This window comes from Diachasma alloeum, unplaced genomic scaffold, assembly GCF_001412515.2.
Source record: "Diachasma alloeum isolate Michigan unplaced genomic scaffold, Dall2.0 Dall_scaffold_00272, whole genome shotgun sequence".
Lineage (NCBI taxonomy): Eukaryota > Metazoa > Arthropoda > Insecta > Hymenoptera > Braconidae > Diachasma > Diachasma alloeum.
Window position 1 is genome coordinate 389,789 of NW_021680411.1, and position 109,665 is coordinate 499,453.

Here is a 109,665-nt window from a genome sequence, read left to right on the forward strand (position 1 = left end):
TATTATGTCAAGTCGTGCCAAAATCGAGTTTTGAGCAGGCTGCGCGAAACGCAGCGTGCGATAAACTCGACTTATTGCACGGCGCGACATAAAGTATATTGTGTTACTAGAGCGTAAAGTTCCACCTTTCCACATGTACGTGTAACACATCCTGTTTTTTGTGGTACCTACTGATTGTGAGTGTCAAGTATGTAGCCATTCCGCAGAGTGCCAAAACCCTCCTGCATAACATCCCTTGCTTGAGTTTTGTTGGTGAAGTGAATGGTAATTACACCACATGCACAATTTACGACTTTTTTTTTTTTTTTTTACGGCCTCGAAGTCCCTTTTTCGGGTCCCATTCGGCACTCTATCCAACCCTATGCATGCGGCTGTGGATTCTACACTGTACCGCATTCGCACTTCGATAGAACATAGAAGTAGCATGGGGAAACCACAGAAAACACATGCCGGTACAGGCGGTTCCTCTATTAGCAACATCCCGCTCGCCGGAGCCTTCCGTTGAAAAATTCGGTTCCACGGGGAATCGAACTCACAACCTTTCGCACACTAGACTTGCGTCTAATCCACTCGGCCACCGACGTCGATCAATTTCCGACTTTGATTTGAGCATTATACATTATTATTTGTTCAAAGTGAAACAATCGATTTTCATTTTCACGGTGTTGCATTCAGATTCTTCTATACTTACCGTAAAAAATGTCAAATTCTCTCATAATTCTAACGATTGATTCTAATTAACTTTGTTTGAAGGAAACGCCAGTAACCGCAACATTGAGGAAGTTCAATCTTTCTATTTTCTTCTGACCTAAATGATTTGGACAATTATAATTGGTTTATCAATCGAAAATATAGTAATTAGTAAATAGAGTAATTTGGTACAAAATATTCATCATTTAAATAAGATTCCAAGTAACTTGATAAGTTCTCCGCTTAATATGCTGTTCAAGTGCTTTCGTTCGTTTTTAATTAACGAGATCGGCCGCGCGTGCTATGCACGCGCCTTCTCATCTCCTCACGCGCTTCGGTTTCAGTCTTACGCTTACGCTTATTCGAGATTTTCGAGATATATCGAGATCGATTTCCTTCTCCTTTTTACGATGGGAGGATCACTCAAATTTCTGCTTACACATGGGCTTTATGAACATAATTTTGTCCTTTACACCTCACCATGTCGATAATGTGCTAGCGAACAAAGCAAGCTATATTTATCCATATTAAATTCTCAAAAATACTTTTAATGGTAATTTGGTGTTCATTTCGTGGACATTTGGGACGTGTCCGTAACCAAGGGGGGAGGGATAATATGGCACTCCCGATTTGATCCCTGAGAATTGGCCCTCAGTTTGACCCTTATATTTTGACTCTTTTTGACACATATATTTTGACCCTTACATTTTGACGCTTAGATTTTGACCCTTGTATTTTGATCCTTAGATTTGGACCCTTTGATTTTGACCCTTGCTTTGACCCTTACATTTTGGCCATCACATTTTGATTCTTATATTTTGACCTTGTTTTGACTCTTACATTTTGATTTTTAGATTTGTACCCTTAAATTGTAAAAATGAATAAGAAAATCCCTTTTTTATAATTCAACTCGACAAAATAATTAATTCACTGGGCGTCAGTTAGTTTTTCGACAGGGGCGTTCCATGTTATTTCAATCGACTTTTTTTCGATTTTGCTGAAAATTTGATATGATATAGAAATACTCCCAACTTACCTAAAATTCTTAATGAAAAAAAAAAAAATTCAAAATTTTGTGAGGAATCGAAATTTACACGTTGGAATAGATGAATGATATTGAAAGAATTATAACTCGATAAATATCAATTTTAGTGAAGAAGTGCAAAAGAACTTGTTTGAAACGCAACTAAAATTCCAGAACATTCTGGTCGACCATCGGCCTACGTCGAAAATCTCCGGGACCCTTCGGGGGTCATCAGTCATAAGTCACCGAAACACGCGCGAATCAGTTTTAGGCTTAGCCTCTCACCGTACAAGTCTATCTCGGGCAAATCACCTGTACAAGTTTTATATCGCACCTCACCGAGTACAGTAGCTCTATGAACCTCACCTAGCTCACTAGTAATCAAGTACATCACCGGTCTTTGTAAGATCACCGTTTTGTTCAGTACATCACCTCTGTTGATTAAATCCAGTCTAAATTCAGTGACTCACCTAATTTACAGTGAAAGACAATCATCAATTTAATTAGACATTCAACTATTGAAAACCAAAGAGTGTAAATTAATTGACAAGTGGTTCGATCCCACAGAAATATAGTGTGATTATTTTAATCCGGCTGCAGTAATTTTCCCAACATCTCCCTCCACATTTTCATCCCACATCCACCCTAAAGCTAGTCATTCACCAAACAGAACTTTTTTATTCAAAAATGGTGTAAGTTTTCGGGGGAAAAAACTGGAGTTGAAAAAGTTCAATTTACAATAAATTAATCAATAAACAAATTTAAATGTTAATAACAAATCATGAGGGCATGTTGCGAAAAATCGGAAAAAAATATATGTTATAGAGTATATGTTTAATAATTGCTAGTAAAATTGGCGTTCGCTAATCTCAAATAGTTCCCGAGATATTGAGTTGTTTATGAGGCGTGGTTGGCTGGAGCGGAGCTGTCAGCGTGGTACGGTGAATGAAGTCGGTAGGCTCTCCGCTGTCCAGTGTAGACTCTCCGTATCTGGGCAATAAATATATTGCAATGATTTTCTACGATTAAATACAATTGTAAATTGACCGCAAATTGTAACAAATTATTTGAGAAATGAATAACAGGGCTTTATTAAAAAATTCAGGGGGAATTTTCATAAAATATTCAAAGTTACATTCATCAAACGTGGCTATTTTTCTATTAATTTAATTCTTCGCGACATTACGGATCTGAAATTCATTGTCAAGAGAAAAGGTACATTGGAGACTATGGGACGTCCATAAATTTAGCGGAGCAAGGTCAAAAATGGATTTTTGTTGTTGTTAAAATTACGTGTTTTTTGGTGCTCCAACAAAAAAAATGGTGCTCCACCCCTTCTTGAATTAGGGGTGAGGGGTGCAAAATAAGGGTTGATTGGAAATTAAATTATGCCATAATTATGTACTTTTTACGTGCTCTCGATGAGCCAGCGAGAAACGGCAGGGGGGGTGTTGACAAGAAATGGCAATTCTAGGGAAAAATTCATTTTAAGGGTTGAAAAATCAAAATTCAAGAAAACAGTGCAATAAATTGGACCAGAATTATGTGCTTTTTCAGTGCTCCAGAGAAAGGGGGGAGAGGAAGGGGTCAAGAGACCTGTATCGGAGAAATCACCGATCAAGGGAAAATTTGATTCAGGGGTGAGTAAAATGAAATTGGTGATTATAGCTGCATACTATGGACTGAAATTATGTGTCTTTTATGTGCTTCAAGATAGTTAATCAGGTACACTGGTGACCGTCAGCAACTGTGCTGCGGTCGCCATTTTTTTTGAGACATCATTGACTCCAAAAAAATATGTGTTATCAAAATCTGCCACTCAAATTATTCGTGCTCTTGGCTTGAGTGTTTTCCCACTCAGGAAAAAAAAATTTATAGACATTTTATGGCTCATTTACGGCTCATTTATGGCTCATTTATGGCTCATTTATGGCGCATTCCTTACGACGCCAAAAACCACTTTTTTCACGAGTTACGAACAAAATTTTTCATCACAATGTGTCGGAAAGGTACAGGCACGCGAAGCGAAGCGGAGCGTGACTGGAAAGTTACTTTTCCGATACAGCGTGATGAAATAGTATATTTCGTCACTAGGCCGAAAAAATCTTTTCTGGCGAATATGAGTTTGCAGCCCGAGCCGAAGGCGAGGGCTGCAATCATATGAGCTAGAAAAGTTTTTTTTGGCCGTATGACGAACAGTATTTTTTGTTATGACGGCCGTAGGCAGAGATTCACGGACGCGGAGCGGAGCGGAGCGTCCGTGAAGCGCTGCCTCACGGCCGGAATGACAAAAATCAAATTTTGTGTTCAATCAAGAGGAGCAGGATTAAAAAATGTTGAGATGAAAACAGTATATGATTCTCAGCAAATAGTTCCATGGGTCGAGCGATAAAGATTGACTGAGAGTCATGTCGACTAGATAATTGAAATACTAATTAGAAGGAAGAATAATTAACATAAGAAGTCCATTCAATTAATTATTCCGCTTCTCTTCAGTGAAGCTTGATAGGGAAGAATTTGGAGGGATGGGATTACGATAACGAGGATCCCAGTTTGAAATATTTTTTTAAATGTTTTCTTCTACGAACAAGTTTTGAAAAAGATACAAGGGTCATAATGGTCACGAGGGGTGAAATAAATGAGGTACAAGGGGTTTTAAGAGCCACAAAAGAAAAAAAAGTCCCAACGGATAAAGAACAGTAACAAGTAATCCAAAGGGTCATGAAAGTCGACCAAAATCGCGAGGGTCACTAGGGGAAAAAAGTTGCAATAGTCTTAAGAATAAAAACAAAAAAGAGTCACAAGGAGCCACAAGGGATTGCGAGGATCAGTTTCAAATGCAACGAAAGTATGAAAATTTCAATTTCTGCTATCATTGTTATTATTATTCGTTATACATAATCTATCGATTTAATCCGAATGCGAATGCTGAAGAGAGTCTTTTTTGAAATAGAGAACATGCTAGGTTTCGCCTGGATAATAAAAAAATGATAAAATCTCCAGTCACACGAAGTTCTTTCCACGTCACCTGAGAGGTAGAGCTCTTGACGCGTTTTATTTTGATGTGGTATCCCCTGTAGGCCTAATCCACAAAGATAATGGCTGGAAAATTGCGGAGATGTAGAAACCTGGAAGGACAAATAGCAAGAATATCGGTCAAGGAAATATTACTCACTTGCAAATTCTTAATCAATTTTCTTACAATGATTAATGTGTTATACGGAAAATGGAAGCGGAAATCCTGAAGAGGTTGATTAGACTCGTACGGTGCAGCTAGTTGACTAGAAGAAAATCCTCCATGACTCCTACAGTGTCTCTGCTGAACTGAAACAGATGATTTTATGTGAGATTTTGTGAAGGAAGACTTTACAAAATCTTGAAAACTAACGAGCGAATTAGGATCCTTTTTCACAGAAAGGTCAATTCCAGTTTATTTCAAGACTATGTAAAGTCTATCCAGTTGACGATAATTCTGTACTTCCCAGAGATACAATGATGAACACATCCCCATGGTCCACTCCTTCGTTGCCACGCTTCACCCTCTATCGGGGGCTTTGCGTTTCCCAGCAATCTGAGCTGAAGTCCTCATAAAACCACTCTTGGAAGCGTATTCGATTCTGACTTCGAGTTGAAATGTGTTCAAAGCTGAAACGTGCACACGCAGAGCGAGGAATTGATCAATAGCCTTGCTGATGATGTTATGTTTTGTGCAGGCAATCACGTACAGCTCTGGTGCAATTTTCTCAGAGATGGTTGCAGCGAGAACGTCACAAACGTTGTTTAATCGCAGGATTCGAGTTCCCGTGCTAAGCATCAAACATTCAGCTATGGAGATGATTTCATACAACAGTCCTGTGGGGTGAACCAGGCCTCCCTCATCAATAGCTGCTGTCCACTGGTAGGGAAGAGATTCATCAATCCCCGTGGCGATGATTGCACGATTACAATCCTCACAAGATCCACGAGTGTACCTGGCCACCCATTCTGCAACGTAATATGAGCCACATTCTTGCATTCGAGTCAGGTGGTAATTATCCACTTCCAATCCTTCGATTTGGTCAATCCTTTCAGCCACTTGTTTGTTTTCTTTGGTGCGTCCTCTCAAAACGTCAACGTAGTAAGCTTCTTCATCATCGGCGTACGAAGAATTTTTACCAACTTTCAAAAACATCACCACGGCAAGAAGGCGAAATTTGTGACGTAGGCGAACCGGACGAGGATGCATGTCACCTGATCCAGCTTGAGAGAACAGATTCTCACAAGGGCTGGACCCAAAGCGACTAGGCAGAAAGTATTCCATTTTCCCAGAAAGGACGTATTCTTCATGGAAATTCAAAGTGGTCAATGTGGCCAGTTCAATTCCACGTTGTATGAGTTTTCGATACGGAATACGATGAAACATGAAATTATTATTCACTTACGCACCTCACACAAATAACAATCGTTCTATGACACTTGATCACTCGGTAGCAAATCACCGCTTTTTTCCAGCCATTGTCGTCGCTTCTCAATTTTTTTCAAACTGGGAAGGGAGAAAAAACGATAATTATCGCTAGAAGATGCTTTCCAATTTATAATTGCACACGATTTAACCATTTTGCATGAATCAACTCGCACAGACTGTTCAGATCTATTGGAGTACGTTTTGGAGCAGACATAAACAAACAGCATTCGCGAGATATTTTCGCGCGAAAAATAAATATTGTTCAACATTGGACAAAAATGCATTTTCATTTTATTTTTAATCCTATTACATTAAGCAGTGATTTCACTCTCAATCTTGGTAATTATTTTCAGTAAAAAAAGAAAGAATTCACATATTATAAGATAAAAATCACTCCATTAATGAAATAGTGAGCGGGCCATTGACTATTAAAGAAATAGTACATGAAAAACTATGAATATATTTGCATTTTTTTATTTTTCTTCGCATTGTACATGTAAATTTCATAGGGGGCTAATTATTTTGACTTAAAATATAAATTTCACAACGTTCCCTCCAGTGAAATCATAGCTAGTGGTGGGAGACTCAAGGAGATGAGGGGAAGTATAAATCGACCGGAACGCCACGCTCAGGCGCTCGGGCGAACTTGTCTCCTGTTTCCTCGCTTCATCATACCCACTGAAATGTAGTATGTACTGGAAAGGGCACTGCCATGCTAGGCCCGTAAGCGGAAAACGAGCCAGAGAGAGGTAGATTTTCAAGGATACCTGTCTCACTCTAGCAGGCGTTGCGCATGCGTAGAACGAGCATGTACATGCGAGTTAAAAAGCTTATGTACTCTGAGTGGTGCACACTCAATTGTTGCTATTTACGTCTTGGCGATAATTGTCCCATTGTGAGAATAAAAAAATATCCTCTAATCCACGAACAGCTATTTCGTAGAAAATTAGAGGAAAAATCGTGTATTTTGATGTTGTCTTCATTGGATTTCTCTTGTATTCTTCATGCATTAAAAAAATTCACAATTACAATATTCTTATTTTTTATTGCAGTATTGGGACAACTAGATATAAACAGATTCCAATTCAACTCCTCGACACACGAGGCATTTTCCTGAACTTGAGAGTCCCTGGAATTCCCTCAAAATAAAACCTATATCATTCAATTTATACTTTCTGTTTCAGGAATTATATTGGACACACCTAAATTTCAAAATCCGAATACTGATGATGATATCGATTCAGAGGATTTCGATCGACCTTCAGATTGATTGAACAATTAATCTCTTGAATTGTATATTTTTTTGAATTTTTCCCATGTGGAATTATTTTAATTAAATTGTAAATGGCCCGAGTATTATTACATTGGAAAAAAATGATCAATTCTATGTTATAATGATGCAACAACAAAAACTGAACGCCAATACTGAATTCTATACGTTCTAGAAGGTAAGAAAACTTTTTGAGCGGACGGTACGAGAGAGATATAGGTATCCTTGAAAATCGCCCCTCTCTGTCGGCTCGCGTCAGGCGGATCAGTGCCCTTTCCAGTATAAATTACATTTCAGTGATCATACCTGTCTCTATCATACCTTAGAGGGGAAGCGACGCAACGGCGCCGCGCGCGGCTTCCATTGGAACTTGTCCCCGGTTTCGGTGTCGGCGACATCAAAGCTTCAGCATACCTCCCTGTATCATACCTTAGTGTGATCAATTCGACTCAGCACGCGCGAAATTTGAATTGAACTAAATCTCTTGAGTCCAAAATTCTTTTGAGTTTTGGAAATTTTCTTTGTAGTCTATGCTACAATTATGTACACCTTCGTACTCACATTTTTTAGCCTGAGATTAATGAACACACGTTTTTTTCAAGACTAAATTCTGAATGAATTTTTAGGTATTTCTTGAGTTCTTATCGAACCGGTCAAACAGTTGACTCGGTAGGCCAGGAGTGGCACGGAGATGATGTGCTCCAATAACATCCGGTCGACCTGAAGAGCTTGTTCATAGAAACTGAAGAGCATGAATAATTTGTCCTGACGTTCTACTCAGTCAGTCAAAACGTTTTGTTGGCCAATACGCTACCGCGTATCTCGACCAGTAGAGTGTCCTGCTCCAAAATTTTGGCAAAACTGATTCCCGCCCCCTTATCGATGGTGACCACTTGCGAATTTCAGAGGAGTTCGGGGAAGGGTTGAAGACGACGTAGGAATTGTCAAAGCCTTGACGTTCATTCACTGAATAATTAGAAAAATTATTAATATGTAGAGTTCAGTGTTGCTGGGCCAAAATTTTAGAAAAAATCAATTTTCACCCGCGTATCGGTGAGGGAGACTTGAAAATTGTAGAAAGGGTGGGGTAAGGGTTGATGATAATACAGGAATTGTCAACGCCTTGACGTTCATTCCTTGAATAATTATATAAATTATTAACCAGTAGCGAGTTCAGTGTAGCTGCTCCAAAATTTTGGAAATAACTAATTTCCACCCCCGTATGGGTGAGGGAGACTTGAAAATTGTAGAGAGGGTGGGGAAGGGTTGACGATAACACAGGAATTGTCAACGCCTTGACGTTCATTCACTGAATAATTATAAAAATTATTAATATGAGTAGAGAGTTGAGCGTTGCTGCGCCAAAATTTAGGAAAAAAATCAATTTCCACCCCGTATCAGTGGGGGAGACTTGAAAATTGTAGAGAGGGTGGGGAAGGGTTGAAAATGACAGCTCTTTCTATTCGACACATCTAGAATTGGAAGAAAAATTGGAAAATCACAACAGCCACTGAATAAACAGAATTGAATCTTAGCGGGAACATATTCCTATGGAAGTTGATCGCCACAAACTTTGCTGCGGTCGTCATCTCTCTTTTTGAGACATCATTGACACCAAAAAGATATGTGTTTCAAAAATCCGCCACTGGAGCCTGCTCATACAAAACGAAGAGCACGAATAATTTGAGTGGCAGATTTTGAAAACATATATTTTTTTGGAGTCAATGATGTCTCAAAAAAAATGGCGACCGCAGCAACGTTACTGAAGGTCACCAGTGTATCTGATCTATCCATGGAGAAAGGGAATGGAGCACGAATTAAATAGCTTTGCCCAATGTGGAGCACAAAATTTTTGGGGACAAAATGTCCCATATTAGGATGTGCTCCAATAACATCAGGTCGACCGGAGGAGCTTGATCATACAAAACGAAGAGCACGAATAACTTGAGTGGCAGATTTTGACAACACATATTTTTTTGGAGTCAATGATGTCTCAAAAAAAAGATGGCGATCGCAGCAAAGTTACTGACGGTCACCAGTGTACCTGATCTATCCATGGAGAAAGGGAGTGAAGCACGAATTAAATAGCTTTGCCCAATGTGGAGCACATAATTTTTGGGGACAAAATGTCCCATGTTAGGATGTGCTCCAATAACATTAGGTCGACCTGAGGAACTTGCTCATACAAAACGAAGAGCACGAATAATTTGAGTGGCAGATTTTGAAAACACATATTTTTTTGGAGTCAATGATGTCTCAAAAAAAATGGCGACCGCAGCAAAGTTACTGACGGTGACCAGTGTATCTGATCTATCCATGGAGAAAGGGAGTGGAGCACGAATTAAATAGCTTTGCCCAATGTGGAGGACATAATTTTTGGGGACAAGATGTGCCATGTTATGATGTGCTCCAATAACATCAGGTCGACCTGAGGAGCTTGCTCATACAAAACGAAGAGCGCGAATAATTTGAGTGGCGGATTTTGAAAACAAATATTTTTTTGGAGTCAATGATGTATCAAAAAAAAAGATGGCGACCGCAGCAAAGTTTCTGACGGTCACCAGTGTACCTGATTAACTATCTTGAAGCACATAAAAGACACATAATTTCAGTCCATAGTACGCAGCTATAATCACCAATTTCATTTTACTCACCCCTGAATCAAATTTTCCCCTAGATCGGTGATTTCTCCGATACAGATCTCTTGACCCCTTCCTCTCCCCCCTTTCCCTGGAGCACTGAAAAAGCACATAATTCTGGTCCAATTTATTGCACTGTTTTCTTGAATTTTGATTTTTCAACCCTTAAAATGAATTTTTCCCTAGAATTGCCATTTCTTGTCAACACCCCCCCTGCCGTTTCTCGCTGGCTCATCGAGAGCACGTAAAAAGTACATAATTATGGCATAATTTATTTTCCAATCAACCCTTATTTTGCACTCCTCACCCCTAATTCAAGAAGGGATGGAGCACCGTTTTTTTTTTGTTGGAGCACCAAAAAACACAAAAAAACACATAATTTTGACCAAAAAAAAACATTTTTTTACCTTGCTCCGCTAAATTTATGGCGCGAACGAATGAAATTGACGAGTTCCGGTGATGGTTAAAGCATTTACGAATCGACTTTTCAAAGCATCCTCTACTATTTTATGTTCCTGATTTGTACAAAAGATACTTTCGATTGACTCTATTGAGTTTTTTTGTGAATTCATAAAAGTCTCGTGGAGTCTTAATTTAATTGTCATACGGTCGCTGTAAACTCGCTCCGGCTGCGGCTCTCTTCACCGTCCCACCAATGCCATCACATGGCGATTTTCCGTGGGACGTTGCAAAGAAATGCCAGTCAGCACTCATACCGAAGTCTAATTCATGGTAAACGAGATCGATAAAATTTTTATAACACACGAAACTCATCAGAAACTTTAAACACTGACTTGGAGATTCGGGAGTGATTTTTCTTCCCAAGTGGATTACAACAATGCTTACAGCCAGGCATGATTTAAAAAAGTTCACGTAGCGTTTTTCGATTTGAGTAGCTGTCACGACTATCCGTTGACAAATGTACTCGAAAATTTAAGCAATCTCTATTTATGCACTTCTGGAGAGAATGGATCGTCCTCTATTGGCTGATTGGCAACCAGCCAATCAGTGATTGAATCATCAATATATCCCGGATACCTGTTGGACGTTCGGCTATCTCCGGGAGGGCACTCCATGTGCTTCCTTTTCACGTACATTGCAGTCATTGAAACCAAAATTTTATGACGCACGAGTGGATGATTAATAAAAGGTTGAATTTCACGGTCAATATCGATTGCCCTGATCACAGTGCATAAAGCGAGACACCCCCTCTGGTGTCGTTGACACTGCAGGTACCCCGCCTTAGACACCAGTTGATTGTCTATTGACATTTTCCAGAACCACTTAATTGTCAGTAAGTAATATAAAATCCAAAGTAACGGCTCTGTAATATCCAGAAGTACATTGTGAATTGACGTTCGAAGAAAGTTACAGGCTGAGACCCTATTGGGTACGAAACGCTCAGCACGTTCCCCTAACTTGGAATGCATCCGGAGAGACCTGCGACTTGCGAAGCTCCATAACAAACTCAATATCTCGCGAACTATTTAAGATTAGTCAATGCTATTTATACCAACAATCCTTCGATATTTACGCAACAATATATATTTTTTCCGAAATTTTCGTAATATGCCCTCATACTTTGTTATTAACTTTTTAATTTGTTTATTGATTAATTCATTGCAAATTGAACTTTTGCGCGTCCATTTTTTCTCCCGGAAACTTCCACTTGTTTCGAATAAAAAATTCTCTTTCACTAATTCGATTCACTAATTCGATAAAGAATTCTCTTTCACTAATTCAATAAAATTGATATTTATCGAGTTATATATTTTTTTTAAATTACTCACCTGGCCCACCCTGAAAATTTTGATGTCGCATAACTTCCAATTTTTTTTTTAATGATATTTTGAGGCATGCTAGGAAACAATCGGAAACACTCAATTTTTTCGAAATTTGAAAAAAAAATCTCCTGATTTGATCGAAGTAGCATGGAACGCCCCGACAACTAAAAACATTTTCCCGATTTATCTCAGGGAGTGGAAAGTTGAAAGTTGAAGACCCAAGAGTGGAGAAATTCTGCAGAGAGAAAAGGAAATTAGGCAAGGATATTAACAAATAGTGACTCACTGTTTTGTGTCGACAAATCCACTTAGTTTATTCACCAGGAACCTCAAAATGTTCTCGGGAATCAACTCTTTTCCATACAATATGAAATAAATAGATAAACAATACAATAGTATATTGTACATCAAGGACGGAAAGTCAAGACTTTCCGCCCGAAGTGCACATGCGATTTTTTAACACGCCTGCAAAGGAAAGTTCGTATTTTGCTCTTTGATGAGCGGGAGGAAAGTATGAACTTTCCGTGCAGGGATGTGAAAAAGTTCTTTAAACAATGATTAAAGAAATAAATGAACTGCATAAAATATGGTATTACAGCAGGCTCCTAGGAGCCTATTTTCAGATTTACTGATAGGTGAATATAAAAGTTTTCTATGGTAATCTTGAAGTATGCCGATGTAAATTGGGCCGGAAACTGGTTGCTATAGATGAATTTTTCGTTACTAGTTTTCGTCAAAAATACTGTTTAATGCACGGCCGTGAAGAGCTTTTCTACCTCATATGATTGAAAAACTCGCCTTCGGCTCGTCCTGAAAACTCATATTTATCAGAAAAGTTATTCACGGCCGTAGTGACGAAATGTACTATAAAACCTCGTTCAGCTATCACACTTAGTTACATGGATGTTCGTATAGATGTACGGGACCTCCCCTTCTACGCTTTTCCTTCTAAAAGTAGTTTTTAAAATTTCATTTATGAAGCGTTCATATAAACTCATGTATAGTGAAGTACTTATTCTTAAAGAATCAAGCCTTACTAGCACTTGGCATTACCCAGGGTTCGCATCGGGGACGCAGATTGTAGAATGACGATATAATTTAGTTTCCTCAGAAAATTCGACGGAGTCCTTATAATGACACATTAGCAAACTCCATTCAAGAGAACTCTTCATACAATTAGAACTATGATGTTTAAAAAATGTAATCGAAGTAAATTTCTGTTTGCCCTTAGGGGATCTCTGCATCTCAGGGTATAATAAGCCGCATTCTATCTAACTTCATCAATTAATACTTCATTAACCATCGCCTGGATGTAAAAATCGAAGAGAAATTTTGACTCAGAATTTCACCCTCTTTCATTCATTCAAATGTCGGTCACCGATTCTGGGGCACCCTGTAATATATGGACAGCCCCTAGGAAATGAGAGCCAGTCTTTTCAGAGTCAGTCTCTCTTTCTCTCTCAGGTTAAAAAATATTTATTAAAAATGACACGCGCAGTGTATCGATCCTGTTCTGTCACTCCAGTACTGAATTTTACCTTCTTTGAGGAAAAAATCAAACAAATCGTAAATGACTCACAATGAGACTGCTGTGCCAACATAAAAGCGAAATTATCGAGGCGGCATAACGTGTTGAAAACAGTTTCTGTCAAAACAATAAAATATCTAGCCCACTGACATTTTATTTTATTTGAACTTACTCGTTTGAAGCCTAGTCGTTTGAAATGGACGTGTTATTGATTTATTTCATCAAGGGAACACTAAAATACAGGCTGACCATAATTCTTCATCAGTTCTGACGATTTATTCATGAAACATAATTGTCGATGATACGTAATTAAACTGGTGGAAACGTACAAAAGTCATATTCCGTTATTATCATCTTTATTTTTTCTATATTTTCAGTCAACTTATCACTTTACAATATTATAAACTATTTACAAATTACAGGACAACTTACCAAAGATCTTCTCATTAAATGAACTATAAATAAACTATTTGTCATTTATCACTTCTCTCTTTTACAACATGGAGTTAATCTACGTCGGTCGAAAGGATTGTATCCTTTTACATCAACCAATATATATCAGAGTATTCCAACATTATTCAATTTTTCATTCATCATTTACGTTTTTCAACTAACACTTCAATTATAAAAATAGTGAATAAATAAAAATAATTGGTCGAGTGGTATGTAGCTCAATTTTTCATAGTACTTTCTCTGCTATAAAAAACATTCTGTACATAAAGGAAAGATATGCCGTTTCTGTGTGCACTTCCGTTTTTCAGATTCATAAGCAGTGACGAAAATTAAAAAGAACGTGAGAAACACCTTTCGGAAGTTTATGCTTGATTTTTCCTCAAATTTTACTTTGACTAACAAATATTGCTTATTTTCCTTCCTCGTGTTGCTAATAACGAACACAAACCATTTCCGATTACGAAAGTTTACGTAAGAACGTAGGAATCATTTGCCTTTTTTTTCGTTTCGTGTATACGTTTTTCACATCCGTTATCGTTCTTTCCTTTTCTCTACTTTGCTATAATACTCAGTTAACGATACAGAACATCACGAATGAATCAATAAAAATAGAAACGGGACATCACGAATGAATCAATAAACAATTGATGAGCTTGTACAACATGGACTAGATTGAATTGAACTGAAATATCTACAAATTGGAAGTCTCTCTTTCGATAAAATGTCGTTTTTTTCAGTAGTATTTCTTTTAGGAATGTCACTGGAAGTGGATGAATTCATACTGTTGGCGTTTTTGTCGATGGGACGTATCCGGAATGAATTGAGTGACGTTTTATGACCGCAATATTATTCTCCAGAGATATCTTTCTTGCTCCAACCTTTACTTCATCCTTACAATTGTGAGTATGAAATACAAGTTGAAAAGTTTACCCTGATACTATTGCTGTTGGGAAAAACTGTGATGCATGCTCCATAATAAATATATTTCCAATCAAAATTCTCATTTGAATGACTCATTGGGCCTATTATAGTGGGGTTACTTTGTTCTAAAAATTGAAAATGGATGCGAATGTTTTTTAGTTTTTGTATGCGAATGTTGACCAACTTTTTTGGTACGCCTTCGGGGGCATCCCGATTCCATCTACCTCAATAAAAAATTTCATTTTGTTGATAAAAATTTTGAACTAAGCAATTAAACGAAATCACACAATTTTTTCTAATCCAAAAAAATATACATGACATATAACATTAGAAAAGGGTAATTTATAAAGTTTCAACCTTTTTTCACCTTGTTTGTAGAAAAACCGCATGCAAGCCAATCTTAAGAGCTCATATTACCTGCACATGAGAAATCACGAATTCTGCATGTAAAAACCTCAACCCTAATGTTTTTTTCATAATTTTCTTCGCATTTTTGGCAGCTCGCCATAATATCCTTAATGCAGAAGGGGAGTGGCAAAACAAGATAAGTCAACTGCAGGGTGCGTTTTAATGAGTACGACTGAGTCCACGAGAGATAGCGAAGTTGAAAATAATGTCTTCAAGAAGAATTCGCTGTCTCTCCCGAATTGCGAGCTAAGTTCCAAACAGTTATCATTGAGTGAAATTCACTTATCTCGTTTGACTGAGGGCCCTAACTGAATGTATGATATTCCCTAGTGAATAATTCTCAATATCTAATTATTTTCATGGTACCAATTTCCTATACGATACTAGGGGGTACGACACCTGCTCCCTTCATTCACCAACCCCCATATGACCCTTATTTGGGCCCTTATTCCGACTCTTGTTTCTTGACCCTTCATTTCTGACTCTTAAGAGGAGGTTCATCCCGAGAAAAAAACTTTTTCCTTTTCGAGAAAAAAAATCGAACAATACTATTTTCGGCGCGATTTTTCCACGGGAATCTGACTTCGTAGGTCATAATTGTCTCCCGCCGCTCAAAAGTGGAAAATCATTTTTTTTTAATCGAAAAATTAACTTACAAGAAATTCCTAACGTATTTTGTTCGAAATAGTTTTTTGAATATGATCTGAAATTGTCGCTCCTTAATTATGAGAATTTTCCGGGACTGGATTTTAGCCAATCACAGCGCAATATTCGAGGTACACGATACTCTTTTGTTATCAAATTTTTTTGGAAATTGTACACTAGCTTCTGGAAATTGCATCTGATAATTGCATAGCAGCTCTTTATTTATTTCTAACCAATTGGATGTTTTGCTGGAAGAAGCCCTTGAATACTGCGCTCCGCTTGGCCAAAATCCAATCCCGGAAAATTCTCCGCCGAATACCCCTCGACCTTCAAATTTAATCGCAATATTTGCCTCAAGCTTCCCTGCAAACAAACAAAAGTGTCAAGTTTTGCAGAAAAATTTTTAGCCTGCATAAAGTGACACTTTCATTTGTTTACAACGAAGCTATCGGGAAGTATTCCGATAATTTTGAGGTCTCGGGGTATTATAACTGAAAATTTTTTATCAATATCTGAAGATAAAAATTTTTCTTGCCGAAATATTATGTATAAACTTCATTTACGATTACTAACTCGATGTTTAATAGTCCCCATGCATCTACCTAGTCTTTTTTTACTTATAAAATACGTACTTCCTCCCAAAGATTCGAATAGGTGCATTTCTTCCATACTGTTTCCATACATTTTAAATTTTTTTGTGGAAATGCACTAATTCTAATTGATGCTTATAACTCATTTTCGAAAATATAATTGATTCATTGGAAATAACGACTTTCTTTAGGTTGACCAATGGACTTCAAAATCTATCTTCTCCCGTATGTTTCATAATTGAGGAGCAAAAACTTGTGATCATATTTTAAAAAATGGTTTCGAAAAAAAATACTTTAAGGATTTTTCGAAAGTTGATTTTTCAATTAAAAAAAAATTGAATCTCTATTTTTTAAACGTCGGAGACGGATTTGACCTACAAATCGGATTTCTAAGGAAAAATGACACAGAAAATAGTGTTTTCATCCCGCTGTGTGTAAAGTGACATTTTACGCACGCTCCGCGTACGCAAAACCCCACTTCCCAGACATTGTGATGAAAAATAGGGTTCGATACCCGCGGAAAAAGTGTTTTTAGACTTGTGGGATTATATCACTCGCCTTCAGCTCGTGCTATAAACCTCCCACGAGCCCAAAAACACTTTCCCGCAATCGTATCGAAATATACTATATTGTATAATAAGTATTCGTCGCGGTCGAACTGAGTTTTCTTTCCATTAAATAATATATTTCTCTGCCATACTTACATATGAGGGTTATGCTAATACACTTATCGACTACCCTGTATAATTAGCATTTCTCCTAGTTTGGAAGCGGGTCCCAATTGTCTTTTCTCTCATTTTTTCTCTCTTTAAACTTTTTTCTACGAGTTTACGACAACGGCCGGGCATTTATATACTTGTCGTGAAAACGGAGGGCGTTATCGGTCTTTCTTCATGACTCCGCCAATGCAATGTCGATTTTCTGACCCTTAAAACTTAACACCAGATTCTATGAGGTGTTTTATGTCAAACTGGTCAACCTGTACCCCTCATCCTCTTGAAAGTGGATGGGAATGTTTCCCAGGACTGAGAGGAACTGTCTCCTGTTTTTTTCAGCATTTTTTCATAGCGTATATGAAAGCTATCACTATTTTCGTATGTTTCTATTTTTGTCATATTATTTAGACATATTATTTAGTCAATTTAGACAATACCAAAGCAAACCGTTCAGTCATGTTGTTGATTTTGCTTCCGAATAGAAGCTTTGTAATCCCTTAAAATTGGTTGATAAGAGCGCGAGTTATGTCATAAAACTTCAAAACAATTTCGAAAACAAAAAAATTATACCCGAGTAGAAACTCAAATCAGGCTAGAATAAGGGACTGAATAGTAAAAACTAGTTTTGTTCAGATTCGGATCCGAAGTGTCACGCTTATTTGGATCCATACCTGATCAAAATGCTTGGATCCGATCTTTCTGATTAGCGCCTGATCCCATACGGATCCAGTCCGTATTTGATGCATCAGAATAGGGTCAGAATTCACTCTTCCAGATACCCTTTAGAATAAACCTGATTCACATCCAGGCAAACTGAGCGGAATTTCCACTCGGGTATTTTCCATACGAGCTAGAGAAATATTCTGAAAGAAAATTAGGAGATTGTTCCTGAAGCTCCGTAACCCTGTAAAAAATGTCCTTTCACTTTCAATAAGGTGAGGGTCATAGATTGGCCGGTTTGACATGAAATTCCTCCCATGCTCTTTGGTATCATTAATTTTTTTTTATCAATTTCTCATTACTATTCTATTCACTCCGTCTTCACCATGACCATCGTTTACATGAGAATTTTCGGAAACATTTTTTACACCGAAAAAAATATTATTTTATGTCTTTAGCCTTCAAATGGATTTTAAACTGCATGCCATAGTCTGTGAAATAAAATACCAGCTTGGCAGTGTTTAATACATCTTCAATGAGATACGAAATCAAGTCAATCTTAAAGGAACATCTCTCCGGTCACTATCGAATGTCTCACAGTGAAATAAAGTAAATGTCTATCAACCATTGAGTCAATCTAAACCTAATTTAGTAGTAAAAGAGATGCCGCGCGTCCATCACATAGGTATCTCAAGAAAAACGCGATGCAATAAATTTTCAGTCTGAGTAAGCCATCAGCGATTCATTTTATAATCATCAAAATTATGGCTCGTTTTAACAATTAGAAACAAATAAGATGAAAATAACACAATCGACGCATTAGTCAAACTTTTCATCAGTTTATGAAACAATGAGAGCTACATTGAACTAAAAATATAATACAAACCACGAAGTCGCAATACCCTAATTAGAGGAATCTCGGAAAGAATAGACCAAGGGAAATTTTTAAGTTGGGTGGGTTTTAGCACATTTTGGGTGTGTGGGCTATTGTTTCCTGGTCTGTTTTTTCCGCCTACCTAATTAGAGAACTCGCATAATTTCTATTTATATTTTTTTTGCCAGCTTCATTAGTAATATATAATAAAACAGTACTCATCCTGAAACACTTGAGACATTGTTCGTTGGTGAATAATCATTTTCCAAAAGTTGCAAATACTTTAAACTCTCCGAAATCACCCCAGATAGCATATCTGGTGTCATTTTCTAGATATCGAGAAATCTGTCTAATGTGAAGGGTTATTCACTGGTGAAATCACTGTGTCACTCTGGGATGAAATCACATGAAATCAGTTCTGGGGAGCGATTTTGCTCGTTTTATGTCGACATAAAATCGTAAATTTCAACCAATGACAGTCCTGGATTTGGAATACTCAACTAGGATTGGTTGAAATTTATGATTTTATGTTGACATAAAACGAGCAAAATCGCTCCCCTGGAATCACATGAAATCAGTTGAAATCGAATGAAATGAGTGAAGTTATGTGATTTCACCGATTGCAAGTGATTTCATATGAAATCACGTACAGTCATTTGAAATCAGTAAAATCACTTGAAATCACTGGCAATCACTAAATCGGTGAGATGAGAATTTATCGGTGAGATGTGAATTTATTTCGAAACGTGTAGAAAAGGAAGAATAATTTATTATCGACTTATTACACCTTTCGACGAATATGGTTTACCGACAGGGGTCCTCTCCGCGACAGTATGGAAAGAAAAACGAAACGCACTGGAATTCTAAAAACAGATCGATATTTCTCAGGAATCTCACACTCGCCGCTAAACATGTTCACTACAGTAGGTTAGAAAAAAAGGTTAGGAAAAAAATCTATATCCTTATGTGATTAAAAAAAAAAAATTTTATCAGAGGAAAAAGTGAGTGTAGAGAGTTTAAACTCTGAAATTATTGTAAAAATTTGCTTTTTACGTATTTGAACTTTTTTTCTTGAAAGAAATTGAGATTATATAATGACTCAAATTCAGAGTTTATCTGTGGCGATGGCCAAGCGATACCCGTAAGCGTCAGAAAAAATCATCACCTGTAGTTTTTCTATTTGAGATCAATACTGATATGTTGGCGCTATTTTTGATGTCACTCAAAGGCATGGAAAAAATTCAAATTTTTTACAAGTTAATTCCTCCACCCATTGTTCCTCTTTACCGGTATGATCTTATGACTCTCAATTTTTCTGTCTATCACTTTCGTTTGATTCCTTTCATTGTCCCTCGTAAAATGAGTTCTCTGTTGCATCTTATTCGCAATTCACAAGGTTTTATGTTATTACCCGGTCCGAGTTTGCTCAGTTGCCCTGAGGTAATTGCGCAGATAGGTGAAATCGAAAATTTAAAATTACTTGAAAGCAGCAATCATTGAGTCATGATATTCAATAGTAAATAGCCCCTCGGTCTAATGTCCGCGCAAAATCTTAACTTTTTAACACAAGTTAACATTTTCTGTGGACATTAGCCAGTTTTTTTAATATCTAAAATTTGACTTACACAACCGGACTGATGACGTCCGGTAGCGATACAAACGCGGACCAAATCGTTAAACATATTAGACAAATATTCGGAGAACTACTGTCGAAATGAAAAATCTAGGCCTCTCTGTTTGAATTGTAAATAATCAAAAATGTACTGTATAAATAGCGTATATCCTAACTATAATCTGAGTATAATTAGTTTTTCTAACGGTTATTTATTCAACCAATAGATAATTGAACTGGAGATAACAACTTTTTGTTATCAATTACAACTACTACAATTTAGTGTATTTTGTAAAAATTCCAACCGCTCATTTTTTCAATCTTCTCGGACATATTTTTAAAAAACCAATGATTAAACAAAACCAATGATTTTCAGTTGAAGGTTTAGAAAAAAATTATTGAAAATCAATTGAAAATTATTTTTAAAGGATAATTCAATGGATTCTCAATTTTTTACCGCAATATGCTACTTTTTTTTCACTCAGCTACTTGAATGAAAAAATTATAATCACGTATTCGCTAGAAAATTCCTATGAATTTCGATTAGTTTTTTTGCCAATCCTATCGAAATTTCTGCCGTTTTTCTGTGAATTTTTTCAATAGAAAATATTGAATAGAAATTATTTTAGAGACAAAATCTATAGAATTTGACCTTTGTATAGAACTTTTTCTATGGAAATTCCTCGACAGGAATTTTTTTTTTTTCAAAAAGACATTTCTATGAAATATCTGAATAAAATAAGTTGTATAGACAAATCGAATTCAGTCCATTTTTTATATTAAATATTATCCATTGAACATTTTTATTGACAGAAACGTGCGAAAGAGTTACGGAATTGTCCAATAGAATTTGCGAAACACTAGCAGAGTTTTCAATAGAATTTCTACAGCAATCGAGTCGAATTTCCTAGTCAATGTTCTTCTTCTTTCTATAAATTTTTTTTTGACGGGTAGAGCCATTCATACAGAGAGACCTTGACTTCTCATTCCAATAGTAACACTCGGAACTCGTGATTTCATGGTCGAAAAATTGGTCTCAAAAAGTAATTTTTAATTCATTACTACAGATCTTACCATATCATTCGCTGATGTTTGGCCATTCATACGCCCTTTCATGATAGTTCCCTATTGAAAAAGCTACACATAGCTCTCTATCTCTTTCTTACAGATACCAACAGTCGTGAGAATCGGCAAAGTGAATTGCTTCATTGAGTCATTAGTAACCTTGGTGCCACAACTTTTATTACTGCTTTGTCTTCTCCAATCTGACGAATTATTGCTGCTTGTAGTTGCAGTCGTTTTAGTTCTTGTCGATGTTATACTCTCCTTGTTCCTATTTCTTCCCAGTCCCCAAAGCCTCAGAAATCCCTCACGAAACTTAGTAGACATGAGATTGTACAAAATTGGGTTGATAGCTGAATTCAAGTACAGCATTACTCGGCAGAAGTATAACAAGCTGTAGAAAGGTTCAATACCGACCGAAACTATTGACGGAGATGGAGCAATCAGAATCCAAAGTGTGAATGCCCGGAAGGGGAGTAGACAGATGAAGAAACATAGTACAACTGTACCAAGCATCACTACCACCTGTTTCCTGTATTTTAGCAAATTATTTGCTGGTCCGCGACTAATTGCTGGATTTGCCATCAAATGTTGGGCTATTATTGTGTACAATATCATTAAAATTAATACTGGAACTACGAAGAATATCACCGTTGTTGTTATGAAGAAACTCTTTGCCCAAGTGGTTGTTGCTGACGTACCGCAACTTGGAAATCGTTCGCCATTCCCATTGTTCTCCTGTACATAACTCGTGATGGGTAGAATTGGGCTGAAAATTGAAATCGAATTCATTAATTCAATTCCTGTGAGGTACATCCTCCATCAGAGGAGAGTGAGATAGAATGGGATGGCGAGACGGGAAGGCCAGGAATGGAAAATTTCGTTATGTAATCGCAAAAGAATGTAATAAAGTTTTTCCATTAAAAATGAAATTTCGAATTTGTTAATCAGCTGAGTGTGAGGTCAACCTAATAATTAAGGAATGAAGAATTTGATTTGTACAGAAATAACTCTATCACGGCTCCTCCGATTTCTCCATTTAATTGATTGTATTTTCTGCCCCCTGTCAGTTTTTCCCACTATCTCCTATAAATACGGAAGAAACTCTCTTTACACATGCGAATTATTGTTATAAAATTATTTATTGCACATAAAATCGAAAATATAGAAAGTCTAGAATAGATACTGCTATATTAGTAAATAAATTATCATTCACAATAAGACAACATTGACGTTCTGCACGGTAATATCTAAGCTCATATTGGCAGTGACATGCAATTTTCATTCTGAAACTCTTTCATGTGAAATCATCGGAGATTCATTTTTTTCCGACTCATCCAAAGAATGTGATTACAATAAATAGAACAAATTAAAAATTAAACTAGATTAAATATCAAAAAAATTATTTCATTGGCATATTACTAGAATCGTGAATATTATCCCCACAGGGCATTGCACGAGGGTAAGAGGTAATGAAAAAAAAGTACTAGTTCAATTTGGAGAATGTTCGTCCATTTCAGTAAAATTGTCTCTTCGTAATAATGTGCAAAGAAATATGGGAAAAACTTTATCAAACAAGCGACTTATAAATTATACCAAAACTATGCACACTTTTCATAAAACGATGGAGCAATTGTCATAAGAAATTCTCCCGCTGATCACTAATAATAATCCTCCGGGATAGTCTCGTAGTTAAAGTGTTCCTCGTCGTACTTCGCTCAGTTCCCCATCTTCTTTTCAATCCGCAGAGTTTTAAGAAACCCAGTCTGAATCTACTACTCATAAGATTATACAATATTGGATTAACGGCGCTATTCAAATAAAACATCACTCGACTGAAGTAAAGAACATTGAAGTATATATCAAGATCAATGGCATCGACCTCCTCAGTCGGTGCTAGGACAATGTAAAAAGTAAAAATTTTGAATGGTGCTAAACAAATAAAGAAACTGAACACCACTGTTAAAAGCATCAACACCACTTGTCTCCTTGCTTTTATGTGATAAGACTCTGCCGTTGATGTTGATGAGTCATTGATCAGGTGCTTCACCACAATAGAGTACAGCATCAGTAGAATTATAAGGGGTACGAAAAAAAAGAAAGTTGTCAGGAGAAGAATAAAAATTGTGATGGACGTAGTTGTCGCCTGCATTAGGCAGACTGGAATGCTTGACACTTCGTTCGCCTCCTCGCGGGTTACTGTTCCATTCGGACCCATTTTTGCATACTTGGGTACCCAGATCATTGGACTGCAATCAACCAGAATTGAGATTGTTTAAATAGAGATTTTATACGTGTTATTCGCTATTATTGAGAATGAAAATTTTCTTTGGCTGCAGTTCAATAATTTGAGTAGGATTATGATTCTTCTTTCAACTTTGTCTCATGTGGGTACAACGAACATTGACATAAACATGCAGGAATATATTCTACAAAATCGAATTATTCACAAGGTGTCACTACTTGGTGGTAATAGGATTCGTATAGCTTTCGTCTTCTGATCATCGACTCGATTATTCCATGCATATAAAAATAACGTGTGATAATAAAAGCGAGAGTTGAATGAGGAAGAACCAAGACTATTAAACTGCAACCAACTAAATATTTTGAAACGAAAAATAATATACACTCAATACTAAAATAACACATCATAAATATGGGTGAAAGGCAGGATATTTTTCTTAAGATTAAAGCAAAGGGCGATGGGTGCTGTAGATGATTGATGAAAGGATGAAAAAATCTGTCAGCATTGCGTGAATAAAAATCGCAAATGTTAACAGAGGGGCCAGTGGTTTATTTTCAATTTATGACGATGTGTCTGGATCGCATATGGAAAAAGTATATGCAAGAGCATTCTCACCAGAAGCTTTCAGCTTATGGATACAGAGTGAGAGTTGATCTATTCTTGAAAGGAAAGAATTGCGGTGTTGTTATCTTTATCCTAATACTGATGCTTCACCAAATCGCTTCGAAATCAGAATTTTTTTTTTTATTGCAGCAACTGAAATTTAATTTTATAAATGTGAACAGCAGGAAGGGTAAATAATGTGTCGATTGGACTCTGTTTACTGACTGTGTTCACCCAACTCAATTTAACAACATGATACAAAGAATACATTTTTTATCCATTAAAAATTCGTGAAAGGTTAATCACTCAATAATCATTGAATATTAATAATTTATTACCATTTCGTGGATTGTGCCCTCCCAAATTATTTAGGGATTGATGTAATATCATTTCGCAAGGATTATGCTCGCTCAAGTTATTTCGACAGTTTATGGAGATGTGTGTGCAAATTTGTAAACACAGAAATATTGTATTTGATGGTTAAAGTGTTAAGTAAAGAAATTTCGGGATAGATTTTTGAAGATATCATTTGCTCATGGCAAGGAGCTATTCACAGATGTTATCGCGGTGTCATTCGCGGATGTATCACTGTAATCACATGACTATCATATGTGTAATTGAATTAAGTTAAGCAGTAATAATTTGTAATCAGTGTAATTTTTCGAAATTTTGGTGGAAACTCTGAAAAACAGGGAATTTTCAGGATCATTTGCATGAATCCGAGGGAATAAGAAAACAGACGTCTTCTGTCAATGCGCTGGTAGAATGATTCATTTAGGTATTCCAAACGAATATGGCTAATAAATATTCGTTAATAGTTAATGAATGGTTCACTTGAAAGGTCAAAGTCGAGTCAAACAAGGCTTCTCAAATATGCATTTGTTAACTACACGGTTCGACAAAATCCGGACGTATTCGACCGCGAAAACGAAACTGACCCCATCTTATAGATATTTTGATGCTGATTTTTAATTTCCTTTGAGAAATCTTTCTAGCACGTCTAGTTTTCGAAAACAAATTGAGTCAAAATGAGTTGAAAAAATCCCGAAAAACTTCAATTTTCATGATTTTTTTGGTAAAATTTAATAGCCGGAAGATGGTTGCGCACACTTTGATGTACGCCAATTTTAAATCTATCTACACACGTGGATTAACCTCGACTTGACCGAACATAAAGTTTGAAAATGCTAATTTTTTAATAAATCATAATAAAATCGAGAAGCAGACTGAAATATTATATATTGTTCTAGTGAAAAAATCAATACCTGACATGGGAGGATTCAATTGAGCCCCAATTCCCTCCCAAATCTCTCTATTGCCAACTTTATTTCAGTAACTCCACTTCTCCACAATTGAAGGTGACATTTTATAGAAGGAATTGACCGTTTACCTTGGCGAAAAGGCATTTTCAAACTTTATGTTCAGTCAAGTCGAGGTTAACCCACGTGTGTAGATAGATTTGCAATTGACGTGCATCAAAGTGTGTGCAGGCAACTTCCGCTTATTAAATTTTACCAAAAAAATCATGAAATTTAGAGTAACGAATGAACATTTGGGGAGATCGAATAGATCCTAGTGTCGAACCAAATCCATTCGTTAACAATAACTAATCCTTCCTATCAGTGTGGTATATCTTGGACAAAGATACCAATCATTTCAAACTGGAGCCAATAAAAAATTATATACATGAAATAATATGTAAATAATATGTATGATGAAGTAAAAAATATGTTTTTAGTCCTGCGTTTCATTATTTTAAGCGTGGCGTGAAGTATTATCAGTCTGATGTATTTTGTAGAATATAATAAATAATGATGATTCCAGAGTCCATTTTGCTTGATTCTCCGTCAATGTTAAATATTCATCAAATTTAATTTGCTAATACTCCTTGACTTGAGCTAATGCTCAAATTTTTACATGAAGTTCTGGAGACTGCATTCCACTGGTCGACCCCCCTCTCCACCGACCGCACGCCGCTTATGATGATTAATTATTTCATTAATTCATATTTAATAAGAGACAATTTTTTTGCAATTTCAAGTCAATGTAAATTATGATGTGTTCTGAACACATAAATCATTATTAAAACAAAATTTCCCAGTGTTTTTTTGGGATGAAGGATCAGACAGAAAGTGAAAAAAATATTTGTACTCTGCGTATCAATGAAATAAATGAATGATACTTTAAAGGTCTTTATTTCATTTCTGTAAAATAAACTATTAAATGAGCCGTTGAATGTTCGTGAATTTCATAACGAGATAAGTCAACCAATGGACAACCCAATTCGGCGATGTGCGTGTTTAAATGGAATGGAACTATCGATGGGAGAATCAGCAATAATAATTAACTTTGGGATTAGTCCCGGTGCGTAATAGCTTTGTGTAAATTTGCAAACAATTCAAATGAAAAATGATTTTGATTGATCAGTCAAATTCCTTTTTTATTCGATTGATTCATTCGATATTTTGTCGGGTAGAAATTTTATCGGGTTCAAGTGAGGTCCCGAAAGGGTACGCCGGACGGGAACGTTGGGTCCTTACGAAGTAAAGTTGATCGGGTCCCGATCAGTTTTCGGTCTGGTAATCTTGATGTGGGGTACCGATGATTGCATGATCGGAGGATTCCGAGTGCAGTCTCATTTGGTATAGTCATCATCAGGTTCACGGTCATTGTCAGGTTCCCCTGAATGAAAATCATTCGAATCAAACAGGGTAAGCCTGCTCAGGAAATTATCAGGCCATCGTTCGATTCTTCTGATAAGTAAAAGCTATAACAAATATTAAGTTTTATTGGTATATTAGATGACTAGCGAACGGGTGCTTGGCGCCCGTCGCTAGATTCTATTATGTTATATTAATTTATTTTATTGTTTTCTTTCCAAATTTTCCTTGCAGTTATTTTTCACTTGCCCTCACTTTTGACAATGCCACGTATAATTGACCATGACTGAATACGTTACTTTTAAGATAAACACCTACTCTTTCTAATGTCTGTCCGTTGACATTTTTCAATGTACCCATAACATTTTGGAATTGATCATATTTTTTTTCCTTAAATCAAGACGTATCAATTTTCTTTTAAATTTCAACGGATATGAAAATTTTTCATCTCTTTAATCTCATTTCAATCGACCGGAATAAGGAAAATGCAAAGTAAGATGATCAGCAAGAAAATAAAAAGATCAATTGTGCAATGTCTCCGAAAAATTTTCTAATTGAGTTTTTTTCCTTCAATAATGTAGGAAGATTAATATTTTTCGTTCTCATAATCTGATTTCGTTGAGAGGAAATAAGGAACATGCAGGGAGAGATGGTCAGCAAGAAAATAAAAAAAGCGATTTTTTAATTTTCTGAAAAATTTCAAAACTGATTTTTTTTTAGATGACGAAAAAATATCAATATGTTCCTTTTCTATGATTTAATTTCAATGGAAGAAAGTGAAAAAAACAGAGATACGTGATCAGCAAGAAAGTGAAAATTTCGATTTTTGAACCTGAATAGAAATTTTAGTACTTGACTGGTCAGGCCCTGATCCGCTGTGCCGTAGAAAAGATTCGGCCCTGTTACGGTTACATCAGGCCCTGATAGGAAATGTAACGTAAAGCATGATTAGGACCTGATTTCTAAACTTGATAAGGGCCGTGGCAGGCGGCCTGGTTTCGCCCTTACCTGGTATAGACTTTGCTACAAATTAATAAATTGCTAACTGAATTATTAAATTGGGCCAAAAATGAATAATAAATAAATAAATAGTGGTCCCAAGAATAGGTGGGTCGAGAAAAAAAAAAATCACCCACAGCGGGACTTGAACTCAGGACCCTCCGTGTATTAGTTCTGCACTCTATCCACTCGACCACCGTATCATTCTCGAAAATGATTGTTTGTTTTGAGTATATCAATAATATTCCCAATAAAATTGTAGTATTGAACTAAATCTAGAATAATATCAAATAGTACAATTTTCCTGATCAGCATCCCCCCTCCCCTCCGACCCACCCCCCTTTACCATTTCCACTCCGACTCTTTGTTTGGTGAAAATTTTTCTAAGTCCCGTACGGCATGCCTTATTCGGACCTGATCATTGCCGGATCAGGTTTGCCGTATTGAACTTATAGAATTTTCGAATTTAACGTTTCCCGGCATACCTTACCTGGTCCTGATCATGGCCGGATCGAGTTGGCGGTATCCGTTATACTCTACCAGCACTCGTGTTCAATCAAAACAGACTGAAAAAAACCCCGGAATTTCCCTTATCAGACATGCCTGCTTAAAGTTTGGAATTTATTGGTAAGGTGAACATGCAATGGTCCCCTTCAGGCTCTGATTTGGCATGCCGTAATCAGGTATACCGTATCGATACCGGAGCAGGGCCTTCTCTGCCAAGAGGTCTGCCTGACGAAATTTCTACTCGGGAATGTCTCCGGAAAGTTTTAAAATTGATATATTTTTTCAAATAATGGAANCTCATAATCTGATTTCGTTGAGAGGAAATAAGGAACATGCAGGGAGAGATGGTCAGCAAGAAAATAAAAAAAGCGATTTTTTAATTTTCTGAAAAATTTCAAAACTGATTTTTTTTTAGATGACGAAAAAATATCAATATGTTCCTTTTCTATGATTTAATTTCAATGGAAGAAAGTGAANGGCAGAATCGGGTCATTGTCAGGTACTCCAGAGACTGGAGGGACTTTTGATTGTCAGGTTCTTATTCGACGTAAATATACAATTCATTACATTCAATCACGCTACAAATTTTATGAAATTTTGAATTATTTATCATCGAATCACCAGAGTCATTTTATAAATCTTTTTCAAAAGTTGAATTCTAAAGGTAACACTTAGCAGTAACAGACTTATAGTAGACGTATTATTTGAGCGTTAGGTTTTTTTACTCGCCATCTTCGGAAGATGTTTCCCACAGTGGAATTCGAGGCGGAATCTGTCTGTTTCCGTATCATCTTAACTGGAACTGGAGACGTTAACAGAGAAAAGGTTTCTTCCGGGTTTGTCCATCCACTTTAGATGACTTTTTTTACAAATAATAAAAAAATGAAAGAAAAGGAAAGTGAGAAAACATCTGGCGAACTTGGGAGAGCATGGATGCGTGGGTTGCAATAAAAAATGGCAATGTACAGTTCTGGGTTACGAGTTTCCTTGAGAAAGGTGAGTGGTAAGTGTGCTGGATTTCACGAATAAACATCAAACTCGTACACTGAGGAAAAAAACTATTTTTGCCAAGAAATCATTTTTTTAAGAAAACAAAAAATTATTTTCTTCACGCTGTGACGAAAAGTGAACTTTTCGGCACGCTCCGCGTGCCTAAAAGTCCAATTTCCGCCACATTGTGATGAAAAATATTGTTCGTAACTCGTGAAAAAATGTTTTTTAGCTCGTGGGATTATATCACTCGCCTTCTGCTCGTGATATAAACCTCCCACTCGCCACAAAACACTTTTTTGCACTCGTTACGAAATATACTATAATATTAATTATTAATATATTTTTTTCAGCAGCGAAATTATCTCTTCTCCTGGTCAGTCATTTTTCAGTGGTCTAAGTCAGGTTTCAAATAGTATAATTATGAACTTTAGGATGATTATGCTGCATATGATCTCCAATGAATGTCGTTAACAATTATTAACATGTAGAATTATTCTAAATGGTTTTATCGAAGAATATCTAGAATTTTTAAAAACAGACAAATAAAGTAAATGAACATGCTCGTCTCTGTCCCTATGCTCGTTCAGATGCTGCCAGCTATCACATTTCAATCATTTTGACAGTCCCAAGAATGTATTAAGATTGAAATATGATTGAAGTCGTTATTTTAGTTAACAATAAAAGTTATAGACACCAATGAAGAGTGATTTATTGAATAATAAGAGCGAAAAATTCCATTCACATCAACTCGTACTATAATAGAGTGAATTTTTAAGCCGCAAGTTGAGAAACTCATAATTTTAAAATGTTGATATCTCCGTTATAATACTAAAATAGGGTTAAAAATCCCATGGCTGTGGTTTCAAATAGATGAACATTTAATAAGAAGGCACAAATTATAGTAATATCCTGTTATTTCACTGAAATATCGGCAATTGAAAAGAATAGGTAAAATGAAAATGGCATTGATCCTATACTCGTTTTGCAATCACCTGTCAACTAGTAACGGACTAAATAGATGAAAAAATGATTTAAAAGGTTGGACTGTCCAATGCAAATATAATTTTGTGCCTTGAGATATTTTTTAATGTTGTTTTATCACAAAATAGGATAATCACGATGAAATTAGTGCGGATATAACTTTTCCATATCACTCAAATCACGAGACGAGTATATGGACATGTATCAAACGTGCATGGGGACAAATGAGCGAGCGTAGGAATATGGGACTTTTCACATTTATGGACGATTATTCATTCAAAAATCGTAATTATCATGATTAATATAAGTAAAATCCAATTCTGAAGGTTTTCCCCTTTGATATCTAATTTAAATCATCGCATCTTCACGCTCATTTCGATAGAAATATTGGACTAATGATGTGTTCACCGTAGCTAGATGAGCCTAAGATCACTTAACTTAATTGAGGATATTCATTTAAGGTTATATGTAGCGTAATCATTCTGTAGTTCAACAATTATTGTAATGCTTGAAACCTGACTCGGCTCACCTGGAAATGATGCCCCTGGAGAAATACGCTTCGAAAAAAATGATTTCTCCACTCAAGAAAACGATTTCTTAGCAAGAATCTATTTTTTTCTCTGTGTACGACCCGCTGTTGTTCGAGAAACACCACACATGATTTTGGAATATTCTCCTGAGTGTGAAAATGAACAAAAATAAGTTCGTCATATTATTATTTGTGATTGACTTATTGCTTATCAGTAGAAAAACTTTCCATAGCAAGGGGGAAATCCGAACACGCATGAACAAAACCACGTCCAAGCCACGGATTTTTATGGTCATTTAATGGCTTTTGGTGATCATTTGGCGGTCATTTCAGGACTTTTGATGATCATTTGGTGGTCATTTGGTGAAGATTTGGGACGTGTCCGTAGCCAAGGGAGGAGGGATAATATATGACGCCCGATTTGACCCCTTAGAATTGGCTCTCATTTTGATCTTTAATAATAATTGGCCCTCAGTTTGACCCTTATATTTTGACCCTTACACTTTCACCCTTAAATTTTGATCCTTAACTTTGGACTTTTGGTTTGGTCCTTAAATTTTGACCCTTGTTTTGACCCTTATATTTTGACCATCACATTTTGATTCTTATAATTTGACCCTTACATTTTGACTCTTAGATTAGTACCCTTAAATTGTGACACTTATATTTTGACCCTTACATTTTGATTCTTGTATTTTGACCCTTGTATTTTCACCTTTGTTTTTTGACTGTAATATTGTGACCTTTATATTTTATTTTTCGTTCCATATGTATACCCTCTCGGGTTTTTACATTTTGTTCCCTTCCCTCTCTACGTTACCATAGGCCGACTTACTTTATCCCCAACTGCACTCCATTCGGGATTGGACTGCCAGGGAAACCATGGAAAACCTCAGTCGTGCAGCCGGTCGATAATGCAGGGATTCCACTGTGTCTATTGATCACAGTGACTTAATGGGCACAGTGGTTCCCTACATTCGTGCCTAGCGACTGTAGTCCCAAGCGGTTAGGTGTGCCTAAGCGCCCACCCATCCAAGTACTGGGCAGACTGAACGCTGCTTAGCTTGGATGACCGCCGGGGCCACACACTTCCCGCGTGACCACTACTTTTGAGTCATATTTTGATATTTATTGCTTCAGAATGGAAGCTATGTAATTGTAATTTTTTTCGATTTCCTAATTTTGGGTGGAAATGCCTAGAAATATCATGAAACGTGAAAAAATGATGTTTTCAAAAAATGTCTGTATGTATGTATGTATGTATGTCTGTGTCATGTGTGTGCGTATGTCGCCAATTGCCCCCATAACTCGAGAACGGTTAGCGCAAAGTACTTAAAATTTTGGCTGCTATCTGGTACTATTGATGCTCAAAACCGGGCTAAATTTCAACTCGATCGGTTGTGCGGTTCCTGAGATACAGCAATTCCTCAAAAATCGTTTTTTGGCGATATCTCCTGAACCATTCGACCGATTCGATTTTTTTTTTCAAAATACTCGTCGTGATGATACCTATCTAAATGAATGGAAAAAAGACCATTACACCCCAAGCAATGTGGTTTTATTCTCGTTTTTTCATTTTTTCGCTGAAATTGCTTGTAAACATGATAACTTAAAAAATAATCGAGATAGAAACTTCAAACTTGGTCGGATTTCAGGTCTTGTGATAACAAAGTTTGGTATTTTGGATCAGCAAAATCGGACTAGTAGTTTCGGAGATATTCAACTTTTTATGTGAAACTGTTTTGCTCAATATCTCAAAAACTACACAACCGATTTTAATTTTTTTTTTCAAAATGTTCGTCTTGATGTCATCTATCTGTATCAACCAAAATATGTATACCCCTCTCTAAAAACTTTTCAAGATATTACCGTTTTTGTATTTTTTTCGTCAGAATTCACTCTTGAAAACTATAACATGGATTAAAATCAGAGAAACCTTTTAAAACATTAACTACTAGTTAGGATTGTCAAATAACATTTCTATATCCAATGTTAGGTCAATATATTCAATAGTTACTGAGATAGAACAATTTATCAAAGATTCGTAAGAAGAAAAGGGTCAACGCATCTATATTTAACTGTTCATTTTCACTCTACGCTCGAAGGTGAAATAAAGGACCCTAAGGGTGACCGCCCATGGACAAGAATCCATACGGAGACGCAACCGGGTAACCAATCAGACTCGAGCAAATCAAACTGGCGGGAAGATCTTGCGATCTTGCGTTTCCGTGCGGATTTGCTTCCATGGGGAGTCTCTTCAGTTTGTAATTCCGCATGTGCCTACGACTCCTTCATTTTACCTCGTTAGGTTATAAATATACTATTGCAATACGCGAAATACTGAATTTCAATAAAAATTGAAATGTAATTTTTTTTCTTCTCAAATGGAATGCACCATCGATAGGCGGAGAATTGATAATAAACTATCCATGGAATTTTTTCATGGAAATGTACAGAAAATATAATAATTCGGACCAAAATTATAATAGTGTGACAGGCCTGAGGCCTAATGAGTCCCTAATAAGTGAGGTTGGATTGCGAAGAGATGAAGCTGCAATATTTCTTCCTTTGATCATCTTCAATGGACATCATGACACAACTCGGAAATATTATAAAGTGAAAATCTACGATACAAAAATGATGGTGGCATTGTTATACGATGATCCATTTTATAAAGTGAGTTGGTCCGACATGAAAAGAAAAAAAATTGAAGTTAATTAATGATAATCGAATATCTTTGAATAGCTGATATACATAAAGAATGCAATTCCGAAGAAGGAAAATACCTTCACCGACTGGTTTGGGGTCTATGATGACGATGAATTTGACGAGTTCGAATGGAGCGTATACAGTGGATCGCAAATAAGTTTTCATGGCCAGATCGAACGCGATGAGAGTCACAATACAGTCAGAAGAATGAACGTTTAAAAGAGAGTATTATTATGTAATAATAAAGTAAGAAATTATAGTCCCATTATGTAATTTTAAAGAATAATTGCTGAATTATATGAAGAATCGTAAGAACGAAACGAAAAAAAAGTCATGATTGAAATTTTTCAAAACAGTAACTCCGCTCTCAAGGTATAATATTATTCAGCTAGATTTCAAAATGTTGCTGCTTCTCTATTTTAATGGGTGGAAGAAAAAATGTNGCGATGAGAGTCACAATACAGTCAGAAGAATGAACGTTTAAAAGAGAGTATTATTATGTAATAATAAAGTAAGAAATTATAGTCCCATTATGTAATTTTAAAGAATAATTGCTGAATTATATGAAGAATCGTAAGAACGAAACGAAAAAAAAGTCATGATTGAAATTTTTCAAAACAGTAACTCCGCTCTCAAGGTATAATATTATTCAGCTAGATTTCAAAATGTTGCTGCTTCTCTATTTTAATGGGTGGAAGAAAAAATGTCCATACGTAAAAAGGGCAGAGTCTATGGTACATCAAAAGGTAATGAAATTTGAGTATTGTTGGCCATAACATCTTCAAAAATACCAACCAATAAGTTTTCATTTGTAAGAAACATGGATCGAGTTCCATTCGGAAGCATACTACCAATGGAATTGNCCATACGTAAAAAGGGCAGAGTCTATGGTACATCAAAAGGTAATGAAATTTGAGTATTGTTGGCCATAACATCTTCAAAAATACCAACCAATAAGTTTTCATTTGTAAGAAACATGGATCGAGTTCCATTCGGAAGCATACTACCAATGGAATTGGTAGAAACTAAAATTGAAGAAAAAAAATTTACACAAAAAGTAACAGTTATGAGTGATCTGTCAAATAGCTTCCGTCATACTGCTTGTTTTTTTAACTTTATGTGTTGACTCTTACATACTGATCCTTGTCTTTGAATCTTAATATTTTGACTATTCTATTTTGGCCCCTACATATTTTGATGGAATTGGGAGCGAAAAATTCCTGTTTCACCCATTATGGAGCGAATCAATAACTTCCTGACCGATTCCCATTTTTTCTGTTCTTCGAACATTTGGAGTGTTTTTACATTTGTCCCTGCAATTATTATAGAAAAAGTCAGTGAAAAAATCATCAATTTTGGAAAAAAATCACTGCCGGGATCAGGAATAAAAGTCCAAATGAGGATCAGAAATAAGGATTTGCAATAAGGGTTAGAAATCAGATTCAGTCTCCGGGGTCAAAATATGCGTCAAAGTATAAGGGTCAGAACGTAGAGTATCAGAACAGATCTAAATATGAGGGTCAGAGTATGAAGGTCAAAATACACGAGTCAAAATATGAGTCAAAATTTAAGGGTCAATATGTAGGGGTCAAAATATAAGGATCAAAATGTAAGGATCATAATCTAAACTTCTAAAACAAATCTGAGGATCAAAATGTGAAGGTCAAAATTTAAGGGCTAAAACAAAGGTAAAAATTTAAGGGTACAAATTTAAGGGTCAAACTGAGGACCAATTATTATTGACGGTCAACATGGAGGTCAATTCTCAGGGATGAAATCGGGGATCCAACATTATCCCTCTCTCCTTGGCTATAGACAAGTTCCAAATACCCACCAAATGACCACCAAATGAGAATCAAAAGCCATGAAATGACCATGAAAATCCGTGCACGGAGAGAAATATTCAATAAAAATGACGTATCTTTTTCGTAATTCCGGAGCGAAATGTGGTTGTAGGAAATTTTACGGAACTGTCACGAAATTTTTCCAGAGCGTTCCGTAATTGTTATCTGAATCTCTTGTGAAAAATTACGATACCTTCACTTAAATTTTCTGAGTCGATTCCGTAATCGGTGAGTGAATTGTGAGTTCCGTAATTTTTACTGAATATTTCTCTCCATGTGGCTTGGCTTTGGTTTCGTCCACACGTGTAAGCTTGTACATGGGGTCATATTTAAGGTAGCACGTCTAAAAAACTGCCGTCGAAACAACTCCGCCCTATCCGCCACGTTTTATTTTGGAGGTTTTTTTGACGGAGTAGTTTTTAAATGGAATTTTTAGTCATGGACCCATATACAAAATTTACAAAGTTTATAGTTCTCCAACATTTCATACTCAATTTCGTAGTTTTGCATACACCAGATCCAATCCATCCACATACCAGTCGATTCTCGTATGGCATAAGATAAAAGGGTAACTAAAATGTCTAGGTATGTAAATAATTGTGAGATAATAAACTCGTGTAACTTCCGACTAACTGACATAAAATGGAAGAGCTTGCGGGCGCTGCTAATATCGTAGGAGTCCAGACTGTCGAGTAATCCCGAATGGAAATTCCGGTCAGGTTAAACCTGACCACTGATCAGGTATTGATCAAGTTGACGGATCCGGTCTTGATCAGACATGTTGCGCCTCTGACCAATCCGGATTTGATCAAGACGAATGGATCCGAACTTGATCAAGTCAACTGTATGAAAACCGGATGACCTGTCTGTCAGTATCAATAACAATTATCAATGATAATTAATCCAAAACAAAAGATAATTCAATTCTTTCACCGTAGGCCGCCTCTCTTAATGAATCTCTACTGTTATGAGCTCTGAAAAAGCTTATTATTTTTTTACCGATTTTACCTGGGGATCGAACCGGAGACCCTATGATTGCTAATCCTATGCCCTAACCACTACGCTATAGCGCTATTACTATTGAGTAAACTGTACATTGCCTATATGATTTGTATCGGGGTATTCATTGAATTCACGATTATTCCTGATGTCGCGCATGTGCGTGTGTATTCTCAGAGATAAAATATGTTTAAGTAAATTTTTATTTATTTCATTAATGAATAATAATAATGATAATAACAATAACACTAATAAATAAATAGACATTTGGTGATTTTTTTTCTTAAGATCATTTACGTGTAAGTTTGATACTCCTCTAATCTGTATTCACGGCATCATCATATCCCTCCCTTCTGTACATTTGAGAAGGGCTGGCTGTTAATTAAATTGATTAATTAAATCAAATTCATTAAATTAATTTAATTTAATTTCATTTAATTCAATTTAATTTATTTTAATTATAGTATAATGATCCTTTTTAAAGATTGAAAATAATGATTGATAAAACTTAATTTGAATAGTATAATAATAGTTAATTAAATTATCCGATAAACTTATTACAATTAATGTCAGGTGGACCGGATCAGAGTCTGATCATTTTCTCTTCAATTGACTCCGTTCAAATGCCGATCAAAGACATCAAATCCGAATTTGCTCAAATTGGGGTCAGGCAGCCGATCTACTGGATCAAAACTTGGTCAGGTTCTCATCAGGCATCATCTGATCATGTCTACCTGATCAAAACTTGATCTGAATCCACCCGTAGTTTTTCGGATGCGATCTGCTGGATCAAAATTTGGTCAGGTTCTCACCAGGAATCACCGGATCAGTCGAACGTTACAAAAACCTAATCAAGTTCTGATCGTGCTTCAGGTGAGCTTGAAGCAATTTCCNTCCGCTTGTAGTTTTTCGGATCCGATGTGCTGGATCAAAACTTGGTCAGGTTTTCGTCAGGCATCATCTGATCATGTCTACCTGATCAGAACTTGATCTGAACCCGCCTGTAGTTTTTCGGATCCGATCTGCTGGATCAGAATTTGGTCAGGTTCTCATCAGGCATCATCTGATCATGTCTACCTGATCAGAACTTGATCTGAACCCATCTGTAGTTTTTCGGATCCGATCTGCTGCATCAAAACTTGGTCAGATTTTCATCAGGAATCACCAGATCAGTCGAACCTTACAAAAACCTGATCAATTTCTGATCGTGCTTCAGGTGGGCCTGAAGCAATTTCCACTCGGGATATTAGTTATGGGCCAGGGCCCCTAAGTAGACAGAGAAAGAATTTTTTTTTAAATGAGCGTATGGTTCGCATGTTAGAAGAATATGTTTTACAGATTCGCATTCCACTGAACACATGTGTGTTTAGATCTATTGATTATGATAAATTCCCCATTGAAGAAGAGGAAAAACGTCACCCCGAGGTAGCCCCAGTGATTACAGTATTGGTGTAAAGTTCTCAAGATCTTCAAGTTCAACAGATACTTCAGAAGCAGTAAGAAGATCGTCCGCGTATAAAACCATCAACAAATCCCGAGTGTTATCCAGTGAAATTCCCTCATGACCTTTGGACCTAAAGAAATCAACGATGTCAGCAATGTATAAGGAAAAAGCAGAGGGCTCAAAACCTCCCCCTGGAGTACTCCCATCGTCCACTGGTATAGTCACCGTTAAGAACTTTGACGTCATCGTAGTTGCATCATAAAGACTCATCATTACGTTTAGCATTCTCGCGCTGACCCCAAAATCGAACAGTTTGTGTCACAATGTGCCGTGAGGCAGTGAGTCGAACGCGCGACGAAAGTCCACAAAAATAGAATATAACGCCGCACCATGATATCGCGGGTGGAACTGAATAACTGATTGTACAACAAACGCGTTATCCTGACACCCTCTACCCCTTTGGAATCCCGCCTGTTCCTCCGGAATAAGATTCGCGCCTTCGGCCCATCCCTCCAGATGGCACCGGAGAATCTGAGTCAAAATTGTCATATAAGTTCGGCATATGTTACAATGAATGCGTCTTAGGATATGCGTAGCCGAGCGATAGACGAGATGAGCTAAGCGGACGTGCCAGCAGTCGAGCCGGAGACTCCTTTTACTATGCACGAAATTCAACAAACACTGTGAATGTCCTTACCATAAAACTGATTCATTTTGAATTGAAGTAATTTTTGTATTCCAGGAGCATTTTGGCACGTATCTATGGACTATTGAATAAATCAATCAACAACAACAGATATATACAATCCTTATTTTTAAACAATTGATAATTAATTCAAATTCATGAACAACAATTTTTTTCGCTGGATTGGAATGTTATTTCAATTACTCATATCTACTTTAATTATACAACAGATAGGGGAGGGCGGGGCAAAATGGAACGGCGAGGCAAAATGGAACGCGGGGCAGAGCGGAACAGTAGTGAATTTTGGTTTCCAAAAACTATAGGACATTTTTGTTTTGCTGCCGATTGAAAGCTTTGTAATTGTGTTTTTTTTCTCGAGTTCTTAATTTTGGGGGTGAAAATGACTAGAAATGTCATGAAACGTAAACAAATGAAGAATTTCTGTATATGCATGTAGGTATATGTGTAGTCAGGTGTGTTCGTATGTCCAGAATTGTTGCCATAACTCGCAAATGATTAAGGCTAAGATGCGGAGAGTCAAATCAGTGCTAAATGTCAGCTCGATTGGTTGGGCGGTTCCTGAGATATAGCGATTCCTTGAAAATCGTTTTTTGCCAACATCTCATGAACCATTCGACCGATTCGATTTTCTTTCAAATACTCGCCATGATGATACCTAGTTACCAAAAAATATCCCACCACAAGCAATGTAGTTTTATTCTCGTTTTTCCATTTTTACTTCCGAATGGAAGCATTGTGATCGTTCAAATTTAATTCTTCTATTTTATGGGTTATATCGACCCGTTATGATCCCTAAAGTTCGAAAATGCATTTTTTAGACGGTGTTCGTACGTTCGTATGTATGTATGTGTGTATGTAACAAACTTTTTCTTCAATTTCTCGTTAATGAATAGATGGAATTGAATCATTTTTTCCCTTAAATGTAGGTATACCTAAGCCCTATTCATCGCCATTAATTGACATTTAATTCATTGATTCATTTTTTTTATTTTCGAATCTTTTCAAAATGTAGTTGTAACACGATAACTAAAAAAAATGTTCTAAATTCATTGAATGACGGCATAAAAAATTCGTTCGGATTTCCTTTTGACCGGATTAGAAGATGAAGGCGATAGCAATAATCATTGTTTTAATTTCTTTGAAAGTTTGCAAAAATTTAGCTATATTGATAGCTATATTGATTGATTTTTATGATGATTTTTGAAAATTTCAAATTTTTCATGAATTTCCCTGAAAGTGAGCTTTTTGATGGTTTCTTCAAATGTGATGTTTCAAATTCATTCAAGTATGTATGAATAAAATTTTTTTTTAACATTTTATCAAAGGGTTGAGAGGAGAGATACAACGGTAAAAAAGACAATCGGTTGTATAGAAGGAATAATAAGAATAATGATGATGATAACATTTAACTAAGTTGAAAATCTGACAAAATTAGTTGAAAAGAAATCTTATTTAATTTAATGAAATGAAATAAACAATGAATTATACGTGATAGAAGGAAATCATGTTCAAAATAACCATTCGGAAGCGTATTGCTCATTTATTAACAAAAATAACAATACTACATGCGATTCAAAAGCAATTTCTCATTTTTTTTCGTTGGAATTGCTTGTACGCATAATTTAAAAAATAATTTTATTGAAAACTTGAAACTTGGTAGGATTTTAGGTTTTATGATAATACAGTTTAGGAGTTGAGCGAAATCGGACCAGTAGTCTCAGAGATATTCAACTCTGTATGTGAAAACCTTTTACCACACCCACATCAATACAATCGCTACCAACGCACTCGTAATGGGAGCGAGCGACCAATAGCCCAGTGACAACACCACTTGTTATAATAACTTTTTTGTAACCCTTGAGATTCTTTACAACCAAGGTTCTCATTAAAATTCTTTCATCTCCCTTACATTACAAAATACTAAACAAAAACAGCAAAATGGACTGTTGTCACTGACTTAACCGCGATTTATCAAAATTATTATAATGACCTTTTTCATAGCCTTTGAAATTCTCTACAAAAAATATCTTCATCAAAATACTCCTATCTTCCTTAGATTACAAGATAACGAAAACTACAGAGTAAACTGATCTCGCCGACTTAACCCCGAATTATCATTTTTGAGCTCACATTAGGTGGAAAAAAAAGTTGTCTGAATTTCGCTCTATAATCGTTTTTCCTGCCGTTCGATTTTGCTCCGCATTCGATTTTGCCCCGCCGTTACATTTTGCCCCACCCTCCCGTACGAAACTATCACATTTCTATCGCTTTAGTTAAACCTATTATCGATGTATATAATTACGGATGAGTAAATGTACAATACGAAAAAAAAACATTAATAATTGACTGCAACTTTAAGCGTAATTTAGGACTACGAAGTCATATATTACGTTTATGTAATCATAATTTACGGCGATTTTGAGCGCAATTTACGTTTAAGTTTTTCGGTTCGAGCGCGTGAGCAGTTTTAACCGTATTCCCGCTTGAATTTCTGCATGAGTTAGTCAAAGGGACGTAAATTTCAAAGTGCCTTCCATACATAAAAAAAAAGTTTTGATTTTCAGGGTGATGTTACTGATTTTCCGGAATTCATCTCCAATTATTGTAAAATTCAGTGAGTGCAAAATTCTGAAAATCAGATTTTGTCACCAACGTTCAGTGGCATTATCTCTAATTTCTAGTGACATCGTCAATTCCTTGAATCTGTCTGTCAAGTGGATTTTCTGAATGTCGTATGTTTATCATTTTCCGTAGATTCGCCCTCTCAGTTATACAGAGAATGAGATGAACGTAATCTAATATTGGACGACAAATGGCTTTGCAGATTTCAACTGCATGATGTGTATTGAGCCTTGTGTCTTTGTAGATGAGCCACCGAGAATTGCAGCCTCATGAGATGCATTTTTTCTTCCCATTACTAGCATGGGTTTTGAAGTTTATGAATATTTTCAGAATCCCCTAATTTTTCCCTTTGTCAAGGCTCCTAAATCCCCGGATGATTTCAGTTTTTCCAGTTCTCTCTGACTATTGCCCACCCTAATACAATCTACAGATTCTTTATAGTTCACATTCCACGACTGTTGTCTCAATATGATATTGAGTGTGTAAAAAATGGAGATGATAAAATCCAGAAGTTAGTTTATGGAACACGGGAAATCGAATTTATCTCACCCCCCTCACGTGACTTTTCGTCAACTTTATCACCATTGTGATGCATGAATGGGTTTTTATAACACTTCTCGCGCATCGTCTTAGAGATTCCCTGCTTTTCCCACGCTATGTTCCCTTAACCCTTAAGTTAAGAATTGCACAATGAGGGAATCACCGCCGTTTTTAGATTTTTCTTTTCAAGCAAAAACTTCGTGGGTGAAAATGACGAAATATACTGTTTTGATGCGTAGAATCCGAAGTTGAAAGTTAGTTTGCCAACAATAAACGATCCTAAAAATGTTATTAACGATTCAATTGTTGAAACAGAGATTTCAAAAAATATTCAAGGTAAGAAAAAGGAGTTCAAATGAAAAATGTTTTACTTGCAATACTTAACATATTTGCACGTATGGATTTTGTTGCTATTTGGATTATTTTCCGAGATGCATGGAAATAACAAAAAAGTATTTTCAACTGTGGGACCATAGTCATTTTTAATATGAGACATTGAAGTAGGTCAAAAAAAAGAAGGATAATTATCAAAAATGAGGAAAGGAGAAACAAGACTCAAAATGAAGGGTCACGATGTTTGGGTATGCGGGTCATAATTAAGAGCAGAAATAATGATCAAAACTAAGAGTCGCGAGGATCAAGTGTAAGAGTAAAAAATATGAGTCAAGTTTGAGGGTAAAAAAAAAGGCTCATAAAAATGAGGTTCGGAAACAAAGGTCAAAACTGAAAGTCACAAGGGTCATAAGGAAAGGTTAAATTGAATAAGAATCCGAATGAAGGTCCAGAAATAATAGTCCAAACTGAGGGTGAGACATCAAGTTCAAATTCAATAAAGATCGAAATTAAGAGTTACCAGGGTCAAATGTGAGGGTCCAGAAGAAAAGTCAAATCAGAGTCATCAATAAGGGTTAGAAATAATCCTAAAAATTATAATAAAGGTGAAAAAATAGCGGTCATTTGTGCTGTTTCGTAAAGTGAAATGTAGATGCGCCAAAGTATAAATTCAAATTTGAAATCGTAGAAAAAAATTATGATGTAACATAGTAAAAATTCAAATGATTTGAGTAATATTTCAACTACTTTTTTCAATAATAAAAATGCATTTTAAAAGAAGCATTTCAGATATTCTTAAATATCATTTTACCATGCCGGTATTTTATACTGTTTCGTTTATTGAAAATTATTATGTTAAATAGTAAAAAAGGAATTTCATATCACAAAAATTCAGTTGAAATATATCAAATTTCGAAGTGTTTCATTTGATCCTCAATATTCTCGGAGATAATTGAAATAGAGAATAAATGCATAACGACATTCATGTTTAGTGTGACAAAAAGAATATATTTTGCACATTTCACATCTTGTGACGTCACAGGATATTATTGGATGGGATGTTTGGAGTAGGTTAGAGGGGTAGGATAGATTTTTATGCAATACTATGATAATGGAAAATAAATTTCGTTTCATTATATATGATGAAAAGAATGGGAATTCCTTATTTTCCATTACCCATTATTATGCTAACAAAAATTGATTTGCTTCTATTATTTACAATGAAAATAATTGGAATTCTTATTTTTCCGTCATCCATTACTATGATAATGGAAAATCAATTTGGTTTCAAAATTCATGAGGAAAGAAATTGAAATTTTCTATTGATATACCATTATTGATTGCAATATTATTTGTTTTTTTAACTTTTATTTCTCATTACTATCGCAATGAAAAATGTATTAGCTATTATTATTTATTACAAAAAAAATAGCATTGAATGTAATGATCTTCTCATCAAAAAGAAACCACCTATCAGCTAATATCTTTCGGAGAATAATGGTAAAGACTTCTTACGAGAGGGAGATCTCTCCCTTATCTGTTTCTGTAAATCCAAGTGAATTGAGGGAAACTATTTTTTTTCTCTCAGTCGCGTGGTTCATTATCCTCAAGGGTGAAGTGGGTCAGTTTCATGGCATTTTAATCCATAGGCCTTCTGAAGAATGACATTGTTTCAATCGTTCAAGGGAATCTTACCAGAAAATAATTTTTTTTTGCCACAATGACCGTAAAGGAAGGATATAAGAGAGATTTTGACCCTAGTTGTATAATCCTCGCCACCAAAGAATGATGCTGGCTGGCTACCCCCACTCTTTCAAATTTAGCTTCGACTCAATTTCCCCCACCACTCAAGGTCATCATCATTCTTTCTTGGCGAGAACTATATCATCGGTGAGATCCCGCCGGGGAATCAACAAAAGAATTGCTGATTTGATGGTGGAAAACCGAATAGAGCTGTGGTTAGTACCAACATGTAGACGGCGCGAGTCTCATCTGTAATTATAATCAAAGAAATTGAATTACCTCCTCGGGGCAGCTGGCACTTCAATTACGACATTCTTTTCGATGGAATTTCGTCATAGCATTTAGATAATTACTAAAACCAATTGCATAACTAATTTTTTTTTATAATGAAAAAAGCGGAAAATTATTTGATCAACCAAATGACTGCGAACATTTTGAGGCTGGAAAGGGAGCAATCCCAGTATCATCAGACTGAAACAGATGGCACAGTATAGTCATCATTCTTATTGGCCTCATCCGTCTCCTCATATTTTTTCAACACGGGTTTAGCGTCGTTTTTGTTTTTTCTATTTTTCCCCATCGTTATCAGGACCCTCTGGGTTCATACACCAACACCGGGTCTGCCTTATTGTGGTATCAAATTTCTTACCTCTTGTGTTAGTTATATGTATCTTCAATCGATTTAGTTTTAGTGACAATCACTGTTGAAGTGGAAAAATGTATGATAAGAGAAAGGTACGAAAACATCGACTTTTCATTCATTTTCGTTCGGGTTCTTTTTATTTTTCTATGGTTTTATGAATTTATGTGAACAAACGATAATCACGGTAATTACAATCGTTTCTACACTATACCGTAAGGAAACGAAATGATTAGTAGTATTTGTTAGAAAAACGGGACAGTTGCAAATATGAATATTTTTCCAGTATAATTTTTAATTGCATTAGTTAGTCGGGACAATCAATCAATTACTCATATTTACCCTTAGGGAATTGTTTGGGCTCAGATTATAATGCAACGTATTCTATCTATCAATTCTATAAGTTCATTGGATGAAATGAAATTAAGGTAGCAAGAAACAATTAGCATTGTAAGTAGCATTGGAAGTCTCGGGCCCAGTGGGGGATCTCAGTCGGGGAGAATCTTAGCCAGGTCTAACTATAATACCCATCACGATGGTTTCTTCAGGTATTGGAAGGTTTTTGGAGTTTGCCCAGTTCATTGCAGTTTCAGAAGATGGCTGAGGGATTGCAATGGGGCCAGAGTATTAGTTTTTTGATTGTGTGAATGTTGACCGGGATGCTGCTGTGTTTTCGGGTCCTTCCTATTTTTCCGAGGTTTCTCCTTCCAGATGGAATTTCTCTTATCTCAGCGGAGTACTGTCCGCTCTAGAAATACAATTTTTTACACACTGTAGCTGGGCTGCCTTTGGGTCTCTCAGCTTTTGCTCATTCGCTTTAATTTCGTTTTCAATTTTTATCATGTGGCAATATTTAATCTGTCTTGAAATATTTATTTGTCATATTGTAGTCTGATGATTATTGTAGATGAATAAATTTGGTCTTGAAGAGGATTACTTTCCGCACTCGAAATATTGGCTGCTCGTTTTCGACTAACTGAGTTAGCTATTGCTGGATATGGCCGCAGAATGGCCCCCAGAAAGAGTTTTCTTTGTCAAACTTTTCTCCACCGACAATATTAACAATACTTTGGGAGGCGAATAATTTTAATTGTTTTTGTGCCAGCTATGATTGCTAACTTTTGCGCGGATTTTCAGCCATATTTGGTCCAGTAGTTGCTCAAATATCACAAACTATTTTATGATCTGAAAATGTGGATTCTAATTAGAATCCTCCTTAAGGAGTGAACTCATGTTTCAGGATTTTGGAAAAAGTTGTTCAGCCCTTGTCTTGTAGAAATGGCAGAGGCTTTCGGAGTGCTATTGTTTGGATGATCGGTTGACAATTTCTTGCAAAGTAATTAGTCAAGTAAAGTAACAAGGACAAGTATGTGTACAAACAAGATAACTCGAATTGATGGATATTATGATAAGGAATACATTGATTCTCGAAGAATTGCTATATTTCAAAAACGGTTTGGATAATTGAGCTACAATCTCGCAGAGATATACTTCCAACCAATGCCCATTATTCCACAAAATTTCATATTTTTAGCTCGAACTTTACTTCTTTTTCGTGAAGATTTATAAAAATACGAAAAATCCGCACATACACATTGAGAGAAAAATCTGAAGTTCGATTTACAATAAGAAAATAGTTGAGGCATTTTGGTGAACGATACGATTTTTTTTGTATGCAGCACATAACATTATAGTAACTTCACAAGCGTAATTTTTGCAAATCAAAATGCAGTTAAACTAACGAAAGTTCAAAAGTAACCACGACAAATTTATCATGAGGAGAACTATAAAATAGTTGCAATGACTACATTCCATGGTAGTAATTACTTCTCCGGCCATAGTTACCGTAACCCATGAAAAAATGTTGAGGACTTTTTGACTATAATTCGATGGTGATGGAATATAGTCAGAAGAATTATATTTTTCTCTCAGTGCATACAGACGTACACATACATTTTCAAAAAAAAACATCATATCTTCACGTTTCGTGGCATTCTACATCATTTCCAATGGAAATTAGAAGATTGTCAAAATGGATGATTATAAAGCTTCCAGCCGGAAGCAGAAAAAAGGAAAGCGCCTCGTTACGCCGTGAGAGCGGCCGATTTTTTGTCATTTGTCGGAATTAGAAAATTACAAAATTTCTTGTCGGTAGAGGTTTCCTGTGAGGAGCAAATTGTAAAATCCAATTGGAAGTGATGAAAAATTGCAGAATTAGTTCATGATTCAACGGCAGTATAAGTAGCTTACACTGTAAGGAATCTAGGCCGAAGATAGGTGACTAGTTGAATGGCTCTATTGTATAAATATTGATAGGGCTATGCCCTGCCTTTCCAAGCCCATAGACATGTCTGTTACGTTGAGTGGAATCGTTGACGAAGACGAGTGGGTGATACAAGAATGCGTTTCGTAGGTTCAATAGAACCTCTATTGGGTAGACTAGACAATGACTAATGCCTCAGTCAATAATGGAAAACATCCAGACACGATCTTTTCTAGACTATTTTGAGAATCTTACGTTCTCCTCGTGTTAGAAAGTAATTGAATGAGGGAGTTGAATGGATGAGATAAATTGAAGCATATAACAACATTCAAGTATTTTCAATTGGCTTACCTTGCACACACTGCGGCAAAGACCCAAGCTAGGAAGCAGAGGAAGGTTGCTCTGGCTTTTGTACAGATGTATCTGAAATTCCGAAACGGAGGAGACTTAGATAGGTACGTGATCGTAATACTTGAAGTATAAGGTTCGAGTAATTGGATTACTATTTTTATACATTATTATCGTCCTGCATTCCATATGTTGGTTCAAAATGCTTCTGATTGAGTCAAAAGGATTTTTTCCGTTAGTTCAGTTTACATTTCAGTGAGCCCTCGATAATTGCATAATCAACGGTCTGTAGAGATATTCCATTTAATGAATTTTACAACTTTTTTGAGCCCCCGCGCCATAGTTCCTGTTATCTCAAATTTCCAGGAAATTCAAAATAAAGTCATTCGAATTTTTGCAATTACGCTCAAGGGACAAAGAAAGGCAATAGAACAGTCAAGTGTGAGGGTATTCAAAAGGACCTGAGTAGAAATTTTAGTAGTTGGCTGGTCAGGCCCTGGTCCGCTGTGCCGTAGAAAAGATTCGGCCCTGTTACGGTTACCACATCAGGGCCTGATAGGAAATGCAACGCAAAGCATGATCAGGACCTGATTTCTAAACCTGATAAGGGCCGTGACAGGCGGCCTGGTTTCGCCCTTACCTCGCATAGACTTTGCTACAAATTAATAAATTGCCAACTGAATTATTAAATTGGGCCAAAAATGGATAATAATAAATAAATAAATGAGGTCCCAGAAAAGACGGGTCGAGAAAAAAAAGAAAAAAAAATCACCCAGAGCGGGACTTGAACTCGGGACCTTCCGCGTAGTAGTTCTGTACCCTATCCACTCGAGGACTGTATCATTCTTAGAAATCATCGTTTGTTTTGAGTATATCAGTAATACTCCCAATAAAATTGTAGTATTGAACTAAATTTAGCATAATATCTATTGGATTATGGGATCAAAAATAATGAACACTTCTAATTGTATTTTCACTTATATCCTTTATTCTCATGAATAATTTCTGACTCTACTTTAACCAGGAGGTACGTTGCTCTACGGATACTCAAGAGAGACTAACTGACAACTAAACTACTTGGGCCTTATTTTAGGACCTTTGGGGCAACAACATTTCCACCCCCCTAAAAGGGGTTTTTCCTTCTCCCTTGACCACTTCTGGTCGCCAAATGTTGCTGAGGGATAGGCAGTAATAAACATAAGCTTGTCCGTAAACTACCAGTTTCGGCATGGACATTTCCCTTTTCTTATTCCCCGGCCCTACTGCAATAAAACCATAAAACGTCTTTCCAGAAACCAAAGATATAAAAACTAGGAGAGAAAGAGTGAATTTTGTACTTGAGGAAATCCCCAAAAATCCAACAATATCATTTAGTATAATTTTCCTGCTCATCATCCCCCCTCCCCTCCGGCCCACCCCCCTTTACCATTTCCATCCCGACTCTTTCTTTGGTGAAAATTTTTTAAATCCCGTACGGCATGCCTTATCCGGATCTGATCATTGCCGGATCGAGTTGGCCATATCCGGTATACTCAACAAGCACTCGTGTTCAATCAAAACAGGGTGAAAAAGACTCCGAAATTTCCCTTATCAGACATGCCTGATGTAACTTTAATTTTTCTCTATCACGGTATGCTCAAAAGGCCCTGACTGGGGCATGATCAGGCATGCCTGCTTAAAATTTGGAATTTATTGGTAAGGTGAACATGCAATGGTCCCCTTCAGGCCCTGATCTGGCATGCCGTAATCAGGGATACCGTATCGATACCGGAGCAGGGCCTTCTCTGCCAAAAGGTTTGCCTGACGAAATTTCTGCTCGAGGAAAAATCGCACACGGAGATAACGAAATAGTAAACATTGTCATGGCCATAGGAGGAAATACTTTGATGGGAGTTTTCGACTAACTCCACATAGTAATCTTTATTTTGTCGTTTAGTAAACGCTACAATGGCCCATGATCTACTGTACTATTTTGCACATGTTAACAATTAGGAGGTAACATGGAGAAGCTTATCATGGAAATGTTGACTATGTCTACATGGGAACAACTACCATATCCCATAAAAATAGTCCCCTATGAGCATAGAAAGTATTGACTTCTGATGCGTTCGCGTAATTAGATCCTTATTATTCGGAAAAATACACTGAGAGAACAGTTGGAGAAAAATTATCTTGAAAATCTCGGAAAACTTTACTATACGAAAGGTAACCGTAGAGCGAAATGTAATAGACGGAAAAATAGGTTTTGTTTGGTCCAAAAATCATATTTATGGGTACAAAAATTACGGTTCCCTCTACTGTAAAATTTTCCGCTCTGGCAGAATAGTTTTTTCGGGTACCGATGCGAAGGGCAAAGAAACAGACGAACGTAAAATTTTACTATACTGCGTTTGATAAAAAAAAATCTGTTCCATTACAGTAGATTGTCTCTAATTCGACGACTCTCTAATCCACAAAATTTCCCCTCCGAGCCTGCCCTCCCTCCAAGAACGTTTCACCACTCGTGGAATGTTATCCATCCTTGTCCATGACGTCATTCGCGCAAAATTGCGCAAACGAGATAAATTGAATGTGGCCCATCTACGTGTTACCGACAACCATAACCTCTTAAAACGGAAAAATGTCGACACCCGGCAAAAAACGTAAACATGTCTCTACTCAAATCGACTTCAAGTTGCGAGCGGTGAATAAAATAAATAATGATACTTATTAATTATTAATTAAGAAATATGTACTTAGACAATTCGTCATTTCCTCACCGTAATGAAGTTTAAATGCAACGAAAATGTGATTCATCATAATATTTATTTAAAAATTTAGATCCATGAGTCATAGGTGTCTAGTATTTTTCAAGTTTAAACAAAGTTGAGAACACCCATCTGATAATAACATTTAACAGAAGTGATATTATTAATTAAGAAATATGTACATAAACAATTCGTTATTTTCTCACCGTAATGAAGTTTAGATACAACTAAAATGTGATTCATCATAATATTTGTTTAAATATTTAGACCAATGAGTCATAGTTGTCTAGTATTTGTTAAGTTTAAACAGAGTTATAATTCAACTCAATTGTTGTAATACCAATTAGTATTATTAGCATCAAGGGTTAATGTACCTGTCATTTTTCAAATAAAGTTATAATGATTACATTTTTATTCTTATTGTTGACGGCTCTCATTTGACAGTCATAGGTTATATTGTTTTTCCCCTCCTACAATCTTTATTGCGTAACTCCCCACTAAGCAGACCATTCCTACACGCTCACACTGCTCAACGATAGAACAGAGTGGGGGGGAACTCTCCTATCCGAGATTCGGAGAAAATTATCCAAGGACACGTCCCGAACCCGTCGAATTAGAGAGAATCTACTCTAGAGAAACATTCTTACACATGTGTGAACCATTATTTCATATTGAGTAATTATTAAAGTTCATCGGCGTTATTTTTTAGGGAATTCCGCGTAAATTTTACCAGTTCAAAAGAAATTATCCTTACGTTTAGTACATTTTACGGATGAGTCAATGAAGAAAAATTCACTTCTCGTCTCGCACTTTTTTCCCCGATGTAGGGTAAAAAAGACCTAGAAATGAATTCCGCTCGACGATAACTTGATTTGTTTGATAATTTTTTTCCAACTTTTTTCTATGTGAAGGTATTATAGAGCCATAGTTCTCTGATTCTCAGCACGGAAAAAAAATGTACTTGAATTCAGTATCAAATATACTTGATTCAAGTATATTATTCTTGATTCGTGTATGAAATATACTTGATTTAAGTGTATTATTCTTGATTCAAGAACATTCATATACTCAATTGGGGGATGGGTATTTCAATTCGGAGATGATTGTTTTGTATCAGGCAGGATTATAGCAAGCCCTCTTAAGTGTAATATAAGGGTCAGGCACCAAGTGTCAGGATATTAGGGTTAAAATACACAGAAAAAATAGTGGATTAGTTTTAGAAAAAAGTTTCTAAAGTTGAGGGGGGAAGGGGCGGGGGATTTAGTAGATTTTAGAAACTTCAATTCTTAAGCTCTATCCTTCATCATAAAAACTACCGAATTTGGGGATTGTTTTTAAGAGCAAATATTTTCTAAAACACATGCTGAAATTTTCGAAATTGTAGAATATTTTCAGATTGAACTAAAAAATTGCGGCCAAGGTATTTAAAGGGCGTAAATGCCCCATACATAGGGAGGGGCGCCCAACTATCGGGAATTTCAGTTGTGAGAAGGGGAAATTTTGCAAAGAGGGGGAGGGGAATTTAGCGAATTGTTTCCTGAAAATTTGAGGGGGGTGTGCATTGGGAATTCACAACCAAAAAGATTGAGTGAAAATTCAATAAAACTTCCCTCCCCCCTCCCCAGATTTTCAGTAAAAATTCGCCATCCCTTACTTTCGGACATATTTTTGAAACAAATACCGCCGACTCAATTTTTTGGATTGTGAATTCTCAATTCACAACCCCCGTCCCTCTTTTTGCAAAATCCTCCCTGAAATATTACAGAAATTTTCTAGACTTTAGACAATATTTTTTCCAAAATTAAGTATATTTTGGTTTGAAATTAATCTCCATTTTGATCATTAATGTTAAATGATTCTTTTCTAAAACTTGGACAAAAGTTTCTAGATTTTAGAATACTGAAGGTTAGAAACCACGATTTGTAAAATTTAGAAACTTTTTTCTAAAGCTTATCCATTTTTTCTCTGTGTTTGACCCTAATAATCTGACCCTCATTTTTTAAACTCTACTTTTTGATCCTTATATTCTGCCACTTAGTGCCTAACCTTTATATTACACTTATTGATATTACACTTATATTTTACATTCTTCTGCTAATCTTTCCTAAAGAAACCGATAATTGCTGATAATGATGAGTGAAAAGTTGGACTCGTCGGGATTCAATCCTGGAACCTTCGGGTTGCTAGTCCTTGACCTTACCCACTCGGCCACCGTAGAGTTGTTAGTTACGACGAAGTTTATGGAATATATGAATGCAATATTGCATTCTTATTTGATTCTCTAATTTTCTTCAATTATGGAACTCAATATAGATATGAGAAACAACGTATTTATTAATAATCAATAAATAATGAGATTACAACATTCCCAAGAATTGAAGAGTATGAATGTGTGTTTGTCAAAATGGAAAATGGAGAACTTTTTTCTCGTAGATGATTTGTAGAAATCGAGACTTGTTCATCCTTCTAATTATTTCCCCCGTTTGACCGTTATCATAATTTGACCCTTATAAATGTTCCACCCTTAAGGTCTCCAGTTTGAACCTTATATGGACCTTATGATCGGTTGACCCTTAGCATCTGTTTACGCATTTTCCTGCATGATCCATTCGACCTTCTATGAAAGCCTCCAACCCTTACAAGTAGTATTGTTATTACCCGTATTCAGTCCTTATGGCTGTCCTTTGGCTGTTGGATTATTGCACTCGGTTCCCCTGCTAGACAGTGACCCTAATAGGAGTTTAACCCCTGGAATCGGTTAATTTGTCTTTCCTGTTTGACCTTTATCAAGTCTTGCCGTCCGAAATTTAGCCAATTATTGGTTGAGACTTGGAATTCGACGAATGGCCATTTGACGTTCAACCGACATTTGGCCATGAAGGGGTCGCCCAGACTTGGCATACCCGTCCAAAGCCGATATTTGGCTGCACGGAAAGAAAACCATTGAAAATAGTCTTGCGATCGCAAGACTTTTCCCGAAGATTCCGACGAAGGATGTCCCTTGAGTGTAAACATAGGTAGAAATTCGATTTCAAATCCATATCAATGAAGAATTATCGGAAGGATCCGATATTAGACTATTCAGAAAATATCTCACGTTTCATCTGGAAAATTCCGAGGATTTTCGGAACACTCCTTAATCAATAACACACGGACAGAAATATTCAATAAAAATTACGTATCTTTTCCGTAATTCGGGATCGAAACGTGGTTGTAGGAAATTTTACGGAACTGTCACGCAATTTTTTCAGAGCGTTTCGTAATTTTTATCTGAATCTCCTGTGGGTAATTACGATATCGTCACTTAAATTTTCTGAGTCAATTCCGTAATCGGTGAGCGAATTGTGAGTTCCGTAATTTTTACTGAACATTTCTCTCTGTGCATATGCGGCACGTAGCATGTAGTATGTTGCAGAAACTCCGATTTTATAGGCGATCCTGAACTGAGATCTAAGCTCGTAAGTCCGATAAACAGTCTGAAAATTAGATCCACTTCCGATCTTATCATGAGATCTTAGAATTTTTAGAATTACAATATGCGCGGCTGGTCACTTAAAGCGCCCAGAGTCACCTAAATCATACGATCTTTTGTAACATCCGCCTTAGTTTCGGTCAGTCACACAGCCCCAGCCCTGTGTTTCTCACTAGGCTAATAAGGCTGGTGACAGCCGCTTGTAGCAAGTCCTCTGGTTCCAGGAAAGCCTGGCCCAAGATTTTATAGCGACGGAGTGCTAATAGGGGGCATTCACATAAAATGTGGATGACGCCCTCCTTATCGCCTCCGTACAGTCTAGTCTGCATCCCAGCTAATAGCCTGACTAGAGTAGCCGAGGCTGCTTTGCTGTCCCGAGTCGAGGATTTGGTTCTGATTGGATGTACACAGGTCTTTCAAGATCTCTCCAGACCTAGATGGACCTGGTAAGTCCTAATCAGTTCTCCGACGTACTTTTCCAGAGACCTTTCGAATCCTCAGTTCTTTTCGGTCCTGAGAAGTCCTCCTCGATGCTACCGAGAACGCATGATTTTACGAGCGGGTGAAGGGGAAGGCATGTATGCGGAGGGTTGAAATTTGTAGCCAACGAGGAGACAGGGTTGCAGAATATATTTTAGCCACCCTCATCTCCCCGTTTGCAGGCGGTGTTTAAATAAAAAATAGTGCACGTTGATTCTGTATTTATTGACCCCCTGATGCCAATGAAACCCTCGGAGGTGACAGAAGAGGTAAAAAATTTTTCATTTTCTCGTGGGTTAAAGGTGAAAGTCGATTTTCGCCAAAATTGAATTTTTTCGCCAATTGAAAGTTGATTATGTATTTTCTAACAATTCTGATGCCAATGAAACCCCCGAAGGCGCGACAAAAGTCGAAATAAAATTTTTTTTCCACCCCGAGCCAAAGAGTTAGATTTTATGGTTTTCCAGAGGGAAAATCGACTTTCGCCAAAATCGAATTTTTTAGCCGGGTGAACGTTGATTCCAACTATTTAAGCGACGGGCTATTCAGAACTCTCAAAAGTATGTGGGAAAAGTGAAAACTAAAAAAAATTGTTTTTCACCCGGAGTCAAAAGGTTAGATTTTCGGTTTTGCCAGGGGGAAAGTCGACTTTCGCCAAAATTGAATTTTTTAGCCGGGTGAGCGTTGATTCCAACTATTTAAGCGGCGGGCTATTCAGAACTATGAAAAGTATGTGGAAAAAGTGAAAAATGAAAAAAAAAATTTTTTACCGGAGGCCAAAGTGTCGGATCTTGGATTTTTCCGGGGGGAAAGTCGGTCCAAGGGTCACAAGGGTCAAAGTGTCAGATCTTGGATTTTTTGCCAAAATCGAATTTTTTAGTCGGGTGAACGTTGATTCCAACTATTTAAGCGACGGGCTATTGAGAATTCTCAAAAGTATGTGGAAAAAGTGAAAACTGGAAAAAAAAATTTTCACCCGGAGCCAAAGGGCCAGATCTTGGATTTTTCAGGGGGAAAGTCGGTCAAGGGTCACAAGGGTCACGAGGACCAAAGTGTCAGATCTTGGATTTTTCCAGGGGGAAAGTCGACTTTCGCTAAAATTGAATTTTTTAGCCGAGTGAACGTTGATTCTGACCATTTAAGCGACGGGCTATTCAGAACTCTCAAAAGTATATGGAAAAAGTGTAAACTGAAAAAGTTTTTTTTTTTCAAATTTTCAAAGGCTCAGATTTTTCGTTTTTCTCGGGAGAAAGTCGACTTTCGCCAAAATCAAATTTTTTAGCCGGGTAAACGTTGATTCCAACTATTTAAGCGACGGGCTATTCAGAACTCTTAAAAGTATGTGGAAAAAATGAAAACTGAAAAAAAAAATTTTTTCACCGGGGGCCACAGGGTCAGATTTTCGGTTTTTATTTGGAACAATGGTCAGATTTGTTAACACTTTCATTTTTTATTAGAATAGATTCTGCAACCTTCTCCGCTTGTTGGGTAAGAATGTCAAGCCTCCACATACATGCATCTCCCCTCCACCCTCTCGTGAAATGTCGATTTTCGAGATTAAAAAAAAACAATAATTACATTTTTTATTTCAATAACGCATGAGTAAACAGGAATATGAACGCAGATTTAATATAGACCCATAGAATTACGGGGACCGGCAAGGATTTGGAAAGTCTGAATACAAGTCCTGCTTACACCTAACAAGTGCTGAAATGGGACATAACCAGAGGTAGAAAGGTCTCGGAAGCACTTGGGAAGAGGCTTCCCAAGACCTATCCAGATCTGAACAGAAAGACCTAAGTAGAACTTGTCAGGTCCAATTATTCGACTCGGGGTGATGCAAATTTATCTGTACAATGTGCACCCGGGTTGCAGCCATAATGATGACTACTTTCCTGGTACCTCTATGTACCCTTCTTCTGACTTCCACCATGGTCTTTCGCAAGCAGCTTGACAGTTGCTTTTTGAATCCCGCAGTGCAGTCTGAAGTTGTAGGCTTTCAGAGCAGAGAGTGATCGGTCGTCTATCAGCGCAACGAAGTGGGCACTTTTCGCGTCCCTGGTCTCACTGCCCCGAGCAACAACCCACTCTCTGGCCTGCAGCCCTGCACTCTGTTTCTCAAGGAAGCACAGTGCTTCTTGAGCGGTTAGATCTGGGTCTTCCACGTGTACCACGACCCTGTGCTTCTTGGGAAGCTCCGAGGCTGTGACCACATGTACAGTAAGCCCAGCTATTTTGTTGTTGGGGAAAAGGCTTTTCAGACAATTTCCCGTGTCCTCATCAGTGCACCATTGCCACACCTTCTCTTTCCCAGACACCGTTGAAGGTGGGTGGTTTCACCCCATCAGGTAACGCCAGAATGGCCCCCTTCAGGAGTTTCTTCCCCTCCGTTCCCTCTTCAGTGCCCAGTTTCTGATCCGGATATGACTCCGGCATAACTGCAAACTTGAATGAGCTCGTAGTGTTCTGAGCATATGTGCCCTGATCCTGCGTTCTCATTCTCTTTTCTTTCGGTCTGACTGAGGGGCTTGGCGTAGTACGCTCTGATGGAAGGCGTTTTATTGCCTTCCTCGTAGCCCCCTCCCCCCTTCCCTCATCGACCTTCGCTGCTGCATCCGTCAAGGTTGCAATCGCCCCCGAGGTTTGATGCAGCNGAGGTTTGATGCAGCTTTGCTCTCTTGCAACGTCTTCTCTCGGCTCCACTCAGTCTGACCCGATTCACATCGGTACCAGACTGGTCAGCCTTGTCAGACTTCGTGTGTTCGCCATCGCTGGCCCCACCCGAANTGGTACGCTCCGATGGAAGGCGTTTTATTGCCTTCCTCACAGCCCCCTCCCCCTTCCCCTCATCGACCTTCGCTGCTGCATCCGTCAAGGTTGCAATTGCCCCCCGAGGTTTGATGCAGCTTTGCTCTCTTGCAACGTCTTCTCTCGGCTCCACTCAGTCTGACCCGATTCACATCGGCACCACACTGGTCAGCCTTGTCAGACTTCGTGTGTTCCAGCGCTGGCCCCACCCGAAGTTTCTTTTTCAATACTGAGATTTTTTAGATTGGTTTCCATTTTTGGTCCCACGAGTACTGCGGTTAAGCGTTTTCACCTGGTGTATCACCGCGATTGCCCAGGGCTTGGCTTGTCTCGGAAGGGTTACACCCAAGACTACTCTCAGAGGTCGCCCAGGTTTCTGAGAGGCACCGTTAGCGACACAGCTTCCCCTGTGCTACGCATGCTTAGGCACGGTATGGCCTCGGCCATGGCTTACGCCGCTCACATACATGGATTGGGTGGGTTCCTCTTAGTGACCGCGGGCGGCGGTAGTCCTTAAGACCCCCACCGCCCGCGACCGAGCCCCCTGACTAACGACAAAGTGGGAACCCAGTGGAGGGGGTCATCAGATCTTAAGTAAATTAAAATGTAAGACTACTTCAGGGCCTTTTCAGCGATTTTACTGATCAATTGATAAATTGATTCATTTGTTAATTTATCGATACAAAAATTGATTCAATCGTTAAATTAATGGTTTTTTGATGGTTTTATATTAGAAGGGATGGGGGCCTGTCTGAGGAGATTCCTTAGAGGTGGGCGATTCTTATCAATGAGGAGGGGGTTTGTATGGACAGTCTGATATATGGGGCGAGGGGGTTATATAAGGGTGAAAAGGTATAAGGGTCAACATTAAAGTTAAAAAAAATAGATGCTAGAAACCAGGGTCAAAACCAAAGACTATAAGGGTCAGGCATGAGGTTGACAAACAAGGGTCAGAAATGGTCCTCAGGAGTAGAGATAAAAAATGAGGACCACAAATGAGTGTAGAAACTATAAGTGTGAAATGAGAGGAAAAAAGGTCAGAAATAAGGGTAAAAAATAAGGATCAAGCGAAGATCTCAAAAAGACGAAATTAAATAAAGGTCTAAATTAAGAATCCCAAAGGTCAGGCTTACTCTTATTCGCAATCCTCATTTTTGACCCTTATTTCTGGTCCTCACGCTTAACCCTCATGATTCTTAGTTTTGACACTTATTTCCGACTTTAAGTTCTGACGCTTTTATGGCCTGATCCTTTTTTCTCCTGTTTTTGACCCTCACACCTAGTCCTCTTTTTTTACCGTCTCACTTAACCTTCGGGACCCTTAATTTTTACCCTTGTCCCATGTTCTGGTCTTTATTTTTGACCTCTATCTCTCCGTATACCTGATCGTTGGGTTGGACTTATCTCTTCACTACTGAAGTGTTTTTTTATAACTGAAGTCTAGTTCTGCCTCTTTCTGATAAGCAACTCAACTCATGGATTTGTTCCTGTAGTATAAAAATTTGGGCAATCTCAAAATAGTCCATTTTGCCTTAAACTCCTCATTTGTAATTTCTGTACGCCTAAGATAATCTGATTTTGGCATATGGAATAATTTCTTGGATTCCGCAGTGATTTTACCGGTTTTCCTGCGAGTTTTACCGTAGATTCGACTCTGTTGAAATTTCGGACACTTGACGGCGAAGAAGATGTTTCCTTGCGCGCTACAGGGCAAATGACAGAGTTCACTCATCTTATGAACTCCCACGACAAAATACCGGTGGGACACCAGATTTCATTCAGATCTTTTTTCTCCGTGTATAGTTGAGTCACGCAATATCTCTATGAACAAAATAATAAATCGTTCTAGTCGGAAACAAACAGGGCGGGTCAATATAGACGATATGAAGTCAAGTCTGGATAAAATTTTAAGTAAACAAAATGGATGTTTCAGCGATAATTCCGTTGACGTTCGATACGTAGGGCACAATAAATGGTAAAAATGATTCTAAAAAGTGACAATAATTTTGTTTTTGTTATTATTGATAAAGGTCATGACCAGTTGGACGACCAGTCACATGGCGGTAGGAATTTTTTTCCGTTTTGAACTTCTCGTGAGTGCTCAGGAGTAATATTAAATTACTTCTATTTCAATCACGCATGTTATATTCACATGATTAATTAATGAATCCATGAGCCGCCTGGCCAGTGGCTGACAACCAACGCTTGGTCGCGATCCGCGCCAACATGCTCATGATCCAGGCCCATGTTATTATCCGGATGTCAACCAAGTTCAGCACGGTCTCGGCTAGGGGATACTCTCCGAACTGTAACAGACCATAACCGTCGTGCTTGGACTGAGCCTGGCTCATTCCTTTCTCAACCTGGGTAACGTGAATCTTATGAAAACTGAGGCATTTGGAAAAATTATAAGGTAATAATGAAAGCATTGCTTGCGGTTGATTGATGTGTTCAAATCGATGATTGTCAGAATTTCTCCGACTTTTTAACATATTCCATCATATATAAAGATTCTCAACGAGTCCTCAGCTCTAATAAAGACTTTCAAATTTCACCGCGGCCTTGCCTCAATAGAATAAGTTTACAAGTGAAATGAAATATCTAAAAACTTGGTCATTCCATTAGTCTATTTTCAATACAAACCATTGCAATGATATGAGAAACTTTCAGGCCAAATTTGAAGTGAATTAGAGCTGCGGGACACCCTTGGTTTTCGACCATGTAGTGACCAGTCGCGTACTAATGTGTATTTTTTTGTAATCAATTGAATAGCATCGAGAGATATATGTCAAGGGACGCAGTTGCGTCCCGTCGCCAAGAACGGCTGCGCAACTGCCTGTTATATACGACAGCCAACTTCCCCCTCGACGACAACCAAAACCGTTTTTATTTTTCTCTGTACAAATTTCAAACCGCAGCACAATTTGAATTGTACTTTTACTATATAATGTTGCTATAAACCATCCATTGCAATTTTTATTACATTTTTGCATGCTAATGTTATATCCAAAATTTCATTCCCCTAAAATAACCAAACATTAAACGACTCTCAGTATTCCCACCACCGAAGGAATGCTGCATCAGCACACAGTGCATCGCTCCCGCAAATTTCAACACGTTCAACGACCGATCTTGCGGCTATTTCCCAATCAATTCATAAAAGAATTTTCTGGAACTTCGGGGCTTTTATCACGGGGCAAAAACTGCCACGAAGAACACCAGTCGTTAGCCAGAATTCGGAGATATAAGACCCAGCGGAAATAGCTCGCGGAATCGATCGGATAGTATTCAACTCCGGTAGTAATTCGATAAATTAGTATCGATACTACGTTTACGGTGACTTTTCGTGTGAAATTGGTCAGAAAAGTGATCGTTAGTGCTGATCTGGGGACTGACCACTCTAAAATCAAGAGCAGCAGCTTTTCTGGCGCATAAAGGGACGAAATTAAAAATTCAATTTATTGAATAGTGCTGACGTGCTCAATTCAAACTATTAAAACTCTGTATCAACTTTTGTTGCACTAGTGGGTGGAAGTTTATCTCAGTGCACGCGTATACACAAGCTTAGTGTCGAAAGTGCGAGAAAAGAACAGAAACTCACAAGCAAAAACAGTTATCAAAAATAGTGATTCGAACTTCACTAGCAACGTAAGAACGGATTTGAATTTGCATAAAGTTTACATCGAGTGAGTACCTAATCCTTAAACTTAAAAATTGATAGGAGTCTTTCTAGGGGAGACAGATTAGAAGATAAAATATTGTAACGATCTCTGTAATTTCCAATACTATCTTATTTTGAAGATTATACGTGAAAATTCCTCAAACATAAACAAATCTTTTGGTTATTTCGAGAAACTTTTTCCCCCGGGTATTCCCTAAAATCCTCCCCATATTTACTTTTCATTTGCAAAGAAAAAGGTAAGACTAAGAAATGCAGTAAGCGTCGTCCTGCCCTTAAAAACTAAAACAAGCTAAATTATAAATTCCCATAAATCTTGAACAATTTTAGCAAATTGTTTGGAAATTCAAATCATTATTATTTTACCCGTTGTCCATCGACGCAGATAACGTCTCCGGACATAACACTAAAATAAATGAAATATGACGATCTAAAGAATTTCAGTGTGCGTCTTTTCTTCATTTTTCCCATCGTAAGACGTTTCGTGGCAGATTTTTAGTGGAAACATTGGTACCATTGAATCTATCTCGCGATCTCGTGAGGTGTTGGGAGGTGGCTGTGTTGGATGACGTCAGTCCGACATTCAAAAGGGAGTGGTGGATCGGACCCGCGTTTCGAAACCACTCGACATAAACACCGGGGTCTTCGGTCAATTACATGAAATGATTCTCGTTCGATTAATAAAAATTTGTACTAAATAACCATTCTCCCAGAAAAGTGATGGGTGATAGTGGTGAAAAATTGTAAAGATATTCATCGAGACCATGACTTTGATTGACATTAATTCTCGTTCGTGGGATAAGTTGTACTAAAATAAAAATCTAACCTCTCAATTAAAAATCCTTCTGCTATAATACTGTTACGTATTCCCCCTTCGAACCCTTTAAATTGTCTCCAGTCTGAAGGAGGACAAACGAACTCCCTGGTAACGACTATCTTTTGGAATAACACGATCATCTTATTATGGATTCTCTTTGAAGATACCAATCAAGACACATCGTCTCTCTCCGTTATTAATTAATAAACCGCCCTAACCCTTTATTAATTTATGTGTACTGTGTCCCTCATTTCATCGTATATAACATTGGTGTCAGAAGTGGAATAAAAATAAAACAAAACAAAAACATGGCGGATGAGGAAGAACGAGAAACACAACCGGCAAGAAATCGACTCCCTCGTTTTGGTCCTCTCCGTTCCGGCTTCCGCCCATACTCAGCACCCGGGGGAGATGAAATTTATCAACCGAATGAATCAACACAACTGGACAATTTGAGGAATGATCTTCGAGATGAAATCGTCACCGACATCAGACAGACCCTTCGCCAGGATTTGGAAAATCATCGTTTTGCTGCCAGAGAGGAAATTTTGGATTTATTGATAAATCTCCATCGTGATCCAGTGCCTCAACAAGCTCAACCAGCTCCTCCACAACCTCAGCAAGTCCCACCAGTTCCTCCTCGACCTCAACAAGCTCCAGCAGCTCCTGCAGTACCTCACCAAGGTCCAACAGCACCTCCAGTTCCTCAACCAGCCCCAGTAGGAGTACCATTCCTCCAGCCGGATTTCCAGGGCCTCCACCACAGATACCTCCAAGGAACCCACCAGATAACCCTCACAATAATTTTGATTTTGCCAACGCTTTTAATTTACCGCATTTTGCTCATCAAAATTCACAGATTAAACCTGATACCTACGATGGTACAAAACCATGGTCACAGTATCATTCACATTTTGAAATTGCCGCGACTCATAATCATTGGTCAAAAGAGACTAGAGCTTCTCAATTACTAACTCGACTTCGCGGTAGTGCTCAATTGATTCTTAATAAAATTCCAGAAGATGACAAAAAAAATTATGAAAAAATCGTTAACATTCTAGCCGAGAAATTTGATGAGAAGTATCTATCTCAAATGTATTTCAATGAATTACAGGCTCGAAAACAACACAGAGATGAAAATTTTATAACTTTCTCGGAAGAAATCGAACGGCTCACATATTTGGCATATCTAAATTCTTCTGAGAAAGAACGAGATCGTGTCGCGTGTCTCTCTTTTATCAATGGGATTAATAATCAAAAAATTGAATTCACTTTGCGATCTGAACGTTTCGAATCATTGCAGAAAGCAGTTGCACGAGCAACTGAACTTCAATCAATTTCTCACGTATTAAACATGAAACGACAGATCACAAATTCAACAAATCATCGATTCCAGAATAATCATCGCCATTTCTCTTCAAATCACAATAAACACAATAATTTCTCGAATCAAATGTCAAATATCCAATATTTTAAATGTAAACGTTTCGGTCATTACGCCAATAAATGTACGGATTCTGATAACAATTCCCATCAGAATCTCCCAAGTACTTCTTACAATAATTTCTCAAGACAACTCAACCAAAATCACAACAATCATCATCCCTACCGCAATTTCAACATTGGAAATCGAAACTTCAGATCAAAATTCATTAATTTCCAATCCTCAGATGGTAACAAACACTCAAACCCAAACAAATCTTCCAACACTAACATAAATTCGGAAAACTGAATAGAGTCAGTTCATTGGGGGACGAATTGACTCAATCAAATATTACTAAATGTTTTCAGATTACAAATGAAACTCAAGAATTAACTCTCAATCTAAAATTACGAGGAAAAATCAATGAACACCCTTGTTCCATGATCATTGATACTGCGGCTGACATCACCTTGATTAATCCTGTACTTTTCAACAATAATTGGGCTGAATTAAAAAATTCTGTTAAATCCATCATGATCAGGACAGTTTCTGGTGATCAATTTCCGCATAAAGCAATTAAAGAGATTACTGTTTCCATAGGAAATTATTCTGTAATTTTGGACGCAGTTTTTGCTAACATTTTAGAAGATTGTATCCTTGGGTTAGATTTTCTTTACAAATCTGGACTTCTAGCATATTTCCAACTGATTATTAACAAAAAATTCAATATTGATAACCCTCAAAAAACAATTCTTGTTCAACAAGTAGTCTCTCAAGAAGTTCCTCGACTGAACTTTGACATACCAGAATTTTTACTTAAACTCTTTGAAAATTCATGTGAATTATTGAATCAAAATGAACAACTAAAATTCAAAAATTTTCTCCTGACATTTTTGAGATGTTTTTCTGCACATTCTAATGATTTAGGTAGATACTCAGGGACCAAACACAGAATCAACACAGGGAATTGTCTCCCAATCAAACAAAATCCTCGTAGGATCCCGTTCCATTATCGAGACAAAGCTATTGAATTATTAGAAGCAATGAAAAAACAAAGTATCATTGAACCCGGTCATGGCTCTTGGGCATCTCCTGTTGTCCTAACCACAAAGAAAGATAAATCTCTTCGATTTTGTGTTGATTATCGAGAACTAAATGACGAGACAAAGAAAGACTCAATGCCAATACCACGCGACGAAGAAATTTTCGATGCAAGTTCTGGATCGGAATGGTTCTCAACCATTGAAAATGTTTAAATGGTCTTAATAAAATTATAAGTTTAAAAAAAAAAAAAAAAAATTCTAAGAGAATTAGAATTTAGAGAGAAAAAATTTCCGCTTCACCCAGCCGGGAATCGAACCCGGGTCTCCCAGATACGCGCCGGGCACTCTTACCGACTAAGCTACCGGGAACCACAGAAATTCACTCTCAAATTCACCTCAAACACCGCCTAACCTTCTTTAGGCATTAAAGAATTCTAAGAGAATTAGAATGCCTAAAAAAAAAAACAAAAAAAACTATCATTATATTTTCGCGTTTATTGACTTAAAAAACGGCTACTGGCAGGTTGAATTGGAGTCTAAAGACAAAGAAAAAACAGCCTTTGTTATCAAGGACGAATTATGGCAATTTAAAGTTCTTCCTTTCGGTCTTTGCAATGCTCCAGCAACTTTTGTAAGAATAATGAACAAAGTTCTACAAGGCTTGATAGGAAAAATTTGCCGTGTATTCATTGATGACATCATTGTTTTTGGTCAAAATTTTGAGGATCATTTGCACAATCTAAAATTGGTATTTTCTCGTTTAACAAAAGCTAACCTCAAAGTTAACACTAAGAAATGTGTTTTCTTCAAACATGAAGTCCTTTATCTCGGTCACATCATTTCTAGAGATGGAATCAAATGCTCTCCAGAAAAAACTTCATCTATCTCTGATTGGCCGGTTCCTCGTACTAAACGTCAGCTCAGGAGTTTTCTCGGATTATGCTCCTATTATCGGAAATATGTGAAAGGCTTTGCAAACATTGCTAAACCCTTACACGTTCTAACTGAAGATAAAATCCCTTTCAAATGGACTTCCGAATCTCAAACTAGCTTTGATCAACTGAAATCTATTCTAATATCTCCACCCATTCGATCTACTCCAATTTCTGATGGTAATTTCATTCTTGACACTGATGCTTCTCTATTTGCTATTGGAGCAACGCTCTCCCAAATCCAAAACGGTGAAGAAAAAGTTATCGCTTATTTCAGCAAGTGCTTGAACAAATCCGAAAAGAATTATTGCGTCACTCGTAGAGAACTTTTAGCCGTAGTCTCATCAGTTGAACATTTCAGCCATTATCTATTAGGAAGGAAATTCTTAATTAGAACCGATCATGCAGCTCTAAAATGGCTTCTTTCATTTAAAAATCCTCACGACCAAGTAGCTCGTTGGATTGAGATTCTTTTCACTTATGATTTCGACATTTCTCACAGACCAGGTCATCTCCATGGCAATGCAGATGCTTTATCTAGACGCCTCTGTACATATAAAAAATGTAATAAACTTAATTTACGTGAAGAAGGAGCAGAGAAACACGTCTTTCGTACAATCTGCATGGTCAACGATAAAGATTGGGCGACGTTACAATCCGAAGATCCAACTCTCCACATGCTGATCGAATCAAAAAGAAACAATCAACGTCCTGACTGGCATCAAATCTCTCACCTTGGCCCAGATGTGAAATTTTACTTATTGTATTGGGATTCTCTAGAGTTGAAAAGAAATATTCTGTATCGTCGNTACCTCAGGAGTTTTCTCGGATTATGCTCCTATTATCGGAAATATGTGAAAGGCTTTGCAAACATTGCTAAACCCTTACACGTTCTAACTGAAGATAAAATCCCTTTCAAATGGACTTCCGAATCTCAAACTAGCTTTGATCAACTGAAATCTATTCTAATATCTCCACCCATTCGATCTACTCCAATTTNTACTTCCCAACCATCAGGCAGCTACCATTGTTGAAGCTCTGATTGTGCATGTGATTTCGCGAGTTGGAATACCCCTAGAAATTCACTCTGATCAAGGTCGAGATTTCGAATCTTTAATTTTCAACTCGTTAATGAATATTCTAGGTATCCACAAAACTTGCGCAACTCCACTCCACCCACAATCTAAAGGTTTAGTCGAGCGTTTGAATAGGACTCTCCTCAATTACCTCGCTAAATTCATTAATGACAATCAGAAAGTCTGGGATAAATGGTTAGCACTATTCCTCCTAGCTTTTCATTCCTCCAAGTATCAAACAACACAATTCACCCCAGCAATATTAATGTTTGGTGGAGAATTGAAGCTTCCTTTAGATTTACTCTGCGGTACACCAACACACAACACTGACAATCACACTTTTTGCCCTGATTATGTGGACCAACTGCAAGAAAGATTAGTGGATGCTCATCAACAGGTTAGAGAAAATTGGCGACTCAGAAGTGATAAAATGAAATCTAAATTTGATTTGAAGGCGCACATGATTTATTTTACACCCGGACAGAAGGTCTGGCTCTTTGCCCCCAAAAGAGTCAAAGGTAAATGTCCAAAAATCCAAAGGAATTGGGAAAAGACTTATGTTATCAGATCAAAATTAAATGATGTAGTTTATCGGATTCAGAAACTTCCAAGAGGTAAATTCAAGGTGGTACATGTCAATCGTTTGTGGCCAATGGAACAAGATAGTGAAGAGTAATCATGAGCTCAAATCATGAATTACCAAACACATTTCTTTTCGAATTTTATTTGTCTGTGGTTAGCAGACTGGCCTGAACATGTATTTATCTGTGGTTAACAGAATGTCTGTGGTTAACAGAATGGCCTGGTTTACACGCCTGATTTTCATTAATCTGTGGTTAACAGAATTGCCTGAATATTTCATGTCAATTTTTATGAATGTATGTGTTGAAGTAGATAATGCTTGATTTTGCTTTAGTAAATGTAATAATTTCGAAAGCTTTCGAAATCACCAACTAATATTTACTAACAAATTTGAATTTTTGGTAATGGCTTGAAGTAGTTGTTGAAAAGTAGTTGTTTGAATAGTAGTTATTGAAAAGTAATTGTTTGGAAGATAGTTACTGTTTTACTTTTGGTTAACCGAAATTTTTATTGAAAATTTTTAATTTGAGAAATTCTTGTATTGAGTTTTACAAATGCTGGGACCGAAATGGAAATTTATGGTGTAAATGATTCAATGAAAATTTGCATGAATAAAGAAATATCTCGAGTCAAACACTGACACCCTCACACCATTGTTGTATGGAACGCATGAGAACACATTATTCGTTTGAACACAACATAATGAATTGAAAATTGTAATTAACACTTTTGAAAATTCTTGCTTATATAGAGTCAAACAAGTGTGTTTCGGGACTGTTCTTCAACGTTGATTTCTGGGAGGTTTTAGTTGAAGAACAGACTGGGGCCCTCCCTATGTGAGATCTTACAACTCTCAGAATTCTCGAATTTATTACAACTTCTGTATTGACCAATTGAAGTTGTAATACCTCAAATAGCCCCCGGTTTGATTGCCGGGGCGGCAATCTTTTCGCGGAGGGGAGTAGTGTTACGTATTCCCCCTTCGAACCCTTTAAATTGTCTCCAGTCTGAAGGAGGACAAAGGAACTCCCTGGTAACGACTGTCTTTTGGAATAACACGATCATCTTATTATGGATTCTCTTTGAAGATACCAATCAAGACACATCGTCTCTCTCCGTTATTAATTAATAAACCGCCCTAACCCTTTATTAATTTATGTGTACTGTGTCCCTCATTTCANATACCAATCAAGACACATCGTCTCTCTCCGTTATTAATTAATAAACCGCCCTAACCCTTTATTAATTTATGTGTAGTGTGTCCCTCATTTCATCGGATATAATAATACCATGAATGGATAGGTTATGGGACATCTCCCTCATGGAAATCGGGTCGTCAGATTTTGACAAATTATGACATAAAATGTCAAATTCTGACAGATTATGTCCGAAAATTGCGTAGAAATTATGTCAGAATTTATTAGAATTTGTCCGAATCTGTCATATTCTATCAGAATCTGAGTAATCTCGTCAGAAATTGACAAAATATGATCGGAATTTGGGACGGGTTGGTCAGATAATGTCAGAATTTCTCATCAGAAATATGATGACATCTTATAAATTCTGACAAATTCTGTCATCATATGACATAATATATTAACTATTCTTGAGCTCAAAGTCGCCCTTTGATAGCATTTCATCGCATTCTATGTCAGAATATATTATATTCCGACATAATTTGCCAAATTTTGACGGATGGTGTCATTTATTGGCACATTTGCACAGAAAATGGCAGCCCGGAATGACCGAATTTGTCATTAATTGTCATTTTTTGATAAATTATGACATTATGACATTATTTGACATATTCTTACATTTTCTGACGGTATTCTTTCCACAGATGATTGTCAGAATATGTCATCATCGGACATCCTATGACATCATAAATATCATATAATCTGTGATATTATGACAGTATATGCCCTTCGATGACATTATTTGACATATTCTTGCATTTTCTGACGGTATTCTGACCACAGATGATTGTCAGAATATGTCATCATCGGACATCCTATGACATCATAAATATCATATACTCTGAGATATTATGACAGTATATGACCTTCGATGACATTATTTGACATATTCTTGCATTTTCTGATGGTATTCTGACCACAGATGATTGTCAGAATATGTCATCATCGGACATCCTATGACATCATAAATATCATATAATCTATGATATTATGACATTTTCTGTTAGGTTATGACATTGATTGACGGATTCAGACAGTTTATGACAAGCTGAAATAGGACAGAAAATGACATAAAAAAATATATCATAGTATGACAAAATAAGTCATTTTCTAAGAAATTCTGACATTTGATGAGTCCTAGCAATATGTCAAAATCTGACGAAAATATTATTGTCATATCATGAGGAACAATGTCATTTTCGGGGGGAAAATGATAAAAAATGTAAAAATCTGTCAGTTTATATCGTTTTATAGAGTTGACATAATATGACATCTGCTGTCAGTATATGACGATGCAATTTCTGACAGAATCGGACATATTTGATCAAATTCTATGAAATTATGTAAAAATCTATCAATTTTCTCATTTTTTGACATAATTTCACATTTTATGTCATAATTTGTCAAAATCTGATGACCCGATTTCCACGAGGGCTACGACTCGAACGCGTCGAAATATGAGATTCATTAATTAGTTCAATAACTGATGAGCGATTTAATTGGCCCGATATGATAGTAATGATTTTATGATATGAAAAAAAATTTAGTTCAATTTTTTAATGCAAAAATAAAAAAAATATCCATTAAATTACAAAGGGTGCCTGATGGATAGCATGATGGACAGGCAAAACAAGTGTGTTTGAGTTAATAGACGATGAAGGCAGGGATCAGCATAATCGTAATCGAGGATTATGATTAATGAATTCCTTCATCAATTACATAATCTGAAGAAAACATTTTTTGATTATTCCGGTAATCAATAATAAAATTGGAATATTCTCGATTACTTCGTTAATCGACAATCAAGGTCGGCAATAACCGATTAAATTGATTAATCAATAATTGACATTCCAATTATTTGATTCATCTGATTAATTTTTAATCACACCCGGTAAATATATGATTATTTATGTAAACATTAATCGAAGCTGGAGATTATTCGATTTTTCAATTAACCACTACTCGAAATCCTGAATTTTTCAATTTTATAAACAATCAGTAATTGAAATTCACGATTATTTGATTACTTAATCAATTATTCATTGACAGTAAAAAATACTTGAATACTAAAAGAATTATGTATCAGGATTGTGTGTATATTTGATGTTTTTTGGATTCTTGTATCCATTTATTATGAGTGCTGATCTTGTGGTAGTGGATAGAAGACACTCCACCGTATAGTGGAAATAAAATCTCTTGATAGCATAACATAACACAATACATTTAATGATAATTTTCCAATAATTTTCAACAAGGCACATTACCGAATCATCTCGGATATTAACAAAAAAGAAAGATTCTACATTCTCATAATTAACAAAAACGGAAATAAATAGAAATTTCCCTCTTTTCCCGCCATACGTGTACGAAATTTTTATGCAACTTTGAACTAAAAAAACAAATATCATAAATGACTAACAAACAAAATTACATGTCAAAATATGTCGCTTTCTCTAAAAAATTCTATTGATTTTCTTTGAAACTCTACAAGAATTCTATGAGATTTTTCTTAAAATTCTATTGAAAAATTTCATTTTTTGCACGAATTCTATCAAAAATTCTGCAATTTTCCTATGCATTTGTTAATAGATATTTGTTCATAGAATAAAGCCGATGAAGGTCGATTTTTCTATATAACTTATTCTTTTGGAATTCTTATGTGAATTTTTGGAAATTTTCCAAGTTTCATTTTGTGATTTTATTATGAGGAACGAATGAAATAAAAAAAATTTGATTGCATTTGATATGATAAAATGCAAAAAATCATGATATTAAATATAAAAAATATAATAAAAAAGGTCTTCTTGCCTCACTTTTCCTAAAAACATGAGTATTTAGTAATCTGACAGAGTGATCGATTAAGTTTCAGTTCTGATTACGAATTATTCAATCAATGAAGTCTCGAGTTGAATTAACGTGTAATCAAATAATCAAATAATTTTTGAGTCAGATTATCGCTTAATTAATTAATCAAATAATTTCTCAGTCAAATCAACGCTTAATGAAATAATTAAATAATTTTTTAAATTGATTGACGATTGATGGAGTAATTCATCAATACAACTTGCGATTGATGAATTATTAAGTAATCAAGCTAATTTACGTTATGATTATCGATTGATTAAATATTCAAACGTTTTGAAAAAATCAGTGGAAAGATTAATGGATTACAAATATAATCATCAATCTGAGCTGTAATCATTATCAAAGTAATGATTAATGCCGATCCCTGGACGAAGGCTAGGTTTTGGGACAGAGTGAATCTGAGGGGTCTCTATGAGTTTTACGTCATTTGAATTAATAAGAACTGTCAATTCAATATAGATTTTTCATTATATTTTCAAGTATTTACTATACACACGATAAAGTAAAGAAAATTAGTGTAAATCGAGATGTAAGCATAAATGATATTCATTTTCACGTTTTTCTACGACGGAGTCTTGTCGTCTTTGCTGGGGGACTAATTTCTTCTAACATTTCTTTTTTGATTCCTTTGGCAGAAGTGGGACTGTGGAGGATCAAGTTGGATTCTTCTTTTCTTTTCCTGCCTCTTTTTCTGGCTAGAAGTGTTGGACTTCTTTGAGTCTTCTCTCTTTTTTTCTTCTCTTTTTCTTCCAAAGCTTTTTGTTTTTTAACCAATCGAGCCGCTCTAGCAGCTTCCATTTCTTGCATTTTCACTGCCCGATTTCTAATTTTCTCATGCTTTTTCAATTCTTTTTCTTCTATTTCTTTAGTTTTTTATCGGATTTGTTTTGATAATATTCCATCCAGACATCTGAAGTTATTGCTGCTGGTAATAATTCTTTTGGTCGTTTTTTTTATTGTTTTTTTCGGAACAATAGGTTGGTGATAGAAGACTTTCTTGAAAGGTGAAGCCATTGGGGGAAGCAGATCCTTCTCTTCGACTTCCTTAGTTTTAGGCGACTCCTCCGCTGACTCTTGTTGAATGACACTACGAATTGATTCAATATTTCGTGACTTGACTGGCGTTGATCCACAACTCGTTTTCTCAATACAATTCTCAGGAAGTCTGGTTTTTGTTGCGATTTCCTCATTATTATTAATCGTATTGAATCCTTTAATATGCTTCTGAAGATCAGGATGATCACTATCTTTTGAAACATCCATATTTGAAGTAAGATTATTAATATTATCTTCTTGAAGATCAGAGTGCTCACCATCTTTTTGAATTTCTATATATCGAGTAATAATATTGTTATTATTATCCTCCTGAAGATCAAGGAAAAAATTTCCATTGTGATCTTCTCCAGACCAATCCGGAGAATTATGAATACAGTCTTTATCTGACGAATCCTGGAGAGGAATTAAATATCCTTCGTCAGAAAGTTGAAAAATTCCTGTCGGACTGTCATCTGGAAAATCTAGTTGAAGAATATCCTCTACCTCAGGAACATCTTTGGTGAGTTCATCATCTTTATCAACTGTTGAATTTAGAGTCTCTTCTCCATCAAGCTGCAAAAGGAAATGTTCAAGAGAATTTTGTAGGATAGTGAAATAGGAGGACCATTCAAAAAATAATAGACTATTGCGAGAAGGAAAGTTATTTTTAAAAATAAGGAATTAAATTTAGATGAACAATCTTTGATAAAACGAATGGTGGGCACTTAATTAAGACGGAGGATAGGGGAAGAATACCTCATCCGAGGCGTTGTGTTGTTCGCAGTCGTTACATTGTTGTTTTTATGCCATAGGTGCCCAGAATCAAGCGATTCTAACCTCGCTTCGCTCGGTAGAATCGCGGATTCTGGGCTCTCTGACGTAAAATAGTATACGAAACTCGTGCGTAATGATGTTTTTTGACTCGTGGGATTGTAAAACTCGCCTTCGGCTCGTTTTACAACTTCCCACGAGCCAAAAAACCTATTACGCACTTGTTGCGTAATATACTATTCAGTTGTTGCGTCAATTTGAGAATCCTCGTGTTGATTTTTCATTCGTCGCCAGACGGAAAAAAGAGTTTTATGACATATTTCCCCGGTGCTGTCACTTGTCTCATCAACCCCTCTGAATTCGTCGAGAAGGTCAGCGTCAATGTTCTGCTCAAGCCGTTTAAGAAGAGTAGTGACAGAGAGATTTTCTGGTTCAGAACTGTTGGACTGGTGGTCATTGGTGGATTTGTGATGAGCATTTGTAGAAAAAAATGTTTTCCATAGTTTATTGAATCCAGTGAGAAAGGCCAGAGTCCTGTAGCCCTGAAGGCACTCTGGAGTAAATCTTTCCATTTTAAGCGATCAATGACTCGTTTCATAAGTCCTCCAAAATTTTCTCTCTTCAGTTTGTCCTCATCATTCTGCAATCGCCATTTTGGAACTTCTTCTCTCCATGCAGATTTGACTGGATGAAAAACCACGACATCAAAAGGCTGGGTAATGTGCGTCGAATTCGGAGGGAGCGCAATGACTTCGATTTGATTCTTTCGGCAAAAGTCACTTAACTCCATGGTCAAGTGCGATGAATGGCCATCTAAAAATAGAACGATTGGGCACTGAATTCTGTTTTCAGTTAGCCACGGATGGAAAATATTAGCAACCCACATCAAAAAAGAGGTTGCTGTCATCCAACCGTTCTCGGAGAGACCAATACCCCAACCCTTAGACACGAGAGCTGCAATAATAGGAGGTGGTTTTACGTAATTAAATATCACTATTGGTGGAACCAGCTGACCAGTTGCATTGCCACAGAACAATGTGGTGATACACTCCTTGTCATCATTCTTCACGAAGTTGTACGTGGTTCGATCCCTTTTATTTGCAAGAAATTTCTGCCCCGCCGGACACAAGTGGAAATCGAATTCGTCACAATTATACACTCGAGAAGCATCGATGTTTGATAGCTTTTTACCTTCCAAATAATCTCCTACTTTTGAAAACCACGCTCGAATGGTACTTTCCGTCATAATCGTTCGAGCGTAGATCATATTTTGAGATAATCGTTCACACAATTCTGGATGGCGTGTCTTGAATCCCTCGAACCAACGTCTTCCAGGGCGAGAATCTTGAAAAGAAGTGTTTTGGTTTTTCATCTCTTTCAGCAACCTTTGAACACTATCCCGCAGCTGAGTCTTGGTGACAGGGAAACTCAGACATGTAGAATATCCACGCAACAAGTCTTCTCTCAGTAACGTCTCCTAGAATACTGCTGGGTCCTCTTCTCTGGATAAGAGGTGCTGTGAGGCCTTTTTTCTTGACGAATAATGTGGACTGGGGAATGTTGAACTCATTGCTAACTATTCTCAAAGATCTACCGGCATTTATCGCCTTTAGAGCTTCTCTCAAACCTTCCTCCGTGTACCTGGGAGGTTTATTATGTTTGATTTTACCCCTGGAAACAAAAAGACACATGAAATATGCTCATTCCTATCAAATCTCAACAATTGCAAATGTTTGTTATTTGAGGTTATATTGTTCCAAAAACTCCGTCCATTAACATATCCAACCTCAAATTCTGTGGATGATTTAATGGACACTGTATTATTACAAAAACAATTACATTTTTCCAATTTTTTTTCATTTTCAAACGTTCACTAATTAATTATTAATCACATAAAACCAAAAAATTATAAATTTCAGACTTACATGTTGTTATTTACGTGTTTTTCTCGCTTCGCTCGGTTAAATCGCGGTTTACGGGCCTTCTGACGAAAAATTGCATTCATCCCACGGTCCAAAAGTATTTTCTGACGAATGTGATATATACAAAGCTACATTCGTCAGAAAATACTTTGTGGACCTTGTGATGAAAATAACTATTGAAGTGCAGACCGATTTCAGCCTTTTTCAAGATCTAACCGCTCACGAAACGAATGAACAGCGCGAGCTGTCGTCAATATTTAAACTTGAAAATAGTGACAAGGGGATTTCGTGGTGTAAAATTATCACTTGTCAGTTCACCTTATTTTCACAAATTTCAATTTATTAGCAAAAAAACATAAAGTGTCCACAAACTCAGCCGTGTCCCACAACCCATCCATTCATGGTATTTCATGTAAAATAACAAAAAAAGAAAATAATTTCTAGCAATAAAAGGCCATAATCGAGACTGAGTTCTTGAATTTAACACAAGTTGTAATATTGAAAATATACATTGATAAGATGGGTGCAATGAGTAAAAAAAATCGCCAAGAACGGGTATTGTTTCGTTTACAAACATCAACAATACAGAAGATACTCTCTTGTTTTTACAAAAATAAGTGAAATCTGCCGAAAAAAAACCAACGGTCTTTTGTAAAAAAACACTCGCAAACACTCAAGAACGGATGCGACCGTTAATCTGTTTACAAAATTTGTGAAATTGGGCAAAAGCTGTAGTGCCAAGTACAGATTGATAAGGCCTAAAGATTATGACACAACTCATATAAAATTGAAGAAATAATGAAAATCATGAAAATGATATTCAAAATTCAAGATGCTAAAAATTTCAAGTCAACCTACTTTTGTCAACCTACTTGGCGCGATTTTATATAGCTTTAATCGCAAGCCAAGTGGTTGACTTGGAATTTTTATCATCTCAAATTTTGAATATCATTTTCATGCTTTTTAACTTCCCGGCAGAGAAGTTATTGCAATGGCCCGAAAATCAAAAATCGATTTTTCATCAAATCTCCATGTTTCAAGGTCTTTTCGATGTTCCTAGACAATTTTAAACAAAATGTCTGTCTGTGTGTGTGTGTGTGTGTGTGTCTAGGTATGTACGTGGTCAAAATTTTGGTTAACGATTTCTCGTGAACGAATTGTCCGATTTGACTTTTTTTTTTCAATCGATAGGTTTTCATTCAATTTAGAGCGGATTAGATTTTGGCTGATATCTGTTTAGTGGTTTTTGAGTTTTCCCGGAAAGAAAATTTCAAAATGACAAAAAAGCAACGAACACTTTCTTAATCTCATGAAAATCATATATAGAACGATTATAATGAAGAAAATTTCATACTTCTCTTCGATTCCTTCCATAAATTGCCATTTTTCTATCAATAAATGAGAAATAAAAAAGTTCCAATTGGAATAAATCGTTATCGACTGGCGCCTCTACTAATTGGTCATTAACTCATCTGAAGTTAGTTGCTAAGAAAGTGTGTTGTTTTTCCAAATTTCTCATTATTTATATCACTCCGATGTTAATATTAACTCTCAATATTAGAAATCTTATCGTATTTCGAGTTAAGAGAAATATTATATGAAAACAAATGCTGAGATCAGTAGTGTGCTTCGTCTCATGAAAATGCGACACATTTGTCATGAACGCGACATCTTTTGATTGACCAAGTTTTTGCGTCTACTTCCGGCATGTACACCGACTGTGTCGAACCGATGTCTGCTTTCATAAAATTATCAAGTGAGAACTGTGTTTACCAAAATTTCGCTTGAGTATGACTTTACGAGCCGTGCGGAAATCGATGCTTTCCTCCCTGGCAATGTAATGATGTGAGTATAGTTATGAATATCATGTAATTAAAAACAAGGGTTTTTCATGAACAAATAAACAGAGTATTGAGAGTTGAAAAGGATTCTTTTAGTCAAAATGGGAGGAATAATAATATCGGGAAGTTGTTGGTGCGACCCGTCCGACGGGTCAGACCCACATGAATACATTCGCTACCAACCCACCCGCAATGGGAGCGAGCGCAGCGAGCGACCAACAGCCCAATCCACTAGTTATTTTTTTTCAGTTTTATGAGCTGTGTCATAATCTTTAGGCTTTATTAATCTGTAGTTGGCACTACAGCTTTTGCCCGATTTCACAAATTTTATAAATAGACTAACGGTCGCATCCGTTCTTGTCGAGTGTTTTTTTTACAAAAGACCTTTTGTTTTTTTGGGATTCTTTTTTTCATCAATCTGAATATGGACAATCTTATACAGTAAAATAGTTTATAACAATTTTATTGTTTACAACGCTTTTGCATCTAAGTACTCGGAGATACAGAAAGAAGTTTTGTGTAAAAATTTTCCTCCGCCAAAAGTAAATGAATTGAAATTTTGGACTCTTTTCTATACCTCCATTATTCACAGAGATATTTGACATTCAATTATATCCAAGTAGGGAAAGACGGAGCCACGCGACACGTACATTAAAAAAATCAATACCGGCATAGGACTGGCGCGGTCTTGACTGCCAATCTATTTATGACAATGATCAATATTGACCAAAAAGAAATAATTACTTTCATGTCATGAAACATGAACATATGATTTTTTAAAGGAATGTATGTATGTATGTATGTATGTATGTATGTATGTATGTATGTATGTATGTATGTATGTATGTATGTATGTATGTATGTATGTATGTATGTATGTATGTATGTATGTATGTATGTATGTATGTATGTGCACATGCGTGTCTATGTTCAGAACTGTGTTCAGAACTCGAGAATAGCTATCACAAAGACGGTGAAAGTCTTGCCCTTAATTGGTCGCAATGAAATGCAAACTTGTGCTAAACACTTTGATCGGTTGAATGGTTCCTGAGATATAGCGATTCCTCCAAAATTATTTTTGCTGGTATCTCTTTCGCTGGTATGTTTTTCAGAATACTCCTCATGATGATACCTATTCAATGAAAACGAAAAAGGACGATTGCATTCCGCGCACTTCTCGTTTTTCATTCTCGTTTTTCGTTTTCATTTTCTTGAAATTGCTTCCCATGCAGGGTATAAGCCGATATATGCAACACGACCAAGCATCGGCCCAATATACGTCCGCCGAACATCGGGGAGTTTATCATTGGCTGACGATTGGCGTTCAATCCCCACCGACTTAATACTTGTAGGCGTTTTTTAAATTAAACCTTAACTTATAACTTGACAATTTCACAGGCATGCCGATAGCTGTCAGATTACGTTAGATTATAGTTAGTTATACTTAAATCACATAATTATCATTATTCTCATTTATTATGAATAAATAAATTGATTCTTAATTCATCAATTAATCGGAGTTATTATTCATTGAATTGCAGATAATAGCACTGATGAACATAGAGAAAGAGAGTAAATACCACGTAGTGTTCACATACTCGCGAAAAATGCATCACCTAAGCATGACTTTTTTGCCGATCCCTGCTACTGGCCTATCTCCGATTTCCTTTATTTTGACAGGAGTACATCTGATTAAAAGACTCCAAAGGACCTTTCAGTCAAAATTATTCCCTGAATGTAGCCCTAAAATATTGCTATCGACTTGAGGGATAACCTATATATGGGACATTCCATGTCAACTCAGCCACACCGGATTTTTTTTTGTCTGGAAAAAATCATTGAGTAGGTGCATTTTGAACTACTATATATAGCCAGTGATCATGCAAAATTTCATTGCCCTGCCACTTTTTGTTTCTGAGATAATCATTACGAAACTTGAAATGTTCAAAAAATCATTACTGCTGAATGGAGCTTCCGATTTTGATAAATAAAAAAAGAAAATTGTCGTTTTTTCTCCTACTTCAAGATAAAAAATACTTCAGAGCCGTCAAGAAGCTCCTCGATCGGTTTTTCGAGAATTTTTCGCGTTTTCATTTTTTTTTCACTCTAGAGCCGCTCGATATTCGATCGAAATATTTTTTTTATGATAGAGGATGTCCGTATATGATATTAAAAAAATACGCCATAATGGAAGAACGAAGCAATGCAACGGAAATTTTTTTTTCGAAATTTTTGGGTTTTTCAGTTTTTATGGGAGATCCATTGGTTTTTTCAAAGAAATCAGTTTGTCAACTATTATTCTTTGTTCATATATGATGGCAAAAGAGTACGCCATCATGTAAGAGAGAAAGAATGCTCCGAAAGAAATTTTTCTTCGAAATTTTTACGTTTGTCTATCGTATAGGAGAGTTGCATTATTGTTACTGAAAAAGGGGTTTGCCAATAGACATTTTCTGTTCTGCTGGATAGAATAGACTATTGATATGACTATAAATCTTTTCTCAACAACACACTCTGCTTTCCACTAACGAAAAAGTATGGGAAAAAAACAATTTTTATTCTTCTATAACGATAACATTTTATATTTTCACATTTTTACATTTTTACAATACGGAGAAATTCTCCACTCTCTTCGACGACAAGTTCCAACATGCACTGATGAATTATTTACATCACGATTACTGTCTTCTGCGGGTTTTTCGTTTAATTAATTAATTTATCATCTTTTATTATTTAATTTATGGATTATTTAATTAATTATCGTTTAATTAACAATTGCTCTCCCCATATCGGAATAAAACAATGGTGTTTTTGAATGGCTGGAATAGCTTTGGCACTATCAAATCTCTCTCTCAACTCAGTTTTGATATTCGCGTGTTCTGCCTTGGTGAAAAAAAAAACATCAATTCCTTCAAAATTCTCTTTTGACCATCGAAACAAAGCATCTGGCGTGAGGATTGGTTCACCATGAACGATTTGCAAGCTCTTACGTCTCGCTTCTCTCTTAAAGACAGCTCCTACTCCGTCACAAGCTCCTTTACCGTGCGCGGTTGCATGAAAATGGGCTTCCGCATCTATTCCAAAATCAGTCTTGTGATGCAAGACATTCGTGATCTGAAAACGATTCTTGTAAAGTTGTGCAGCTCCATCGGTGACATAGATAATTTTCCCCACGCTTTCACAGTTGTCTTTCACATGCTGTATTAAAATCTTCTGTATCAAATAAACAGCGGCAGTATCGTGAGTCGTACTGTCCGACAAAACGACTAAACTCTGATGTTGGATTTCATTTTTTCGTGATTGTAGTAAACAACGGAGTGAACTGTACACTGGTCATTATTGTAGTGGAAGGATTGAGCAGCATCTTGAGCCACAAAAGCGTAATTTTCCGAAAAATCACAATGCACTAGTACTTCTCCATTATCCAAATTCTCTTTTCACTGTTTGACAAAAGCCGATTGTTCTTTAGCGATGAAGTGATGGGGCTTCAATACTATCAATCGTTCCATTAGAAGATCAATGAATTCACCCATCGGGAGGGTCTGTGTCTGCAAGGTACACCTGTCAGTACTTTGCCACACGCGAAATTCGACCATTTCCACGACAAAATCAGAGAGAAGTTTCTTCAGTTCACATGATAATGATTTCACTCCAGGACAATCGTTACATTCATCCAGATGACAGGCCGGGGTTGGATTTGTACACATCAATTTTGCTAGACAATCTTTGTAATCTCTGAGTGGACAGGGAGAATATTGAGTTAGAGTCGCAATATTAATTGCCTCTAGCATCAATTTGCAATGTTGATGATACATACAAACACATACCACGTGAGTGCCATTTGCTCCCGCCACTACACATTGTTTAGGTCTCAGCTTGGCAAACTTACTGAAACCGACCTTAGCCTTTTCATTCGTATGTTTGTACTTCCGATGAAGGACTTTTAGATTTTCGAGTATCATTCGCTTTTGCTCTATTTTCTTCTCTCCATTGATTTTGATGGATATATTTTATCTTTCATTCCTGGCATGACGCGACTGTGCTCTAGGTAAAAATTGTGTACCTTCTCGACAGTTGTGCTGGGTAGTAAATGATCTGCTTTCGCAATTGGTGAAGCAAACACTCCTATAATTTTTCTCAACCTTTTCGCTCTTGACGCCATGTATCTGGTAGTTCCAAATTCAGAAGCAATTTTCCGCGCACTCCACGACTGTGGATGAACCGTCAAGATTTGCAGGCACTCACGGTAGTTTTTCAGATCTTTGAATTTCTGCTTCAAACCATCCAACATTTCTTCTAATTCTATTTCTCTCGCAGATCGATACTGCTTAGATGAAGATGGATCAATGTCACTTTGGTCATCTTCCGAATCATAATCCATGGAAGAACTGTCGAATTCAGCTTCANTGGAAAGATCGACCTGATCTCAGAGAACTGTTCATCACATCTAGATTTGGGTCACATGTTTCGGCTTGGAGCATTGATATATCGGGTGGAGTTTCTGAACGCTGAAGATGTGTAGCATTAAGTTTAACCGACACATGGAGAAATGACATAAGTTGGAGCTCTCGTTCAGCATTGACCACAGATTTTCGCAGACAATGGTAAAAAAGTAAATTTTTCGTGTAGTGTCAAGGAAATCGGACGTAAATTATAACCGAGGTGTCCCTTCTCACCAGGAGCCCGCATTGAATTCGCACATCTATCACTGCGCGGCATTCTATGAAATCCGAAGATATCAATTCCGAGAATAAAGATCATTTCTATGTAATCAACGTGAAAATTTCTTACCTCGTTGCAAGAATAGAATAAGATAGGAGCTCGGTAATCCATCCACACAGAATCGTATGGTGATAAAAAATCAATCGAGAAATTGAGGTTTTTTTCTAGAATTAAAGCCTTGGAACCGACTGATGATGATAAATCAATTCATTGATTCCATTTGTTTCTTCCTCTCATTTGTTTGATCATAATTTAGCAAACTTCCGATGATGATAATGTTCAATTCAACCATCTACTCTTCCAGTAAAAATTTCGACGAAATTTTTTTTTTTCGTCGCACTCTTTCTCCGGTACATGATGGTGTAGTCTTATGTCATCATATATCAACGAAGAATAATGGTTGACAGACTCATTTCTTTAAAGACAACCGATGGATCTCTAGTGCCCTAGAGTGAACAAAAAATGAAAACGCGAAAAATTCTCGAAAAACCGATCTAGGACCTCCTTGACGGCTCCGAAGTATTTTTTATCTTGAAGTACGAGAAAAAACGAAAAGTTTCTTTTTTTATTTATCGAAATCGGAGGCTCCATTCAGAAGTAATGATTTTTTGAAAATTTCAAGTCATAATGATTATCTCAGAAATAAAAAGTGACAGGGCAATGAAATATTGCATGATCACTGTCTATATGTAGTAGTGTAAAATGCACTTACTCAATAATTTTTCCCAGACAAAAAAAAATCCGGTGTGGCGGAGTTGATATGGAATGTACCATATTCTTCAAGTAGTTTTGAATAAGTACATATATCGCAAGTCCATTGTAGTCCAGTGTTAGATTATAACAAATTAATCATTATTAATAATATTTACTCACCCAGCTCGTAATGGCTCACAAATAGCATAGTAACGTTCGAAGCTGATGGCCAATATTGTCAAGACGGATGCGTGGGCCACTGTTAATTCCACAAAGGGCACGATTTTGCCTGAAACATTGGTAACATCTACAGTAATATTTGGAGAAGACATCAATAAATCGTATTAATTACGTGATTTGAGTTCTGTCGTAGACTTCTTTTCCCCTGAAAGGATTGGTAATTTATTACTTCGACAGGCCGTATGCTAAATTCAGTCCCTTCTCTGTAGGCGGAAAAAAACATCTACGAGGCATAACGAATTTGGATGAGAAATTTAGACCTCAAAGCCAGAAAAATGCCTCATATATTTTTTAATTCAAGATTTTTATTTATTTCCTGATTATTTTCTGATAACCAGGAGGGATTTTCACATTTGGTACAAGGAAAAAAACGGTTTTTCCATATTTGTTGTGGGAACATGGTAATTGTTTTTAATGAGGTATCGAAGGCATCTGTCGAACGTTATAAAACCTGAGAATCGATAGAGTGGGAAGCGGAGTTCATGCAGTGGGGCATGATTTGTTACCAGTAAAATTTATGAGGATGACAATTATTTTACAGTTCATGGATAACTAGTCCTCTCCCCCTCTTCCAAGAGAGATTCAGATTCAGATGGGTCTGTGTATGTTCGTGGGCTTGTACGGATTGTTAGAAATTTTGTCATGAACTTTTACAGCAAACGGAGTAATGTTGAAGTTGACAATAAAAAATTTTGTCCCATAAGTAACATTGTTTGGGAGTTATTGCCGTCAACATCTCATAAACTACGCGACTGAATGCAGTTTTTTCACGTCAAAATATTCTTTATGATAATACCTATCAAATCAAGTCACCACATTCTTATGTTACTGGGGAGTCTAAGAATAGCTTAAAAATAAATGGTATTTTTCATTATTTATGATCAAATGGATATATGCGCAATGATTCCCCAAAATATTGAGTTAAGAAGTTAAAATTTGATAGGATTGTAGCTATTACAATGTATAATATTACAAGATGGAATTGGGGATGGGTGCAATTGGATGAGTAGTTGCGAAAAGATTCACCTTTTTGTGGAGAACTGTCTTGCCAATATCTCCTAAACTACTAGTTAGGCTTTCATTTTTCATTGTTGAAAATACTGATCTAGCCCTCTACCAAGATCAATCGAAATATGAGTAGCTGTCCGTGAAACCTTTTCGAGAAATTGGTATTTTTCTCATTGTTTTACTTGAGGTTTAATAGGACGTTGCATCATACACATAAAAGTTAGAATAAACATGTGAAATTTGGGTTTCTACACCGAAGAAAAAGTTTCTGGGCCCTGTAACATTCGCTATATTTCAGTACCTCAGAGAACTGAAATCTATTATCACAAAGTTCTGGATTGCAGAGAAATTTTTCGTGAATCAGAGAAAAAGTTCTAATTTTCGGTCACTGTTACTGAAATCCAGTACCGATAGTAGTTAAACCAAGATATTAGGTGTATAACTTAATCTTCCCCTTTTTTAATAAAAAATATGTCACATTATGAGATACATAAATACCAGATCAATCCTCGAAATATCGTCCATCGTTTTCGATGACCTTGCGCCATCGATCGGGCAACATACGAATGCCATCGCGAAAAAAACTTGCAAGCTTTAAGGCGATGAAGTCTTCGACGAATCTTCGTACATCGCCCAGAGTTTGGAAGCGGCTTCCCTCCAAGGGGTGCTGCATGGACCGGAACTGATGGTAATTAGAAGGGGCCAAGCCCGGTGAATAAGCCGCGTGCGGGACAACCTCCCAGCCCAAACTTAAAATTGTTTTCTGAGTCGCGCGAGCAACATGAGGTCGAACGTTATCATCGAGCAGCATGACTTTCCGGCTCCCTTGCCCAGTAAATGGCGTCTTCTCATCAAGTACTTCGCTCAATTTGTTTAATTGTTGACTGTAGCGTTCTGCAGTAACTGTCTGACCCGCTTCCAAAAGTTTGTAATAGACTAGACCCTTCATATCCCACCAGATGCAGAGGAGAACCTCCTTCATGTGAATTTTTTGTTGGGGAGTGGATGCTGATGGTTGTCCTGGATCCACCCATGACTTTTTCCATTTGGAATTAGTAAAAAAAAATATTTTTCATCTCCCGTCACAATTTTTGACAAAAAATCTTTCTTCTCGCATTTGACGAGCAACGAAAGGCACGTCTTCATGCGTTGGCCGATGTTATGTTCAATCAGTTCGTGTGGAACCCATCTTCCTACCTTTTGTATTTTTCCCATTGCGTGTAATCGCTTCGACACTGATACTTGAGTAACTCCTCAAGCAGCAGCGTCAACTGAGCTACAAGCTCTTTTTGGGTTTGCGTTGAGTCTTTGTCGAGCAGTTCTTACAATTCAGCATCTTCAAATTTCAAAGGCTGTCCAGGTTGTTCCCGGTCACTGAGATCGAAATCACTATCTTTAAAGCGTCTATACCAATATTTACACGTATCATAAGCTACAATATTACTTCCAAGAGTAAAACAAATCGAATGGTGGGCTTCACTGGCTTTTTTCCTTGTTGAAACTCGTAGAGAATACAGTGCATAATGTGCTGCGTATCGGTCGCAGCACCTGCGTATTGTATATAGTACTGTTTAGTGAAGTTATGCAGCTCTCTCAGGCATGACATATAGCGTATTAAAAACAGTAAGGTCCACTCTTCAAAATCTAACGGGCGCATATATATTCAAATTTTAAATAAGACACTGCACTCGATGAAAAAAGGAAAAGATTAAGTTATGCACCTAATATATTCCTCTTATATTCAGACACTCCGGTACTGAAATCGAGATTCCTGGGTTCTTATAATAAGAATCTTCAAGTACTGCGATGAAGAACTTTGGATTCTGAAAATAATAACTGTTGAGTACTGAAATGAAGAACCCGGGTTTCTTAATGTCCGTCCTCAAGGATTCTTGATTTCCGTACTATCGCTGAAATGCCTTCTAGAACGACGAGTTTCTGGATTTTAGTGTCGTGGTTTCGGAAATCAGAAACTTTTTTTCTCTGGATAGTTATTGTTATTGAGCTGTTAGTGTTAAGAACTAATAACGCAAAAAATAACAGTCATATGCCTTTTGTCGGACAACTTCAGTTCCTTGCTTATTTTTTTTATCGGAGAGTTAATTTGACGTTTCACAATACTGGTTGAAATTTGAAGAGTCATCTGGAATTTTAACTACTAATTTTCCTTCTTCCCCATTTTGAAACATACCATCGCATATTGTGTAATGAGATTTTCTCGTTACGGTAAACTGGTTAACCAGCACGAAAACCCCTGAATCAAGAATGGTTAGAGTGAGGGAAAGAGTAGGGAGCGATATCTAATGCCAGCTGAAGAAGCTGAGCGCAAGATGAGAGTGACATCGAACGACGGATAAAGTGAACTGCGCGTGAGGTGAAACCATGCTTCTGAACATTATAAAGAGGCTGAAACCGCTTCGCTGTGTTTGAGGAAAAAGGGCCAACATACCGGCGTTCCAACTGGGCGATTCTAGAGGCGCTATCGTCTTCGACTAGGGACCAACGACTAGGTGAGAGGACTAGCGCCCCCTCGATTGCCGTCGAGCTAATTGGTGGTGGCGGGGTAACGGATGACCCACCGCCGCTGAGATGTTTAGACTACGGGGAGAAGGCCCTAGGAGATTTCGAGACAATCAATGATAGACGATGGAGTCGAGCGGATGAATTTTCCGGTAACTCGGCACGGGCGTGAGTTCCAATAATCCGCATGGTTCATGTGGGTTCGTTGGGAGGACGAAAGTCCGGAACAGCGAGAGAGTGGGACGCAGTAGCGTCCCATAAATAGAATGACTGGATTACTTTGAGAACGTGGGATGTTTTAATTCCATGTTCTCAGGGATCCATCATTTCGGACGAAAGAAGTGGTGTTGGTGTGGATCCGTGGGCCAGGAGTTAGGCCGACTCCTGGAAGCCCGATCGCACGTGCCTCCACGATGGGTAATCTGGGTGTTGGCCCGCGATGATAGTGTTTTTACCGAGCATTGAAGATGAGTTGGGGTGGGCACAGGTGGTTGACAAAGAATCTCCGGATACCTGTGTCGCATGTGCCTCTCAATTTTCGGCGCTCCTAGGAGTGAGAAGGATTCGCAGTTAATCGTCGACTTCTCCAGAGTTGAACCACTCTGGACAGAAAGGAAACACGTCAGAGGAATGGAAACATCGTCGGCGAAAGACACATGGAGAAATGTCTCCTGGAAGATACGCTTTATCGAGATCTCTCGGCTGAGAAGACGAAGATCGATCGAGTGAATTACTCCTAATATGATGGACCTCGCTCACTCTACCGTGTTATGCTGATGTTGGCTTGGCATAGTCCCGTCACGAGAAGTCCTCAGGGTAGACTAGTTATCCTCTGAGGCCGGTTTACCGTTGGATTTTCCGTGAAAATCCAGCTGGCGCCCAACATAATTGAGCGATAGAGACGACGCCAAACTAGTTTGGGATATATGCTGGTGAAGCACCGATAAAAATCCCTTACAATTGATCTCAATGCATACTGATATCAATGCATTTTTCATACAGAAAAAAAATCGAGAGATTTGAGATTAAAATGCTATGGATACAGGCAAACATTTGAGCGCTTAGCCACGATGAAATCTCGTTGCAATTAAAATTCGAAACTTATATAAATGAAAAAAATTTGCCCTCCTGTGAGTGAAATTATTGAGAGGATTAAACAAGGTATAGAAGGAAATCGCAGGGCAAGACCGCAGTGGAGAATCGATAGAGTACTCCCATCTCCTGAACAGAGCATCAATGGAGGTCTCGTCGCTCAGAGAGATCAAAAAGGGAAGGAAGGGATCTATACACTCAACGTGAGTCCCCAACGATTATCCAAAGAATACTAAATAAATCATAGAAATGCGACACTAACGCTTGATCGGCCAATAACTCAATTCGCAAGTTTCCGAGTCGCTGACAGATGACGCAAAAACCCCAAAAATCCCTCAAAGTAACAAAACCACACTACACAAATTCCGGTTTTATGACCGGTCTGAAATTAAGATCTAAGACCGTAAGACCGTTAAACGGTCTTAAAATTAGACCAATTTCCGATATTAACATGCAATCTTACGCATTTTAAGATCGTTCATGAGTCTGACCATAGGGATAAGATCCCTTTCCGATCATGAATTTTAAGCTCGCAACGTTAAGATAGGAAACAGGTCTGATTTTAACATCTCTAGGTTGGTTTAACCCTCTGACTCACAAACCGTATGAAACAGTACTGGTGTGATGGCCGCCAATTACAGTGCGCCGCGCGATGTGTTAGTGAGAAATGGTCACGGGACTATTCCCTCACTCCTGTCGCGTCAGGACTGTTGTAAACATTGCAACACTATTGGGGTCCTCTACATATTCTCATGTAATAAGTAATAGAACTTTTGATAGATAGACAACAAACAATGAGGGATAGAAGAGAAAGAATGTTAGTGATAAAGAGCCAGTGCCTAAAAAATAAAAAAGAATGAAAGTTCATTGAGAAGTGTATGTGGAGGTCCTGGTAAATACGTGAAACAGAAAGATATCTTCAAATTACGAAATGACTCCAGGTGAATTTTGAATGAAAATAGTCTCCAGATGAAAATAGTCTTCAAATATTGAGATGTGCCTGAGCGGAAATTCCGATCAGGTCTTGATCAAGTTGACGCATCCGGTCTTGATCAGACATGTTACGCCTCTGACCAATCCGGATTTGATTAAGACGAATGGATCCGAACTTGATCAAGTCAACTGTATGAAAACCGGATGACCTGTCTGTCAGTATCAATAGAAATTATCAATGAAAATTAATCCAAAATAAAAGATAATTCAATTCTTCCACCGTAGGCCGCCTCTCTTAATGAATTTCTACTGTTATTACCTCTGAAAAAGCTTATTATTTTTTTACCGATGCTGGGGATCGAATCGGGGACCCTATGATCGCTAATCCTATGCTCTACCCACTACGCTATCGCGCTATTACTATTGAGTAAACTGTACATTGCCTATATGATTTGTATCGGGGTATTCGTTGAATTTACAATCATTGCTGATCTCGCGGAAGTGCGTGTGTATTCTCAGAGATAAAATATGCTCAATTAAATTTTTATTTTTTCATTAATGAATTATAATAATGATAATAACAATAATACTAATAAATAAATAGACATTTGGTGATTTGGTCATTTGGTCATTTTTTCTCAAGATCATTTGCATATAAGTTGGATACTCCTCTAATACATATTTACGGCATCATCATCCCTCCCTCCTGTGCATTTGAGAAGGGCTGGCTTTCAATTGAATTGATCAATTAAAATGAATTCATTAAATTAGATTAATTTAATTTATTTTAATTATAGTATAATGATCCTTTTTAAAGGTTGAAAATAATTATTGATAATGGTTGATGAAACTTAATTTGAATAGTATAATAATAGTTAATTAAATTATTCGAAAAACTTAAAATTAATGTCAGGTGGACCGGATCTGAATCTGATCATTTTCTCTTCAATTGACCCCGTTCAAATGCCGATCAAAGACATCAAATCGGAATTTGATCAAATTGGGGTCAGGTAGCCGACCTCAGGGTGAGATCGTGCCTACCTGACCAGAACTTGATCTGAATCATCCTGCAGTTTTTCGGATCCGATCAACTGGATCAAAACTTGGTCGGGTTCTCATCAGGTATCATCTGATCATGTCTACCTGATCAGAACTTGATCTGAACCCGCCTATAGTTTTTCGGATTCGATCGGCTGGATCAGAACTTGGTCAGGTTCTCATTGTGCACCATCTGATCATGTCTACCTGATCAGAACTTGATATGAACCCGCCTGTAGTTTTTCGGATCCGATCTGCTGGATCAGAACTTAGTCAGGTTCTCATCAGGAATCACCGGATCAGTCGAACCTTACAAAAACCTGATCATGTTCTAATCGTGTTTCAGGTGGGCCTGAAACAATTTCCACTCGGGTATCCACCGCAAACATTTATTGAAAATCGAAGTCCTGCTCATGATTTGGAGATTGACGGCAATGAGATATGTTAATTCAAAGTGCTTCTTTTTTTCCGTAAATTTGTTTCATCTTATCTACCTTTTAAGAATTTTTATATTTGGGACTCATATTCAAGTGTGCACTTAGTGCTACGGCACTGTTTACGCGCTCGCTACTCATTCCCTTCCACGTCGAACGTTTGGTCACTATAGGTAGTGGAGATAAGATTGCGAGTCAGAGGGTTAAGTTTGGAGAGGTGTAAGACGCTTTGCCAATGTAAGATCGATGCAGCGATTGAAATCGAATATGTAAGACCAATTTAGAGTCTTATCTGAAACTGTACTAATCAGTCAATAAATTGATACATTAATAAACAAGATTTTGACCCTTATATGCAGACACTTATCGTTTGATCCTTGTGATCCTTAAATTCCGAAACTTGGATTTTCATCCTCATAGTCTGACCCTTGTATTTTGAACCTTATGACCCTTGTGACTCTCAAACTGGAAACCTAGGATTTTGACCCTTATGTTTAGACCCTTGTATTTCGACCCATGGGAACCTGAAATTCGAAACCCTAAATTTTGATCGATATATTTAGACACTTGTCGTTTGACCCTTATGATCCTTACATTTTCAGCCTTGGGACCCTTAAATTCGAAACCCTGGATTTTGATTGTTATATTCAGACACTCGTCTTTTGACCCTTGGATTTTGACTCTTGTGACCCTCAAATTTTGAACCTTGGATTTTGACCATTATACTTCGACACTAATAACTCCAAGATTTTGAACCTTATGACCCTTCAATTTTAATCATTTCAACTTTTAAGTTTTGAACTTCGGATTTTGACTTTTATATTCAGACCATTGTAGTTTGACCCTTATGAATTTTAGATTTTGATCCTTATGATCCTTAAATTCTGGACCTTAGATTTTGACTATTTTATCCAGACCGTTGTATTTTGACCCTTATGACCCTCAGATTTTGACCCTTGTATTTTGACCTTTGTATTTTGATCCTCAGTTTTTGATCCTTGTGAGCTTTAAATTCTGACCCTTAGATTTTGACCCTTATAGTGTGACCTTTGCATTTTGACTCTTAAGACCCTTAGACTTTGATCCTGGTGATCCTTCAATTCCAAACCTTGGATTTCCATCCTTATATTCAGACCCTTGTCTTTCGACCCTTATGACCCGTAGATTTTGACCATCGTGACCCTTAAATTTTGAACTTTGGATTGTGACTTTCATATTCAGATCCTTGTACTTTGATTTTTATATCCAGACCATCGTATCTTGACCTTTATGGCTCTTAAATTTTGATCGTTGTGACCCTAAAATTCTAAACCTTAGATTTTGACTGTTATATTCAGACTGTCGTCTTTCGACTCTTATGTCCCTCAGATTTTTAACCTTGTATTTTGAACTTTAGATTTCAAACCCTAGATTTTGACCCTTCCATGTTGATCTTTATAAAAATTTTTTTCTCCCGTATACTCTTTCGGGTTTTTACGATTTGTTCCCTTCTCACCCCCCAAACCTCTGTAACGCATTCTCCGAAGGACAAGGAATACTAATTAATTTTGGGTTTTTAATGTGTGCCCCACACCTGTCAGGGACACGGCTAGACTTGGAGTGGTGTCATGGCCGCTCATCAGGTGCTTCCTTCTTTCTTCTTCTTCTCATCAAATTTCCCTTGACCAATGAGATTCTGCCACTGTGGTCCTTTCACCATTTTCGGGCATAATTCACTGAAACACCCTTGGTGATTGGCTCAGGTGTCGATTATCATACCATTGTGGGTTGTAGGGTCCTCAATCATCTTCTTCTACCGTGGGTGAGGGGGTACTCGCACGATTAAGAATTCTCGGCCGGTCAAAGACATTTTTTAAATTACTGAGATGCGCAAAGGCGAAAAAAATCGATTTACAGTAAGCCTCAATGTATTGCGAATAGTAAAAACTTAATTTTGAAGGAAATGTATGCGCTAATAATTAATTATTAATGAAAATAAACTAGTTGGTCGAAGATACAGTACTCGGACACTCAAATCCGCAGTACGTAGGTACTCGCACGGCCAGAGCCGGAGAAGTCGGACGGCGCAATTGCCTATGCTCCCATTACAAGTTGAAAGATTCTTTTAACGTTTTTATTCAAATTTTTTATTTAAATCATTAAATAATCAACAGGCTTCATATAATTTCATTTTTGTTATACATTTTCATTTATGATATGCGTTTTGTTGGGGGACTTTGTGACGATCTCGTCACCGGGGGATTATCGATAATTCCTTTTTTCATCTTCCTAGCGGCATTTGGCGTCTGACCCTTTATTTTATCCTCAAAACGTCTTTTTCTTCCCCTTTTGACTAGCAATGTTGGACTCTTCTTTTTAGCATTTCCCTCCTTTTGCCGTTTCTTCATCAATCTGGCGATCTTCGCAGCCTCTTTCTCTTGATTTTTTCTTTCACGCTCCAAAATTCTTTCCTGTTTTGTTTGCTCTTTTTCTTGTTTTTGCTGTCTTTTTTTCTCTTTTTTCTCTGTATAATATTGATTCCAACGATCTGAAGTTATTGCTGAGGGCAATTGCTCCTTACCTCGAGACTTTTTGATAGGTTTCTTAGGACTACTAGGCCAGAAAATCGTACCCTTGAATGGCGAAGGTATATTCTTGGGTGGAGACTCATGTGTGATGGTCTTTTTCATTGGGGATAATTCCACTGTCTGGTTCTGCACCTCATCGACTTTTCGAGGTGTTGAAGAGTGGGGGATTCTCTTAGATTCACTGTTAATTAACGCTTCAACTGGCCGGGCCTTGCCTTCCTCTTGGACGTGGTCCTTTGATGATACAATATTGTCATTGACATCAACATCATTGCTCTTATCAACTTGGACATCAGCAGTGGCGTTTGTGTTGACATCTCCATTGCTGTCAGAACTTCTTTCTACACTTTCTTCTGGTACCACAATGTCGATCGGTCTCAACTCTCCGTTGTCCAAGAGATCGAAAACAAGAAGGCCATCAGTTTTCTGCAATAGGTCGAAGTGTTGCAATCCGTCACTGTGATCTTCTATTAATAAGAATTCTTCGGCTTGATCTGCAAGAGGGGTGGCTGACGCAAGAGATTCATCTGGAAGAGGGCTGTCGTTGACTCTTTCGTTAGTGTGCTGTAATTAAACATATCAAAACGCATATCATTTGACTGAACATAACATAAATGATTAATAATCCACATGAAAAACCGTGAAATAGTGGATATGGCAGAATAAAAAATGGATCTCAAAGAAAAGCGCCTGGTGACTGTTGAGCGGTCTAGAAAAATACCTCGTGCGAGTTCGTGCAATCAGACTGTGATGACTCTGCAGAGTGAGAAGTTTCATTTTGTGTTGAAGATCCTTGGCACTTCACTCGTTTCCAAAAATCGTAAAGCCCTGTGAGTGACACGTCTCCAGCCCATTTGTCACTTTCGACAGCGAGTTGAAACTGGCGTCGTCCATGTGGCTCTCGAACATTTCCAAAAAACTCTTTTTAATTTCTGGACCAGACTGATTTGGATGTTGGGTTACTGGAGGAATCGTGGTTTTAAAATACTTCCCGAAATTAATTCCATCGGGTGTGAAGGGGTGAAGTCCTGTGGTTTCAAACGCACGAGGAAGAATGGACTTCCAATCCAAAGTGTCGACAGCACGTTTTAAAACCCTACCAAACTGCTCCTTCTTCATGCGTTCACCATTGTTCTCCAGTCTCCATTGTGGTACCTCTTTCTTCCAAGCTCCTTTCAGGGGACCAAAACAGCTAACATCCCATGGTTGTGTGATGTGAGTGGAATTTGGAAACAATGGCACCATCTCTATTCTCTGCTCTCGATAAAAATTACTAAGTTCCAAACTCAGATGAGAAGAATGTCCATCCATGAATAAAACAATTGGAAACTCGATTCCATTCTCAATCAGCCATGGATGAAAAATATTCGTCACCCACTCATAGAATGATATTGCTGTCATCCATCCATTGTCAGAACGACCTATGCCCCATCCTCTCGGCATTAACCTGACAACAGGGACTGCAATTCGAGTATACTTGAACATTATCATGGGAGGAACCAGATCTCCCCTTGCATTATCACAGAAAACCACCGTCTGACACTCTTTATCGTCATTTTGTACGAAATTGTACGGGGTTTTCTTGTTTCGTTCTGTTAATACCAAATTTCCTGGAGGACACAAGCGAAAAGATGACTCGTCGTAATTAAATATCCGCGATGAGTCTATCTCTAGGACATTTTGATCCTCTAGATAGATCCTCGTTCTCTCAAACCATTCTCGAATCTTCTCTTCAGTCACAGCAACACGATTAGCTGTCAGGTTTTGCGATAAGCTCTGGCACAATTTAGAGTGTCTTTGCAGAAAACCTGCATACCAACTACGCCCTGGGCGGTTTCCTGTAAAAATTGTCGTCTTTTTCCTGGCTTTCACAAGCATTTGGACACTATCTAGCGTTTTTGAGATAGGGAAGCCTCTGTTTCCCATGGTAATTACTCACTGGACGAGTTTAGCTTCCTCCAGTACACCCAAAACACACGGTGATCCTTTCTTGACAACTGTGGGGGCTGTTCGCCCCTTTGATTTGTCATGAAGAGTCGATTTTGGTATATTATACTGTCTGCTCACTGCTCCTAGACTTTGCCCGGTTTTTATAGCTGCCAGTGCCTTCTCTAACTCCTCTGCACTATAATTTTGCTCTGTTTTCTGGACTAATTTACCCCTGTAACAGATCACCCGTTAATACCTTCTCTCAATGTTTGGGATAATTTTTCATAAAAGAAAAGAGTTACAAGTTCTGAGACACGTGTTTGACAAGTGAGGTTACATAACCCGTCCGACTGCTGCAATAAGTGACTTTTTAACGTGGGGGTACTCGGACACCAATTTTGTAATTATTCTACACGTTTTTCTCACTATTTACAGCTTTTATGACTTTTGTTATCCCTTTCTTTACAGTAAATAATTATTTCACTGGGTTTAGTACTTACATGTTCAGTTTTTAATGCGACGCAGTGGCCAGCGGAGCTAACCTGTACGCTTAGCAGTCAGGCCCGGAGATGTCATGTCCGCGCAGACCGCCATAAAATTGAAATTAAATAAATTGATCTCGCATTCAAATGTTGAAAGTTACGGTTAGGCCGAATAGATTAGACTTTTCTTATTCCATCAGTCTCAAATTGAGGATGGCAAAATGAAAATTAAAAATTGAAACATTGCATTTACAAAAAAATAGTGCCCTTCGTGCGAGTACTCCGACCCGTCCGAGTACCCTCTCACCCACGGTATTCCAAATGGCTTTATCCCTAACACGGATAGGGGCAAGTGCCAAACCTCAATCATCTTTAGAACTGTCAAGCATTTTAATTGTTTCCAAATTTGAGCTTATCTGACTCCGGGTGTTGACTCCTGGAACTATTCCTTATTCCTTGTACTGGAGTCAATCCGTCAGTGACAGCCATTATCGATCCTCACATCGATTTGACATCCTGGATGTTTACATTTGAAGTGTACGCGACGTGTGTAATCCACTGATGTTCAGTATGATAATAGTTGATTTTCATTAGGATACTCCTTTCAGGACTCCGCAATAATCCTCCCACTGGTGACACAACCCCTTAACGTGACTTTCATCCTCTCGTATACTAAAGTCAGCATAAGTTTTATCATCGGGTATAACCCGAAGTCTCCCCTCCACTTTCCGGGCATGCGCAATGAAGCTAGTCTTCCGCACGGGACTACTTTCACATTCTGTGGGCGTTTTTTGAATAAAAAAATTAGCACAGTAAACTCGACTTTACTCAAAATTTACGAGTATTGCATTTTCTCAACAAAAGTTCTACTCGACAAATATCCTATTTTTATAGGTCCATTAAGGGTACAATTTATTTAAATCGTCGAATGAATTTATCGATTCTTAATTTTATTTTCAGATAAAAATTTATCAAATTTTCCGAATTACATAGAATCTTGATGTGAATATATGATCTATAAATTATTTAAATAAAACCGCGATATACTGCACTACAGTATCACGCTTCTTCATTTTATATGAAAATACACGGAAAAAAAAGAAAAAAAATCAGCACTCATTCTACGTAATACACCCATACTTTTCTTAAGAAATTGACATTTATGCTTCACTTATACTTTTCTCAATAAATAATTATTAATTGAACTTAAAAGTATTACTCTTCAATGAAGAGAACTAAATTCGTAAATAGCATATTGATCATACAAAATTGTGAATCTTTTCTCACTGATGTGTATATTTCTGCCTTAAATATGTTCTTGAGAGAAGAAATTATATTCTTGAAGACATATTCTAATAATGCAATCGTTTTCAAGGTGCACTCTAAAACCTGTTGTACTATTCAATTTTTATGTTGTAGATAATCTTGAATAAGTCTCGTCAACAATCAATAAATCGAAAATATTCTACCTTATACTACCAAAGTGGATCATGAACTTGGAGACGCAGAGTTACATGAAAATATAAAAAATTCAATAAAATTAAAATTAAATTAATTATTCAATATTATTATTTCTGTATTGTTTCATTAATATGTATAAGTATATAATATAATATATGTATATATAAATAAATATTTAATTTCATTCGTTATAAAGATCCATTCGACATCTCAAAAGAACAATATAACGAGACTGTAGAAACAATAAAAAAACAAGCAGTTGGCCGTTCCTAACGGTAGAAGACATATGATTGTTACTTTACATGTTATCTATCTTTTTTTTAATTTCCCTTTTCTATCAATTTCATTGATAGTTGGCTTCCGAATGGAATACCTGTAATCTCTCAAAGTTTCAAATTTTTGGAATGAATTTTCTCGTTTCGATCATTTAAAAACAATAAGCAAAGTTGACCCTCAGAATATTCTACCTCGCCAAACATCTGAACTGTGAAACCGTTCAGATATTAAGAGAGCGGCGAAGTGTGAAAAGAAAAACCGAAAATCGGAAAATATCTCCAAATTTTTCAAGGAATGGGTATACAGCTTCTGATTAATGTAGATGGGGCCTCAAGACGAACATTTTGAAGAAACAAGTTGATATCTCCATTTTTGCGGAGGCTAGAGTGCGTACAACGATGTTTTGGAAAAAACAGNCTCCAAATTTTTCAAGGAATGGGTATACACCTTCTGATTAATGTAGATGGGGCCTCAAGACGAACATTTTGAAGAAACAAGTTGATATCTCCATTTTTGCGGAGTAAAAATCGTACAATACGTTTAATTAATTCAATATTAATTAATCAATTATTGTAGTTCTGTAGTGCAGAGAGAGGTGTTTGATGGCTACCATTAAATGCAGTGAGATTTTCAATTGTTTTTAAATAAATTTGTTTTCAGGAAGTAAATAGTTCCCGCGTAGGCACCCAATACATGGAGGGTAACGCGGCTATACCCTCATTTTGCGCATGCCCGGAAAAGGGAGGGGAGACTTCGGGTTATACCCGATGTTAAAACTTATGCTGACTTTAGTATATTTTGGGTTTTCGGGTAGTTTCACATCCTTCAGTTCTTTACAAAAATTGCGGGTGAGTTTCTCTTCTGGTCTTTCTATTTTTCAATTAATTCTCCTTCTATTGTCCTCTCATCATCTCCTATTGCTTCAGGATCTTCGGACTAGATCTTCATTTCTCTGGTGTCATAACCTTTGGTTCTAGAGTCACAGTGTTTTCACCCATTGGTTCGTTGAACTTGTCTGGATCTTCACGGTGCTAGTGGTTGAATTGGTCTTCATCTACATCGCTGGAAGTCCTCTGAGTCTCTTCGGGTTCTGTCTCGAGTAATTTATTTGATGGAGAGGAAGGAAGAGAGAGAAGTCCACTGATTTTCTTATGAGTTAATAATTCGAATTATAGTTGGCTAAATCCTTTTCATTCTATTTTCTTTTCCTTTTCATTATAGGAACGAAAAAAAATCAAAATCAAGATCAAAAATAAAAAAAAAGTTCAGACTTGGAAATTGTTTAAAATCAAATTTCTCAATTTAATTGGGTGAAATTTCATAGATAATCTTGTATTTATCAACCGATTTTTCGGGGATCAAATTATTCCTCACTTCTTGTCCTGATTTCGAAATTTCTGGTGGAAGATTTTCATCATTCCAGTTGTTATTTTCATCATTTTCATCATCCAGACACAGCTTTTTATTTGGCGGAGAACCGACGGTTGCTTCGGTGAGGAATGTCGAATCTCCATCAAATAAATCTCCCGAGAAATCAATCTCCTCGTCACCATCGGGTATGATGTGGCTGTCCATTTAATTTCACTGCTTTTATATTGAATAAATGAATAAATTTAACGACAGAATATTGAGAGGGTTATGTGGATACCAACAAGTGAGGCAGTGGGCGATGTTATGAGTCGATGCGCGAGTCGATGCGCAATGGATGTGTGGAATCCAACGATGATATTGCAACGACCATTTCCGCATCGATCTGCGCATCGACCCGTGCATTTGCGCATGCTCATGGGTTACGCATAGATGATTACACAGATGTGTAGGGTGCCACACTACAGTGTGTGAAACCCGGCATTTTCTGTGCGTCGACACTCAACTGAAAACGGCCGGATTTCACGCACGTATGGTATAAATGATTTTAAAAATCTGAAAAAAATGCATCTTCTATTCATATAATTAGTCATTGAATTCAGGCACGGCCGAAGTGGAATTCGAGAACGTTCATTTTCTATATCATGCTAATTTCCATTTAAACCGAGCATGCTATACGTATATAGACAATCGTGATTGAGAAGTATCTTAAGTGGATATACTACTGAGTTTTGGAAGTTCTGCAATTGAAGAACGGTCTTCATGAGGCTTTTCTGATATGTTTAGTCATATAAAGAAATATAAATTGACCTACATAGGATCATCATCTGCGGCAGGAATTTTTAAAAACCTAAACCTAAACCTAAACTGATTTTTCACCGTGAAAAATTCCAATTCGATTACAAATTGTCGGATCAACTTGAAATTTTTACACAATTTTCAAAACACTATAATGATCAATAATAACAGAATCACCAAAAATAAGAATAAAAAATTTGATCGGATCATTTTTAGATTGTACTTCACCCGGAAAGTCAATTCGGGATTTGGGAATCGATAAAACTCTGATTCTATTCAAATTTTTTCCAATAGGTGTATGAATATGACTCCGCCCTTTCCCAACATATGTCGTTTTTAGTATTGATTACGTGCACTAATAAATGGCAATACGCACTACGTGACATTTGATTGAAATGTCAGCAACAAGTGTTCTTACCTCCGTGACAATGTCCGTTTTTGTTCCAAGTAAACATCATTTGCGGGAAGTATTATTACACTATTATATTGCAAAGAAAAGTGTAGCGGAAACTCATCGTTTGCTTGTGGAGATTTACGGTGAGCATGCTCCATCTAATACAACTTGCAAGGAATGGTTTCGACGATTTTAAAATAACGATTTTGGCACTGAGGACAGAGAACATGGAAAACCACCAAAAAATTTGAAGATGCTGAATTTGAGGCATTATTGGCAGAGGATTCTTGCCAAACTCAATCAGAATTAGCTGCAGCATTAAATGTTGAACGATTAACTGTTGCAAAGCGTTTAAAAGAAATGGGAATGGTTCGAAAAGTTGGTAACTGGGTTCCATATGAATTGAAAGAAAGAGATATGGAACGTCGAAAAACAACTTGTGAAATGCTACTTCAAAGACAGCAAAGAAAAGGATTTTTGCATCGAATAGTCACAGGAGATGAAAAATGGATATATTATGAGAATCCTAAACGCCAAAAAGCTTATCTGAAGCCAGGTGAACCCGGCCCATCCCAGCCAAAAAGAAATATTCATAGTGCCAAGATTATGCTCTGCATTTGGTGAGATCAGAGAGGTGTTGTATATTATAAGTTGCTCGAACCCTCTCAAACAATTAATGGAGAAGTTTACCGAGGACAACTAATGCGTTTGAAGCGAGCCATAGAAGAACAACGACCAGAATGGGTGACTAGGCACAGTAAATTAATTCTTCAACATGACAATGCCAAACCACATACCGCCCAAGTTGTGAAAAGATATTTAGATGGACAGGACTGGGAAGTGCTACTCCACCCGCCATATTCGGCAGACATAACTCCTTCGGATTACCACTTATTCCGAACACTGCAGTCAGATCTTACGAGAGACCGGCTCACTTCATACGAAAGTATCAAAATTTGGCTTGATAATTGGATCAGCTCAAAAGACCAGGATTTCTTCAGGTAAGGAATACGTAAATTACCTGAAAGATGGGCAAAGGGTGTAGCTGCAGATGAAGCATACTTTCAATAAACTTTTTTTTAATTTTCTAAACAAGCAAATGTGGTTTATTTGAACAAAAAAAAGCAGAGTCATATTCACACACCCAATAGTCTAACGCCTCTCAAGATAGTCAATATTATTTTTGTCGCGCTCAAGGATTCAAGTACATCCGGGATAATTCTATAAAGCTCTACCGAAGTACAAGACAGTTGAAATTCTACGATCGCTCTGTTCACAATACATCATTTCAATAGAAATATTTTTTCATTTTTTTTGTTACTCTGGTATTATCGATGTACAATTCTCGATTTGACACCCGCACCATGTCTACCTCTCCCTCCTCTTTTTTTTACTTCTCGTATTCCCCCCTCTGCATTACTATGGGCCGACTTCCCCAACTGCATCCTTTTGGCCTGGACTGAGGGAAACCATGAAAAACCTCAGTCATGCAGCCGGCCGATATTGTAGGGATTCCAGTGTGTTCATCGGTCACACTGACTCGATGAGCACAGTAGGTCCATACATTGAATAGAAATAAATCTTTACCATTAGATTTCGCATTTTATTTATCAGACTTAATCCCAATTCCTATAAATTGGTGGCGTTGATCAATTTTTCATGTTATTTTGTGACAATGCTTTTGTCTCACACTTCGTTTTGAGTGCATCACTATAATTTGTCCTCATCCTGTTGGGTTAGTGTAGTGTAGACATGACATGTTCGTGACCTCTAGGTGAATTGCTGAGCACCCCATGGAAGTAGTGGTAGTGCGGGACTGAGAAGTTTGTTGTTAAAAACTCAGAATGTTCAATTTTCGTGAGATTTTTTTTGTCCGTAGATGTAGTTACCATCTATAACAATGCCAGAATTTCCCAATACGGTGTCGACGTATCGACAACGCGTTACAGTACGACCGCTCGATTTCAGCGCCGAATGCCTCACTGTTTGGTTTGCTCAACGGTGAAGCAACGTTGCTCGTTGTTTGGTTGCTTGAAGTACTTCAAGGTCAATTCTTCCTTGCTAGCATTGCGAATGGGCTGACAAAATACTACTACACCTCATCATATCTAGATAGCAGGGAAAGGAAAGAGGGGGAAGACATGATCCTCGATGTTCGTCAGAAAAATCCATATACAAAACTCAAAAAAGCCGTTCTCTCACGCCCCTCACTTTCAAGTATAGACAGACTGCAATAACTATTCAATAAGGAAATGCTAGGTGACAGGAATCCCTCGCAATTTCTACGACATCTTCAAGGAGCCTCGACAACACGGTACCTAAGGATACTCTCAAGAGTAAGTGGCTCGGCCACTTGCCTACGACAACGCAAGGAATTCTAGCCACGCAGTCTGATCGGCCTCTTCACAACCTCGCTGCGGTGGCCGACAAAGTATGTGAAATTGCCTCGCCGGGACACGTCAATATCATTGAATAGCCTTCAACCTCAGATGAACGACTCTCTTGCCTTGAAGTTGCAATCAATAAACTAGGCTGAATAGTTGAAAATCAAAATATACGACGTCCTCGCTGTCACTTCCGTCCCCGATCTATGTCAATATCAAAACAATCGGAAAAGAAAGAGTGCTGGTACCACTGGAAGAATGGCGAGAGATCTAAAGAGTGTCTTGCGCCATGCAAATTCTCAGGAAACAATCCCACAAGTAGTTAACGGCGGTTAACGAATCAAATCGCCCCTTCGTAGCAGATCGCACCGCCAAAGTCCAATACCTACTGGACGATGGCACCGATTTCTGCACGAACCTGAAGAGTCTTATCCCTGATCACAGGAAACGAGTCAACTATTCACTCATCGCAGCAAGCAACCTGCCTATTAGCTCTTACGGGTGTATTACGCTTTCACTCAAATTTTGCATCCGGAGCGAATTCACCTAGCGGTATGTAGTGGTAGGCACAACTAAAGCTATCACTGGCGCTGACTTTTTGGTTATCTATGGAATTTTACCTGACCGAAAAAACGGCTGTCTCCTTGACTCAACAATTGGATTGTCGATCACATGTAAAGTGTCACAATCAAGCATCATTTTCGAGATCATAGTAAATCCAGTGAACTCTTCGTGGTCAGACCTACGTGCAGATTTTACTTGGTTTCCAAAACAGTCTGGTGATTGGCAAATCATACTATAATTACTAGATACCACGTTCACGTTCTTGGAGATTTCACTGCTATCTCGCAGGGCCTATGATATTTTCCACAATCGACGTTGTGCGTGACTTCGATCAAATTCCAGTGGTCTCGAATGACGTAAACCAAATCGTCATAACAACTCCATCCGATCTCTTCATATTTCTTTCATGAAGTTTGGAATTTGAAATGCCCAACAGATTTTTCAACGATTCATCGATGAAGTCATACGCGATTTCGACTGTGTATTTCCCTATATCAACGATATGCTCATCGCCACTATGAACATGGAAGAACATTGAACGGCATCGTCATCAATACCACGAAGTGCTGTTTCGGTCAACCTGAAGTTGACTTTTTTGGCTTCCGTATATCACCGAAGGGTATTCGCTCTCAATCAAAGCCATCATGGACTGCCCTCGCCATCAGAAGATGAAAAACTGCATCATCAATTTTTATAAAAAATTTCGTGCCTCCAAGGTCAAAACATCAAGTGCGTACTCCGTTCCATGGACTTCAGAATATTAGGTTGCATTCACAGCCTGCAAAGAGTAGTTGCATACCTACCGAGGAATGACCCTCATGAGCATCAAAGAGTCATCAAAGTTATATCGTCTGAGGATTAATCGTCGCAAGAATCATAACTTACATGGGTCAAACGACAGAGACGGACAGAAAAATCTCAAGGATTGCTTGGGAGAGGCAAGCAAGACGCGGGTTAAATGGGATAGCTGCCGGATATATTTCGCTCGACATATGATCCTTTGAAGCTTACGATTTTCCTGTCTGATTCTTCTGTTTGAGCCTCATGATCATTGTACCTTTGTGATTGTCCTGTTTGCTTCTGTTGTTTGAACTTTATGAGGTCTGATCCTGGCTATGTTCAACCCTGACGAAAAATGATCATTGCCACGTTTGAACCTCGCGAGGCAAAAAAGACAACTCTTCGACATACGAAATACCTCCTTCAGCGATCGAGAAAGTCTAAATCCTCTTGGGTAAATTACTTGTTTTCTTACATGTTGAAAACCAACTAGATTACCACAAGTAATACCACGAGAGCTTCAAATTATCGAGCAATTCCTGATAGGTTCATTGCAAACAAACGAAGAAGTCAAGTTGTTCAGGTTAAAAAATTACTAGTGCGAAGCACGAGTGATTTTTCCTAAAAAACTTGACAACTTCGTTTGTGTGCAGGGAACCTTGAGGGAATTACTCGATTAATTTTGAAGCTCGAGTAGTATTTGGGAGGGAATTTTCCCATCCAAATGTTGGCCAAAAGAATTGCACTATGAGACAAAGTCCATCTGACAGTTCCAACCAGGGGTTCACTCGACCACGGAATCTTTTGTTTTCCACAAATATAGTCAACATGAAAAATTACCAGTTGAATTATCAATTATTCTCAGCTGAATACCGTGTTGACTATATGAAATAACAGTCGAATAGTGCAATTCTATTGGCTGACATTTGGATGAGGAAAATTCCCAGTGGAATTTTCCTGATTTGCTCGATGCCAGATCTGATTTTTGTGGAATATTTGAGCGATGGGCACAAAAACAATTGATTTTTACGGGATTGAGCGATGGTCTACCAATCGCGAACACTGGGCATTAGTCAAAATAATTCAATTTAATCACAACAAAAGAGTCACTATTTACATTCTCTAACAGTCAAGTGGTCGCATCGTGAGGGGATCCTCACTAAACCATATGCAACCGATAGAGCGCCACTCTAGAGCGAGTGAGATGTAGAAAAGTGCCACCAGTTGAGGGTTAATAACAAACGCGAAGAATAATTTTCCGCAGTTCAATAACGAAATGAGAATCGTTGGGCAACTTCATAAGAGCAGAGGGAAACAATTAAGCGATAAGCAAAATAGCGAAACCGGCGTGTACACTATGCGAAGCCCAAAATACAAATGAGAGCGATTAATAGGTCACGAGGTCGCAGGTGGTGAAAATCAAGAGATGCGAACGTGACCGAATTCTAATGCGGGCGTTCACATGACACCTCCATTATGTGGCGCCTCAGGTGCCAAAGATCAAGAGTCAGAGACCATCTGAGGTCAATGAGCGGTCAGCTGTGCGAAAAGCAATGCGTGCATGCGAGCGGAGTCAGTGAGTGTTGTCTACATACGTGTAGGCGTGTGAGAACTCGGTTGAAAAACCGAACATGACTCAACCCTGTTTCTCGATGTAACCAATCAGAATTACGCAAACGGAGTTGACGGAAACATTTTGCAATTTAATTAGTTACATGCTTCCCAAGGTTAATGCCTCGTGAGGCTAAAGGCCATCATACACGAGCGAACGGCAGGCGAACGGTTCGCGCGAACAGGGTTTGTCTGCGAACGGTCTCTCGTCTCGAAACTCCACACACGGGACGAACCGAATGCCGTGATATTGATACGTCAATATAGCTGCGTTTTTCATTTTTCAATTATTCTTCCGTTTTTTTTTACTGTTTCATTAAATGTGAAGGTAGGGCAAAACTCAATTTTTCAGTGTATTTATCTTTTACTTAATTTTTTTTTCCTTGAGAATTTATTCCAAAATAATACGGGAGGAATTGTTAACTGCTATGAATCACTTTGCGATTTTGCCCCTCCCTATTTACTTCCACAGTGATGACGTATCGGCATGGGCCTCCTGTCCCTTCAGGTATTGACCCAAAACTATTTCTGTTGATATTGGTGATAGCAGAACAAGTTTCTCCCAATTTTATGAATTTCGCTGGATTTTAACATAATTACTTGCTTACCGAATGCGTGATATTTGGGAAATTTTGCGGAGAAACAACGTTGTGAGTTNGCGAGAAAAACAATTTTTTGTGTGAAGCAATTGTCAAGGGGTTTTAAAATGGGCAAATTTGAGTGGTTTATGACCTTGACGTGAGAGAATTTAAGTAAAAGAGATTTAAAAATATTTCTTTTGTAATTGGGGAAAACTATTTTGTTAAATTGAGGAAAGATGAGTTTTAACGGTCGGCTTGGACATAATTTTATATTGCGACCGAACAAGGGTAATACGGCGGAATAATTAAACGTTACGAGGATGGTACCTTGCAAGGTACAGGCNTAGCCGTTTTCAAGCCGTCTTAAAAACGACGAACGGTGCACGATGAACGACGAACATGGTTCGTGGGCCCCACACACGGGCGAACTTCGTTCAGAATCGCGAGGGTCATACGTCGCAAGGATCATACTTCGCAAGAGTCATGTCTCACGAGGGTTGTTCGGGGTAATTGACGTGATAGCCGAGTGAATAAAACTTGACCCTTGACTGGGGTTGTAAAGCCCAGGTATACCAATCGGTACGCCAACGATGTCTCCTGAACTGCTGCGAGCGGAAAGTGAGCCGAAAGCAGGATGAATTTTTAATTTAAGGAAAGGAATAATTGACACACAATTCACTTAAACTTTGGTATATTAAAAAATGAAATTTGTACGGAGAAAGTGAAAACACAAAATTATTGCACTGATAANAGAAAGAAATAATTGACACACAATTCACTTAAACTTTGGTATATTAAAAAATGAAATTTGTACGGAGAAGTGAAAACACAAAATTATTGCACTGATAACACAGAAATAGTTAATTGATTTTTGCACACAAAAAAGTTAGAATGATTGAATTTAAAGTTCGTAAATATATAAGTGACTATATTAAACACTTTAGATAGATGATAATACACCGTAACAACGAATATTCGATTTTTAAATATTATAAATGAGAGATCAAGTCATAAGATCTTGTCTCTCTGAAGTCTTGGTGGTAACTAACTTGGATTTTTCTTAAATTCTATGCCTCAACTAAAAGATAGAGAGTGAGGGTAAAGAGGGATGTTACTCTCAAAAGAGAGGGAAGGGTAATTTCCTTATTGGTGGAAAAATAGCTGAGGGCGTGAAATTATTGGGTGGTCTGCAAAACAGACCCAAAGTACGTTGAGTCCTCGTTGAGGACAGAAAGACAAAAAAAAGGGAGAGGTTCAGAAGGAAACTCTCGAGGTCTGTTTTACTGCTTGCACATGTTGGGGAAAGTGTCTCGAGACTGCATTTGCGAGAAAAACAATTTTTTGTGTGAAGCAATTGTCAAGGGGTTTTAAAATGGGCAAATTTGAGTGGTTTATGACCTTGACGTGAGAGAATTTAAGTAAAAGAGATTTAAAAATATTTCTTTTGTAATTGGGGAAAACTATTTTGTTAAATTGAGGAAAGATGAGTTTTAACGGTCGGCTTGGACATAATTTTATATTGCGACCGAACAAGGGTAATACGGCGGAATAATTAAACGTTACGAGGATGGTACCTTGCAAGGTACAGGCTTTAGGTAGGTCGAACGTGACCAGTCATATACATTGTGAGAAAGTGAATATAATCAATAATGAAACAAATTAATATCGAGACAGGAAGATATGAGCATTGTACAAATTCTGTTCAAAAGAAAATATGCATTGTGATGGCTTGAAAAAGTTGAGATACAAATGGGATAAAATGATTCCTCCTTAGGACCGATCGAACTTCTTCAGGACCATAAATGAAATCGTGGAAAATTCAATAAGGTTCAATAATAGACGGACCATGAAGACGATTTTCGTCACTTTTGATCTTGGTGGCGTTTGACTCTCGTGACATGCACCTCTTGCGAAGTATAACCCTTAGAACGTAATCCTCGGGTTGCAGGAACGATGATCCTTGCCAGGTATTACCCTCACAACGTATGAGACTCACGGGCCATATTCCTTAATTAAACATTCCTCGTCTTCCTCATTTGACTCTTCTTGACACTTATGTGATGATAGTTGAATATCGAAAATGATGCGTCATCTTTTCAATAATCACAAATTTTTAGTAATCACTAGCTATAATCAACGAAATCGCTTTTAATTATTTAATCAACTTTTCCTATGGTGGTAATTGTCATCACCGATCAGTCTAATTAGGGCTGTAATTACGTACAATCAATTACATTTTGTAATTATGGTGTCACTCAATTCAAATGTGAATAGCTATTATTTCAGCATAGTTAAAAGTGGTCTGACAAACACAAACATGGGAGGGGGAAGGAGAAAATGAAATCTTACATCAACATAAATATTGCATGTTTGATTTTCTTTCTGGGGATAGAATCTAAATTCCCCGCCTTGTTTGGTGTATGTATCTTGATCCAATTAATGCTTAATTCAACAGAAGGGAGCATGATTCGGTACAAAGATTATGTTTGAGAGTGTCAGTATTTTCTGCCCAAAATGAAGAACCAATTAGTGCATTGCTATTGTGCTTCACAGAGTAGCCTCCGAAACAATTTGACAACTACATTTTTCTTTCCTATTTGAGTGAATACCAAACCGGAAGGTCTTGCAGTAAATAAGTACAGATTATGGTGGACATATTGCACATTGAACATGGATGTAACGGTTACACTGGTAACGGTCCAAGGGAGGGATGAGCAGATGGTAAAAATTGATGTAAGATGGGGAGGGGTACTCAGCCTGACATATGCTGAATCGCTTGAGGTGGGGGGGGGGGTAAAATTGCTGAAACCACTAATGTAATACTTGAATGCCTCCTATGTAATTCCTGAAGAGCGAAAAATCCATTTAATAAAGTGTCATAGCACCGAAGACGTAGTTACCCGAGTCGAAAATCTGGACCTTATTCCCCCTATTACCTCCTTGAGATATTTTTTCCTCCTTTCTTCATCCTATACATCCTGAATAATCCTTATATGATCCTGCCTCATCCTAAAGGCGTAAAAACCCTTCTCAACTGATACTTTTTTCCCCCTTCTCCTCCTGTCGAATGAAAAGGAATCATAAATCCCCTGAATTAACCCTGATAGCCAGGCTGATTGAGTAGCTCACTATTTTGGTCATTTCTGTTTGCGGTGAAAATTACTGAAATTCCCATCCTTATTTTTGACTGTCGTTTCTGACCGTTACTTTTGACCCTTATATATGACTCTTGAGTATGACCTTAATTTTCACCCGTACTTCTCATGTTAATAATTAAAAATAAAAAAAAATACCTTGAAAGGGTTTTTAGGTTCTTTCCAGGAGGGATGGAGTGGAAAACATTTTAGGGGGTGCAGGCGATAAATAGGTTTAACACACCTCCTGTTTTCCTCCTGAACCCTCAGAATTTGGAAATAACTCGCACGTTCAGGCGGAAACCAGGGGGTCTTTTTGAATCTAAATACACCCTAACTTCATCCTGGTCTTCCTACTCATGATAGGTGTTCAAGGGGGAATTCAGGTCCTAATATTCGACTCGGGTATGATAGTACGAAGTTCAATCTGAACACATTTGGTTTCCCTTAGCCACCTTCGGTGTGGTAACATTCTCCGTAACATGGATTTGCTTGGTATACGAGCAAATTCAGATGCAGTGTGTCCCTATCCGGCAATTGAAACCACCGAAGTACCCGTTCCTATTCTCCGTTTTCCAAGGAAATCGAGCGATAAAAGAAATTATGTCATCAGTGCCAGTGGGAAAACTCTAAAGGAACATAGATGCTGCAAATACAGGTCATACTTGCATAGGTGCATATCGCCACTTTACTAACAGACAAGCGTAAATTCCATGAGCTCCCTACACGGAGAGAAATTTTTACTAAAAATTATCCTTCCAGTAGGATAAAAGTGTACTATGACTCACTTTTCACGGATCTTTATTCTGACGTTTATCAAAAATTGATATTAAATAATAAAATTTATTATAAGTAAAATAAATTTTATCCTACTGGACGAGAATTTTCACCATACAATAAAAAATTGATGATATATTTATCAAAATTTATATGGATCAAAACAAATAACCTACATGAGAAAGATAAAAATTATTGTCATCCGGTTAGTTATTATACTGTCATAAAAATAATTTTTATCCACTCAAGTCGACTAAATTTTATCCATCGTGCGCATTAGAAAGTAACCAGATGCGCGACTATTTTTATCCTTCCAAATAATAAAAAGTCTAAAGGTAATGTAGAAACTCTCAGGGTAAAAATATTTCTGGCCCGGTCGGTAACACTTGAGTGTATTTGCGAATACGTCGTATATATGACGGTCATGGTTACAGCGATCAATGGACGATCGAAATAACAAATAAATAGTGAAAAAACATGACAGGGAAATCGAATTACATTTTGTAGAACATGAAATATTAACTGGTGATTCACTTGACGATTTTCACTCTACAGAACTTCCAATTTTGATGTATTACAAATAATAACCACAAGATAAATTGCATATAATCTCTGCGTATAAGTTTCATACAGATAATCAGAAAAACTCTCCAGATGTTAATAATTTTTATCCTCGCATACTGGCAATTGTTATCCTGTTAAGGACAAATATTATATTGTTAAGGGCAAATATTATACTGAAATATTCCCTAAAATTTATCCTTTCAAAATATAGTTATTGGATCACGAAAAAATCAGTACAGAATTATCCTTCCATCCAGATAATTTTTATCTAGATTTCAGGATAATTTTTATTCAAAATTTTTCTCCCTGTATGTAAATACGCTTGTCTGTTATTGCGGTGTCGAGATATATTTATATATGAATGTGATAAATGTAAATATGTGCAGTCTATGAAGTACTGAACGATCAAGTAAGTCAAAAAGGGGATTTTTGAATAATTCAAATTGTTAATGCATCGAGTCTTTGAAGTTTGATTTAATGATGTAAATGCTCCGACAATTATTGTCTTCTGTTGTTCTTAGTCACATTTCTAGGGGAGGGTGTGCCTGTACCGCCCACCTAAGAGGAAATGCCAGTTTTATATTTGATATTTTAACTTGAGTATAAAAAACGTATTTGTGAGACTTCTTTAACTATTGAACTCGTTATTCTCGAAGTGTAGATGCCTAATTCTCCTTAGAATCTACAAAATTGATTGAAAATGAAAGAGAGAGCCTATTGAGCGGTCCTACCCGCCGTCGGGTAATACTGCTCGGTACGATTACAATGCTGCTCAAAGGGTTTTGCGTGTATCACTCGCGCCGCAACCTAACCTGTACTCGAGTGCTGTCGAACAACTACGTGGCCAATCCTCCGTGTGGTATTACCGGCTCCGCTCGGCGTCCGCAAAATTGTTAATAATTATTGACATGAGTGGAGTTTTGAGTACGAATTGGTCTCAAATTACGCGTGAAAGTACCACGAATCGAATAACCACAGTTTAATATGAGAATTCAGCGTTTGAAACTATCAAAAACCTTAATTAAAAGTCCACAAATTTTGCACTGTAACGACCTCAAAACTTCGTTACGTGTTTTTTCATATTTAAAGTGCCCTAGTGGAAAAACCAGCCCCCTGACACTCACTCTCATTCCCATATAGCAACAACGTCATCGCTATTGAGGCGCCCGCATGCGGCGCTGACTGTTCTGTGGTTTGCGCGCCTTTCGATTTTGAACCGACACATAACCTCATGAAGTACTCAGCTGTCTTGGTCGTCTTGGTTCGTTCAAGTGTTTAGCTTCAGAGGCTTCCATTTTTATTAATTAGATCACTTGATTAATTCGGCGATGAAATGAGAAAGGAGATAGATAATGTGTGAAGTGCATCGGAAATAATTGGAACAGTATTGGAGTGAAGTGAATGTTGTTTATGTGACATTTTTGGCACCTCGATGCCCAACACCTGCGCAGTCCCTGGCTGCATCTCTGGTTATAAACACAATCCCGGAAAATATCATTTTTTACTGTTCCGAAAGAAGTGGACAAATTGAATAAGTGGAAAGAGGCCATCAGGCGAAACGATTTGGATGGTGGTAAATCCAGGAAGGCAATATGTGA

At 37.3% G+C, this 109,665-nt stretch overlaps 1 protein-coding gene across 1 annotated transcript; it reads right to left on the bottom strand.

The window, feature by feature from the left end:
• Positions 1–22,956: 22,956 nt before the first annotated feature.
• On the bottom strand, positions 22,957–81,464 carry LOC107037930 (growth hormone secretagogue receptor type 1). The gene is made up of 3 exons (XM_015256765.1): positions 81,313–81,464; positions 47,032–47,103; positions 22,957–23,569 (listed from the first exon to the last, which is right to left on the bottom strand). The coding sequence occupies exons 1-3, from the start codon at positions 81,462–81,464 to the stop codon at positions 22,957–22,959; spliced, it is 837 nt and encodes a 278-aa protein (XP_015112251.1).
• Between the last annotated feature and the right edge of the window lie 28,201 nt (positions 81,465–109,665).

What these genes read in the sequence shown, in the direction of transcription:
- LOC107037930 (XM_015256765.1), bottom strand. Translation starts at nt 81,464, where the DNA reads ATGTCTTCTCCAAATATTACTGTAGATGTTACCAATGTTTCAGGCAAA. An exon ending in TGTGAGCCATTACGAGCTGG is followed by an intron (nt 47,104 to 81,312) that starts GTGAGTAAATAT and finishes TCGGAATTTCAG; the next exon opens with ATACATCTGTACAAAAGCCA. An exon ending in TTTGCCGCAGTGTGTGCAAG is followed by an intron (nt 23,570 to 47,031) that starts GTAAGCCAATTG and finishes GGTTGATTGCAG; the next exon opens with TCCAATGATCTGGGTACCCA.